This window comes from Lynx rufus, unplaced genomic scaffold (genome assembly GCF_022079265.1).
Source record: "Lynx rufus isolate CCGP_SWC_20201006 ecotype Redwood Valley unplaced genomic scaffold, mLynRuf1.p SCAF_24, whole genome shotgun sequence".
Lineage (NCBI taxonomy): Eukaryota > Metazoa > Chordata > Mammalia > Carnivora > Felidae > Lynx > Lynx rufus.
Window position 1 is genome coordinate 15629087 of NW_025814839.1, and position 138867 is coordinate 15767953.

General features: G+C 43.7%; 8 gene segments (V, D, J or C); all 8 read right to left on the reverse strand.

Moving 5' to 3' along the window:
• Nucleotides 1-14801: 14801 nt before the first annotated feature.
• LOC124518357 (immunoglobulin lambda variable 5-37-like) lies at nt 14802-15624 on the reverse strand. The segment is given in 2 exon segments: nt 14802-15391; nt 15513-15624. Coding segments are annotated over 2 exon segments (420 nt in total).
• Nucleotides 15625-20957: 5333 nt separating this feature from the next.
• LOC124518506 (probable non-functional immunoglobulin lambda variable 1-50) lies at nt 20958-21429 on the reverse strand. The segment is given in 2 exon segments: nt 20958-21292; nt 21384-21429. Coding segments are annotated over 2 exon segments (381 nt in total).
• Nucleotides 21430-24591: 3162 nt separating this feature from the next.
• Nucleotides 24592-40119, reverse strand: LOC124518507 (probable non-functional immunoglobulin lambda variable 5-48). The segment is given in 3 exon segments: nt 24592-24676; nt 39673-39931; nt 40054-40119. Coding segments are annotated over 3 exon segments (390 nt in total).
• Nucleotides 33074-33602, reverse strand: LOC124518481 (immunoglobulin lambda variable 5-37-like). The segment is given in 2 exon segments: nt 33074-33417; nt 33540-33602. Coding segments are annotated over 2 exon segments (390 nt in total).
• A 1995-nt stretch (nt 40120-42114) lies between the features above and the next one.
• Nucleotides 42115-46649, reverse strand: LOC124518508 (immunoglobulin lambda variable 5-37-like). The segment is given in 3 exon segments: nt 42115-42197; nt 46096-46443; nt 46565-46649. Coding segments are annotated over 3 exon segments (477 nt in total).
• Nucleotides 46650-52390: 5741 nt separating this feature from the next.
• On the reverse strand, nt 52391-52997 carry LOC124518509 (immunoglobulin lambda variable 1-40-like). The segment is given in 2 exon segments: nt 52391-52818; nt 52928-52997. Coding segments are annotated over 2 exon segments (474 nt in total).
• A 12842-nt stretch (nt 52998-65839) lies between these two features.
• On the reverse strand, nt 65840-66583 carry LOC124518397 (immunoglobulin lambda variable 1-40-like). The segment is given in 2 exon segments: nt 65840-66385; nt 66499-66583. Coding segments are annotated over 2 exon segments (393 nt in total).
• Nucleotides 66584-104555: 37972 nt separating this feature from the next.
• Nucleotides 104556-105157, reverse strand: LOC124518510 (immunoglobulin lambda variable 5-52-like). The segment is given in 2 exon segments: nt 104556-104971; nt 105089-105157. Coding segments are annotated over 2 exon segments (462 nt in total).
• Nucleotides 105158-138867: the final 33710 nt, after the last annotated feature.

The window sequence follows — 138867 nt, forward strand, 5'->3', positions numbered from 1 at the left end:
GCACATTGAATTCGAAAGCATATAAAAAGAATTATACACCATGATCAAGTAGGATTCATTCCTGGGCTGCAGGGCTGGTTCAACATTTGCAAAGCAATCAGTGTAATACATGACATTAATAAAAGAAAAGATAAGAACCATATGATCCTGTCAATCGATGCAGAAAAAGCATTTGACAAAATTCAGCATCCTTTCCTAACCAAAACCCTCGAGATGTTGGGATAGAAGGAACATACTTAAACATCATAAAAGCCATTTATGAAAAGCCCACAGCTAATATCATCCTCAATGGGGAAAAAATGACAGATCTTCCCCTGAGATCAGGAATACGACAGGGATGTCCACTCTCACTGCTGTTGTTTACCATAGTGTTGGAAGTGCTAGCATCAGCAATCAGACAACAAAAGGAAATCAGAGGCATCAAAACTGGGAAAGATGAAGTTAAGCTTTCACCTTTTGCAGATGACATGATATTATACATGCAAAACCCGATAGACTCCACCAAAAGTCTGCTAGAACTGATACATGAATTCAGGAAACTCGCAGGATACAAAATCAATGTACAGAAATCAGTTGCATTGTCAGACACTAATAATGAAGCAACAGAAAGACAAAGAAAGAAACTGATCCCCTTCACAATTGCACCAAGAAGCACAAAACACCTAGGAATAAACCTAACCAAAGATGTAAAAGATCTGTATGCTGAAAACTATAGAAATCTTATGAAGGAAATTGAAGAAGATATAAAGAAATGGAAAAATATTCCGTGCTCAGGGAGTGGAAGAATAAATATTGTTAAAATGTCAATACTACCCAAAGCTATCTACACATTGAATGCAATCCCAATCAAAATTGCACCAGCATTCTTCACGAAGCTAGAACAAGCAATCCTATAACTTATATGGAACCACAAAAGGCCCGAATAGCCAAAGTAATTGTGAAGAAGAAGACCAAAGCAGGAGGCATCACAATCCCAGACTTTAGCCTCTACTACAAAGCTGTAATCATCAAGACAGCATGGTATTGGCACAAAAACAGACACATAGATCAATGGAATAGAATAGAAACCCCAGAATTAGACCCACAAAAGTGTGCCCAACTAATCTTTGACAAAGCAGGAAACAATATCCAATGGAACAAAGACAGTCTCTTTAACAAATGCTGGGAGAACTAGACAGCAACATGCAGAAGGAAGAAACTAGACCACTTTCTTACACCATTCACAAAAACAAACTCAAAATGGATAAAGGACCTGAATGTGAGACAGGAAACCATCAAAACCCTAGAGGAGAAAGCAGGAAAAAGCCTCTCTGACCTCAGCCGCAGCAATTTCTTACTTGACACATCCCCAAAGGCAATGGAATTAAAAGCAAAAATGAACTATTGGGACCTTATCAAGATAAAAAGCTTCTGCACAGCAAAGGAAACAACCAACAAAACTAAAAGGCAACCAATGGAATGGGAAAAGATATTTGCAAATGATGTATCGAACAAAGGGCTAGTTTCCAAAATCTAAAAAAGGCTCAACAAACTCCACACCTGAAAAACAAATAATCCAGTGAAGAAATGGGCAGAAAACATGAATAGACACTTCTCTAAAGAAGACATCCAGATGGTCAACAGGCACATGGAAAGATGCTCAATGTCGCTCCTCATCAGGGAAATGCAAATCAAAACCACACTGAGATACCACCTCACACCAGTCAGAGTGGCTAAAATGAACCGATCAGGAGACTATAGATGCTGGAGCGGATGTGGAGAAACGGGAACCCCCTTGCACTGTTGGTGGGAATGCAAACTGGTGCAGCCTTTCGGGAAACAGTGTGGAGATTCCTCAAAAAATTAAAAATAGAACTACCCTATGACCCTGCAATAGCACTGCTAGGAATTTACCCAAGGGATACAGGAGTGCTGATGCTTAGGGGCACTTGTACCCCAATGTTTATAGCAGCACTTTCAATAATAGCCAAATCATGGAAAGAGCCTAAATGTTCATCAACTGATGAATGGATAAAGAAATTGTGGTTTATATACACAATGGAATATTACGTGGCAAAGAGAAAGAATGAAAAATGGCCTTTTGTAGCCATCTAGATGGAACTGGAGAGTGTTATGCTAAGTGAAATTAGTCATGGAGACAAAGACAGATACCATATGTTTTTATTCTTAGGTGGACCCTGAGAAACTTAACAGAAGACCATGGGGAAGGGGAAGAAAAAAAAAGGGGTTGGAGAGGGAGGGAGGCAAACCATAAGGGACTCTAAACACTGAGAACAAAGTGAGGGTTGATGGGGGTGGGAGGGAGAGGAAGGTGGGTGATGGGTATTGAGGAGGGAACATGTTGGGATGGGCACTGGGTGTTGTAAGGAAACCAATTTGACAATAAACTTAATATTTAAAATAAATAAATAAAATAATATTTGACATGTAAAAAAAAAAGTCATTTGAGGCTGAAATCTTTAAGGGCAGATGACTTTTCTAGGTGCTCCTGGCTGGTTCAGTTGGTTAAGTGTCCCACTTTAGCTCAGGTCTCACTCACGATTCATGACTTTCAGTGCCACATCAGGTTCTGTGCTGACAGCTCAGAGCCTGGAACCGGCTTCAGATTCTTTGTCTCCCTCTCTCTGCCCCTCCCTTGTTCATGCTCTCCCTCTCTCTCTGTCTCTCTCTCTCAATAAATAAATAAACATTAAAATATTCTTTAAAAAATGAATGACTTCTCTTACATCCTAGAGTGATTCCTAGGAAGTAAACTCTTCCTTAATGACCCTGTGTTTTTCCTGCAATGCACCCCACATTACTGTGGCGACAGACAGGAGATGACGGTATAGGTTCATGAACTGATTAGTGGAAAGGGGAGGAGGGATAAGGGGAAGAGTGGAATTTGGGAAAAGAAATGACACTAGGCCTGGAGATGTAACATGACATTAATGAATAGAGAAAGAACATTCAGGTGGGACACTGACAAAGAGAGTTCCAAGTGTGGGATAACCAGGAGAGTTCATTTGTGACTCTTAATAGTAAGCTTTTTGTCGTTCAGAGGCAGAGTCACACTGGCATTGGAATCAGGCAGACAGTGATCTGACTCCCTGTGACCAGGACCCTGTGAGGTGGAAACACTCAGCAATGACACAGAGGTGACTGAGGGAGCCTGAGAGCAGGAGCAGCCCCATATGGACTGTGTGGACAAAAGAGTGCTTCCTATACTGTCCCCTGAGTCTGTTCCTCACCCGACAGAGTGAGAGCAAAAGAAAAGGTCTCAGGTGCGTGGTGGTCTAGAAATGGTCACCATTAAGGTTTCTGGAAAACTTTGTACCTTCTAACAACCTCGGGGAATAGGAGGCCATCATAGTAGGAATATGTGTTCTGCTTTCTACTTCTCATGGGACTGTTTGCATCGCAGGTCAGAACCTTGTGCCACTGAGGGTGTGTTGGGCTGGAGTTGATCTGGTGCAGGGACATGAGAATGGTCTGGGGGCTGAGCTGTAGTTTTATGAGACGTAAAGACCCTGGCCTGTGTCCCCTGTGCAGATTGTCCATAGTCCATGCTCCAACCTGAATAACACAGAGGATGGAGGGAAAATGATACAGGTGGCTGGGACTTCTTTCACGAAGCTTCCATCATTTTCTTCTACCTGGACCCCAAATCACCCAACTACATGGTTAGTCAGTGAGTCCAGGTCCCACCAGACAGTCACTGTGTTACCCAAAGCAATAGGTGTCCCTTCCCTGTTTGCCATGATGCTGTCAGGGCAGAGGGTGGCGTGGTTTGATCCAGTCATCCTGAAAGCTGGGGTTTCTTACCAGTGGGTCAGTAAGGGCCGGTCTCTGTCATCCAGACGTTATGTTGTGTGGACATTACCTGGGACTGCAGACCCATTTTCCCCATGTGGGAAGTCAGTGTGAGACACAGTACATTTGGCTTATGTGTCCTCTTTCTTGCCCAAGACGGTGTCAGCTCTGTGAGCATGGGGACCCTCCCTGTCATTTCTGTACTGTGATCTGAGCCCCGAGCCCACATAGGTCATGTAGTGAGGGTTCTCTCAATGCCACACATGTAGAGCATGTGGACGGTTGACTATCCTCAGTCAGACACAGCTATGCTCTGTGTCGCTGGTTCTCTCCTGGTGCTTTGATATGGACTGAACTGGGTCCCGGTAGATTCCTATATGGAAACCCACATTGTGACTTCATAGACTTTATAGAAGAGGTAGACACAGCATGGGTGAGCACACGTGGAAATACCATGTGAGGACCCAGGACGAATGTAACCATTTGCAAGCCAAGGAGAGAGACCTCAGGGGACATCAAACCTGCCCCCACCTTGAACTAGGACATTTAGCCTCCAAAACTGTGAGAAAATAAATATCTTTTGATTTGCTCACCCAGTGGGTGGTATTATGTTATGGCAGCCCCAGCAGGCAGGCACAATCCTCAAGGACTCTGTCCCCAGGGCAACCGGCCCCAGCATCCAGGAATTTCTGCTCAGTATGCATAAAACAGAAAATGTGCTCCTACAGGGACAGGGTTTGGTGTCTGAATTGAGAGGACAAGGACACATACTCAAGAGAAAGTTCACTGGTTTGGGTTTCAGACCTCCGTTTTAGGGAAGCAGCTGTGTTGGCAGAAGGTGGGGGCTGCACAAGGAAAGTGCATCAGTGTGGGGACAGCAGGTTTTTGTCTCACTTCCCCACGGGCCTGGAGCACTGTGTCAACACTTTCTACAGAGTCAGCAGACGTGCAGTAATAATCAGCCTCGTCCTCGGCCTGGAGCCCAGTGATGGTCAAGGAGCCTGTGTTGCCAGACGTGGAGCCAGAAAATCGACCAGAAACCCGTGAGGGTTGATTGCTATAAGCGGAGATGAGGAGTTTAGGGGCTTTTCCTGGAAGCTGTTGGTACCAGTTCACACCAACAATACCGATGTTGTTGGCACTTCCAGCGCAGGAGATGGTGACCTTCTGGCCCAGGCCCCCAGACACTGAGGGCGGCTGAGTCAGCTCAGACTGGGCCCAGGACCCTGGAAGGGGAGAGACAAAGAGAGCATGATCCTGGGATCTAGGGACCAGAGGAGAATCCAAGGCCCACGTGTCCTCCCTGGACCACTTCCTCTGTTCCCTCATCTAGTCACCTGTGCAGTGGATGAGGAGGGTGAGGAGAAGAGGGAACCAGGCCATGGTGGAGGTCATCACCGACCCTGCCTTCTGTGGATCCACAGCTGAGCAGATCTCCTCTAATCCCTTCCTTCCCCTTTTCATCCTCAGAGAGAGGGAGGGCCCATCCATGCAAATCAGACCAGCAGCTCTCTGACACTTCACTGACTCTGGGCCAAGTCCCTCTGCCTGAGGATGTCAGGTGGGTTGGACGGGGAGGTGGTCTCTGGGGCCATGCCAGGAGAGGGGAGGTCACAGTTTGGAGTCCTGAGCAGAGGGCACAGGCATTGTCCAGGTTCAGGTCCCAGGTCTAATCATGGCCGACCCTCAGAAGCAGGTGACGACCACCCCCTGGTGTCCAGGCCCAGACACAGCATATGTGACATGGTGAGCAGATCTCATCAGAGTTCCTGCCTTCCCACTGCTCTGTCCACCATCCCCTTCCTTCGGGACAGGCCAGGTGTCCCATGTGTGGCCTCCCATCCCCCGAGGACACACTGTGCTCTCCTCTGGCTCCGCATAGTGAGTCTGTCCACAGCGCCCTTGGCTATTTTTGACGGGGCAGGACTGACGTGGTGACTCTTGTACAACCACACAGATGAGGATCAGGGCCACAGCACCGATGGGTCCACATTGACACATGGCCAGTTCTGTGCAGGAGGCCTATTTCTTCCCCTTCCCTGCGTCCTCTCTGGTCTGAGAGTTTTCCTTTCCCAGAAGCTCCCTCAGCACTGAGGACACAGGGACACCTTTTCTCCAGGTTGTGGGTAGAAGCCCACATTCGTCGTGTGCATTCCTACGGGGTTCCACACTGAAAATCTTTGTCAGCTGTCACTCTTGCCACCTCACATCACATACTGGGGACGATGGAGGTTGGCTTCACCCTTGGGGAGACCCCTGCAAGGAAGCACCTGTTGAGACAACACACATGTCCTTGCTCAAGTGGGGACTCTGCCACACCAGAAGGGACGCAGCTGCTGAGTCTCCCTCAGGAAGTACAGGGCCCAGTCCCCAGTCCCAGGTTCCTTTTAGTGAATGGTCCCCACTGAGGCCCTGTGTAGGGATGACAGGGCAGTCCCACAGCGCTCCCTCCAGGCTGAAGGGCACACACCCCACTGTGTCCCACAGCCCTGAGAGCCCAGCGGGTTTCCTCACTTCTGTTTATTCACACATCATTGAGCTGAATCTTGGATAATGATCCTCTAGTGTTGCCCGTGATCAATGTAGCATTTTTCAGTCTGCAAACAAGCCCTAGTCCATAGGATTTGGAGGCATTTACCTCAGTTAAATGGTAAATTGCCAGTTCTTTGCAGAAGATACCCCAGACCTCATGTCCCTCCTCTGGCCTACAATTGAGAATATGTCTATCTCGTGAATGTTTGAAAACTCCTGTGCATTAAAGCAATGGATTCCAGCTACTGTCCATTAAATTGAGTATTATGTTAATCTTCTATATTTTTAGGTAATTTCCTTGGCTTACTACCTTAAGAAGAAAAGGCAATACAATGAATTTATATTTGATGAAGTCGTGTTTAACAAGTGTCATTTTTTGTTTTTCTTTTTTTGTTTTTCATGGCTTATCCTGACAGTGTCTTGTCTACACTTTTTTATAGAAACCCTAGATCCTGAATATTTTCTCCTTTTATGTTTACAGCTTTATGTTTACAGTTATTTCTATAATCCTTTTAGTGATTTTTTAATAGATATAAAATGAGTTTTATGTAGGATTCATTTCTCTCTCAGGATATCCAATTGTTCTGTGGCCATTTGTCCAAAACGCCATCCTTTCTCCTCGGAAAGGCTTCTTCACTTTGTAAAAAAAAAATTGTTTATCCTTATTTCTGTGGGTCCATTTCTGGGTTGTATGTTCTGTTATCTTGGCCAATGGGTCTATCCTCTATCCATACCACTCTGACTTGCTAGGACAGGAACTGAATTACACTTTTATACAATTTGGGAAGAACTGGCATATTTACGATAATGAGTCTTCTAATCCATGAACAGAACATATCTTTCCATTGTTTTAGGTCCACTTTGATTACATTTACCAGCATCGTCCAGATTTTAGCACCTGTGGCCTATACCTGTATTAATAAACATGCCCCTAAACATTTCATGGAGTGGTTTTAAGGGTTTTTTAAAAATTATTTTCACCGGTTTATTGCTAGTATATACACATCTATATGATATTTTTATGATGATCTTTATTCTAAAATGTTTCCAAAATTATTTATGACTCTTTGAATTTATATATTTGCATAATTAATTGTAGCTTCCTTTGTAGTTTTCGTGGAGATCATTCTCTCACCTGGAACTGGGGCACCTGTCTCTTGCTCTTCTTCATCTCTATGCCTCTCATTGTTTGTCTTGCATTATGGTTCTGACGGGCACATCCAGTCCTATGGAACAGCAGTGTTGAGATAGGACATGGTGGCCTTGCTCCCTACCCGTGGTGGGAAAGCTTTCAGTGCTCCATCTCTGTGTGTTCAACGAAGGTAAAGTGTTTTATAGTTCTCTTTACCAAACTGAAGATGTACTCCTTATAGTTGGTTCTCTGAAAACTTTTATCACTCTCATTCATATATTCATTCTTTCTTTTCCATGAGCACAAATAGGTTTTAAGCTGTGCAGGAAGTGGAAGAGAATTAAACCTACCTGAGAGAGTGAGGGAGATGCTTTCATCTGTCTTTCTTTTTTAATTTTTTAAAAGTTTATACATATTTGAGAGAGAAAAAGACAGAACCCAAGTGGGGGAAGGGCAGAGAGAGAGGGAGACAGAATGGGAAGCAGGCTGGAGGCTCCGAGGTGTCAGCAGAGAGCCCGACATGGCACTTGAACTCGGTAGCCATGAGATCATGACCTGAACCCAAGTCAAATATTTAAGTGACGGAGCCACCCAGGGGCCCCTCATCTGTCATTTAATACTTTGACTTTTATCACGACTGGTTTATTTCTACTTCTACTTTGGTGACAAGGAGATAAGGAAGGAAGCCTGCTGAGAGAGATACCACTCCCTCTTGTCCAATATGAGGGTGGGTGAGAGGATACTTATGACATGGAAAAAATGGCATTTTCTCTCGCCCTTCTCCTGCTGGTTTCTTCACTTCCTTAGACTCCCTGTCCCTCCTCACTTTCTTAAAATCCTGGGTCATCATTAGCATGATCACAATCCATCCCACATACCCCTCAAGGTTTAATCCCACCCGCCTTACTAACCACCCACCCCATCAAATCCAAATACTGCTCCCTCTGCAGCTGAGCCCCCAGCTGCCTGGCTGCAGGTGCACATGGCCATGATGACTGACCCTGCTGCTCTTTGGGGCATCCCAAGTCAGACACCCTGTGATCCTTCATTTCTCACATTCCTGTCTGTCGTCCATTGTTAGGGCTGTGCGTATCTACAGTGCACAGTCAGACTTCCTCAGTCTCCTTGAAGTGAGAAAATATCTTCCATCCAGAATCCACACTGGAAAGTAGCAGCTAGAAGATAAGTTTGATGGCATCACCCACTAATTGTTAGCAGGCTCCTGTTTTGTTTCCTTATTGACGACAAAAGGTGATGTTCACTGTGGGGGATGAGCTTAGGAGTTCCCTGGGCTTACACCAACGGGTTTAATACGACATAAAGAAATACAAAGCCATAGGATGCTCACAACTGAATTTGGGCAAAACAGATTGGCACCCCAAGACTAGGGGGGTGTAAATGCACCGCAGAATAGAAAGGGGTGCAGAACCCCCACAGTAGAGAGGAAGGGGAAAAGGCCTAAAATAAGAACAGGCACAAAGGCTCCCCATACAAAAGTATATGAGGTAAGCAAGATTAGGCGTTCAAGGCAGAAGCACTCTCGAACTTAGTACTATAGCAGAAAAACTGCTTTCACTGGAGGAAAGGACCAAGTTAGGTAAAGAGGTAAATTGAGCTACAGACCTCTACACTGCAGGCAAAGCAGCCCAGAGCAGAGATGGTTAACAAAAGAAAAGGTGCCTTGTTAACCCTGAGGTTGTTCCCCCTGTCTGCTTTAGCCCCTAGGCTGGCTCCTTGCTGACAGCAGACAGGTGGACTTGGAAATTGAAATCACAAACCAGGAGATCATGACTTGAGCTGAGGTCAGACATTTAACTAAGCCGTCCAGGGCCGCTTGCTAGCACAATGTTTTTAAACTAAATACCCTGAGCCGTCTGAAAGCAGAACTGAAGGGGTCCCCAGGTGGGAAAACAATCTCTGTATATAAAGAGGAGACAGCTTTCCTGCCCCAAGAGCACTCATTTGAGGCCCCCAGCTATTTTCTGTGGTCTGTGCCCTGCAGGTTCTACTTGCCCAGCACCCATACTGAGCGCTTTCCTGGGAGGAAAAGAAAACAGAAATGCAACAAGGTCAGGAGTTCAGGGTTTGAGGGGACCAAAGGGGATGCCAACCTACCAGTCTCCACCAGGCCAGGAAATAGCCTGAGTGCTTCAGAGACAATGACCAGAGGAAAAGTCCCAGTGCAGGAACAAAAGTAAACTTTGACCTAAAGCACATGCTTGAGTTGTTTTTGCAGGATTGAAACCTTGCCCCAGAGGGTAATGAGGTTAAAACAGTCACCAGCAGGACCCCTACTGACACCCCTTCTTTTCACAGGAAGTTCATCTATTTCAGAGGCAAACAGCAGAAAGAGCCTGGGAGCCTAGACCAGTTTTATCTCCTGCAACAGCTTCACCAGTGCAGATGGACCAGGGAGTGTCCTCCAGGGACCTCTGCCTCTTTATAACGTTAAGTCTCTGCCCTAGGAGGAGGACAAGCTTCATTGACCTACCACATGATGGGGACACAAGCTCCTGTTCTCCACATTCCTGCACAACCTCAGGCCCACTCTTGCATAAGATGACAAAACTCCCTTTTCTGGGTATCCATCCTAGCCCTGAATGAAAGGAACCCACTCGCCTCCACTCAGGGAGACACAGCTTTGGTAATTCATGTCCCTGATCCCCTTATCTGTGGCAAATAAAGTTTCCTTTGTGTGACAGCATCTGCTGAAGCCTCTGCCTGTACCTCACCAAGGAGAGAACTCAAAGTAGCTCCAACACTTCTAAGTCATATATTTCATCCCTTAACTTGGAAACTTGCCTTCTTCTCTCTATTCTCTACCTGTGGTTTTAGTGACATTTAAGTGTATTAATAAGAAATTTCAGAAAATATTAAGTAACAGTTTTCTTAAAATTATCTTTGTCTGCTCATTTTCACCCTTTATATCAAGTAAGTTAGAAAAGAATGAAATAATTTTAAAGGTATGTGTTGTTAAGGGAGGTGTCCTTTTATTGTTATCACTTTAGACTTAACAATATTTTTCATGAAAAATTCTGAGTAGCTGAGGTAATATCCACATGAGACTTATTATGTATCAACTTCTCCAACCTGGAAGTGAAAAATCAATGATAAATGAACACAAAACCAGCCCAGAATCCCTAGTGGCGTCGCTCCCAGGCTCACACCACAAATCATGAGCGTCAGTGGAAAGAGAAGTCAGTTCCCGAAAAGGCTGGGGTGACAGAAGGGGAAAGCTAGCCGTGGGTCTGAACCACCATCACTCGAAAAAGCCCCTGAGAGTGAAGACACAGGACAGCAAGTGGAGAGACCCAAGCCCTGACCACAGGACGGGCATCCAGGGCGAGCAATAGTGAAACGGGAGGTCTCAGATGCAGTGCTGTGGGCAGATGGGTGAGAAACCCAAATCAGGAAGGACGCTCTGGAAACATCTCACTAAGGAAAAAGAGTGGGGAGGAGACATGTAGAGTCTGCCGGGCATGAGGGAATGGGAAAAGGAGAAAGGCCACAGAGCCCACACCCCACCACAAGGAAAGGAAAAATGTATGAGACAAAAACTTGAAATATGGACCGTAACACATAATATTATTTTTCATAATAATAAACAACACCGGCTAAATTATTGAACAAAATTTCGGCATGCAGAAATCTACAAAATAAAAAATGACAATGGGGGACAATATTCATCGGAAAATAAACTTTTAAAAAAGAATCTGTGATTACACACCATCATGGAAAATAATTATGTTATTTCGACAGCCTCTATTAAAATTGCAGCCATCTAGATAGATCCGTGTGTCCTCCGCACAAGATGAGCACGTCTCTAGATGAAACGATGAAACGTTCCCTGTATTTAAATATGGTGCCCGTGATGTTCCTACAACAATGCACACGCTGATGACACTGAATGGTGCGCTTCCGGGGACACGTGGTCTGTGACTCGGCCCCTGTGAAATGTGCACAACAGGAAAATCACTGCAGACAGAAAGGAATTTTTGGCTCCAAAGGGCTGATGCAGGGGGACCATGGACTCACTGCTCGGGGGTCAGGGGTTTTTCTGCAGGTGATGGAAATGTTGTCAAGTTGATCCTGATGATGTATGCCAAACTCAGGAAACATACTACAGACCACTGAATCGTTCCATTTAAATGACTGCACTTGATGCCTGTAAATTATCTTAAGAGATTTGTCTTATTTTTAGAAGAAAACAACATGAGACGAAGCTACTGTCACTGAGTCTTCATAGTTGTTCTGTGCTCAGAGAGTCAGACCCTCAGACCCTCCGGGGTGTCCACGGTCTCCCTGTTTATTTGTCACTGGCAGTGACCATGGGAAACTGGGGCACATTGCTGTATCATTTGCCCACGGGCTTAGAACACTGTGTCAGTAATGACCAGCCTCGTCCTCAGGCCGCAGGCCCGAGATGATCAGAGAGGCCCTGTTCTCGAGAACCCAGCTGGGATCCCGGAGGGCCTAGTGCTTCTGAGCATCTCAGCTTTGGGGACACAGTGGGGAATCTGTGGGTACCAGCCCACCTAATACGACCCAACATTGTTGCTGATTCCAGTGCAGCTGAGGGTGACCTTCTAGCCCACACACCCTGATAAAGAGGCTTCCTGTGTCAACACAGACAGTACCCAGCACCCAGCAACACAGCAGTGGAGACACAGGTCAGTGTCAGGTTATTACTCACAGTGTGTTCTCAAAATGGGGGAAACAAGCAACTTAGGGGTCCCCCAGAAACAATTCTTCCGCTTTCCACAGCCAGTAACCTGAGCAGAGAGCAAGGAAGGTGAGGAGGGGAGGGGTCCAGACCAGGGTGGAGACACCCCAGGCTGTGCTTCTGAGCCCTCAAGGGAGAGACCTGCACAAAGCCTCTCTTATCCTCTGCCTTCCTGGAAGAGAGAGGAAGCCTTCATGCAAATCTCTCCCTCCCCTGGGACTGAATGTGGTGACAGCTGAGTGTGGGGTGGGTGGGACTAGGGAAACTCCTCTAGGCACAATTTTGCAGGGGGCACAAGGCAGGGCTCCAGGCCTGGGTGATCCGCTGGGACCCCTGCCCCCACACACACCCCTCGGGGACAGGCCCACAGCGCCCCCTGCTGTCTCAGTGTCCAGCCGCACCCATGACTGGAAGGGACAACCTGGAGCTGTGAGAGAGAGACCAGGGCGCTAAGGACTTCAGTCAGCCTGGCATACTGTCCACCCCCACACAGGGGCCAGATCTTCTCCTCCCTCAGGGCTTCTTCCTGTGCTGCAGGTGCCACCACACCTCAGTCCTTGCTGCAGACACAGGGCCTCCTCAGCATGAATCACCCTGGGCTCCTCCCACTACTTAGAGACTTGTGTTGTTGGGGCCAAGACTCAATGACCGCTCGGGGAGGATGTTTCCGCCCAGTGAGCACAAGAGCCGAGACCATGCACGCCCCTCCACAGCCTTTTCGGGAGCCCTGAGGGGACAGCCCAGTTTTCTCATCTCACTTCCCATTCTGGCGGGCCAGTCCCCATTACCTCTGCAAAGACCTCGATGAGGTAGATCAGTGACGGTGCATGGCTATAGATCACGTGAGTATATTCTGTCATCTATCAAACTTTGCAGTTTCTACATTACCTATAATTGGTATGGTATCGGCCCCCAAAAGAGACACATATATCAATGCTCCAGATTCAAAAGGCCAGAAATAGGGTGGCTCAGTCGGTTGGGTGTCAGACTCTTGGTTTCAGTTCGGGTCATGATCTCCACTTCTGTGATTGAGCCCTGAGCTGGGTTCTGAGCCTGCTTGGGATTCTCTGTCCCTCTCTCTCTGCTCCTTCCTCTCTCTCTCTCTCTCTTAAAATAAATAAATAAAGCTAAAAGTACCCAAATAATGTAAATAAAAAGACCAGAAATAAGTGCAAGTTCCTCTTGACAAGCACAGAGAATATAGACTGAAAATGAGGCCTTTCCTCAGTCTCTGGAGGAGAGCACACATGGATTTTGCAGGGAATTCAGACAAGAATAAGGATGAATCATATAGCAGATGCCTCATAGGAGTAACTCAGTTCTCACGGATGTTCCCGGACACATTTTAGGAAAGAAAGCTGGAGTTTCTGGACCCCCTGCAGTGGGCACACGGATCCCCGTGCCATGGGCTGCAGAGTGCACCCACGTGGTCATTCTGGGGTAAAAAGCACAGCCTAACGAATGCTCCCACCTGGTTCCGGCCACATCCGCAAAGAGCCCCCATGGGAGCTGCCCTCTGCCCTCTGCTGCTTCCTGCATTGGCATGAGCTCCTGGGGCCCTGGCTTCTCTGTACACCCAGCTGACCCATTCCCTTCCTGGGTGCACAGTTACTGTTTGGGATGATAAAAAGTTTTGAGAAATGGAGAGTCGTGATGGTCACCCAACATGGCGAATATATTTCATATCTCTGAATTGCACAAGAAAGTGATGAAAAGAGTAAATTTCCTGTTGTGTGTATTTTCATAATTAAAAATTACTAGCTGAAAAGCCAACTTATGTTAAGGAAGTTGCACTCACACCAACCTCTTTCCCATCTTTATATGTGTTACCCTATTCTAACTCATCCTCATCACTAAAAATTGACAGAGATTTTATTATCTTTTTCCTGTAGGTTCCACATATAAATGAGATAAAAAAGCATTTGCCTTTCTGTGTAGGCCTTATTTCTCTTAGGGTCATGTCCCGCAGGTTCGTCCATGTTGTCACAAATGACAAGACGTTCTCCTGGAAAGGCTCATGGGATCGACTTGCTTTATGCAACATAGTGCCCCGCAGCCCCTCTACTGCATGGATCACGGACAACCCCGATGCGGCAGGAGAGGAGAGGAAGACACAGTCCATTCTTCTGGGCTCCAGAAACCAGCCACATGCTGCCTATGGGCCCTGATGGTGTCAGCTGTAGGGAAGTCACGTCGGTGAAATCTCCCAAGCAGACTAAAAATTTTGCTGCACTGGTGGCACTCCCACCTGTCCCTCACAAGCCCCACTGAGAAGTTTGCTGACTGGCACACACAGTTTCTCCCAGGGGCAGTCACCCTCTCCCGACATCACAAATGAAGGGCAGGTACCCAGCCAGTGGGCCAGGCCAGCTCTGGGCCTGTGATTCTTAGTGTCTCCTTGCTGGGACACAGAGCTCCTCAGTCAGCCCTGAGCACAGGAGCCTGGGGGGAAGGGAGGGCCTCTGCTCTCACCCCTGGAGGAACACAGGCCATGCTGTGGAGGACTGTCTGCCGTGGGCATGGTCTGTGGACTCTGATCAGAAAACTAAAGCAAGTTGATGGACCCTTGTGAAGAGAAAAAAAGCCAAATCCACAGGCTCTAATTTTTATGTGTGAACCACTAGGCGAAATTTCTGCATCATTATAACTTTTTTGTTGTCTTTGGCTTGCTTTATTGTTGTTGTCATTTTTCTTTCTTTCTTTTTCTTTTTTTCGTAGAGTTCACACAGGTTTGATAGGAAACTGGGAAGAAGGACATTCAGATCCAGTAGCTACACCCAAGTATAGTAATTGTGCATTCAATTTACATTAGACTTCAGAGACTCAGACTACAGTGGTCTAAGCAGGCTGGGTATTTGTCCCACTTCCCCATGTGTCTGTGTCACCGTGACCAGCACTACTGTGCCAGATTGCACAGTAATAGTCAGCCTCGTCCTCAGGCTGCAGCCCAGAGATGAGCAGAAGCCCTGCATTGGCCGAGGCATCTTTGGACCCGGAGAAGCGGCTGGGGACCCCAGGGCCCTGGTGCTTATTTGAATCTGAGTAGTAGTACAGGAGATACCGGGGAGGGCTCCCTGGCTTCTGTTGGTACCAGTATATGCTTTTACTACCAACGCTCACGTCCCTGCTGAGGGTGCAGGTGAGTCTGGCTGTTGCTCCCAGAGATGCAGAGAGGGAGGCTGGCTGAGTCACGACAGGCTGCGACAGGGAACCTGCAAACACAGACACAGCAGAGGGAAGAGAAGGAACAGCGCACATGGGATTAGGGAGCTGAGCCACAGGGGTTTCACTCTGGCTGCAGGCCCACCCTGGGACACTGAGTCCTGTCCCTACCTGTGCAGTGGCAGAGGAGCACGATGAGGACGGGGATCCAGGCCATCGTGACGCACGCCCTTCCTAGACCTCAGAGCCGGGGCTGGGCTGCCCTGGGCCTCTCTTATCCCCAGTCCACAGAGCTCAAAAGGAGGGGCTGCTCATGCAAATGGGACCCACCCCTGCTACTCCGTCCTGTGCACTTAGAGGCCTGCAGCCCCTTGACAGGAAGACTGTGGATGCACTAGTTTCCCCCTGGGTGGGCCTGGAAGAAGCAGCTGCTGGGACCACTGGGAACCATACAGGCCCAGGTTCAGGGACTCCGCTAGGAACAGAGAAGACACCTGCCCTGTCCCCACTGGAAACAAGGGTTCCAGCCCTGGGGCTTTCTACTCTGGAGGGCTACTCAGCAGGGAACCCCCTTCCTGTAGAAAGCCACAGACCTTGTCACTGTGCCCCCTGCTGGTGTCTGGGTGAACCTCTCCTTTCCCAAAGCAGGCTTCCCTGGTGCCTGTGTTTCCACCACCTGAGAGTGACCCTCCAGGGAAAGAGAAAGGTCCTGCTCTACATCAGGCATCCTCCATGGATGGGGTCTGATGACAGGGACACATGCAGTCCTGACTCAGTACAACCTGTGAACCACTATGGAGCTGAGGACAAGATACACGGGAGAGGGAAGAGAAACCATCTGTCCCAATGGTACAGCTCAGACGATGCATGCTGTGTCTGGGTGCCGGATGTGGACAGGAGTTCACCTAGGGGACACACACTCACACAGGAGGACACATAATGTGGGCATGCCGGGTCCCTCCAGAGCAGGGGAGACAAGACACAGCAAACCCTGATGAGGGTGCTGCAGGTGGGGGGACAGAGCAGGGCTGGGCATCCAGCAAGGACCACTGCAAGGACATCTTGAGACCTCACCTCCGTGTTCGGGGAGACTTGCAATCCTGTCTGTGCAAATCATCAAGAGCACCTGCTAGACACAAGGAGAGGGAACCTGCCAGCTGAGGGATTGGGGGAGCACCAGCGCCTTCTGGTGGACACGGGATGCACAGTGACCCAGGGCCTGGAGCTGGGGCCTGGGTCCCTGCCCCTCATCCCCCCTGCTCACTGTTGCAGACTCTTCATGGTGGATTCTGACACTAACACATATGCATGGAAGTTTCACCCATGTGTTTTGTGGCCTGATAACTCATGTCTTTCTCCTGCGTCCTATTCCATGTGTGGACATACAGATATTGTTTATCCATTCTAAAGGGTGCTTGATCACTTTGGAGTCTTGGCAATCATAAATAAGACAGCAACAAACATTTAGGTGCATATTCTAGTTGCACACAAGAACCTCATATAGAGTAATCCGTAGGACTGTTCTTTTTGCATTATATCCTTAAGGCTTTGTTTGCCGTGGAAGACACTGCCAAGGAATCTTCCCAAGTGATGGGGCTTTTCGCACTCCCACCAGCAGTGAATGAGAGTTCCTGCTGCCCCACATCATCAGTAGTATTGGTACTGGTACTGTATTGAACTTTAGCCATGGTCATGGGAGGCCTCTGGTACGTCCTTGTTCAATTTGTAATACCACAAGGACATATGAAGTTGGAAATCACTTTGCATGTGTAATAGTCATTTTGTCTATGTTCCTTGTTAAGGGATCTGTTCAGATCTGCTCATTGGGAGGGCACGCCCAGCACCAGGGAATTCAGGAGCTCAGCAGAGCTCTATCACAGGAAAAAGGGAGAAAGTGAGTGTGGAGTCTGACACAGGACTCGATCCCAAAACCCTGGATCATGACCTGAGCTGATATCAAAGAGTTGGACGCTCAACCAACTGAGCCACCCAGGTGACCCTCAACAGTTTGTTTTTAAGTAACATCTGTACCTAAAGTGGGGCTTGAACTCATGAACCCAAGGTCAAGAGTTGCATGCTCTAACCACTGAGACAGCCAGGCTCTCCTTCACTGAGTCATTTGTAACTCTGAACAAGCTAGTTTGCCTTCGAAAATATGAACACAGGGTGAATAAGGATCACTCTGAAGATATAACTGAAGAAAGGGATATGGCACTCTCAGATCATCTTATTCCCGGACAACAAATAATCTTTTGGAAGATCTGACAACAAAAGTCACTCCTGGAAACTCTTGACAGGGGATGCCACCAGGTCTAGAGAGTGGAGGGAGAATTTCTCTCACTTCCCTATGGATCTAAAGCACTGTGTAAGCATTGGTACTATCTTGGCATATATGACACTAAGAGTCACTTCCTTGCACACGAGATTCCAGAGACGTCAGAACAGATGCATTGGTCAAAACATCTTTGGATCCAGAAAATGACAGGGCACTGGGATCTCTGGTGTGGTATTTGACCCTGCCTTGAATCACAGGAGATACCACCGAGGGTTCCATGGCTTCTACTGGCACCATTATGCATATTTCTTAAAACAACAATGATGTCATCTCTCAGGGTGAAAATGAGTCTATTTGATTCTTCAGAGATGCGGAGAAGGAGGGTGTCTGAGTCAGCACAAGCTGGCAGAAAGAACTTGCAAACACAGACACTCATGGGTGATGGGGCAGGGATGGAGGTGAAGCTGCTTGGAGGTCTGATCCAAAGGTGTGGACATAGGCTCAGAGGCTGCTTTGGGTCACCGAGGACCGTCCTTACCTGTGTGGTAAGAAGAGAACACAAGGAGAAGAGGTTACACCATGGTGGTCACAGTCCTACTGAGAACCCATGGCTAGACCTAGGCTGTCCCAGGCATTTCTTATCTCCTTCAGTGGCCTCTGGGAGATGCGGTTGTACTTAGGGTTGCATTTTCTTTCTTGATAGTATCTTTGGGTGTACAAAAATAGGAACTTTTGAGAAGCCCAATTGATGATCATCCCTCCCCCTTTTTTGGGTGTTTCTTATGATATCCTATGTGAAGAATCTCTTGTCAGGCTCAAAAATCATGGGGATTTCCTTCTTGTTTTCTTCTAAGATCTTTATAGTTTCAGCTCTAAAATTTAGATCTTTGATCCATTTTACATCCATTTTTGTTTATAGTATGTGGTGAGGGTCTAACTTCATACTTTTGTGTGTGGATATCTAGTTGGCCCAGCACCATTGGTTGGAGAGACCTTTTTTTTTCAGAGTACATTCTCTGAGCATCCTTTTGAAAATCAATTGACCATAGATGAATGATTCATTTCTGGCCTCTGAGATATGTTTTACTTATCCCTATGTCTATCCTTAGGCAGGTACCACATTCATGGTGACTATAGCTTCATAAGTGAGATTTAGTGAGTTTTGAAATCTAAAAAAAATTTTTTTTAATGTTTATATATTTGTGAGAGAGAGAGAGATGGACACAGAGTGCGAGCAAGGGAGGAGCGGAGAGACAGGGACACACAGAATCCAAAGCAGGCTCCAGGCTCCAAGCTTTCAGCACAGAGCCCAATGTGGGGCTCGAACTCATGTGAGAACATGACCTGAGCAGAAGTTGGATGCCCAACCAACTGAGCCACGCAGGTGCCCCAGTGAGTTTTGAAATCTAGAATTGTCAGTCCTGAAAATGTGTTCTTCTTCAGGATTTTTTGGATGTTCTGAGTCCCTGCAATTCCACAGAAATTTTAAGATCATCTTTTCTTAGAGTGCAAAATAGGCATGTGGGCATTTGATAGGGATTGCATTTAATCTACTAATTGCTACGGAGAGTATAGCTTCCTAACAATTGTAGTTCTTTATGTTTTGTAAGGTAAATAAGATAAAATAATAAAACATTTAAGTATGAACCATCTGCTTATCTACTTTTGTCTTAGTACAGAAAAACTATAAAGATAAATGTGGGTCCATTAGTAAACTTGGGTTGTTATTTATTTAAATATTTTATTATGTTTCTAGAAATTGTGAAAGGTACTCATAAATTTGCTAATCTAAAGAATACTGGCATAGCAAACAGTTCACAGTTGCTTCCTATTTCATTTTCCTAGAAAACTAAGGTGTCTAGAGTTAGGAATTCTAATAAATATAACTTAGGCTACTAAAAACAATAAGGAAAACAACTACGTGCTCCAGGAAAGTAAGACATGTGTTTTTTGAGGGGAAAAAGTATGAAGAAAGGGAATACATTTTGTGTTGAAGGAAAAGAAAAATAATTTTGTCCTAACATGAGCCCGGTTTTTCAAAGAATCCTTAGATTGAGATCTAAATGTATAAGAGAAAGCTGTGGTAGGATTTTGGAAAAGAATCCTGGAAAGGAATTTTAAGTGTGGTCAGTACTGGTTAAATTTTAAAGATATTCAGTAAATAAATGAGGTTTCATATCAAAATACATGGATGAAAAATTAAAATTGTGTTTTCTCTGGGTTAAAAGGCCAAAATTTTCTTGAACTATTGGTCTGCTCTTATTAAAAATGGAAACAATGGGGCGCCTGGGTGGCGCAGTCGGTTAAGCGTCCGACTTCAGCCAGGTCACGATCTCGCGGTCCGGGAGTTCGAGCCCCGCGTCAGGCTCTGGGCTGATGGCTCAGAGCCTGGAGCCTGTTTCCGATTCTGTGTCTCCCTCTCTCTCTGCGCCTCCCCCGTTCATGCTCTGTCTCTCTCTGTCCCAAAAATAAATAAACGTTGAAAAAAAAAATGGAAACAAAAGGTTTATTCACTTTTAACCTTACTTCCTAGAATACAAGCACTCTGTTTTACCAAAATACTTCCTATGTTTATCAGAAATATCATTCATTGAAAACAAATTATTTATATATTTCAGAAGTCTTACATGTTGCTTATAACTAGGTAACGTTCTCTGCTTACCTTTAATGTGTTTGTGTTGTGTGTCACAGGAATAAACACGTTTTATGTCAATTGCATCGTAATGAACTCTATTCACGTCTTTGGCCATGACCACTTTTACGGCTTCTCATGTACAGTGACCATGTTACTCCCATGCTCCTGCAATGTGTTTCATCATCAAGGATATTCATGGAGAGGACTTTTGACAACCTTCCTTTACAACATGTTTAGCTTCTGTGTCCTCTCTCTTCTCCCAGACACTGTCGACTCCCTGAACATGGGGACCCTTCCTGTCACGTCCACATGGGACCCACATCCCTAGAGTCATTTGTGGCACACACTAGGTGTTCAGGAAGTGCTATGGATGCACATTATCTTGGCAGTAGGGTATCAACACTCAGGCACACCTGGACTCTTTGTTCCTGGCTCTGTCCTGACCTGTCACGGACTCTGTCCTCAGGGCAGCTGGCCCCTGACACCCAGGAATTTCTCCCCGGTAGGAGAATCTCCTACAATGTGTTCCAGCCGGGGACAGGCTTGGGGGCCTGAGGTTAATAGAATATGGATCATTTGCTAACCAAAGTTCCTTGACATTGTTCTCACACTACAGTTTACAGCAAACGAAGGAAGCAGCTGACTTGGCCAAAGAGGGGAGGCTGCAAGAGGACCCCCGTTGCTGGGGAAACAGCAGATTTTTGTCTCACTTCCCCAAAGGACTGGGCACTGCATAAGCAATGAGTTTCTTGTCCCACGCTGAGCCGTGATCATCAACCTCGTCGTCCTCCTGGAGCCCAGTGGTGGTCAAAGAGCCTGTGTTGCCAGACTTGGAGCCAGAGAACCGGTCTGGGACCCCAAAAGGCCAAGTGTTCTCGTGGAGAATGGCTTTAGGGGTCATTCCTGGGGGCTGTTGGTACCAAAACACACAATAACCGGCCCCAGTGTTGGCTGAGCATCCAGTGCAGGAAACGGTGAGTATCTGGCCCAGGGACCCAGACACTGAAGATGGCTGAGTCAGCACAGACTGGGCCAAGGACCCTGGAAGAAGAAGAGACAGAGAGGATGAGGCTGGGGTCTAGAGACAAGAGGAGGAAGCAGGGCCCCTTCCCCTGTCTCTGCATCCAGTCACCTGTGCAGTGAGCAAGTACGATGAGGAAGAGAGAAATCCAGGCCATGGTGGAGGCCCGTTCCTCATGACTGCTCCTGCCCTCTGTGACCCCACAGCTGAGCAGACCTTCCCTAACCCCTCCTTCCCCTCTTCATCCTCTGAGAGAGGGAGGGCCCATCCATGCCTGAGACCCCCAGCTCTCTGACCCTTCACAGGCCCCGGTTGGTCCCTCATCCTGAGGAGGTCAGGGGTGGGCAAGGCAGGGGCTGTGTGGGGCCAGGGGGTGGGGAGGTCCCAGATGGGAGCCCTGAGCAGAAGGCAAAGGCAGTGCCAGGTGGCAGATCCCAAGAGTCAATAACCCTGACCCCTCAGAACCAGGCCCTGAGTGACCCCTAGTGTCCAGTCACAGACACGCCATTGTGTGACATGGTGACCAGCGCCCATCAGAGAGACAGCTCCAGCCTCCCCACTGCTCCCTTGCTCATTCATGGGTCAAGACTGAGCTGGCATCTCTGGGACACACTCCTTTGAGATCATGATCAAGCTCAGAACAGTGACAGGTCTCCATGGACAGGTGTTCCCTTCCGTTCAAGAGGCTGGCCGTTCCTCTTATGGGATTCCTCCCTGGTTTCCGGAACTTCCTTTCCACATGTGTTCACACAGCCCTGAGGAGTTGGGGACCACTCCTTTGCAGGTTGTGTAGAAGCTCTCGTTTGTTCCTAGAAGGGTTAAGCCCTAAAAGCCTCAGTCATCTGTCACCATTTCCACCAGCTTAGAAACAGTCCTCCGCACACTGTGGGCACGGATTCCCTCCTATTATCTGTTCTGCAAGCACATAGACCCAACTCTGCAAGAGCTCTGCCAAGTGAGGCTGTGTGTGGAATTGACCTCAGAGCACAAAGGGCAAACCTGCAGGGAGTTCTAGGAGGGAAGGAGTGACAGCTGCAGGTGTTCTGACAGGGACCTGTTGCAGACTTCATGTGTAAATCACCTATTAGACAACGGTTACCTTACAATGAATGTGTGTCATTTTTTCCAAAAACTCAGCTCCGAAAGAATGATTTAAACTCAGTGACAGTTTCAATGGGAAGGTACAGGTTCAATTGCGAGTGTTTTTCCCCGGACCCATGTTTCTTGCAGACAGAATATGGTTGCCAAATGCGTGAAAACATAATGGAAAATACGTGACATTTAGTTCTTGGTTGAATAGGGGCCAATACCTTGCTTAAATCACTTGATTCATTATTGTTATTACTATTCTTATTATTATTTTAGTAAAGATTTTGCATATTAGGTCTGGTCTAACAGGTAAAGTAGGAAAGCACAACATGGTGCCCTGGGAAACACCATGAGGAGCCTGTTCCAGTGAACTTCACACTGATCACGCTGGTGGAATGAACAAACACAGAGTTTGCTGCATGGAACGATGAGGGGTCAGACTCCTCTCAGGGTGGGTAAAGCAATGGTCACTGTGTCTTGTGTTCACCGTGTTCAGGATAGAAAAATTGCTCAGTCAGCCGCCGCTGATTAGAGGAATGATTTTCCCCTAGCTAAGGCCAATTTGACCCAGAAAATTCTTTTAAAGATCCCATATTGACTCCAGCTGAGGTGGAGATAAGGGGCACTGTGTTTCTGAGGTCACAGGCCCTGTAGCCCTGACTTGAGACAGACGTTTCAGCAGAGGCCTATCCTGGCTGGAGGTGTCACTGGAGTGTCTGGGGGTGACAGTCCAGCCCTGAGAGGATGCAGAGGGTGCCTCGTGTCCCCGTGGGCCTTGAGCTCCAAGGGAGCAGCACTGAGGCTGCTGTCCCAGAATCAATGCGCTGATCAGCTTCAGGCGCTACCTGGAACCCAGACAGGGTTGGGGGCTCAGCCACCCATGGGGACAGAGACTCACCCAGGGATCCCTGGGCGTCAGCCTCATCCCAGGAGAGCAGGTGTTCAAAGCAAGTCCTGCCCTGCTGATGGGACTCCAGTGACACTCGCTGTCACTGGGTTTCCTGCTCATGGGGATTCTGTTTCCTCGATTGTGACGCTGATGAAGGCTGGGTGAGCACAGGTTGACAATGACTCCTGGGGAGACAGAGGAACTTGGAAAGTGTCAAGTCCAGGACACTATACACTAGCTCATGCTGGACAAAGCAGGAAAGAATATCCAATGGGAAGAAGACAGTGTCTTCAACAAATGGTGTGGAGTAAACTGGGCAGCAACATGCAGAAGAACGACTGCACCGCTTTCTTACACCATATGCAAAAATAAGCTCAACATGGATGAAAGACTCACGTGTGAGACAGGGAACCATCAAAATCCAAGAGAAGCATGCAGACAGCAAACTTTGACCTCGGCCATAGCAAATTCTTACTGGAACTGCAGGACACAAGGGCAGGCCTCCCCTCGATGAGCCACTCAGCATGAAGTTCTTTTATTTATTATTTTTAAAAAACGTTCGTGTGTTTATTTACTTTTGAGACAGAGAGCAACAGAGCATCAGTGGGGGAAGGGCAGAGAGAGAGGGAAACACAGAACCTGAAGCAGTTTCCAGGCTCCTAGCTGTCAGCACAAAGCCCCATGCAGGGCTCGATCCCACGAACCAGGAGACCATGACCCGAACAGAAATAGACACTTAATGACTGAGCCACCCAGGCTCCCTGGGATGAAGATTATTTTGAGTTAAAAAGCAGTCAAGGTCCACACACACAGGAGAAGCTCTTCATGTCTCTTCAACTGAATAAAAAATTCAGTGTGAGCACCTGCTCTGGGAAGCCAGCTGGCACCACAGACAACTGCACTAGGATATGGACATGGTGGCGGAAACCATGGGGGGGGGGGGAGGGGCAGCCAGCAAGGCCTGTTTGGTCACAGTCCTCTGTGTCCCATCATTTCCCAGGGGCCCTGCACACATTGTTTTCCCAACATCTACTCTAGTCTTCTTCTTTTCTCTGTGATGTGCATTTCTTTGCATTGAATACTAGACCCCTACCTCATCCATGTAATTCAGAAAAACATAGATCTCATTTTGTCTACGTGTCTTTTAACTTTCTAGGTCTCTGTTGATTCCCATATGTTCACTATTAAATTTCTTGTGTGTCATTTCAATCTCTTCAAGGACAGGTCTCACCATAGAGGACTCACCCTACAGGAGCCTCCACAGAAGCTTCTCAATAAAAGAGGCTTGGACACAAGGTCTGTGGACCCCGGGGTTTTGGTCTCACTTCCTCGTTATCTGTGTCACTGTGAGTAAGGGTAGCTGCTCCCACTGCTATGATATGTAGCACAGTAATAGTCAGCCTCGTCCTCAGACTGCGGCCCAGAGATGAGCAGAAGCCCTGCATTGGCCGAGGCATCTTTGGACCCGGAGAAGCGGCTGGGGACCCCAGGGCCCTGGTGCTTATTTGAATCTGAGTAGTAGTACAGGAGATACCGGGGAGGGCTCCCTGGCTTCTGCTGGTACCAGTATATGTAGTAGCTTCCAACACTGAACCCACTGCTCAGGGTGCAGGTGAGTCTGGCTGTTGTTCCCGGAGATGCAGACAGGGAGGACGGCTGGGTCAGCACAGGCTGGGACAGGGAACCTGCAAACACAGACACTCGTCAGTGATGGAACCAGAAATGGGGGGAAAATGTCCCAGGATGCTGAGCATGGCAAGCACCCTTTGAGATCCCCCTGTGTCCCTGAGGCAAGCCCCTACCTGTCCATTGAGACACAAGCATGAGGACTAGAAGAGTCCAAGCCATGGTGACATAGACCCTAGTACCCACACTGGGCTGGGCTGCCCCGGGCCTCCTTTTCTCCTCCACCCTTGCCTCAGGAGGAGCTGTCCATGCAAATGAAGCCCATCTAGTGACTGCCCAGCCCCTCCCTGGGCCCTGGTGCTTCAGCCCAGCTGAAGGACACACCCTGGGGACGATGGAGGTTGGCTTCACCACTGGGGAGACCCCTGGGAGGAAGCACCTGCATGCACAACGCACAGGTCCCTGCTCGGGGGACCTTGCCACAGTAGAAGGGACACACATGCCGACTTCCCATCAGGGAGCCACGAGCCCAGAGCCCAGTCCCCAGGCCCAGGCTCTGAGCAGTTGTGAAGACACCACAGGGTACTCCCACAGCGCCCCCTCTTGGCTGACAGGCACCTACTTCACTGTGTCCAACAGCCCTGAGAGCCCAGCTGGTTTCCTCAGCTCCTTTTGTTCACACATCCTTGAGCTGAATCATGGCCAACTTGATCCCATAGTACCGCCTGTGATGACTGCAGTGTTTTGCACTCTCAGAAGGAGTCCTGGTCTCTGTGAGATGCAAACATTACCTCCCGTTAGTGGTAAGTTGTTGACATCTGGCAGAACATGCTGCAGACATCATATCCCTGCACTGGTGTGCGATGTAGCATCTGTAAAGCTTGGGAATGTTTTTCAGCTCCTATGCATTGTAAGATGGATGCCGAGTGTCCAATAAATTGGGTTTTGTTTTAATCTGCGATTTTTTAGCTCATTTATTGGCTAAGTGATTTATCAAGGAAAGGGAAAATAATGAATTTATCTTTGATGAAGTCCAATGGATCAGTTTTTTTATGGCTTGTGCTAATGGGGTCTTATCTAAACATGTTTATACAAACCCTAGAGCCTGCAGATTTTTTCCATTTTTATGTTTACAACTGTATACTTTATAATTATGTCAATAATCCTTTTAGTGAATTTTTTTATGGAGTGAGAGTTTTTGGTGAGCTTCATTTCTCTCGATGGACATCCAGTGGTTCTGTGGACATTTGTTCAAAGGCCATCCTTCCTCCTCTGAAAGGCTTCTGCAACCTTCTCAATAAGTTTTTCTTATCCATAAGTATCCATAAGTATTTCTTATCCATGCTTTTGTGAGTTTGGTTCTGAGTTTTCTGTTCTGTTCCATTGGCCACTGTGTACCTTCCATCCACACCACTCTGTCTTGTGATAAGAATTGAATTACACTTCTCTACAAGTTGGGAAGAATTGTCATCTTTACTATATTGACTCTTCTAATCCTTAAACACAACATATCCCTCCATGGTTTTGGATCCATTTTGATCACATTTCCCAGCATTGTCGAGATTTCAGCATCCATGTCCTGTACATGTTTTGTTAAATATTCACCCAAATACTTCATCATGGAGTGGTTTGAAGTGTTATTTTTACATTGTTTTTCACAAGTTTATTGCTCATATAGACGCAACTAAATGATCATTCTACATTGATCTTGTGTTCTGCCACCTTCCCGAAATTGCTTATTACCCTTTCAATTCATATATTAACATACATACTCATAGCTCCCTTTGTATTTTTCCCAAATATCATCCTCTGGCCTGAAAATAGGGACATTTGGCTCTTGCTCTCCTTAGTCTGTATGCCTCTCATTGTTTGACTTGCCTTATGGTTTGGTCGAGCACATCCAGCCCTATGGCTAACAGCAGTGTTGAGACTGGACATGATGACCTTGGTTGCCACCCTGGGGGAAAAGACTTCAGAGCTTCACCTCAGTGTGTTAGCTGTGGTGTTTCATCATTTTCTTTATCAAGCTGAGGATGTGCTCCTCTATTTTCATTCTCTGAGAAATGTTGTCTTTTTCATTCATTCATTCTCATTCTTTGTCATGAATAGGTTTTGCATTGTGTGAAACGCTTTTTCTGTATTGATTGATAAGACCAGGGTTTTTTTTAAATAATTTTTAAAATTCAGTGTATTCATTTATTTATTTAGAGAGAGAATGATAGCTTGAGCTGGGGAGGGGGAGAGAGAAGAGGAGAGAAAGGATCTCAAGCAGGTTCCATGTTGTCAGCATGGGGCCCCATGGAGCACTTGACCTCAGGAACCCTGAGATCATGACCTGAGCTGAAATCAAGAGTCCTATGCTTAACTGAGCCAATCTGGTGCCCCAGGATTTTTTCTTATTTGGCCTGTTAATATTGGAGATTACATTGACTGATTGTTTAATATAAAACTGGCCTTGCATACCCACAATACACCCCATTTCATCGTTGTGTGTATTTCTTGTGATACATGTAGATAACTGAATACTGTTTTTTTTTTTATATTTTCTTTGAAATAGTTTTCTTGTTATTTGCGTGACATATTCCATTTTTTGTCTGTTTTGTACTAGGGTGCTATTGACACCAGCTACTGAATGACAATTTTAGAAAGAATGATTTCTGGGGCACCAGGGTGGCACAGCGTACTATTCATGATTTCTGCACACGTTGTGGTCTCACGGTTCATGGCATCGAGCCCATCAGAGGGTTCTGTGCTGACAGTGCAGAGTCTGCTTGGGTTTCTCTCTCTCTTTCCCTCTTTCTTTCTCTCTCTCTCTCTCTCTCTCAAAAACAAACTTAAAAAAAAGAAAGAATTCTTACCTTCACCCAATTCAGCATATTGATCCACAAGCAAGGAATATCTATTCATTCATTCCAGTTTTCTCTAATTTCTCTTACGATGCTTTGTAGTTTTCCATATACAAGGCTTTCAATTTTTCCAAAATACATCTTTAAGAATTGCATAATTATATCACTATCAATGGAACTGCTTTTATTTTTATGTATTGATGGTTTATTGCCTCTATATAGACTACCATTTATCTCCTCATTCTGTTTTTGTAACCTGAGGGCCAGAATTGAAGCAATCAGACCCAAACCATCTGCGACTGAGCCCTAGAGCTGATTGGGAATCAACACCTTTTGTTCTCGGACATCTCCACTGAATATTTTTTTTATCTCTCAGCAACAAAGTTTGCTTTTGAAAACATGAACACGGTGAGAATGGGTTGTCAGTGTAAAAATATAACTGAAGGAAAGGATATGACAGTGTCACATCATCTGTCTCTGGGACAACGGAGGGTCTGTTGAAGATCTGAGCACAGAAGTCACCCCCTGAGCCACCTGAAGGGTAACGTCACCAGACCCAGAGAGTGAAGGGAGATTTTGTCTCACTTCCCAATGGGACTGACGCACTACATAAGCACTAGCACTATCGTGGCATATGAGACAGTAATAGTCAGCTTGTCCTCATGCTGCAGTCCAGAGATATCAGAAAACCTGAACTGGTCAAAGCATCTTTGGACCCGGAAAATGATAGGAGACCCAAGATCCCTGGAGTGCGTCTGACTCTGACTTGGATCTCAGCAGAAACCAGGGATGGCTCTTTGCCTTCTGCCAGTGCCTATATATGGTGTCACTTCTCAAGGTGCAGATGTGGGTCAGCACAGGCTGGGAGAGGTTTGCTTCTTCCAAACACAGACACTCCTGTGTAATGGGGCAAGGATGGAGGTGAAGCTGCTTGGGGGTCTGATCCAAAGGGGTTGACAGAGGGACAGGGGACTCCCCAGTTGTCTGAGAACTGGAAGGGAATGTGAGGGGTCTACATGCAGCTGTATGTTCTGTCCATTTTCCTCCCAAGGGATGGACCCTGGAGATAGGAAACTACAGCAAGATCACTTCTAGTTTCCTCTGAAATCCTAACGTGGAGATGGAGGTCAGACCTGAAGAGCCAGAGGGAGAGACTGAAGGTCTGAGGGACACGGGCAGAGACGGGAAAAGAGGAGGGAGGGTTTGGGGGTGTTGGCAGGGAAAGTCTGCAGGATCTGGTCCAGATTCACATGTAGCTGGTTCAGACAGAGGGCACTTTGACTATGACTAAGGTTATTGTCCATATATCACCTGTGGGTACATCAGTAGTGACACAAAGCCCTTTAAGGACCACATGGTGACACTGATGTGTGGATGAATGTTTGCTGGCAGCACGTTCAGTTGCAGACACAGTATTTATTCCTGTGCATCTTCTCCAGACCCTGTGGGGACGTGCGGTTGGCCTCTGTTATGTCAATTGTCAGTGTCTTCCCGGGATGCCCAATTTTTTCTCACATTACATTCAAACATGAGCATTTCTATTTTCCCTGTTCAAGGAAAGATCTTTCTGCAGAAGAATCCCATGTGCATGTGTCTCCAGGTAAGTTTCATACTGAAAAGATGCTCGGAATCATGATCTTTGTGCACAGGTATTTTCTCTCGCTTGCTCGCTATCTTAGACGCTGTGAGCAATGAAAGCCGCTCCCACTGCCATGAGCTGTAGCACAGTAATAGTCAGCCTCGTCCCCAGGCTGCGACCCAGAGAGGAGCAGAAGCCCTGCCTTGGCCAAGGCATCTTTGGATCCAGCGAAGAGGCTGGGCACCCTGGAGTCTTCTCCATTCTGAGTCTCCCCCTTAAAATTTCTTGCAGGATTTGTTTAGTGGTCACAAATTCCTTTAGCTTCTGTTTCCCTGTGAACTCTTTATCTCTCCTTACATTCTGAATGACAGCCTTCCTGGAGGAAAGATTCCTGGCTACATATTTTTCCCATTCAGCCCATTGAGTATATCCTGACACTCCTTTCTGGCCTTCCAAATTTCTGTGGACAGATCTGCTGCGACCTTGATCTGTCTTCCCTTAGAGGTTAAGGACCTTTTCCACCATGCTGCTTTCATGACTCTCACTTTTTCTGTGTATTTTGTGAATTTAGCTATGATATGCCTTGGTAATGGCCATTATTTATTGAATCTAATTTGTGCTCTCTGTCCTTTTGGATTTTGATGTCTGTACCTTCCCTAGATTAGGGAACTTTTCAGCTATAATTTGCTCACATATATGTTCTCCCCCTTTTTCTCTCTCTTCATCTTCTGGGACGCCCATGATATGAACGTATTCCTCTTAGTAAGTCCCTGAGTTCTCTAAATCCTGTATTGTGACCTTTTGCCTTTGTGTTTCTCTTTTTTTCGGCATCATTATTTTCCATAATTTTATCTTCCATAACACTGATTGTGCTCTGTTTCATCCATCCTCACTGTCATGGCATCCATTCAAGACTGCATCTCAGTTATAGCATTTACAACTTGGGCTTGACTAGATTTTAGTTCTTTTATCTCTGCATAAAGGGCTTCTCAGGTGTCTTCTATGTTTTTTTCAACCTCAGCTAGTATTCTTAGAATCATGGTTCTGAATTCTGATTTAGTCATCTTGCTTATATCTGTGTTGATTACATCCCTGCACATCATTTCTCCTTTGTACGTTCTTTTGGGGTGAATTTCTCCATCTTGTCACGTTGGGGAAAAATAATAATAAATTAAAATTAAAAATTAAAATTAAACAAATTTTTAAAAATAAGCAAAGTGGGGCGCCTGGGTGGCTTGGTCGGTTGGGCGTCCGACTTCGGCTCAGGTCATGATCTCACGACCCGTGAGTTCGAGCCCCGCATCAGGCTCTGTGCTGACCGCTCAGAGCCTGCAGCCTGTTTCAGATTTGTGTCTCCCTCTCTCTCTGCCCTTCCCCTGTTCATGCTCTGTCTCTCTCTGTCTCAAAAATAAATAAACGTTAAAAAAATTAAAAAATAAATAAATAAAAATAAGCAAAGAAAGGAAACTAGATGCTAGATGTGTCTTGGTCTGCTTGAGGAGAGATCTTTGATGGAAAAGAGAAAAAAGAGAAAAGAAAAACAGTTTACAAATTTGCAATATTTTTTAAAAATTAAAATTATACAAAATGAAGAAAATAAAATAGAGTAAAAAGTTTTGCTCTTTTTTTATCCAAGAAAGAAAAGAAATAAAAACAACAACAAAAACTGGAGCAAACAAAAGAACAAACGAACAAGCAAACAAAATGAAATTGAAAGAAGCTAGATCCAGTTTCTCCCAGAACTGAAACTTTGTAGCACAATATGGTCCCCAGATTCAGCCCATGGAAGGGGTTTGCCTTGTTCTGGGGGATGTGCCCAGAGGTTGCAGATGGATAGGGCTCTGTGTAATGGCTCCATTCTCCATTTGGTGGTGCTGCTTCGCTCACTGGGGTGGGTAAGTGTGGGTCTGCTACAGGCTAAAATGGCTGCATCCTGCTCTCTAGTCTCCTGAGCAGAAAAATTTCACACCCTCTTGGATGCGCACCCTGTCACCTCTCCTTTGTCTCAGGCTTCTGTCCATTCCCCACTTTTACACTGTCTGTGTTTATTTATTTATTTTGAGAGAGATAATTATATAATAATTATAATTAATTATTAATTATTATTATTATTATTATTATAAACGGATGTGGATTTGTCTTTCATCTTGTATGACCTTAATATCTTGGCTTTATGACTAGTGAGCATATTCTGCCTGGTGTTCACAATCCGGAAAATGTACCCGTTTGGGTGCAACTTTTTGACCAACCAAACAGACTGGAGAACATTCTCCCTCTGTCCGTCTATGCCTCTGTCTCTCTCTTGGTCCAGATGGGCCTGCTGTTGGGGGAGTTAGTCATGAGAGTTTCCAGACCCTAGGAAACATGTGTCACCTCAACCTTCAAGTTTGTTTGTGCTGGAAAGTCTATTCCAGGAGCACCAGCCCAGTGTCCCAGTTTAGTGGGCCTGTGGCACCGTTGTGTCATAATTACCCGTGAGACTGGGGACGCCATTTTCACTACAGCCTCCTTACCACCTGTGCAACAAAGGTTTTTGCTTTCTTAGACTAATTTAGGAGTAAACTTTGGATTGTTGGGCAACCCATTCAGGTGTAGGCCAGCAGCATGGGTGGTGAAAGAATTCACCCAAGCAGAGCAAAGGAGATAGAAGTTTAGGGAATACACTGTAAGGGAGCAGCAGGCAGGACAGCAAAGCAGAGATGGTCTCCCAGGAGGCAGTGGTGGGGGGCTGTGGTCAAGAGTGGAAGGTAAGGAGGTGTGAAATTTGTGGAGTTTTTTTTCCTTTTTTGGTACCTTGTCTGGGTAGGAGTCAGCTAGGGCTTATAGATATTTTGAGGTGACTTGTCTAACGGGCCTGTTTGCATCCAGCACACTCGTCACTGTGGGACCTTCTACCATACTCAGGTGACCATTGCTCAAGCCTGTCGCCTAAAACTGGCCTCTGTGTTCCCACTTGCTAGATCAACAATGACAAATCCTTGCCATTTGGGCAGAGATCTCATCTTCAATAGCGGCTCATGTTGAACAGTGGGGGTGTGCTGTCCATACATAAACTTGTCTGTCCGTCTGGGTTTCTGTGCAGTTATAGACCAGAGCATGGTATTATACTAACATGCTGACAGGTGATTTGAGTGAAATGCCTTGGTGGCTGGTCCATGGGATTTGGGAGGAGGGGATCCTCTGGTGCCCTGGGCTGGAATCCTTGTTGAACCATCATTCATATATGGAATTGTTGCATTCTGGAGGACACAAAGTTAAAAAGTGGATTAAATTGGAGGGTGGAAGGGGCAACAATTAGGCATATGCGTATTGAAGCCACAGGTCCTAAGAGAGAAAGAAGGCAGCGTAGCCATGAACAGGTTTCTTTCCAGGAAAACCATCCTTATATTGCCCAGTCCCAGGGGGAGGAAGGACTTTTTTTTATGTTCCCTGATTGACCCTTTAGCAGGACACAGATACCCTCTGGACGTCAGCTAGGAGATCTAAACTCAGTCATTTCTGCAAACCGAATGTGACTAACACCTCCAACTGGGTTTGTAGAATCATAAAGGGTCTACCTATTGTAGACCCTGGGGCATGTGTACTGGGCTCTATTCCCTCACCAGTGTGCACTCCTGGGATGCCTGTGCTGTCTCAGGCAATAACACTGTGTCACTCCTTCCTCCTCAAAGATAGGTGTTCCCACAGTGGAGTGTCCCATACACAATCCTCCACTGAAGTTTCTCAATAAAAGAGATGCGGGGGTTTTTGTCTCACTTCCTCGTTATCTGAATCACTGTGAGTAACGATAGCTGCTCCCACTGCCATGATATATACCACAGTAATAGTCAGCCTCGTCCTCAGGCTGCAGCCCAGAGATGAGCAGAAGCCCTGCATTGGCCGAGGCATCTTTGGATCCGGAGAAGCGGCTGGGGACCCCAGGTCCCAACTGTGTACTGGAGTCTGAGTAGTAGTACAGAAGATACCGGGGAGGGCTCCCTGGATTCTGTTGGTACCAGTATATGTTATAGCCTCCAACATTGATGTCCCTGCTCAGGGTGCAGGTGAGTCTGGCTGTGGCTCCCAGAGATACAGAGAGGGAGGCTGGCTGAGTCACAACAGGCTGCGACAGGGAACCTGCAAACACAGACACAGCAGACGGAAGACAAGAGACAGGGTACATGAGATTAGGGAGTTGAGCCAGAGGGATTTGACTCGGGCTGTGAGGCCCACCCTGGTGCCATGGATCCTATCCCTACCTGTGCAGTGACAGAGGAGCACGAGGAGGACGGGGATCCAGGCCATGGTGACACACCCCCTTCTTAGGCCCAGAGCTAGGGCTTGTCAGCCCCCGGTCTCTCTTATCCCCTGTGCACAGGCCTCAGAGAGGAGGGGCTGCTCATGCAAATGGGACCCACCCCTGCCTCTTCTCCATGTGCACACACAGGGTCTGTGGCCCTTGGACACGGAGACTTCCTGATGCACTGCGTTCCCCCTGGGTGGGCCTGGAGGCAGCAGCTGTGGGGACCACACACAGGCCAAGGTCCAGGGGATTCCACCAGTCCCTGACGGGACACACCTGCCCTGTCCCCACAGGAAACACGGGGGCCCAGACCTGGGGCCTCCTGTCAGTGCAGGGCTGCCAGCTGGATCCCCCGTCCTGCAGAAACACTTAGACATGATCTCACAGCAGCCCCTGCTGCTCTCCGGGCAAACGTCTCATTCTTTCCACTTCTCGTTCTTTCCCACTGCTCCCAATGCTCTCCTTTACCTGCGTCCCTGATGTTTGTGCTTCCACCACGTGAGACAGACCCTTCAGAGAAGGATGGAGGTGCAGTCCTGGTGTTCTCTCCCTGAACCGGGTTTTTCCTTGGGCGGGGCTATTGTGGGAAGAACAGGAGCAATCTTGACCCAGGACAGTCTAGGAATCCCGGTGGAGCTGATGACAAGCTGAAGGGAACAGAGAGCAGGGGGTCTGCCCCCACAGTGGGCTCCTAGGGGGCAGGCTGACTCTGGGTGATGAGTGAGCAGGAACTTGCTGAGCGGTCACAAACCTTCACAGAGAAGGACACAGATTATGGAAATTTGTGCCTCTCTGGAGCATGGCAGAAAGGACTTCACAAACTCTGATGAGGCTGCTGAGGGTATGGGGACAGAGCAGGGCCCGGGAGTCCAGTAGGACCACTGCGGGGCCATCCTGCAACCTCCAATCCCTGTGCTGGGAGTCTTTTCATTCCAGCTGGGCTTCCCCTGGTCAGTGCTGCTCATTAGAGATTTAGTTCTGCAGGAAGTTCTAAGACAGATTTTGGGGTGAGGAGAAGTAGAAAGCAACCCCGGGGGATGCTTGGAGGAAGATGACAGCAGAGAAAACAGGAAGGGTGAAATGAGTTGTGTCCCCAAGTGGGACAGAGGGAGGTAACTGAATGGACCGCAGGCTGTGGGAGAGGGAGTGATGGTCCAGAGAGTTAGGTGGCTAGAGGGTGATGCCCACAGAGACAGGAATGCCCTGACTGACACAGAGGAAGTCAGGTGGGAGAGCAGATGGAGGGCAGGTGATGGGTCTGTTGTCCCCGTGTCAAACTGAGACCACGGTGTGACATGTTGAGAGGCGTGGAAACATCACAGACAACCAGGGCTTTAGGGACACCTTCTGTCCCCCATAGGAAGGATGTGGGTGTTACAGTATTTGCCTCACTGACGGCTTGGCCTGCATAACTTATTCAGTTGGTCCCCATCAGAGGATTAGTGAATGACAACATGGCTCTTAATGTCATTTGAATAAGCATCTCACAGGGAAGAGGTTGCTGAGGTTGCTGACTCTGACCATTTGTTGATATATTTAGGTGCTGAACCCCCTCCCCTTCATTATATGTGCAGATGTAGAAAGGAAGCCCAGTCTTGGGGTCACACTGGTGAGATGGACACACACTGGGAGAGATGGGATGGGTACATCGGGATGAACCACTGCACAGCAGAATCAGGCTAGGGAGCCTCCCTTCCCATGGTGGTGTTGACCATCCTCCCCCTCGCTTGCTTCCCTGCTACTCAGGGCTGAGACATTCTGAGCCCTGGTTGCACTTCTCCATAGATTGAGATCACTGTGGAATGCCACTACCCGGAGACAGCATACAGTGCTAATCTGCCTCATCCTCAAGCTGGCCCCTGTGATGTGAGGACGGCTTTGTTCCTGGAGATGGACCTGGAGAAGTGATCAAGGACCCGAGACAGGTGACTGTTTATGGTAGGTAAGGGGGTGGGCACCCCTGCCTGGAGTCTGTTGGTACCAGCCAGGGAAGTTACTGATAGATACTGACCCAGAGCTAGTCACAGGTGAGTGTCACCATGCCTCCTGCAGACACTGACTGTGATGCCTCTTGGATAACCACAGTATGAGAATTGGTTCCTAAAACCAAAAGGAGGCACATGTGTTATTACGAGAGGCAAGGGTCACCCTGAAACCTTGATTTTATGTGCCCTCCAAGAAAGCAGTCTCTTCCCCTGACCTGAGCCATAAGCAAGGAACCTGAGAAGAAGCACCATCCAGGCCATGGTGGGGATCCTCACAGGTCTTGCCTCCTCAGGTTCTTGGGTTGGTTGGGGTCTCCTCTAGGCCTTTTCATGCCTCCAGACCGATGAGGAGGAGAGGTGCTTCATGCAAATTAATTTCCTCTCTTTTACTGCCCCTTGGTCACCCTGATGTCCCCTGGGGGAGACCTTGAAAGAGGCATATATTGGGACTACACAGAATCAATGACAGCAGGGAGCCTGGGACACTGAATGACAGGGTGACATCTTGCCCCGAGTCATCTCCTCCATGTTCCTGGTGGCCTCAGTCCCAAGTTTCTTGCCTGGAAAGGCAGACTGAGGGCATGCATCTGCTTCTCACATCCTGGCCATGCTTCTAGTTCATTCCACATGTACCCCATCCCTGGGAATATTTTCTGCCCTCCCCAATGAAATGGCCTCTTGTCTCTTTGGAGAAACTTAGTGGGCAGTCCTCCAGGAGTGAGTCCACTGGGAATTTCAAAGCCCGCGCTGGGTATGAACAAACAGGGTCTCTTCTGACTCAGTCCTAGTCCCTGTCTCCTGATAGCCACGGGGCAGAAGACCAGAGGTAGGGGAGTCTACACCAGAGGCACCCCAGGCTGTGGAAGTCACCCTCATTTGCTCTTGGAAGCCATCTATTATCTGAAGTAGCAACAATGTAACTGCTGGTTTTGAGGGGAAGGTAATCATATCACCATGAAATTATGAGATTTCTCCAAACATCAGGGAAAAAAAGAATCTGAACAAAAATGGCACTGTCTGAAAACATTGTGTGACCATCCCGAGGCATTGTAAAATACCCTTGCCTTGTGTAGTCGCTATGCAGCAGAAAGAACTAGAAGGGTGGCCAGGGAAATGGAAAAACAAACAATTTCTGGAGTAATAGGTGAAAGAAAAGCCACAAAATTGGACTTCATCCCACTGTGGAATAAGAATGTGATCCAATGCTCATTTCTGAATGGTTAGTAGATTGTTTCGTGATACGTATACGGCCATTGCTTTCTTTGTCATCAGCTGTGTTCAGAGACTTAACTCACATCAGACGTAAAGATTTATAGTAAATTCGGGCACCTGGGTGTCTCAGTCCGTTAACCGTCTGACTTTCAATTTCAGCTCAGGTTGTGATCCCACAGTTCCTGAGTTCAAGCCCTGCATCGGACTTTCTGCTATCAATGCCAAGCCTGCTTCTGTTCCTCTGTTTCGCTCTCTCTCTGCACCCCCTCAAAAATAAATAAATGTCGGGGCGCCTGGGTGGCTCAGTCGGTTAAGCGTCCGACTTCAGCTCAGGTCACGCTCTCACGTCCGTGAGTTGGAGCCCCGCGTCGGGCTCTGGGATGATGGCTCAGAGCCTGGAGCCTGCTTCCGATTCTGTGTCTCCCTCTTTCTCTGCCCCTCCCCCATTCATGCTCTGTCTCTCTGTCTCAAAAATAAATAAACGTTAAAAAAATTTTTTTAAATAAATAAATAAATGTCAAAAAAGATTCATATTAAATCCAATTCTGTTAGCCAAAATTATTCTTGAGACAGTGGTTAATGTGTAATTATATGCATCAGATTTCAAGATGAAGAAGAAGACATAAAACTTAAAAGTTATCAGTTCACATCCGTCACTACAAAATGCTGAAGCACATGAGAAGTCACAGAATACTCTGAATCTTATCTGTGACTATTGCAGATAATGGAAGCTGTGTGTATGATGTATTTCATCCAGAATTCCGATATCCAGTGTTTTCCACAACAAAAGTAACCTTAAAATGTCCATACTACCCAAAACAATGTATAGATCCAAGGCTTCCTATGAAAATTCCTATGATATTTTTCACAGAAATAGAAAAAAAAGTCCTGACTTTTGTATAGAGGCAGAAAAAGACCTAAAAGTGCCCAAGCTATCTTGAGAAAGGAGAATAAATCTGGAGGCACCATACTTCCTGCTTAAATTTATAACAAAGTTCTAGGAATACAAACAGTATGAAACTGGCCTAGAAAGCCACACATAGATAGATGCCACAGAATACAAAGACCAGAAGGTAATCCAAGTTCCCCTTGACCACCAGGGAGCAAGTACACTGCAAACAGGGCCTTTGCAAGGTTCCTAGAGGAGAAGTGACACGGAGTTTGGAGGGGATTCAGATAGGCATGTGCATGAATCATACAGCAGGTGACCCAATCGAGATCCTAAGGTTCTCACTGGTGTTCCTGACACACTCTGGGAGAGAAAGCTGGTATTCTTGGACACCTTGCAATGGGACACATTGGTACGCATGCCATGGTGGTCAGCATGCATCCACATGGTCAATCTGGGGTAAGAAGCCCAGCCTAAAGACTCTCTCAGCCGCGTCAGGCCACATCTGCCAAGAGCCCCATGGGAGCTGCCCTCTGCCCTCTGCTGCTTCCTGCATTGGCATGGGTTCCTGGGGCCTGGCTCCAATGCCATTCCAGATTACCCATTCCCCTGTTGGGTGCTCGGGATGATGAAAAAGCTCTGGAAATGGACAGTTGTGGTGGTTACAAAACATTGTGAGTATACTCAGTACCTCTGAATTGCACAATACAGAGTGATTAAAATAATAAATCTTCTTGTGTTTATTCTCATCACTATAAATTATCAGTTCAAAACCAAATTATATGTAAGAAGCTGTACTTATACAAATATCCTTCTTGTCCTGCTATGTGGTACCCTATTCTAACTCATCGTCATCAGTAAAACTTGACAATAATTTTTAAAATTATTTTTCTGGTAAATTCCACATATAAATGAGATCATATAGCATTTGTCTTTCTCTGTAGGGCTTATTCCTCCTAGGGTAATATCTGGCAGGTTCGTCCATGTTGTCACAGATGGAAGAACTTCCTTCTGGAAAGACATAGGACTGGACTTCTTTGTGCACAGATAGGGGACATCCTGCCCTGTCGCCCCACAGCCTCCCTGCTGCTTGGATCACTGATGAGCCCTGATGTCACAGGAGAAGAGAGGAGGACAGAGTCAGGGCCCGGGAGTTCAGGAAACCAGCCACAGGGGTACCCAAAGTCCCTGATGGTGTCCGCTTTGGTAAATTCACATCTGTGGGATCTACTTCCCACCTTCCCAAGAGCAGACCCAGCATTTTGTAGCAATGAAGGAGTGCTGCATGTTACCTTCACAAGCACTACTGAGGGTTTTGCTGACACCTAAAGTTTCTCCCCTGGCTAATCACCGTCCCCTGACATCACAATTTCAGGGGCAAGTAGCTAGCCTGGTTGCCCAGCCAGCTCTGTGCCTGCTAGTTCTTCTGTTCTGAGTCCTCCCTCGGCACCAATCTTATTTAGTACATCCTACCTGGAACACACAGCTATTCAGCCAGCTCTGAGCACAGGAACCTGGAGGGAAGGGAGCCTCTGCCCCAACCCCTGGAGGAACAGACTCCACATTCTGGAGGACTGTCCACCTGTTGCGATGGTCCAGACTCTGATCAGAAAACTAAGACAGTGGATGTGCCTTTGTAAAGAGAAAAAGGGCCAGCTCAACACTCTCTAACTTTTACACTTTAACCACCAGACAAAATGTCGGCATTGTCGTGGGTTTCTTTGATGCCTGTTTGTTTGTTGGCTTGTTTGTTTTCCTGACAACACAAAGAAAAGTTGAATAGGACACTGGGAGGAGGAAGCACATTGTGACCTAGAAGCTACTTCCAAAGACAGTCGGTGTGCATTCAAGTTACTTTCAACTGGAAGAGAGTCAGACTGCAGGGATCTGAGCAGGCTGAGATATTTGTCCCACTTCCCCATGTGTCTGTGTCACCGTGACCAGCACTACTGTGCCCAATTGCACAGTAATAGTCAGCCTCGTCCTCAGGCTGCAGCCCAGAGATGAGCAGAAGCCCTGCATTGGCCGAGGCATCTTTGGACCCAGAGAAGCGGCTGGGGACCCCAGGGCCCTGGTGCTTATCTGAGTCTGAGTAGTAGTACAGGAGATACCGGGGAGGGCTCCCTGGATTCTGTTGGTACCAGTATATGCTATAGCCTCCAACATTGATGTCCCTGCTCAGGGTGCAGGTGAGTCTGGCTGTGGCTCCCAGAGATACAGAGAGGGAGGCTGGCTGAGTCACAACAGGCTGCGACAGGGAACCTGCAAACACAGACACAGCAGACGGAAGACAAGAGACAGGGTACATGAGATTAGGGAGTTGAGCCAGAGGGATTTGACTCGGGCTGTGAGGCCCACCCTGGTGCCATGGATCCTATCCCTACCTGCGCAGTGACAGAGGAGCACGAGGAGGACGGGGATCCAGGCCATGGTGACACACCCCCTTCTTAGGCCCAGAGCTAGGGCTTGTCTGCCCCGGGTCTCTCTTATCCCCTGTGCACAGGCCTCAGAGAGGAGGGGCTGCTCATGCAAATGGGACCCACCCCTGCCTCTTCTCCATGTGCACACACAGGGTCTGTGGCCCTTGGACACGGAGACTTCCTGATGCACTGCGTTCCCCCTGGGTGGGCCTGGAGGCAGCAGCTGTGGGGACCACACACAGGCCAAGGTCCAGGGGATTCCACCAGTCCCTGACGGGACACACCTGCCCTGTCCCCACAGGAAACACGGGGGCCCAGACCTGGGGCCTCCTGTCAGTGCAGGGCTGCCAGCTGGATCCCCCATCCTGCAGAAACCCTTAGACATGATCTCACAGCAACCCCTGCTGCTCTCCAGGCAAACGTCTCATTCTTTCCACTTCTCGTTCTTTCCCACTGCTCCCAATGCTCTCCTTTACCTGCATCCCTGATGTTTGTGCTTCCACCACGTGAGACAGACCCTTCAGAGAAGGATGGAGGTGCAGTCCTGGTGTTCTCTCCCTGAACCGGGTTTTTCCTTGGGCGGGGCTATTGTGGGAAGAACAGGAGCAATCTTGACCCAGGACAGTCTAGGAATCCCGGTGGAGCTGATGACAAGCTGCAGGGAACAGAGAGCAGGGGATCTGCTCCCACAGGGGGCTTCTAGGGTGCAGGCTGACTCTGGGTGATGAGTGAGCAGGAACTTGCTGAGCGGTCACAAACCTTCACAGAGAAGGACACAGATTATGGAAATTTGTGCCTCTCTGGAGCATGGCAGAGAGGACTCCACAAACTCTGATGAGGCTGCTGAGGGTATGGGGACTGAGCAGGGCCCAGGAGTCCAGTAGGACCACTGCGGGGCCATACTGCAACCTCCCATCCCTGTGCTGGGAGTCTTTTCATTCCAGCTGGGCTTCCCCTGGTCAGTGCTGCTCATTAGAGATTTAGTTCTGCAGGAAGTTCTAAGACAGATTTTGGGGCGAGGAGAAGTAGAAAGCAACCCCGGGGGATGCTTGGAGGAAGATGACAACAGAGAAAACAGGAAGGGTGAAATGAGTTGTGTCCCCAAGTGGGACAGAGGGAGGTAACTGAATGGACCGCAGGCTGTGGGAGAGGGAGTGATGGTCCAGAGAGTTAGGTGGCTAGAGGGTGATGCCCACAGAGACAGGAATGCCCTGACTGACACAGAGGAAGTCAGGTGGGAGAGCAGATGGAGGGCAGGTGATGGGTCTGTTGTCCCCGTGTCAAACTGAGACCACGGTGTGACATGTTGAGAGGCGTGGAAACATCACAGACAACCAGGGCTTTAGGGACACCTTCTGTCCCCCATAGGAAGGATGTGGGTGTTACAGTATTTGCCTCACTGACGGCTTGGCCTGCATAACTTATTCAGTTGGTCCCCATCAGCAGATTATTGAATGACAACATGGCTCTTAATGTCATTTGAATAAGCATCTCACAGGGAAGAGGTTGCTGAGGTTGCTGGCTCTGACCATTTGTTGATATATTTAGGTGCTGAACCCCCTCCCCTTCATTATATGTGCAGATGTAGAAAGGAAGCCCAGTCTTGGGGTCACACTGGTGAGATGGACACACACTGGGAGAGATGGGATGGGTACATCGGGATGAACCACTGCACAGCAGAATCAGGCTAGGGAGCCTCCCTTCCCATGGTGGTGTTGACCATCCTCCCCCTCGCTTGCTTCCCTGCTGCTCAGGGCTGAGACATTCTGAGCCCTGGTTGCACTTCTCCATAGATTGAGATCACTGTGGAATGCCACTACCCGGAGACAGCATACAGTGCTAATCTGCCTCATCCTCAAGCTGGCCCCTGTGATGTGAGGACGGCTTTGTTCCTGGAGATGGACCTGGAGAAGTGATCAAGGACCCGAGACAGGTGACTGTTTATGGTAGGTAAGGGGGTGGGCACCCCTGCCTGGAGTCTGTTGGTACCAGCCAGGGAAGTTACTGATAGATACTGACCCAGAGCTAGTCACAGGTGAGTGTCACCATGCCTCCTGCAGACACTGACTGTGATGCCTCTTGGATAACCACAGTATGAGAATTGGTTCCTAAAACCAAAAGGAGGCACATGTGTTATTACGAGAGGCAAGGGTCACCCTGAAACCTTGATTTTATGTGCCCTCCAAGAAAGCAGTCTCTTCCCCTGACCTGAGCCATAAGCAAGGAACCTGAGAAGAAGCACCATCCAGGCCATGGTGGAGATCCTCACAGGTCTTGCCTCCTCAGGTTCTTGGGTTGGTTGGGGTCTCCTCTAGGCCTTTTCATGCCTCCAGACCGATGAGGAGGAGAGGTGCTTCATGCAAATTAATTTCCTCTCTTTTACTGCCCCTTGGTCACCCTGATGTCCCCTGGGGGAGACCTTGAAAGAGGCATATATTGGGACTACACACAATCAATGACTGCAGGGAGCCTGGGACACTGAGTGACAGGGGGACATCTTGCCCCGAGTCATCTCCTCCATGTCCCTGGTGGCCTCAGTCCCAAGTTTCTTGCCTGGAAAGGCAGACTGAGGGCATGCATCTGCTTCTCACATCCTGGCCATGCTTCTAGTTCATTCCACATGTACCCCATCCCTGGGAATATTTTCTGCCATCCCCAGTGAAATGGCCTCTTGGCTCTTTGGAGAAACTTAGTGGGCAGTCCTCCAGGAGTGAGTCCACTGGGAATTTCAAAGCCCGCGCTGGGTATGAACAAACAGGGTCTCTTCTGACTCAGTCCTAGTCCCTGTCTCCTGATAGCCACGGGGCAGAAGACCAGAGGTGGGGGAGTCTACACCAGAGGCACCCCAGGCTGTGGAAGTCACCCTCATTTGCTCTTGGAAGCCATCTATTATCTGAAGTAGCAACAATGTAACTGCTGGTTTTGAGGGGAAGGTAATCATATCACCATGAAATTATGAGATTTCTCCAAACATCAGGGAAAAAAAGAATCTGAACAAAAATGGCACTGTCTGAAAACATTGTGTGACCATCCCGAGGCATTGTAAAATACCCTTGCCTTGTGTAGTCGCTATGCAGCAGAAAGAACTAGAAGGGTGGCCAGGGAAATGGAAAAACATACAATTTCTGGAGTCATAGGTGAAAGAAAAGCCACAAAATTGGACTTCATCCCACTGTGGAATAAGAATGTGATCCAATGCTCATTTCTGAATGGTTAGTAGATTGTTTCGTGATACGTATACGGCCATTGCTTTCTTTGTCATCAGCTGTGTTCAGAGACTTAACTCACATCAGACGTAAAGATTTATAGTAAATTCGGGCACCTGGGTGTCTCAGTCCGTTAACCGTCTGACTTTCAATTTCAGCTCAGGTTGTGATCCCACAGTTCCTGAGTTCAAGCCCTGCATCGGACTTTCTGCTATCAATGCCAAGCCTGCTTCTGTTCCTCTGTTTCGCTCTCTCTCTGCACCCCCTCAAAAATAAATAAATGTCGGGGCGCCTGGGTGGCTCAGTCGGTTAAGCGTCCGACTTCAGCTCAGGTCACGCTCTCACGTCCGTGAGTTGGAGCCCCGCGTCGGGCTCTGGGATGATGGCTCAGAGCCTGGAGCCTGCTTCCGATTCTGTGTCTCCCTCTTTCTCTGCCCCTCCCCCATTCATGCTCTGTCTCTCTGTCTCAAAAATAAATAAACGTTAAAAAAATTTTTTTAAATAAATAAATAAATGTCAAAAAAGATTCATATTAAATCCAATTCTGTTAGCCAAAATTATTCTTGAGACAGTGGTTAATGTGTAATTATATGCATCAGATTTCAAGATGAAGAAGAAGACATAAAACTTAAAAGTTATCAGTTCACATCCGTCACTACAAAATGCTGAAGCACATGAGAAGTCACAGAATACTCTGAATCTTATCTGTGACTATTGCAGATAATGGAAGCTGTGTGTATGATGTATTTCATCCAGAATTCCGATATCCAGTGTTTTCCACAACAAAAGTAACCTTAAAATGTCCATACTACCCAAAACAATGTATAGATCCAAGGCTTCCTATGAAAATTCCTATGATATTTTTCACAGAAATAGAAAAAAAAGTCCTGACTTTTGTATAGAGGCAGAAAAAGACCTAAAAGTGCCCAAGCTATCTTGAGAAAGGAGAATAAATCTGGAGGCACCATACTTCCTGCTTAAATTTATAACAAAGTTCTAGGAATACAAACAGTATGAAACTGGCCTAGAAAGCCACACATAGATAGATGCCACAGAATACAAAGACCAGAAGGTAATCCAAGTTCCCCTTGACCACCAGGGAGCAAGTACACTGCAAACAGGGCCTTTGCAAGGTTCCTAGAGGAGAAGTGACACGGAGTTTGGAGGGGATTCAGATAGGCATATGCATGAATCATACAGCAGGTGACCCAATCGAGATCCTAAGGTTCTCACTGGTGTTCCTGACACACTCTGGGAGAGAAAGCTGGTATTCTTGGACACCTGGCAATGGGACACATTGGTACGCATGCCATGGTGGTCAGCATGCATCCACATGGTCAATCTGGGGTAAGAAGCCCAGCCTAAAGACTCTCTCAGCCGCGTCAGGCCACATCTGCCAAGAGCCCCATGGGAGCTGCCCTCTGCCCTCTGCTGCTTCCTGCATTGGCATGGGTTCCTGGGGCCTGGCTCCTCTGCCTTTCCAGATTACCCATTCCCCTGTTGGGTGCTCGGGATGATGAAAAAGCTCTGGAAATGGACAGTTGTGGTGGTTACAAAACATTGTGAGTATACTCAGTACCTCTGAATTGCACAATACAGAGTGATTAAAATGATAAATCTTCTCGTGTTTATTCTCATCACTATAAATTATCAGTTCAAAACCAAATTATATGTAAGAAGCTGTACTTATACAAATATCCTTCTTGTCCTGCTATGTGGTACCCTATTCTAACTCATCGTCATCAGTAAAACTTGACAATAATTTTTAAAATTATTTTTCTGGTAAATTCCACATATAAATGAGATCATATAGCATTTGTCTTTCTCTGTAGGGCTTATTCCTCCTAGGGTAATATCTGGCAGGTTCGTCCATGCTGTCACAGATGGAAGAACTTCCTTCTGGAAAGACATAGGACTGGACTTCTTTGTGCACAGATAGGGGACATCCTGCCCTGTCGCCCCACAGCCGGCCTGCTGCTTGGATCACTGATGAGCCCTGATGTCACAGGAGAAGAGAGGAGGACAGAGTCAGGGCCCGGGAGTTCAGGAAACCAGCCACAGGGGTACCCAAAGTCCCTGATGGTGTCCGCTTTGGTAAATTCACATCTGTGGGATCTACTTCCCACCTTCCCAAGAGCAGACCCAGCATTTTGTAGCAATGAAGGAGTGCTGCATGTTACCTTCACAAGCACTACTGAGGGTTTTGCTGACACCTAAAGTTTCTCCCCTGGCTAATCACCGTCCCCTGACATCACAATTTCAGGGGCAAGTAGCTAGCCTGGTTGCCCAGCCAGCTCTGTGCCTGCTAGTTCTTCTGTTCTGAGTCCTCCCTCGGCACCAATCTTATTTAGTACATCCTACCTGGAACACACAGCTATTCAGCCAGCTCTGAGCACAGGAACCTGGAGGGAAGGGAGCCTCTGCCCCAACCCCTGGAGGAACAGACTCCACATTCTGGAGGACTGTCCACCTGTTGCGATGGTCCAGACTCTGATCAGAAAACTAAGACAGTGGATGTGCCTTTGTAAAGAGAAAAAGGGCCAGCTCAACACTCTCTAACTTTTACACTTTAACCACCAGACAAAATGTCGGCATTGTCGTGGGTTTCTTTGATGCCTGTTTGTTTGTTGGCTTGTTTGTTTTCCTGACAACACAAAGAAGTTGAATAGGACACTGGGAGGAGGAAGCGTATTGTGACCTAGAAGCTACTTCCAAAGACAGTCCGTGTGCATTCAAGTTACTTTCAACTGGAAGAGAGTCAGACTGCAGGGATCTGAGCAGGCTGAGATATTTGTCCCACTTCCCCATGTGTCTGTGTCACTGTGACCAGCACTACTGTGCCCAATTGCACAGTAATAGTCAGCCTCGTCCTCAGGCTGCAGCCCAGAGATGAGCAGAAGCCCTGCATTGGCCGAGGCATCTTTGGACCCGGAGAAGCAGGTGGGGACCCCAGGTCCCAATTGTGTACTGGAGTCTGAGTAGTAGTACAGGAGATACCGGGGAGGGCCCCCTGGATTCTGTTGGTACCAGTATATGTAGTAGCCTCCAACATTGATGTCCCTGCTCAGGGTGCAGGTGAGTCTGGCTGTTGCTCCCAGAGATGCAGAAAGGGAGGCTGGCTGAGTCACAACAGGCTGGGACAGGGAACCTGCAAACACAGACACAGCAGAGGGAAGACAAGGGACAGGGTACATGAGATTAGGAAGCTGAGCCACAGGGATTTGACTCTGGCTGCGGGCCCACCCTGGTCCCCTGCATCCTGTCCCTACCTGTGCAGTGACAGAGGAGCACGAGGAGGACGGGGATCCAGGCCATGGTGACACACCCCCTTCTTAGGCCACAGAGCTGGGGCTGGACTGCCCCTGGCCTGTCTTATCCCCCGTCCACAGGGTCACAGAGGAGGGGCTGCTCATGCAAATGAGACCCACACCCGCCTCTTCTCCATGTACACACACAGGGTCTGTGGCCCTTGGACACGGAGACTTCCTGATGCACTGCGTTCCCCCTGGGTGGGCCTGGAAGCAGCAGCTGTGGGGACCACACACAGCCCCAGGGCCAGGGACTCCTCCAGGTCCTGACCGGACACACCTGCCCTGGCCCCACTGGACGCAAGGGGCCCAGTCCTTGCTTTCTGTCAGTGGAGTACTGCCCAGCTGGATGCCCCTGTCCTGCAGAAAGCCCCAGACACAGTGTCACAGTGCCCCCGCTGGTCTCTGGGTGAACCTCTCCTTTCCCACCTCTGGCTTCCCTGATGCCTGTGTTTCCATAACCTGAGAATGACCCTCCTTGGAAAGAGAAAGGTCCTGCTGTGATGTCACTGAGCAGGTTCCCCTGTGAAGGGGGGGGGGGGTGGCGGCGCTTCTAACGGGAGGGACACATGCAGTCCTGACCCAATGGAGCTTGTGAATCTTGATATTGGCTCAGGTCATGATCTCGCAGTCCTGGGATCCAGACCCATATTGGACTCTGCACTGAGCAGGGAGTTGCTTGGGACTCTCTCTCCCTCCCTCTCTCTTTCTCTCTCTCTCTGCAACCCCCTCTCAGAAAGAAATAAATAGGGGCTCCTGGCTGGCTCAGTGGGTTAAGTGTCCGACTTTGGCTCAGATTATAACCTCACAGTTCCTGAGTTGGAGTCCTACCGAGGGCTCTGTGCTGACCACTCAAAGCCTAGAGCCTGCTTCGGATTCTGTGTCTCCCGCTCTCTTCCTCTTCCTTACTCTGTCTCTCAAAAATGAATAAACGCTTAAAAAATTTGTAATAAAAAATGAAAATAAACGAACAAACTTTAAAAATCTAAATGTATGGGGCGCCTGGGTGGCTCAGTTGGTTGTGCGTCCGACTTCGGCTCAGGTCACGATCTCGCGGTATGTGAGTTGGAGTCCCACGTCGGGCTCTGTGCTGACTGCTCAGAGCCTGGAGCCTTTTTCAGATTCTGTGTCTCCCTCTCTCTCTGACCCTCCCCCGTTCATGCTCTGTCTCTCTCTGTCTCAAAAATAAATAAACGTTAAAAAAAAAATCTAAATGTAGAAGAGAAGGTTGTACTAGGATTTTGGAAAAGGAATCCGGAATGGAATTTGATACGTGGTTAGTACTGGTTAAAATTCAGAACATTCAAGTGAATAAGTGAATTTTAATGTCAAAATACATGGATATAAAATTAAAATTGTTTTCACTTGTTTAAAAGGACTAAACGGTCTTGAACTCTTGGTCTGCTATTACCAAAAAAATGATAAACAAACAATTTTATTCACTTTTGACATTATCTGCCTAGAAAACAAGCACTGTGTTTTGCCAAAATATTTCCTATGCTTATCAGGACTTTGGTTCATTGAACAAAAGTTGTGTTTGTTTGTTTTTGTCTATTTTACAATTTGTATTAAATGATGCATTTGAAATAATGTCATTTAACAGAAAAATTGCCAGAATATAAAGAGCTCTCACATTCCCTTGACCAGATTGCCCAATTAACGTGTTTCCACATTTGCTCTCCCCCCCACCATCACATTACACACACTTGCACTCGTACATTCATTATCCTTTAGCAATATCATAATTTAAACTCAGGAACTGCTTTATAATTTGATCCAATCTTTAACCATCATTTTTGTTTGTTTCCATAGAAGTGCCTCCTAATACCTGATTTCTTGAAGCACAGGCCTTACTTTGAGAACTCACTCACATCACCCCCTCCTGAAATGAGTTTAACTAAACTGGCCTGTTGTCGGGGAAGGTTCAAGAAACTGAGCAATCTACCAGCCTAACTTTTAACATGTGCAATCTCAGGGAAGTTTCAGATGAGGGAGGAAACTGGCCAGGAATAGGCTGCCCCAACATGGGTTTTGCCCCAAGATGGGTCATTTTGGCATGAGCATTATTTCAAGTTAAAAGCAAATAAAACTCAGCATATTTAGGAAAAGTTCTATACCTTCCCCCAAACTGCCCACTTGTATCAGGAAGAGAGCTATCAACTGGTGTCCCTCTTTACCTAAGACATGTGTCTCAACAGTAGGGGGGGTTGCCTAAGTGGCTCATTTAGTTCAGTGGGCTACTCTTGATTCCAGATAAAGTCATGATCTTCCGTTCATGAGTTTGAGCCCCACACTGGGCTCGGCACTGACAGTGTGGAGCCTGCTTGAGATTCTCTCTCTCCCCCTCTTTCTCTGACTTCTCCTTCTCTCTCTCTCTCTTAAAATAAATAAAAAAGCTTTTAAAAGTTAATATAAATAAATAGATAATAGATGATAGACAGATAGATGATACATAGATGAGATAGATATATGATAGATAGATAAATAGATAGATGAGATAGATGGATAGATAGATATATGATAGATGATAGATAGACAAGATAGATAGATAAGATAGATAGAGATGAGATAGATGATAGATAGATACATAGATAGATAGATGAGAAACATGATAGATAGAGAGATAGGGAGATAGATATTTAGAGATAGATAGATAGATAGACAGATGATAGATAGATTATACATGATAGATAGATAGATAGATAGATAGAGATAGAGGAGCAACCTTTATTTTCCAGACATCTCCTCTGGCTTTCCTGCGAAAAATGGTCTTTCTCCTCTTTGAACCTGAGACCCCTACCTCCTTTATTCATGGGTCATGTTGCCTGTCTTTTGAATCTTCCATGTCTTTGTGGATTCCCTTTATGTAGGCTATTAAATTTCATTTTCTCCAGCGAATTTGCCAAATATAAATTTGATTCATATTCCAGCTGGAAGGACCCTGAAGAACTCAGGAAATACTCTCCCCACCCCCCCAACAACAGGCCCACATGAAGTTTCATGAAGGGTCAGACAAGAGTAAGCAAATATGTGAATTCCTAGGACTCCTGATGTACAGTTCCCTATGTCAGGGGCTGATCCTATTTCCTGGAAACATGAGGTAGAAGTCCTCCTGCATCAGATATAGGTTCCCACACTGTTCCAGCTGATGGGGCCCCCTCTCCACACAGTTCCCAAGCCCCCTACCAGGTTCCCCTCCTTCAAATCCCTATCTTCAGTCCCTGCCTCCTCCAAGTCATGAGGACCCTGACTTTCGTCCTCACTCAAACCCTTGTCCAGAACTCCTAGTCTGACTGGGACAGATTCCACAGTCCCTGCTGGGTCACAGCTTCATGCTCCCCTCCTGTCCCTTCATCATCTATGCAGAACTAGGATGTCATTACCAAACATCAGATTCTGGGGTTCCCTCTTCACCCCTCCAATGCTCCAGCTCCACTGCACTGACCTCACCCCTCCTCATGCTGCTGGGACATAGCTTTCCTTGAAGACATGTTTAACTTCTGTGTCCTCTCTCTTCCCCCAGACACTGTCAGCTCCCTGAGCATGGGGACCCTTCCTGTCATGTCCAGATGTGTCCCACATCCTAGACTCATGTGTAACATATATTAGGTGTTCAGTAAGTGGTGTGGATGCACAATATCTGGACAGTACTCTACCCTCAGTCAGACACAGGTGGACTCTGTGTCTCCGGTCTTTCCTGACCTGTCACATACTCTGTCCTCAGGGCAGCCTGTGCCTGGCACCCTGGAATTTCTCTTTAATATGAGAAAATCCTACAATGTTTTCCTGCCAAGAATAAGTTTGGGGGGGCTGAATTTAAGAGAATGTGGGTGATTTTGTAGCCAAAGATTCCTGAGAATGGTCTCAAATTACAGTTTATCTTATTTATTTATTTTTGTGATTTTGGCTTTATTTAATTTTTTAAATTTTTTTCATTTAAATTTTAGGTAGTTAAGATACAATGCAATATTGGTTTCAGGAGTGGAATTCATTGATTCATCACTTACATACAACACCCAGTGCTCATCACAAGTGCCCTCCTTAATACCCATCACCCATCTAGCCCATCTCCTATCTACTTCCCACTGTCAGCTCCTACTTTGTTCTCTATCACTGAGAGGTTTGTTTCCCTCTCTTCTCTTCAACCCCTTCCCCATATGTCCATCTGTTTTGTTTCTTAAATTCCACATACGAGTGAAATCATGCAGCATTCTTCTTTCCCTGATTAACTTACTTCACTCAGCATGAAACATTCTAGCTCCATCCATGTCACTGCAAATGACAAGATTTCATTTTTTTTTTGATGGATGAGTAATATTCCTTTGCAGATACAGACCACGTCTTTATCCATTGATCAGTTGATGGACATTTGAGCTCTCTCCGTAGTTTGGCTATTGTTAATAAAGCTACTATAAACATTGGGGTGCATGTACCCCCTTGAATCTATACTTTTGTATCTTTTGGGTAAAGAACTAATAGTACAATTGCTGGATCATAGGGTATTTCTATTTTTAGTTTCTTGAGGAACATCTGTACTCTTCTCTAGAGTGACTACACCAGTTTGCATTCCCACCAACAATGCAAGAGGGTTCCCCTTTCTCTGCATCCTCGACAACACCTGTTGTTCCTTGTGTTGTTAATTGTAGCCATTCTGACAGGTGTGAGGTGGATTCTCATCGTGGTTTTCATTTTTATTTCCCTGAGGATGAGTGATGTTGCGTATCTGTTAGCCATTTGGATGACTTCTTTGTAAAAGTGTCTATTCATGTCTTCTGCCCATTTCTTAAATGGGTGATTTGTTTTAGGGGTGTTGAGGTTGAAAAGTTCTTTATGGATTTTGGATATTAACCTATTATCAGATATGTTTTTGCATATACCCTTCTCCCATTCTGTTGGCTGCCTTTTCATTTTGTTCATTGTTTCCTTTGCTGTGCAGAAGCGTTTTATCTTGATGAAGTCCCAGTAATTCATGTTTGCATGTGCTTTCTTGCCTTCAGCAATGTGTCTCATAAGAAGTTTCCCCAGCCAAGGTCAAAGAGTTTACACCTGTGTTCTCCTCTAGGATTTTGATGATTTCCTGTCTTCCTGTCTAGTCTTCTGTACATTTTTGGATTTATTGTTGTGTATGGTGCAAGAAAGAGGTCCAGTTTCATTCTTCTGCATGCTGCCATTCAGTTTTGCTGGACCCCTGACCTGAGGAGGAGGGGTCTGATGGGGACACAGTGAACAGCCTCTACCTGGTCCCCTCCTCACGCTCCCCTCTGGCTCCTTGATCATCTATGCAGCACTGAGATATCATCACAACACGTCAGATTCGGGGGTTTCCTCTCAACCCCTCCAATGTTCCAGGTCCACCTCACTGCCTCACCCTTGTTCACTCTCCAGAAACATCTTATTTGTGTTGCTATTCATGCTTGTTTCTCCTCTTTCTCTCCCAGGACATTTTCAGCAACATGAGGACATAGATTGTCCCTAGCGCACTCACGCTGTATCTAAGCCCAAGGGTCATGCCTGGCATATACCTGGTGTTCACCAGAGGGTGTGGAGGGACTGATCTCTGTACAGTCATCTATCCTGATCAGGAACACATGGGGAATCTGCCTGCTTCTGACCCAACGGGGACTCAATTCCCAGGACAGCCTGACCCCAGGTGCACAGTAATCCTGCCCAATGGAAGAAAATCAGACAATGTTTTGCAGAGTAGGGCTGGGTTTAATGGCACAATTTGGGAAAACAAGGACACTTTTTCTAGAAAAAATTCCCTAGCCTTGCTCTAAGACTCCACTTTTAGAAGAAACGAACAAAGAAGCAGCTGTGTCGGCCAAAGGGTGTGAGCTGCACAGGAAGTCCCGTTGCTGAGGGGACAGCAGGTTTGGGTCTCACTTCCCCACAGACCTGGAGCAGTGTGTGAGCTTTGAGACTGTGGTCCCACACTGAGCAGTAATAATCAGCCTCATCCTCAGCCTGGAGGCTAGAGATGCTCAGGGAGGCCACGTTCCCTGACCTAGAGCCTGTGAATCTGGACGGGACCCCCGCAGGCCGAGCACTGCTACCATAGATGAGAACTTTGGGGACACTGCCTGGGAGCTGCTGGTACCAGGACACACCTCCAGCCCCAACATTGCTGCTGCTTCCCGTGCAGGAGATGGTAACACTTTTATTCACAGGCTTGGACACTTCAGATGGCTGAGTCACCACCAACTGGGTCCAGGACCCTGCAAGTCAGAAGAGAGACATGGGGTGAGAGAGAAGGGTCAGTGGACAGAGCCCATACGTGGTTCCACAGTCCTCTCATCTCCAGCCCCGATCCCAGCCTCCAGCCACCTGTGCAGTGAGCCAGCAGTGTGAGCAGGAGAGGAGCCCAGGCCATGGTGGAGACCCCTGCTCAGCAGTGTGTCCTCAATGTCCCTCAGCCGGGCTCCCAGAGTCTCTCTTATTGCCTCCAGCAGCCCAAGGGGAGGGAGAGACATTTCATGCAAACCAGCCCCCTCCCCCGGGCTGGCCAGCCCCAGCCTGAACCCTGAACCTGACCCTTGTCTGGAAATCTCACCCCAGGAGGGGATAGAGCGAAAGCTGTGGGGCCTGACCTGGGGCTCCCCAAGGGCCTCAGAGCACCCACATGCTAAGCCACAGTAAGAACCAGAGCCAGGTGGCTCCCAGCTGGGATCACAGCACACAAGGCTCAGAGACAGGTCACAGCGCCCCCTGCTGCCCAAGACCCAGACATCCCCATATATTTGGTCTTGCCCACTGAATACTTAAAAACATCAATAGACTTTATGACTTATTGTCGCAGAAGAATTTAGTGGAAATTACAGATTTCCCAAATACACCCCCTCTACCACCTTGTCTTTCCCATCATGCAACTCTAGCATGAGTGTGGTCACTTGTTATAAACCATGAACCAACACTGAGAAGTCATTGTCACCCAAAGTCTATACTTTACAACAGCAAAGCTCACTCTTGACGTTGTTCATTCAATAGGTTCAAGAGCTATACACTGATATATGTCCATTTTAGAACCACAAAGAACACTTCCACTCCCACAAAAAAACCTCTGTGCTCCAGCTGTCCATCCCTCCCTATGCTCAAACCCTTGCAACCACTATTCTTTTATTGTCTAAATAGATTTGTCTTTTTCGAGAATGTTACATGCTTGGAGTCACACAGCGTGCAGCCATTACACGTTGGCTGCTTTCATTTAGCAACGTGCAACAAAATGTCCTCTGTGTCTTTTTATGCCTTGGTGCCTCATATCTTTGTAGCTCTCATCAATATTGTATCGTTGGGATTTACTTACCTATCACCTCCTGAAAGGCATTTTGGTTGGCTGCTGCCAGGTGTGGGCAGTTATGCATAAAGCCACTGTCAACATACTTGTGCAGGGGTTTTTTGTACACATTGTTTTTAACTCCTCTAGGTAAATGCAAAGACGCATGATCCCTGGATTTTAAAGCAAGACAATGTTCCAGGGTTTTGTTTGTTTGTTTTTTGGTTTTGGGGGGGTTTAAAAAAAATTTTTTTTTAATTTACATCCAAGTTAGTTAGCAACAATCGTGATTTTGGGAGTAGAATCCAGTGATTCACCCCTACATATAACAGGCTGTGCTCATCCCAACAAATGTCTTCTTAATGCCTGTTGCCCATTTAGCCCATCCCCCCTCCCACAATCCCTCCAGCAACCCTCTGTTTGTTCTCTATATTTAAGAGCCTCTTATGTTTTGTCCCCTCCCTGTTTTTATGTTATGTTTTCTTTCCTTCCCTTGTGTTCAACTGTTTTGTATCTTAAATTCCACATATGAGTGAAGTCATATTATATTGGTCTTTCTCTGACTAATTTTGCTTAGCATACTACCCTCCAGTTCCATCCACGTTTATTGCAAATGGCAAGAATTCCAAGAATGTTCAGTTTTAAAAGAAATTGCCAAAACTTTTCCAAAGTAGCCGTACCATCCTGAATTCCCCTCACTAATGAAATAGAGTTCCATTGCTCCATATCCTGGCCAGACGTTGGTGTCAAGTGTGGTTTTGATTTTGGCCATTCTAATGGCTATGTAACAGTATGTCATTGCTGTGTTATTGTGCAGTTTCTTACTGACATGATGTTGACCAGCTTTTCTCAAGCTTATTTATATCACATGAATATCACCTTTGTTGAGATAATTTGCAGGGTTTTTTTTTTATTTATTTTTAAAAAAAAAATTTTTTTTTCAACGTTTATTTATTTTTGGGACAGAGAGAGACAGAGCATGAACGGGGGAGGGGCAGAGAGAGAGAGGGAGACACAGAACCGGAAACAGGCTCCAGGCTCTGAGCCATCAGCCCAGAGCCCGACGCGGGGCTCGAACTCACGGGCCGCGAGATCGTGACCTGGCTGAAGTCGGACGCTTAACCGACTGCGCCACCCAGGCGCCCCGATAATTTGCAGGTTTTAAATTGACATTGTTTTTTACTATTGAGAAGTCTTATCTTTTAAATTAAAAAAAAATAGTTCTCTCCTTAAATCACCTTCCGTTTGCAGTAGAAAGGAATATGTATAAAGAAGTCTATGTCCCAAATTTCCTCGTTATTTCAATCCTTTGTTAGATGCAAATATATGTCATATGTATTTTGTGACTTTCCTGAAATAAGAAGAGATGTATCCAAACGGAGTCTTTACTCCCCATCACGGATGGTGAACATCCTTCTCCTTGTACCTAAGGGCTCTCAAAACACCCTGAACAGAGCTTCAGGGTAGATGGAGGAGCCATTCTCCAGCCTACATTCTTGTAAGTATCAGACTCTCCTCATCCCCATCACTTTCTGAGCAGCAGTCACTGAAATGGAGATGTCCACAGAGATGATGGGGGGCCCTCACAGGGTCACCAGCTGCTCAAGAGGACAAATGAATAAAGGTGAAGAGGGAGAACTTTTGTTGTAATACAGCGGCAAGTTCATCCCCTTCCATGGTGAGTCTGGAACTGGGAAGGCCTTTTAGATTGTGAGAGGGGGTCAGAGGGAAAAATCATGGAACCTCGAATCAGTCTGCCATTGCATGCAGGCTTCCTTTGCAAAAGTTAGTGACCTTGACTAATCCCATTCAACAGGTTTCCTTCTAGTTCTGTCGATTTTTTTCTTCACTCTGCAGAAGCTTTTTATTTTGATGTAGTCCCAATAGTGTATTTCTTCTTTTATTTCCCTTGCCTGAGGAGATATCCCCAGAATAATGTTGCTACAGCCAATGTCAGAGAGATAACTGCCTGTTCTCTCTAGAATTCTTATGTTTTCAGGTCTCACATTTAGGTCTTTAATCCACTTTGAGTTCATTTTTGTGTATGGTGGAAGAAAGTGGTCTGGTTTCGTTCTTTTACATGTAGCTGTCCAGTTTTCCCAGCACCATTTGTTGACAAGACTGTCTTTTTCCCATTCTGTATTCTTGCCTCCTTTGTCAAACATTGATTGGTCATATACTCTTGGGCTTATTTCTGCTTTCTATTCTGTTTCCTTTTTTTTTTTTTTGTCTGTTTTTGTGCCATTTCGATGGTTTCGATTACTACAGTTTTCTAATATAAATGGAAATCTGGAATGGTTTTGGTTTTCTTTTTCAAGACTGTTTCACTATTTGGGAACTTTTGTGGTTCCATATAAATTTTAGGACTGTTTGTTCCAGTTCTGTGAAAAATGCTGTTGTCATTTTGATAGGAATTGCCTTAAATCTGTAGATTGATTTGGGTAGTATAAACATTTTAACAATATTTGTTCTTCCAATCCATGACAGGGATGTTTGTTCATTTCTTGTGTCATCTTCAATTTCTTTCATCAATCCTTCGTAGTTTTCATAGTAAAAGTCTTTCACCCCTTCGGTTAAGTTTATTCTTGGGTATCTTATTATTCTTGGCTCAATTGCCAATGAGATTGATTTCTTAATTTCTCTCTCTGTGGCTTCATTATCAGTGTATAGAAATGCAACAGAGTTCTGTACATTGATTTTATATCCTGTGACTTTACTGAATTTATTTATTGGTTCTGGTAGTTTTTTGTTGGAATCTTTAGAATTATATATATATATATATATATATATATATATAGTAACATGTCCTTTGCAGTATGATATAATTCCTTACCAATTTGGATACTTTTAATTTCTTTTTGCTTTCTGATTGCTGTGGCTAAGACTTCCAGTACTAGGTTGAATAAAAGTGGCGAGAGTAGACATCCTTGTCTTGTTCCTGACCTTAGGGGAAAACTCTCAACTTTTCTCCACTATGATTACTGTGGGTTTTTTATATATGGCCTTTATTATGTTGTGTCATGTTCCCTCTAAACCTACATTGTTGAGGATTTTTATCATGGATGGATTTTGTACTTTACCAAATCGTTTTTTCTGCATCTATTGAAATCATCGAATGTATTTTATCTTTTCTCTTATTGATGTGAAGTATCATATTGATGGATTTTCAAATTTAAATCGCCCTTGCATCCCATAAATAAATCCCATTGGATCATGTTAAATGATTTTCTTAATGTATTGTTGGATGAATTTGCTAGTATTTTGTGGAGGTATTGGCATATGTCCATCAGAGATATTGGCCTGTAGTTCTCTTTTCCTGTGGTATCTTTATCTGGTTTTGATATCAAGGTAATGCTGGCCTGATAGAATTAATTTGGAAGTTTTCCTTCCTCTTCTATTTTGGAATAGTTTGAGAAGAATAAGTATTAACTCTTCTTTAAACATGTGATAGAATTTGCCTATGAAGCCTTTTGGTTCTGGATGTTACTGGGAGTTTGTTAACTACTGATTCCATTTCATTGTTTTAATATATTACTTCTTTTTTAATATTTGTTTATTTTTGAGACAGAGACAGAGACAGACTGCAAGTGGGGGAGGAACAGAGAGAGAAGGAGACAATTGATCTATAGATCAAATTGGGAAGCACTCACATCTTGAAAATAGTGACTCTTCCTATCCACAGACATGGAACATTTCTCAATGTATGTAGTTCTTCTTTGATTTGGCTCATCAGAATTTTCTGGTTTTTCTTACATAGATCTTGTATGTATTTTGCTCAATTTATACCTAAGCATTTCCATTTTTGGAGTGCTAATGTAAGTGAAATTGTGTTTTTATTTCAAATTCCACTCATTCAATGATAGTTTATAGGAAAGCACTTGAATGTTACATTATCATTGTCCCACAACTTTGCTGTAATCTCTTATTAGTTCTAAGATTTTCTTTCTTCTTTCTTTCTTTCTTTCTTTCTTTCTTTCTTGGTGGTAATTCTATTCAATTTTCTTCATAGATATGTATGTCATCTAAGAATAGTACTGTTTTAGTTTTCCCATCTCAATCTGTATATCTTTAAATGAATGTTTTCTAATGGATGTTGGTGCTTTGTAATACTTAAGAAAAAAAAGGAAAGTGGGGTGCTTGGATGGCTCAGTAAGTTAAGCATCCAACTCTTGGTTTTGGCTCAGGTCATGATCTCTCAGTTTGTGAGATCAAGCCCAGTGTTGGGCTCTCTGCGGACATCGTGAATCCTGCTTGTGATTCTCTCTCTCCTTCTCTCTCTGCCCCTCCCACGTGTACGCTCTCTCTCTCTCTCAAAATAAATAAACTTTAAAAAAAAAGAGGAAAAGGAAGAATTTGGTAATAATTGAAATATCTGAATGGCACAATATCAGTTTCTGTAAGTCATTATAAAGTATAGAAATAAATGACATATTTCTTACAAATAAGCCAAATCATGACAATTTGAACACTAATGCATTCAGTGTATATTTCATAGTGAGGAAACTGAGAAGTCTCAGTCATCAGCCTGGATCCCTGACTTCTGAAGGGAGCCCTGAGCCAACCCTAAAGAAGGGAGCCCCTGGCCCAGGGAAGAACTATCTCTGGGTTGTGCATTTCATCTCTGAAGCACCAGACTGATGCAAACTGCTCACTGGGGGTAAGGTATCATTTCAGTGGGTCCATGACTTCATATTCCTCTCCCGCAGTGTGTCAGTGCCATATTTCTGGAAGCTCACAAGCTCTCTCTCTGATAAGGGCCTCTAACATAGGACTCAGTGTGTCTTCCTATCTGCTCTCCCACACCCTCTGTTCTCATCAAGAGGTTTCAGTTGCCCAGTCTCAGCCCAGATCCTCTCTGGGGTCAGGGTGAATGCTTCCCTATATAACGTGGATTCTACATGTACCTATCAGCTGTGTTCATTGGATGCTGTTCCTGTTGATTTGGGTTTTATTGTTTTCATAGAATCAGAAAATGAGTTTACACTACATTCCCATGCCCAGCTGTCTCTAGCATCTGTAATTTATAACATATGTATTATGTAAAATGTATATGTGATACATACCATATCAAAATATATATGATATCATACATATAAAAAGTATATATGAAATATATAACATTTATAATGTATATATGATATACAGATATTATTTAATTTATATAATATATATAAATTGCAACATGTAACATGTGTACATATATTATGTAACAGAATATTAATAAATACAATGCAGTATTTCATGTTATATATGCTATGTATTAAATTACAATATATCAATAAACCCTACAATAGTATAGCAGATGGCACATATGTAATATATATTTATATATAAAATCATTATATATAATGATTTTATGGTAAATATATATCACATTCATTTATAATAAATACAACTTCTATTCTGTCTTTATTTAATGAAATCCAGATGGTGTGGGTGGCAGCATCAGCACAATCCCACTCAGGAGACCGGAAGGAAAGCTGCAGGGCTACAAGACGATTAAAAGTCTCACGATAGTTCATTTCACTCTTTGATATGGTTAATATAGTTGTAGTCTAGTTTTGCTATTTTACTCAGTATGAAGACTGACATAAAAAGAACATTACTATAAATGGAGCTCTCACCTTTCTGAGAGGTTCTTCCTCCTCTCCTGCACTGAAAACTCTCATGACCTATTACACTACATGCATTGGGCACTAACCAAGATTTTTTGGTAAAAGCTCCATGGAATATGTTGTGGTTGGGTGTCTAAGATTTAGTTCCAAAGAACTGGCATTTATCCCAACATTATGGGATTAAACTGGGGGCAGTGAGCACATGGCCGGATGGCACTGAATGTGTACGTGGACTTGAGAGCTATTGATTGTACCTTCACAATATTAAGTCATCCAGTCAATCCATGGAGTGGCATCTGTTCTCTTCTTTAAATCTTCCTTAATTTTTTTCAGCAATGTTTTGTTGTAGTTTTCAATTTACAAACTTTTTGCCTACTTGGTTAAGTTCACTCCCGAATGCTTTGTTCTCTTTTTACGTGGCGGGTAGGGCTCAGTCCATTGAGAGTCTGGCTCTTGGTTTGGCTCAGGTTGTGCTCTCACGGTTTGTGAGTTTGAGCCCCACATCAGGCTCTTCGCTGGAAGTCCGGAGCCTGCTTGAGATTTTCTCTCTCTCCCTCTCTTCCTGCCCCTCCCCAACTCTCAAAGTAAGTAAATAAAAACTGAAAAAAATAAATTTTGTTCTTTTCGATGCTGTCTTAATGGAATTGTTTTCTCAATATCCTTCTGGCTTCTTCACTGTTGGCATAGAGAAAACCACCTGATGATTGCAGGGAATCAGTACGTGAACTCCTGTAGGAGATACTAGATAGATTCAGGCTAGGGTTGATGATAGATAGAGCCTATTTCCGTATTTTGGAGGAGTAGGAACAAGTAATGAAGCAGGAAGGAGTATGAGAGGGAAGCTCTGCCTCCATGACCATGAAATGAGCGATCTCACAGGGTAGACTCTGAGCACAGGATGGGCTTAAGAACTAAGGAACCCGTGCTGCCTCCACTTTTTATGGGAGAAACAGAAACGTATAAAGCTTTTTTTTTTAGTTGGAGAAATAATTCATTTATATGTTCCAGAACGTATGTAATTATTCATGAAACACATATTTTAAAAGCACCAAGTATTCTCTGATGGGTGCAGGTAAGGGAGTAGTATGAAGGGTCAGGGAGGAGCCGTCTCTGTGTTCCTGACTCAATGGTTCTGCCAGGACTGAGAAGAAGGCTCTCCAGCTCCCTGCTTCCTCAGGGTTGGCCCCGGGGAGAGGACACCAGACCCTCTGCTCACACAGCCCCTCTCTGCTAGTTGACCAGTTCTCACTCCCTCTTCCACCCTCCAGCATTTCCCTGAACTCTTCACTGAACCCCAATTCCTCCTTCTTAAAGAAGGTCAATGACACCAAAAGAGAATCCCTGAAGCTTTGACATCTACCTCGGTCTGTTGGATTATTGGAAGTTGGACACAAAAGAAATGTACCCCCCTCCACTGATTTATGCCATCTTTCAAATTTACACCTGAATTGTGCAGATATTAACCTGTAAGTTTCTGACTATAAATTACTCCTCAATATATATATTTTTATTTTGTTGCTTCCTATGCTCCATTACTGAAACATTTTCAATTACATCTGTACAATTTACAGTAACTTGGGTATTTATCTTCCTTAGTAAGAGCAAGAGATTAAAAAACTGTACAATTTTCAAATGCAGGAAGGTGCTTGAAATGTTCGTTACCATCTAAAATAACACATGGTAAAGGCATCAGTAGGATGTGACATGTGCACAGACAAAAGTTCAGGGATGTTGACCAGAGGATAATTCATATTGAGGGGTATTGGAACCACCTAAGTGAAACCTTAGGGGAGAAAGTTGCCAAGGGCCATCAGTCCTCTCCCATACGTGTGTCTGGCCCACCTCTGAGTTTCCCATGTGACGAAGGAACTGAATGAGGAAGCTTGGGAAGACACATGAACCTTAAACAGAACATTGGCTCCCTTAGGATAATGCATTTTTTTTCTATGGTGTAGTTGTTTATTTCCATACATCTATTCCATATATGTGTCCCTTCTCTGTTTCTGGTCTTGGACAAAGGCAGTTAGGAGAAGCAGACGGTGAAAACAGAAATAAGGAACAGAATATCAGGAGGCACATAGAGAAATGTGGTCCAGGGAAGGGCTCTACCTGTGGCAGGTGAATAAAAGGGGAAGATTCTTTTGCAGAATCCCCAGTGAGGGTGGGATTTTTTCCCTGTCCTCTGAGAATGACAAGTGTAATAACGTGGGGAGGAATAAATTACCCTGATGGGGAGGAGCTCAAATCTCTGAAGGTGCCCTGGAGAGGAGAGAAGGTGAAACAAGGAAGAGCAGGGGGAGAGAGGAGAATCTGAGGCAGAGAAAAGGGCCCCCATCTTCCCAGTTCATTGTGGGTTCCCCACTCAAAACCCCTGCCTCTCCACAGACGAGCTCTCTAAGGAACCTGAAGAATGTGGTGGAATGAATGGCTGAGGGTGTGAGGATGCTGGATGGACACAGAAAACCCGTGGGAAGAGGGATCCAGTCATAGCTCAGGCCATTCTCAGCTCGGAGAAGCCCCAGTGAGCTCAGGCACTGTCATCTGTCACCCACATTGTGTGCTCCATTTTGGGGAAATGCACCTCTTACCTCCTCTCAGAATACCCCTCAGACCTTCTTCCCATCAGAAGAGGCCTGCCCCCCATGGGATCCCTGGTATTTGGTCATCTGGCCAGGGGCCTTAATAGTGCTGACATTTCTACTGCTGTGACTTCTGCCTTCAGAGTAAGAGCAGGTGGCAGTTCTGTAATCCCGCGTGGAGTGAGGTGTCATCTCCTGAAGGTGAAGGCAGGGACTCCTCTCCGAGCTGTACTTGGGCAGCAGGCAGTAATCTGACATAGATTGTGTGGTGCAAATTAACATAGGACCGCGGAGGAAACATGACAGCACAGCTTTGTGAGGGCGAATGGGGATACTGAGTCTTGCTCCCTCCTCCCCCTCAATCTTGAGAATAGAGTTATTCATGAAAATACAGTGCTGTCACTCCCCATGTACAGCCCCCACATCACTCTGGGCTGGGTGATGCTTCTAGTCACAGGGTGAGAGAAGACATGATCTCAACTCCGTGTGGACTGAGGGAGGACATTTATCATCCAGTTTCTCCATGGCGTTAGAGGGGTCACAGTGTAGGAGAGTCACACATAGGTGGGGGGGGGTCATGCTTGCCTGTACTGGAGCAGTCTCGGGTTTTCCCACGTGGGAGGGGGGTGGGCATCAGTGTCCACTCTGCTGTCGAGCCACAGCGCCCTCTGGTGGCCAGAGCATCACAACATGTATGGAGACAACAGCTGGCCCTCTAAGCGGTGACCCGCTTCTGATAGCTTTTCCTACATCTCCAGTAGGAAGACTGGGTGTTGGAACCAGTGATTCCCCAGGTCTTCTCTCTGTGGGGTCCCATAGCCTAGAGGAATTCCCAGTTGTCCTGCCTCATCTCTCACCTTACTCCTGCCACGTCTCCAGACGTATCAGTGGTCCCTACTCTTACTAGGTCGTGGTTTTCACTCTCCATTGGGGGATTCTGCATGCTTGTCTCACAAATTCATGAATTATATTTTTGTTAAATATTCAAAAAATTATTATATTTTGGGTTTTTAGGACATTTACTACAGGATTCCTGATTAACACTTCTTAACTATAATTGGCCACGCAGAATCATTTTGGTGAATAAATCTGTGCCAGCTAAAAGTCCAAATTATCTCATGTTGCTACCCTGTTGTGATTTTATGTCCTGAACATGATAACTGTTGCCACGTAGAGATGAAAAGTCTCTACTATCCTATTGGCGATACGGCAGAAATTCTCTAAGTGACATCTGCATGTGGGGCACCAATAGCTGGTGTTATCACATGATGCTGGCTTTTGTCACAAGCAAGTAAGACCTAGTGACAGCCCAGGCAGCACAAGCAGAGGGATTTGCCTCCCCTTCGCACTGACCTGGAGCTCAATGTGTGAGGTAACGCTGTCAACCCATATCTGAGAGTATTGGCCATTTTCAGGTCCAACATGAAGGCCACAATTTAGCAAATATCCCGAGTTCATCAAGGCATCTTTGGTCCTTCAGAAACACTTAGGATCCAAGAACCCTCTGGTTACTTGAGACTGAGTAGAATCTCAGAAGTTGTTGGGAAAGTGCCCTTTCAGTGACAACAAAAGAACATTGTCATGAACTTTGGAAAATCTCTGCAAGTTGCACTCAAATTCACTATAAATCTAAAACTTCTCTTAAAATTAAAGTCTATTCAATAAAAAAAGAGAGTAAGAGCTCTGTGAAAATCATATAGCAAAGAAAAAAAAGAGGAACAATTTAAATTTCTAGCAGGCATGAGGAAATGCAAAAGACAAATAAGAAACCAACTTCCCATCATAATAAATGAAACAGTACAACAAAGAGATCATTGGAACACCTGGGTGTCTTAGTCACTTAAGTATCTGACTCTTGATCTCAGTTCAGGTCTTGATCTCAAGATTGTGAGTTCAAGCCCCACACTGGGCTCTGTGCTGAGTGTGATGCTTACTTAAAAAAGGCGGGGGGGGGGGGTCATAGAAGAACTGTATCTAATTGGCACATCAAAATCTTGTTTGTAAATGACAGAGTAGTTCAAGCAATTATAAACTTTTGAATGAAAATGGATAATGTATATACATACAAAATAAGAAATGACAAAATGAAAAAAGAATCTTACTGTTAACACCTATTAATAATAGATAAAAAGGAAAATTTCCTAGCAATATAAAAAAAATTCTACCAGGAAGCAATGGATAATCAGACCAATTTCTGAGGGAAAAAAGTGAAACATTATTGTGGAGCTATTCTACAAAATGACATAAGCTCCAGTTAGTTTCACAGAAAAAACAAACAGGCCTTCTGAGATCAGGTGATTCCATTTCTTGGCTTCATAGTATATATTTTTTCAAAACATTGAAAAGCTAGGAAAATGAAATTTGGTAGAAAGCATGTATAATAGTAAAAACTACACTTGATAAATAAAATACAAAGAAAATTACAGACTAATATTATGAAATATTGATGTAAATATTCTAAATTAAATACCAACAAAGAGATTCCAGTATTACGTTAATATATGGATATACCAGGGTCATATGTGATTTATTCCAGATATACAGTTGGGTTCAATATTGACAGATCTTTTAATAGAGACATTATATTAATAGATGAGTAGATACAATTTTATTTCCTCAGTAGAATTTGGAGGAGACTTTACCAATCTAAAATGAATCTCTTATTTAAAAAAACACATAAATAGAAATAGTCAAATACATTTGCAGTATGGTGACACATTCTTTCCCACACACATGTAGTTACTGTCACAGCCAGCACCTTAGCTAATGGGGTGCAGGGCAAGAATATTCCACAAGATCAGAAACAGGCAAATGTGACCTTTAACTCCATTATTACTCAGCCTCCTTCTGCAAGTATTAGACCATGCAATTAGACAAGAAAAATCACTTGCTAAATGGATCTTAGCATTGATGGGAGTGGACATGTAGTCCTTCCAAAAGAATCAAAGATACAATTCAGTGATAGATACTCCAGGGCTGGTGCAGCAGTGGCAGAAGAAATCTCCCCAAGGAGCACAAACAACATTGAGAACTAAAGAGAGGATGCTGCAGCTCTGGAATCTTCTAGAGGTAGGTAAATGACCAAGGACTGAGATGCAGGATTCCTCAGCATTAGGGTGGGAATTGAGCACAGTTGGACCTGCCACCCAGAATCCATGAACTTCAGTGCAAAGAGATTCTGTTTCCCAACCTTATCGGAGAGATGGCATTTCTGTGTCCTTTGAGATCTTTTGTCTAGGAAGGGGCTGCTGTGAGTGACGTTGGGAACAGAAGGGAAGGAGAAGCCTTCACTCCCAGGTGATGCTCCCGGAGAGACCTGGGCCCATGGTGGCAGCAACAGGAGCAGCAGAAGCAGAAGCCTTAAGATGAGGCCGAGCAGCTGGTGGGGCCTCTGCCTCCCAGCAGATGACAAAGGGGTTTGACCTTAGTTCCCATGAGCCTGGGGCTCTGTGTGAGCCCTGAGATGCTGTCACAAGATGGTCAGTAAGGAGTAGCCTCGTCCTCAGTTCTCAGCCCAGTGATGGTCACGGAGCCAGAGTTGCTAAACATGGAGCCAGAGGACAGATCAGGGTCTTCAGAGGGTCTAATCATCACAATAGATGAAGATTTGGGGTCCCCTTCATGGGAGCTGTTAGTACCAGGACACATACAGTACACTGTGGGTGTGTCCTGACCCAGATATGGCTGGATTCTGTGTCCCTGGTTCTTCTCTGACTCACCATGGACTCTGTCCCCTGGGCAGCCTTCCACTGACACCCAGGTATTTCAGCTGGATTTGAGAAGAATCACACGATCTACTGCTGCCAGAGACAGGCTTAGGGGGCAGAATTTTTAAAAAGTGATAAGATTTTGTGGATAAAGTACCCTGAGATGGCTCTCAGACCACAGTTCAGGCCAAACAAATAAAGGGAACAGTTGAGTCGGCTGAAGATTTGGGGCTGCTCACAGTAAGTCCATCGCTGTCGGGACAACAGGATTTTGTCTCACTTCCCCACAAGCCTGCAGCATTGTGTAATGACTCTGTCATCAAAGTATTGGCAGTAATAATCAGCCTCATCTTCAGGCTGGAGCCCAGTGATGGTCAGAGAGTGGGAGTTGCCAGACTTGGAGCCAGAAAATCGACTGGGGACCCCAGAAGGACGATTGTTGTTACCATAGATGAGAAGTTTGGGGGCCGCTCTTGGAAGTTGCTGGTACCAGTGTATAAATTCACCAGCCCAAAAACTGGAGTCGCTGACAGTGCATGAAATAGTGACGGTCTGCCCCAGAGCCCCAGACACCAAGGGAGGCTGAGTCAGCACAGACTTGGCCCAGGATCCTGAAAGGGGGAGAGACACAGAGAACATGATGCCAGGGTCTAGAGGCAAGAGGAGGATGTGGGGCCCCACCTGTCCTCCCAGAACCCCTTCCCCTGTGCCCATATCCAGTCACCTGTGCAGTGAGTGAGGAGGGTGAAGAGGAGAGGGGACCAGGCCATGGTGGACACCATCACTGATCCTGCCTTCTGTGGCTCCCAGCTGAGCAGAACTCCCCTAATCTGTCCCTTCTTTGTCCTCTGAGATAGGGAGGGCCCATCCATGCAAATGATACCCCAGCTCTCTGGACCCTCACTGGTCCTGGGTCCCTCTGTCTGAAGGTGTCACGGAGGTGGGCAGGGGAGGGGCTGTGTGGGGCCAGAGGGTGGAGAGGTTACAGCTGTGAGTCTTGAGAAAGACACAGGCAGTGCCAGGTGGTAAGTCCTAGCTCTGATCACCTTTGGCACCTCAGAAACATGCCCTGGTTTTCCCCTGTGTCCAGGCTCAGACACACCATTGTGTGATGTGGTAACCAGAGCCAGACACAGTTCCTGCCTTCCCTCTGTCCACTGTCTCATACCTTAGGGCCAGTCCATGTGTCTCTTACACAAACTCTTCTTAGATCAGGATCAACTGCAGAGAAGTGATGGGTCCCCATGGACACATGACCCTTTCTGCACAAGATGCTAGGTCTTTCCTCTTATGTGATTACTTCCAGGTTTCCAGAGCCCTCCTTCCTCTGAGATTCCCACAGCACTGTGGAGATCAGGAGTTCTTCTTTTCAGGTTGTTAGTAGAAGCCTTCATGTGCATTCCTAGAGGGGTTACACCCTGACAATCTTTGTTGTCTCTCAGTATTTCCATCAGGTTGAAACAGTTCTCCACACACTGTGGGCAGTGAATCCCTCCTAGGATCTGTTCTCCCAACACACAGACACAGTCTGCAGGAGCCCTGCCAGGTGAGGCTGTGTGTGGCACTGACCTCAGTGCCAAAGGATCCACTGTCTGAAAATCCCAGGTGAGATGGAGTGAAAGTAGCAGAAACTCTGACAGAATGTATGTGTTAGTCACCACTTAGTCAACCGTGCACATCAAATATGTGTATATTATTTTTATAGAATTTAACTCAAAATTGATTTAATCTCAATGTTCATATCATTGTGAATATGCAGGTACAGTCACTAATACACTTTTCCCACACCTGTGTATACGGCAGAAAGAACATGGATGGAAATTGTGACGAATAACATGGGTGGGACCACAATGGAAAGAATGTCTTCTTTTCTTGTTCCAGTAGGAATTCATGTACTTTTACTAAAATGGCTTGATTTCTTCTTATTTATTTATTTATTTATTCTTTTTACTTATAAGTTTTGGATCCAGGGTCTGTTCCTCCAGGAAGGAAAGCCCACCACTTTGCCCAGTGAAACCCCCTGAGGGGCCTGTTCCTGAGGACTTCATAGCCATCTCAGCGATGGAATTACCAAACCCAGAGCTTCCAGGATGGAGGGATTTTGGGTCAGACTCTTCTCTGAGGTAGGCAGAGCCCTAGTCCCTGTGCCTTGTGACCAGCATGTTCAGGATAGAGCAATTGTCCATTCAGCCATCCATGAGTAGAGGAATGAATTCCTGTTACCCAAGGTCATCTGCACCAGACATTTCTGTCAAAGGTCCCACATGTGAGTGGAGGAGAGGTGAAGGTAAGGGGAACTGTGTCCCTGAGGTCACAGGCACTGTGACCCTGGGTTGGAACTGAAGACTTTTCCCAGATGTCCAGCCTGACAGGAGGTGTCACTGGGGAGACTGAGTGAGTGACAACCAGCCCTGACAGCACAGGGAGGTTGCATCTCGTGTCCCAGTGGGCCTTGACCTCCATGGGAACAGCACTGGGTCTGCTGTCCCAGAATCAGTGTATTGATCAGCTTCAGGCACTGACTGGAGTCCAGAAACTCCACCTGGGATTCCTGAGCATCAGCCTTGTCCCAGGAGAGCAGATGTTCAGAACACGTCCTGGTCTCCCTGTGACGGGACCCCAGTTACACTCGATGTCACCAGTTGTTTCCTGCTGATGCATATTCTGCCTTTTGGAATTTGTGACACTGAGGACAGCTGAGTGAGCAGAGGCCGACCCTTACTTGTGGAGGAACAGACAAGCCTAGAACCTGCAGAGTCCAGAACGGTATTCACTCAGAGAGAGGAGAGTGTGTGCGTGTGTGTGTGTGTGTGTCCCAAATGAGGCTAGGAGGCCCCCTGTCCCTCATATGGCATGTAAACACCCTGAGGAATGGTTCTCTGGAAAATCTACCCATGAAGCTGATTCTCTTTAATAACACCCAGGGTCCTGGATCCTGAACCTAAAGGTAAGCATGTTAAGATTTTTACGGCGAAAAGAAGTATGTAGGCCAGGAAAATTCATTTGAGAACAGACCTGTTAATTCACTGAATCAGAAGTCCAGGTCTTGTTGAGTTGGGGGGGTTTTATCTCTGCAGACACAAGAGCGACAGCTCCGGGATCTTCAGGTGTCAGGAAGCATAGGGCAGGGTTCAGCACCTCCTTCCTGCCATCACAGCACAGCCAGCACCACAGTTCCCTGTGTCCCCAGGTGAGAACAGGGAATGAGAAGAACACAGTGCTGACATGTCTTGTGAAAACAAAACCACTACAACCTGGAACTTTATGTGCTGTAGAAAAAATGTTTCTGCACTGCATCTACTATACAGAGAATTCTTAGAAATCAGTATCTGGAGCATAAGAAAAACAATGACATATCTTAAAATATGCAGGTGATCCTTTGTCTGTGTATTCCTCCAAGGCCCCCCATGGGAGGGGCATCCGTTAATTCTGAAGTGGGTAAAAATCAATAAGTTCCATGTGCAAATACCTGAAAGTAAGTTGAACATATCCTTTTTATAAAAATGTAATAACTTTACTTTCACATTAAGAAGAATGACAAGGCATGTTGGGAACAAAAAAATGGAGCCTGAGAGTGAGAGCAGGAAGGAGAATGTGAGGGGTTTCATGCAGCTCTATTTTCTGCTCATTCTCCTCCCTAGAGATGGACATTGGAGACTGCAAACTGCAGCAAGATCACTTCCAGTTTTCTCTAAATCCTCATGTGGATAGTGGATAAGGAGGTCAGACCTGAAGAGCCACAGGGAGAGATTGAAGCCTGAGGGACTCGGGGCAGAGGGGAGAAAAGGAGGGAGTGTGTGGGGGGTGTGGTCAGAGAGAGTGTATGATCTGATCCAAGATTACGTGTAGCTTGTTCAGAGAGAGGGGACTGTGTCTATGACCAGGGTCATTGTCAATCAGCTGTGGGTACATCAGTACTGACACAAGGTTACACTTTATGGAATAAGATGATGGAACTGATGTGTGGATGAATGTTTGATGGGTGGCATGTTTAGTTTCAGACGCAGTATTTACTCCTGTTCATCTTCTCCAGACCCCAGGGGCATGTGCAGTTGAACTCTGATAGGTCATCTGTCCCTGTCTTCCTGGGATGCCCTGTGCTGTCTTACGTTACATTCAAACATGCATGTCTCTCTTTCCCCAGTGTAATAACAGATCTTTCTGCAGAACAGTGCCCCCCAAATGTGTCTCCACATAAATTTCTCACTGAAAAGAGACTCAGAGATAAGGTCTGTGGGACCAAGACCTTTTGTCTCACTTCCTCATCTGTCTATGTCACTGTGAGAAGCATAATTATGTCCAGTCAGACAGTAATAGTCAGTCTTGCCCTCAGGTTGCAGCCCAGAGATGCCCTGCATTGGCCAAGGCATCTCTGGATACAGAGAAGCAGCTGGGGACCCCAGAGCCCTGGTGCTTATTTGAGTCTGAGTAGTAGTACAGGAGATACTGAGGAGGGCTCCCGGGCTTCTGTTGGTACCAATTTATGTAGTAGCTGCAGACATTGAATCCACTGCTCAGGGTGCAGGTAAGTCTGACAGTTGCCCCCAGAGATGCAGAGTGGGAAGGAGGGTGGGTCAGCACAGGCTGGGACAGGGAAACTGCAAACACAGACACTCATGGATGATGGATCAGGGACCAGGATAAAGTTTCCCAGGCTCTGATCCAGAGGGACTAATTTATTCGAGAAGTCTTCCCTGGGTCCCAGAGAACTGTCCCTACCTGTGCAGTGAGACAGGAGCAGAAGGAAGATAGGAATCTAAGCCATAGTGATGCAGCCCCAGGTCCCCACAGTGGTCTAGGCTGCCCCAGGCCTCTTTTTCTCCTCCACCCTCCATCACAGGAGGGGCTGTCCATGCAAATGAGTTCTATCCAGTGACTGTCCAGCCCCTCCCTGACCCCTGGTCCTGGAGCTCAGCTTACACCACACATTCAGGAAGATGGAGGTTGGCTTCAGCCCTAAGGAGAGCCCTGGGGGGAACACCTGCTGAGACAACATAAAGGTCCCTGCTCTGGGGACTGTGCCAGGCCAGAGGGGACACAGCTGCTGAGTCCCCATCAGGAAGCCCTGGGAAGCTCCTTTGACTGAGTGGTCCTCATTGAGCAGCTGAGTAGGGACCACAGGGAAGTCCCACAACACACCTTTCTGGTATTAAGTGGAAAAATGAAAATATCCTAAGAGAACTCCTATTGAAAAGAGATATAATACATAATTTCCTAAGAAGATTAAAAAATGGCTCTACTAGAAATAAATGGAGTAAACAGATCAATTTTAAAATGAAAGTGGAAAATGTTATTATCAACCACTTCCCCTGAAGGTAAAAGATATAGACATTTTCACAGGAAACATCTAACAAAACTTCAGAACAGATGGTTCCACTTTATTTACTTCATATTTTTCCATAATATCTAGAAGGATGGATTATTTCTTAGTTGTTTAAAAAAGGCTCTAACACTGGAATACTACTTGGCAATGAGAAAGAATGAAATCTGGCCTTTTGTAGCAACATGGATGGAACTGGAGAGTGTTATGTTAAGTGAAATAAGTCAGGCAGAGAAAGACAGATACCATATGTTTTCACTCATACGTGGATCCCGCTGAAAAGAACAGCTTTAAATCCAAATGACAGCCCTGCCTTAGTTTAAAGCTAAAGTTCTCTTTTCTGCTTATTATGGATCTTTGATAAGAAATACAATTGCTGAGAAGTCTGTTTTGCTTGCTGTTTGCTACGAGCATTGTGAGGCCTTTCCTGAATGTAACCCGCTGTGTAGTAGAATGGGTTGTAAACCTTCCTAAATGTAGTCTGATATGTAATGGAATGAGTGATTGTACATAAACTAACCGGCATTTCTCGCTTCTGTAAACCTGCTTGCTTAGCACATTCCTCACCTACCCTACCCCCTTCCCCCTTCCCCCTTTTTTTTCCTCCCGCCACAAGTAACGGACAAAGCCTTCCCGCCAAAGGACAGACAAAGGACGCCCAATCAGAGAACAACAAATGTCCTTACTTTAAAATCAACTAATCAGGCCCCTCATAATTTGAAACCTCCCCTGTGCTATTTGTCTCTGTCTATAAAAACGCTGTACCAACCCTGATCGTGGCCTCTTGCGTCACCGGCGATGAGTGCGCAGAGGACCAGGTTCGAACCTGCAATAAACGACCCTTGCCGCTTGGCTTTGACTTACGACTCTGGTGGACTTTTGTGGGAGGTTTCGGAACTTCGGGCATTACACATCCTCAGCCTGGAGCCCAGTGATGGTCAGAGTGCCTAAGCTGCCAGACTTGGAGCCAGAGAATCGATCAGGGACCCTGGAAGGTCTCTCGTTATCACAATAGATGATGAGTTTGGGTGCCATTCCTGAGATCTGTTGGTACTAGTACATATAATATCCACCCCCAATGTTGGAGCTGCTTCCAGTGCAGGAGATGGTGACCCTCTGGCCCAGGGCCGCAGACACTGAGGATGGCTGAGTCAGCACAGACTGAGCCCAGGACCCTGCAAGGGGGAGAGACACAGAGAGGGTGATGCTGGAGTCTAGAGATAAGAGGAGGAAACAAGCTCCATGTATCCTCCCAGAGCCCCCTCCCCTGCCTCCACATCTAGTCACCTGTGCAGTGAGCCAGGAGGGTGAGGAGGAGAGGAGACCAGGCCATGGTGGAGGTCAGCATTAATCCTGCTTTGTGTGGCCACACAACTGACCAGAGCCTCTCTTAATCTCTTCTTTCCCCTCTTCATCCTCTGCGAAAAGGAGGGCCCATCCATGCAAATGAGACCTCAGCTCTCACTGGGCTTGGGTCAGATTCCTCTGTCTGAGGATGTCAGGGGTGTGGGGAGGTCCCAGCTGTGAGCCCTGAGCAGAGGACATAGGCAGTGCCAGGTGACATGTACTGCTCTGATCACCGTTGACCCTCAGAAAAGGTCCCTGAGAGCCTCCTGGAGTCCAGGCCCAAACACACCTTTGGGTGACATTGTGACCAGAACCCACCGCAGACTGCTCCTGACTCCCCCCTGCACTGTCCACTGTCCTTTGCCTTAGGGCCAGGCCAGTTGTCCTCTTATGTCACCTCTCCTCACCTCAGGACAGACTGTATGCTCTACTCAGACTCCACGGCTTCCATGGCTGCTCATGGGTCAAGATTCAGGGGGTGTCTCTACATAAACTCCTCCTAGAACAGGATCAAGTCTGGAGCGGTGACAGGTCCCCATGGACACATGGCCCCTTCAGTGCAAGATGCTGGGGGTTTTTTTCTCTAATGTGATCCTTCCCTTGATAGAAATTCAGCAATGTGTCTCCAAACCCTAAAAATAGTACTTCATTTCTTTTTTTATGTTTATTTATTTTTCAGAGAGAGAAAGAGACAGAGCATGAGCGGGGGAGGGGCAGAGAAAGAGGGGGACACAGATTCCAAAGCAGGCTTCAGGCTCTGAGCTGTCAGCACAGAGCCAGACGCAGAGCTCAAACTCATGAACCATGAGATCATGACCTGAGCCAAAGTCAGACGCTCAACCGACTGAGCCACCCAGGCACCCTCAAAAATAGAACTTCAAAAGTTCTTTCAAAATGGCTTATAAATACATTGTTCTTTGATCTGCTTCTTGGTCAAGTTTCATTTTACTGGTCTCTTCATCAATGCATGAGTTGTTAAACTATTTCACATTTGTTCAGTCTCTATAAAAGAGTCACGTATTTGCCTTAAATCATCCAGGCTACCTCTGATCCCAGCTCCAGGGACACAGAAGAGGGATGTGTCTGTGATAATGTCTCCTGTGGGCACGACTCCATAAGGTAGGAATTCTCAAAAATGACCCTGGTATGACTTGGGGACAGTAGACTGGGGGATTGGAAAAGAAGGGGCCAGACATGGAGTTGTGTCTGGAGGGTACTGCACTGGGCCTCTGGTCTGGTCCTCACCAGAGGGAGAGACAGGTGAAGACGAGGAACATGGGTGGTGGTGGGCTATATTCAGGAGAGAGTTTTTTTGAGCCTCTTTCATCTTTCTTACTCTGTCAAGGAAGTGGAGCCATCATATGAATATTTTTATTGCTTTTTGTATATCCTGAGACTGCTGAATTTCAGATCAATACCTGGTGGATAGGATTGGGTATCAACTTTCCATAAGTCATGGCTTCACTTAAGTTGGTGGCTTGAAAACTTAAGCTACAGATAGGGAGAAAGCATTTGCAATGTCTATGAGGACAGACTGATATTTAGAAAATATCAAGATTTAGGTCAGTAAAGAGAGAAGCAACACAATTAAAAATGACCAAATGATATGGATTATTAATTTCCCAAAGAAGATATGTAAATAGCCAATAAGCACATTAATTATACATAATACCATGAGGCAAAAAAATATTAAAAATTAAGTCACAATAATATCCTCATTTCAGAAACACAAGAATGGCTTAGAGCGAGCAGATCACCCCAGTGGGGGGGCAGCAGATAGGTGGGTGCCCGGGGCCAGGACTGGGGGGAGACTGACTGAGAAGTGCAGGAGGGAAGTTAATGGGTGCTGGTGATGATTTATATCTCTGCTGTAGGATCCATTAAAGAGCTCATACATTTGTGCTCCTCAACAAACTTGTGCTTGAAATACATTTATGTTATTTTATTAAAAAATTCACCTCAATAAATTTGATATAAAAACCCAATGCAATTTTGACAGTGAAAGTACGATCAGTAGTATACTTTTCAGAAGTCATGACTATTGCAAAGAGAATGTTGGTGAAATTGTGGTTAAAAAGATGAAAAAGGGGGGCACCTGGGTGGCTCAGTTAGTTAAGTGTCCAATTTCAGCTCAGGTCATGATCTCATGGTTTGTGGGTTCAAGCTCCACATTGGGCTCTGTGTTAACAGCACAGAACCTGGAGCCTGCTTCAGATTCTGTGTCTCCCCTCACTCTGTCCCTCCCCCTTTTGTGCTCTCTCTCTCTCTCTCTCAAAAATAAATAAACATTAAAACTTTTTTAAATATAAAGATGAAAAAATAAGAAACTAATGCCTTCTGCTTTAGGTTAAATACAGTAATTACATTTATTTTCCTAAAATCACTTGATCTTTCTTTCTTTCTTTCTTTCTTTCTTTCTTTCTTTCTTTCCCTCTCTTTCTCTCCCCCTTTTTCTTTCTTTCATCTTGAGTTTTCTATGGGATCTGGATCTGCAGATTTGAAAGCCCTCACTTGTTGCCCAGTGATATCCCATGACAGGCCTGTTCCTATAAACTTCAGAGCCATCTCACTGATGGAATTACCAAACACAGACAGCGTGTCCTTCCAGGACAGAGTGACTTGGAGTCAGACTTGTCTCGGGGTTGGGCACAGCTATAGTTGCTTTGTGTTCAGAATGTTCAGGATTGAGCAAGTGCTCATTCAGCCACCCATGACTGATGAATAAATTGCTGTTACCCAAATTCACCTGGAAACCAAAAGTTTCTGTCGAAGGTCCCACATTTGAGTGGAGGAGAGGTGGATATAAGGTCCATGAGGTCACAGATTTTATAGCCCTGGTTTGGGTCAGAAGATTTTTCAGCAGAGGTTCAGCCTGACTGGACATGTCACTGCCATGACTGAGAGAGTGACAGCCCAGCTCTGAAAGCACAGGCAGGTTGTGTCTTGCATGTCCATGGGACTTGAGTTCTGTGGGAGCAGCACTGAGGCTGTTGTCTGAGAATCAATGTCATGATCAGCCTCAGGTACTTAACGGAGCCCCGAGATGTTTGGGAGCTGAGATGCCCACAGAGATAGAGACTCACCTTAAGATTCCTGAGCATTATCATAGTTCCAGGAAAGCAGATATTCAAGGCTCATCCTGGCTGCCTGGATGTCCTACGCTTAATGTCCCTGATGTTTCCTACTGATGGAGACTGTGCCTCCTGTAGATGGAGACACGAAGGACAGCTGGGTGAGCACAGGTTGACCTTGACTTCCAGAGAGACAGAGAATTCTGGAAACTGCAGAGTCCAAGACACTATACACTCAGAGAGAGAAGACAGCTGTGTGTGTGTGTGTGCGCGTGTGTGTGTGTGTTAGACCAAAAAAGAGGCCAAATGGCCTCCTGTCCCTCCTATGTCTTCTGTGGGATGGTTCTCCATGAAGCTGATTTGGATTTAAAAAGCAAGTATCCCAAAGAACTTTTTCCTGGAGGGTAATTTGTTTTAGGCAGCAAGGACTCACATGGGAACAAATTTGTTAACCTTACTGAATTTACTGAACCAGAAGACAAGGTCTTGTCGAGGGACATAAATCTGTCCATTTTATCTCATCTAACTGCCATCTAATAATTGGCATAAGAACTCAAAGCAAAGACTGCCTAATAGTTGAGAATATGTGATTTGACCCAGTGGATCTCAACCTAAGACTGTTTTGCTCCTCAGAGATATTTGGAAATCACCTGTGAAGTGAGGACAGTGATGAGCAGTAGAGCCTAGGCCATAGTAGAGATTGCCCAGACTCTGCTTGCTGAGCCCCACAGCTAGGCCTGACCCAACCAGCCCTTCCTATGTGTCTCCCTGATGCTCTGGATGGGGTTCTCCATGCAAATCCTCCCCTTTCCTGAGGCCATGCAAGCCTTTCCTTTACCTTACACCTGGGGTCCTGCTGAGCAAAGAGAGTGTAGGAATGAGGGGACTTCACCCCAGGGATGACACAGGAGCACCTGCAAGAGGCAGGGAGACAGGAGCTCCCAGCTGAGGAAGTGGGGAGCACCAGTGCCCTCTGGTGAATTCAGGAAGCATGTGAACCCTGGGCTGGAGCTGGAACCCAGGGCTCTTGTTTCCCCATCCACCAGTGCCCACAGTTCTAGCCTCTTCAGGTTTGCTTCTTTCTCTTAGAAATATACATGAAAGTTTTCTCTGTCTCCTTTTCTGGCTTGATAACTTCTGTCTTTTCATCACTGAATCATATTCTAGGTATGGACCTACCAGAGTTTATATACTCATTCACCTATGGGAGGACATATTGGTTGCTTTCAAGTCTTGACAATCGTATATAAAATAACAATAAACACATATATGTATATCCTTTGTAGACATTAGTAACTTGTTTAGGAAAATAGTTAGGAGTGTGCTTTCTGTATTATCATTAAGACTTTGTTTAGCTTTGTAAGAAACTTCCAAGGCATGTTCCAAAGTGGCTGGGACAATGCATTTCCTCACATCAATGAATGAGAGTTCCTGTTGCCCTACATCTTGGACAGCATCTAATGTTGTCATTGTATTGAATTTTAGCCATCCTAAATGGTAGTGGTACCTCACGGTTTTTTAATACTCCAGTGACTTATTATGTTGGATATCTTGTCACATGTGTAATACTCATTTGTGTACCTTTCTTGGTAAGGGGTCTGTTCTGATCTGCTCACTGGGGAGGCATTGTCCAACATCCGGGAACTCAAGAACTCAGCAAAGTTCCAATCTCAAGAGAAAGGGAGAAACTGAGTATCTTTAAGCTTTCTGAGCTCAGGAATTCTCAATAAAGCCCCAAATGGTACAAGAGGACATGTAGGGGGTTGGGCAGAGGGCCACCCAGTTCTCCCAGCTCACACATCCTGCACTACTACCAGTCCTGTCATTCCAACCCAGCAAATGTGGAGGCCATTTTACTTCTGTAAACACAGTAACTATTTTTGCATTAGGAGGGCAACCTCCAAAAGGAGATATTTTCACTGACTTTATAAACTTACATGAGTCCAGATATTGAGGCCCTCTTGTTTTGGTAGGATATATAAAGTTAAAAGCCATAATCTGAGCTGTTATTGGTCCCAGGAAGGGACAAGGGAGTGATGGATAAGACCGGGACAGAGGGGAGGGTATAAGTTATCACATGTCCCTGTTGAACAGGGGTTTTGTGTGACATTTGGTTGTATGCAGCTCTATAGCAATAATGACCAGCCTCTCCTCAGGCTGGAGCCCAGAGGTGGTTAAAGAGCTTTTGTCAACACACATGGATCTGGACAATCAGGCTTGAGCAACTGGATGGTCCCTTACCACTGTCCTAGATCACAATGTAAGGGCTCTGACTGAAAGCCTTGACACCATTGCAGTTGTAACCCCCAGTGTTTCTGCTGTTCCTGTAGTAGGAGATGACCTGGAATCTGGGGTCATCAACAGCTTCTCCAGGGGAGTGACACATGCACATATGAGGGAGTTCTTGCTCTAGACATTCCACAGCTCCCCACTCCCTGGATTGTGGCAAAGTTCCAATGCAGTCTAAGAGGAGAGCAAGACATAGTCAGTACCTGTGGTCTCAGGACATCCCTCATGGGAGTCCCCATGGGCCCTGGTGCCAGCTGTAGCAGAGTCTCATCCATGGACCTACTACATCCACTTCCCTGGGGCAGGCTTAGCATTTTCCCAGCAACTGTGGAGCCTCCCCTAAACTCTCATGGCCCATAAAGAGATTCCTGGCCTCAGGCCCCAAATTTACCCTTTGACTAACCCCCCTGTTCCTGACTTCACAACTGAAGCCTCAGCTTCCCAGTGAAGGATCCAGGCCAGCTCTGAGCCTGCAATTCCCCCACAAGCCCATATTCTCAAATAGCATCTCACATCCTCATGTCTTCTCCCTGGATCCAGGAAGCCTTGGCTTCTCCTGAGCACAGAAGGCTGTGAGGAAAGGGGAGGTCTCTGCTCTGAACCCTGGAAGGGCAAGTCTATGCTGTGGAGGAATGTCCAACTGCTGGGATGGTCCTGGGCCTCTGAGGGGGATGAAGTCAAAGAAAGGCTGATTTTCCTCATTTCAGGAGAAAAAAGGCAGCTGTGCAGACTCTGGTTCTATGACATGTGGATATCCAGGCAACATGGGTGTTATCATGACATTGAATTATTTTGTTTCCTTTTTGTTTTGTTTTTCCTGAGGCCACAGAAACAATGAATGGATAATGGAGAGTAGACTCATTGTAAACCAGGTGGTATTTGCAGGTACAGTGTGTGTATAAACTACTTATTTTTAAAAGTTTTAAATTGTCATTGACCAGGACTCTGAGTTGGTCAAGGATTTTATCCTACTTTCTCATCTGCCAGTGTCACTGTGAGAAGCATCATTATTTACAATGAGACGGTAATAGTCAGCGTCGTCCTCAGGCTGCAGCCCAGAGATGAGCAGAAACCTGCATTGGTTGAGGCATCTTTGGATCCAGAGAAGTGGTCGGGGATACCAGATCCCAATTGTGTACTTGAGTCTGAGTAGTAGTACAGGAGAAGTAGTACTGGGGAAGGCTCCTTGGCATCTTCTGGTACCAGAATATGCTCTTGTTGCCAATACTCATGTCACTGCTCAGGGAACAGGTGAGTCTTGCTGTTGTTCCAAGCGATGCAGAGAGAGAGGGTGGCTGGGTCAGCACAGGCTGGGACAGGGAACTTGCAAACAGAGACACTCATGGTTGATAGGGCAGGGAACAGGGTGAGACTTCTCAGGTGCTGAACCAGAGGGACTGAATCAGGCTGGGTGGGGGAGGTTGCCCTACGTCCCCAAGGCTGGTCCATACTTGTGCAGTGAGAGAAGATCACGAGAAGGACAGCAGTCCAGGCCATGGTGACACAGCCCTTGGTCCCCACAGTGAGCTGGGCTGCCCCAGGCCTCCTTTTCTTATTCACCCTCTGTCACAAGATGTGCTGTCCATGCAAATGAGGTCTATCCAGTGACTGCCAAGCCCCTCCCTGAGCCCAGGTGCTGGAGCTCAGCTCATACCACACACTGAAGAGGATGGAGGTTGGCTTCATGCCTGGGGAGACCCTTGGGAGGATGCACCTGCTGAGACAACACACAGGTCCCTGCTCAGGGGACTCTGCCAGGCCAGGGAGGACACAGCTTCTGAGTCCCTATCCAGGAGCACAGGGCCCTGCGCCCAGGTCCAGGATCCTTTGAGTAAATGGTCTACACTGAGCAGTAGTGTAGGGACCCTAGTCCCACACCACCCTCTACTGGTCACAGGGCACACAGCTTGCACATAGCTCACCTTGGTCCAAAGCCATGAGAGCCTTGGGTTTTGCAGTTCACCAGGTCCCTGTCTATTCCAACATCAGTGATTTTATTCAGAGATAGTGTGATACCAAAGCACCGTCCATGATTGCTGTAGTGTTTTTCACTCTCACAAAGAGTCTTGGTCTATGGGAGATGCAAACATTTATCACAATTACAACTTAAGTTGTGTGCATCCCAGCAAAGATACTGCAAACATCATATCCCTCTATCAATACATGAATTGTAAATGCATATATTTTGAGTGTTTTATAACTCATGTACATTAAAGCAATGGATTCCAACTACTCTCCCATAAATTAGTTGTATACTAATCTGCTATTTTTTTAGCTAATTTAATTCTTAATAATTTATAAAATAAAGAAAGAATTATGAATTTATCTCTGATGAAGTTCAGTTTAATATTTTTTTTTCTTTTCTGGATTGTGCTGTTGGTGTCTTATATAAACATGTTCAGATACAAACCTAGATCCTGAAGATTTTCTCCTATGTTTCCTTCTAAAAGTTGTATCCACTTAGTGAATGGTTTTATAAAGCAGGATGGTTAAGTGAGATTCATTTCCCCCTACAGCTATAAAATTTTTTGTGGCCATTTGTCCAAAAGGCCATCCTTCCTTCTCTGAAAGACTGTTGTACTTTTGTTAAAAATAATGATCCATACTTTTGTTTCTGGGTTCTCTGTTCTGTTACATTGGCCAATGTGTCTATTCTCTATCCATACTGCTCTGTCTTCCTGTGATAGGAAATGAATTAAACTTTTATACAATTTAGGGAGAATTGACATGTTTATTATATGGAGTCTTTTAATCCATGAACAGCACGTGTTTTTCCCATTGTTTTGATCCATTTTGATTACACGTACCAGCATTGTCCAGTATTCGGCATCCATGGCCTACAAGTGTTTTTTTAACATGCACTTAAATATTTCATTGTTGAGTGGTTTTAAGTGATATTTTAATTCAGTTTTCATATTTTTATTGCTAGTGTATACACATCTAAATGTTCTATGTTGATCTTGTATTATAAGATTTTCCTGAAATTACATATTACTCTTGGAATTTATATATTTGTAGGTATATTTGCAGTGTCCTTTGTATTTTTCATGTAGACCATTCTTTCACCTGAAAACGGGGACAACTGTCTCTTTTTCTTCTTATTCAGTATGCCTTTCATTATTTTTCTTGCCTTATGGCTCTTTCTGGAACATTCAGTCTTATGTTAAATTATAGTGGTGGGATTGGACATGCTTGCCTTGGTCTCTACCCTAGGGAGAAAGTTTTCAGTGTTTCACCTCCGTGTGCATAAGCTGTGTCTGTTTTATAATTTCATTTATCAAGTGCACAATGTTCTCTATTTTTTCATTCCCTGAGAATATTTGTCACAATAGGTTTTGAATTGTGTCAAATGCTTGTCAAATGCTATATTGATTGATGAGTTTATGAGATTTTTCTCCTTTAGCTTGTTATTACAAGAGATTATGTTGATTGATTTGAATATTGAATCTGTTCTGCATCTCTGCAATAAACCCCATTTGGTCATGGTGTGTACTTCTTGTCATATATTACTAAATTTGAAACTATGCCCCATAAGGTTAATAACATTGAAACTAGCAGAAAATTTAAACCTTGTTTTTCAGGGAACTGCTTCCCCCTAATCAGCTATTTTTTTTTTCTTTTTAGACTCCACTAATAAATCCACTAGTTGTCTCTGCAGATGAACAAATAAATGGCTCTGCATTCCTCACCCCAGATAAGGAGCCCAGGACCTCATCCAGTTTATACCAGATTTTGGAGTCTGTGCACAGCCCTTGTCAGACAGTTATCTTTGCCTCATTATAATGTTGAATCTCCACCCTACAAGGAGAAAAAGCTGCATTAACATAACATTGGATGTGCATACAGGCACGTGTTCTAGGTACACTATGCTACCTATGCCCAGATAGAGATGACATGTGATAACAAAGCTCCCCTTTCTGAATATTACATGCAATGACAAATTTCCCCTTTCTGAATATTCATCCTAAACCCTAAATAAAAAGAACCAACTCACCCTGCTATGGCAGTCACAGCTTTGGAAGTTATTCCCCATGATCTCCTTATTTGCTGCACACACAGCTTCCTTTGTGTGACAACTCCACCCGGGGCAGTGTCTACCTGTAACTCACCAAGCAGCGAACTCATGTTAGTTCAATTACAAATTCTGTTTTCCAACACTTTCATAAGAATTGTGAGTGTCTGCTTGGGAGGGATATTCAGTTTCTTTGATTTGTGCCAGGAAGCTGTTGGCAATAGTCATTGATTGAAAAATTTAGGAAGAATCATTGTCTTAGCCAAATCCAACATTTTGAACCACAAGTAAGGAATAGTCATTCATTCAAGTTGCCTTTCATTTCCCTTGCGATGTTTTGTTTTCCAGTAATAAGACTTTTAATTTTTCTCAGTTTTATCCTTAAGAATTACATAATTATGGAATTTAAAGTAGCATTGCTTTTATTTTTTAGATGTTGATTATGTATTGCTTTTATATAAAATACCATTTATTTCTGCATGTTGGCTTTGAAACCTGAAGCCTAGATTGAACTACTTAGACCAGAAGCATCTAGAGCCACCGCTAGAGTCAGAGCTCAAATCAACACCTTTTGCCTCTGACAAATCCACTGAATACTTTTTATCTCTGAGCAAGCTAGTTTGCCTTTGAAAACATGAAAACACTGAGAATAGATTATCAATCCAAAAAAGTAACTGAAGGAAAGGATGTGACATTGTCAAATCTACTGGTTCCAGGAAAATTAGGAATCAGTTGAAGACCCAACAACAGAAGTCACATCCAGAGCCACCGGAGTGATGATGTCACCAGGCCTGGAGAGTAGAAGAAGATTTTGTCTAACTTCCTCATAAGTCTGGAGCATGGTATGCATTGGTGCTATTGTGCCATATATAACAGTAGTAGTCACCTCATCTTTGCACTGGTTTCCAGAGATGTGCAGAGCCCCTCAGCTCATCAATGCACTTTTGGATGCAGAAAAGCAAACTGGTGCCCAGACCTCTGGTGTTAATCTGAGTCTGAATTGAATCTTATGAGATATCAGGGACAGCTTCCTGGCTTCTGCTGATAACTGATTACATACTTTTTTTTTCCAACAATGATGTCACTTCTCAGGGTGCCAGAAAGATTCTCCCAGGGATGCAGAGAAAGAAGGCAGCTGAGATAGCACAAGCTAATTCATGCTGGGAGAGACAACTTGAAAACACAGACATGTACAGGAGGCAGGGCAAAGACCAGAGTAAAAGCTCATGGGGATATGAGTCAAGGTATTGACACAGCCTGAGAACTGAGACCTTGTCCCCAAGGCCTATCCCTACTTGACCAAAGAAAGAGAATCATGAAGAGAAGAGGAATCCAGACCATGGTGACACAACTCCTGACCACACTCTGGAGCTGGGGTGTCCCTGTCTTTTCATATCCTCCCTACTGCTCCCAAGGAAATAAGGAGCTGTTTATGCAAATTTGCACCTCTCTTTCTGGCTTTCTCAGACCCTACCCATCTGACCACTGATTCATGAGCCTGAGAAGGGACCTGAGGACAGAAGAAGCTGAGGTCAGGGCCTACTCCAAGTGAGACCCAGGAGGGAATGCAGGGAGCAGCTGTGGGAACAACCACAGGACCCTGCCCAGGAGCTTTTGCCAGGCCTGAAGACACCTGGCTGCTGGGTCTCACCTGGGAGCGCAGGGAGCAACTCAGCCTGTGCCCAGCCCTGAGGCCAAAGGGCTCCCCCTAGCTGTGAGTATCTCCCTTCCAGGCCCAGGGCAGATGCACAGTGCCCCCTGATGTTTACATACTGACCTGCGGGGTTCTCAGTCTCCTGAGGTTAATGTCCAGAACTGTGTCACCATCACAAACAGTGACAGATGTATCTTCTGGAAGCCCTGTGGTCACCTCCAGTAGATAATATGTTCTAAGTGCAGAGGTGGGTATAGGTTTAAGACAGACCAACCCCTCTTTCTCTTCCCAAGCTAATGTTACAGGAAGTTCTGAAGACTTAGAAGAGGCTTTTGGTGGAGACATCTGCAGAACTTCACATCCAGAAAAGCTCTGGGATAGGTCATGATGGGGCATGAGTGTGTAGCATCCAAGGTCAGGCTGAAGTGCCTAGACAGTGGTCATAATGAGAGGTGGGGATGGAGGAAAACCTGGACTTCTTGTGAGATGAGGTAGGATGTTCACCCTCTCTGGACTTTCCTCCTCTCCTCAAGTGTGTTCTTTCTCCTCCTTACAATGGCTGCTTTGCAAACTCCTCTGTCCCTTGTTTCCCCCAGTCCTCTGCCCATCAGAAGAGACCCCTCCCCACCTGTCCTCTCTGAAGTTTGGTCACCTTGGCAGGGACTTTAATTGTGCTGACTTTGCCACTGTTGCTTCTAAACAGGTCTCCAGAGAGGTGCGGGTGACAGTTCTGGAATCCCACATGGGGCAGGGTTGGGTGGGCGGCACCTCCTGCAGGTGAAGTCAGGGACTCCTCTCTGAGTTGCACTTGGGTAGCAGGTAGTGATCTCACATGGATTATACATTGTAAATGGACATGGAGTCATGTGGAAAACCTAACAGCACAGCCAATCAAGGGCCACCATGAGGACTAGGGACACTGAGTCTCACTCATTTTTCCCCTTCATTCTAGTGAATGGAGTCAATTCATGCAAACACGGTGCTGCCATTCTCCATGTCCAGTCCCCACATCACTCTGGATGGCTCTAGTCACAAGGAGAAGGAAGAATGAAATGGGTTCCTCATGGGCTGAGGGACACCATGAGCCAGTTTCTCCATGGGATTGGAGAGTCAGAGCTGCAGAACAGTCACACATGGGTGGGGGTCATTTCTCCCAGTCCCACTCAAGCAGGCTCAGGCTCTTCCCATGGGTAAATGGTGTGGGCATCTGTCTCCATTCTCTTGTTGGGTTCACAGTACACCCTGGTGTCCACAGAATCACAATCAGTATTCAAATTACACAGTTGGATCTCTAATCAGGTAACCTGTTTCTGATATTTTCCTCCCTAGATGTAAGATGGTTCTGAGACCAGCGATGCCCCAGGTCCTCTCTCTGTGGGGTCACCATGGTCTGGAGCAATCCCCAGTTGGCCTGATTCATACCCACCATACTCCTGCTTTTACCTTCAGACACATCACTGTCCCCACTGTCAATAGGTTATGATTTTCACTTTCCATTGGGGATTCCAGGTACTCAGCTCACAAATTCATAAAGTTTCTCTTTGGCAAATAGTTACTAAATTATCCTATCTTAAGCCTGTCAGATATGTCATGCAGGATCTCTGATAAATACTTCTTAATTTGCTTTTACTTTTTATTATTTTTTTTTAATTTACATCCAGGTTAGTTAGCATATAGTGCAATAATGATTTCAGGAGTAGAATCTGAGGTTTATCCCCTACACATAACACCCTATGCTCATTCCAATAAATTTCCTCCTTGATGCCCTTGCCGCTTTAACTCATTCCCACCCACAACCCCTCCAGCAACCCTCAGTTTGTTCTCTATATTTAAGTCTCTTATGTTTTGTCCCCTCCCTGTTTTTATATTATTTTTGCTTCATTTCCCCTATGTTAATCTGTTTTGTGTCTTAAATTCCACATATGAGGAAGTCATATGATATTTGTTCTCTGACTAATTTTGCTTAGCATAATGCACACTAAGTTCCATCTACGTTGTTGCAAATGGCAAGATTTCATTCTTTTTTATTGCTGAGTAATACTCCATTGTTTATATATACCACATCTTCTTTATCCATTCATCTGTCGATGGACACAGGGGCTTTTTCCATACTTTGGCTATTGTCAATAGTGCTGCTATAAATATTGGGGTGCATGTGCCCCTTCAAAACAGCACATCTGTATCCATTTGGTAAGTACCTAGTTGTACAATTGCTGGATCACAGAGTAGTTCTATTTTTAATTTTTTTCAGGAAACTTCATACTGTTTTCCAGAGTGGCTGCACAGTTTGCATTTTCACCAGCAGTGCAAAAAAGATCCTCTTTCTCTGCATCCTTGGCAACATCTGTTGTTGCCTGAATTGTTAATGTTAGCCATTCTGACAGGTGTGAGGTGGTAGCGCATTGTGGTTTTGATTTGTATTTTCCTCATGATGAGTGATATTGAGCATTTTTTCATGTGTCTGTTAGCCATCTGGAGGTCTTCCTTGGAAAAGTGTCTATTCATGTATTTTGCCCGTTTCTTCACTGAATATTTGTTATTTGGGTGTTGAGTTTGAAAAATTATTTATAAATTTTGGAATCTAATCTTTTATCTGATATGTCATCTGCAAATATATTCTCCCATTCCATCAGTTGCTTTTTAGTTTTGCTGATTGTTTCCTTCCCTGTGCAGAAGTTTTTTATCTTGATGAGGTTCCAAGAGTTCATTTTTTGCTATTGTTTCCCTTGCCTCTGGAGATATGTTGAGTAAGAAGTTGATACAGCCAAGGTCAAAGAGGTTTTTGTCTGCTTTCTCCTCTAGGATTTTGATGGCTTCCTGTCTTATGTTTAAGTCTTTCATCCATTTTGAGTTTATTTTTGTGCATGGTGTAAGAAAGTCATCCAAGTTCATTCTTCTGCATGTTATTGTTCAGTTTTCCCAGCACCATTTGCTGAAGAGACTATCTTTATTCCCTTGGATAGTCTTTCCTGCTTTGTCAAAGATTAGTTGGCCATACGTTTATGGGTCAATTTCTAGGTTCTCTATTCTGTTCCATTGATCTATGTGTCTGTTTTTGTTCTAGTAGTATACTGTCTTGATAATACAACTATCTAATACAGCTTGAAGTCCAGAATTGTGATGCCTCCAGCTTTGGTTTCAGGATTGCTTTCAGCTTTTGCTTCAGGATTGCTTTGGCTATTCAGGATCTTTTCTGGTTTCATACAAATTTTAGGATTGTTTGTTCTAGCTCTGTGAAGAATGCTGATGTTATTTTGATAGGGATCACATTGAATATGTAGATTGCTTTGAGTAGTATCAACATTTTTAACAATATCTGTTCTTCTAATCCAGAAGCAGGGAATATATTTCCTTTTTTTGTGTGTCTTCCATTTCCTTCATAAGCTTTCTATATAGTTTTCAATATATAGATTTTTCATCTCTTTGGTTAGGTTCATTCCTAGCTATTTTATGGGTTTTGGTGCAATTGTAAATGTGACCAATTTCTTGATTTCTCCTTCTGCTGCTTTTATTGGTATATAGAAAGGCAACCAATTTCTCTGCATTGACTTTATATCCTGCAACTTTGCTGAATTCATGAATCAGTTCTAGAAGTTTTTTGGTGGATCTTTTGGGTTTTCCATATAGAGTATCATGTCATCTGTGAAATGTGAAAGTTTGACTTCCTCCTCACCAGTTTGGATGCCTTTATTTCTTTGTGTTGTCTAATTGCTGAGGCTAGGACTTCCAATACTATGTTGAATAACAGTGTCAAGAATGGACATTCCTGTCAGTTTCCTGACATTAGGGGGAAAGCTCTCAGTTTTTCCCTATTTAGGATGATATTAGTGGTGGGTCTTTTGTATATGGCTTTTATGATCTTGAGGTATGATCCTTCTATCCCTACTTTATTGAGGATTTTTATCAATAAAGAATGCTGTATTTTGTCAAATGCTTTCTCTGCATATATTGAGAGGATCATGTGGTTCTTATCCTTTCTTTTATTGATGTGATGAATCACATTGATTGTTTTGTGGATATTGAACCAGCCCTGCATCCCAGGTATAAGTCCCCCTTAGTCGTGGTGAATAATTTTTTTTAATATATTGTTGGATCCGGTTGGCTAATATCTTGTTGAGGATTTTTGCATCCATGTTCATCAGGGAAATTAGTCTTTAGTGCTACTTTTTAGTGGTCTTTGTCTGGTTTTGGACTCAGGGTAATGCTGGCCTCATAGAATGAGTTTGGAAGTTTTTCTTACATTTCTGTTTTTTGAAACAGCTTCAAAAGAATAGGGTTAACTCTTCTTTAAATATTTGGTAGAATTCCTCTGGAAAGCCATTTGGCCCTGGCCTCTTGTTTTGGGGGAGATTTTTGATTACTGATTCCATTTCTTTACTGGTTATGGGTCTGTTCAAATTTTCTATTTCTTCCTGTTTCAGTTTTGGTAGTTTATATGTTTCTAGGAATTTTTCCATTTCTTCCAGATTGCCCAGTTTATTGGCTTATAATTGCTCATAATATTCTCTTATGATTGTATTTCTGCAGTGTTGGTTGTGATCTCGCCTCTTTCATTTTTGATTTCATATTTATTTGGGTCCTTTCCTTTTTCTTTTTCATCAAACTGGCTAGGGGTTTATCAATCTTGTTAATTCCTTCAAATATCCAGCTTCTGGTTTCATCGATCTGTTCTACTGTTTTTGTTTTTGTGTTTTGTTTTTTTTTTTTTTTTATAGCATTGACATCTGCTCTAATCCTTATTATTTCCCATCTTCTCCTTGTTTGGGGTTATATTTGCTGTTCTTTTTCCAACTCTTTAAGGTATAAGGTTAGGTTGTGTATCTAAGACCTTTCTTCCTTCTTTAGGAAGGCTGGGATTGCTATATACTTTCCTCTTATGACTGCCTTTGCTGTGTCCCAGAGGTTTTGGGCTGTGGTTTTATCATTTTAAGTGGCTTCCATGTACTTTTTAATTTCCTCTTTAACTTCTTGGTTAGCCCATTCATTCTTTAGTAGGATGTTCTTTAGTCTCCCAAATTTTTCTTGTGGTTGATTTCGAGTTTTACAGCATTGTGGTCTGAAAATATACATGGTATGATCTCAATTTTTTTTTACTTGTTGAGGTCTGATTTGTGTCCCAGTATATGATCTATTCTGGGGAATGTTCTATGTGCACTCAAGAAGAATGCATATTCTGCTGCTTCAGGGTGAAATCTTCTGAATATATCTGTTAAGTTCATCCCATCCAGCGTGTCAAATAAAGCCATTGTTTCCTTGTTGATTTTCTGCTTAGATGATCTGTCCATCGTTGTAAGTGGGGTGTTGAAGTCCTCTACTATTATGGTATTATCAATGAATTTCTTTATGTTTGTGATTAACTGATGTATATATTTGTGTGCATCCACGTTGGGGGCATAAATGTTTATAATTGTTAGATCTTCTTGGTGGATAGAATCCTTAATTATGATACAATGCCCTTCTTCATCTCTTGTTACAGTCTTTATTTTAAAGTCTAGATTGTCTGTTATAAGTATGGCTGCTCTGGCTTTCTTTTGGAGACCATTAGCATGATAGATGGTTCTCCATCCCCTTACTTTCAATTTGAAGGTGTCTTCAGGTCTAAAGTGAGTCTCTTGTAAATAGCATATAGATGGATCTTGTTTTTTTTTTTTTTATTCTGTTACTCTATGTCTTTTGTCCGTTGACATTTAGAGTGAGTACAGAAAGATATGAATTTATTACCATTGTATTCCCTATAGAGTTGGAGTTTCTGGTGGTGTCTTCTATTCCTTTCTAGTCTCTGTTGTTTGGCTTTATTGTTTTGTTTCATGTTTTTTCCCTCAGAGATTCCCCTTAAAATATCTTGAAGGACTGGTTTAGTGGTCATGAACTCCTTTAGTTTTTGTTTGTCTGGGAAACTCTTTATCTCTCCTTCTATTTTGAGTGACAGCCATGCTGTATAAAGAATTCTTGGCTGCATATTTTTCCAATTCAACACTCTGACTATATCCTGCCACTTTTTTCTGGCTTACCAAATTTCTGTGGATAGGTCTGCTGCGAACCTGATCTGTCTTCCCTTATAGGTTAAGGACTTTTTTTTTCCCTTGCTGCTTTCATAATTCTTTCCATGTCTGTGTATTTTGTGAATTTGACTATGATATGCCTTGTTGATAGTCGGTTTTTGTTGAATCTATGGGAGTATTCTGTGCTTTTTGGATTTTGATGTCTGTGTCTTTCCCTGGGTTAGGAAATTTTTCTGCTATGATTTGCTCACATAAACCTTCTACCCCTTTTTCTCTCTCTTCATCTTCTTGAACTCCTATGATTCAGATGTTATTCTTTTGTAATGAGTCACTGATTTCTCTAATTCTTAAATCATACTCTTTTGCCTTAGTTTCTCTCTTTTTTTCCTCTTCAGTATTCTCTATTAGTTTGTCTTCCATATAGCTATTTGTTCCTCTGGTTCATCCATCCTTGTCCCCATGGCATCTATTCAAGATTGCATCTCAGTTATAACGTTTTTAATTTCATCCTGACTAGATTTTACTTGTTTTACCTCTGCCGAAAGGGATTCTATGCTTTTTTCAAACCCAGCTAGTGTTCTTATTATCATGAGTATAAATTCTGATTCAGACATATTGCTTGTATCTGTGTTGATTAAGTCCCTGGCTGTCATTTCTTCCTGTTCTATTTTGGGGGTGAATTCTTTCATTTTCTCATTTTGGAGGAAGAAAAAGAATTAATAAAATTAAAATTAAAAAGTTAAAAACATCACAAACAATCAAATAAAAAAGCTAATTTTAGGTGTGATTTGGTTTCATTGTTGAAAGAAGCTTGATAGAATAGAGAAAAAAGGAAAGAAAGAAAAGAAAAGAAGCAAGAAAACGTTTAAAAATTAAAACAAATATACACAATAAAATAGAATAAAATGAAATAAAGAAAATAAAATAGAATAAAAAATATTTACAAAAATATATAATATAGTAAAAATTTAAAAAGAGACAAACTTTCATAAAAACAGAAAGTAAAAATAATTTTTTTTCTCTTTCTGTATCCAAGAATAAGAAAAGAAAAAGAAGAAAGAAAAAAAAAAACGAACAGATGGACCAGCAAACAGAATGAAATCTGAATGAAATTACATCCAGATTCCCCTAGAAGTCAAACTATGAAGCACTTTATAGTACATACACTAAGCAGGCAGAGAGACTTGTGGTGGTCCTCTAGGCTTGGTTGGTGTATTTGGGTGGGGCTTGGTGTAATGGTGTAGTGGTGTAATCTCCACTAGGTGGCGCTGCTTAGCTTACTGGGGTGGATAGGTGTTGCCCACATGTGCATGCACAGGTATGTGCATGCACAGGTATGTGCATGCATGGGGGAGATGAAAATGGCTTTACCCAGATTCCCAGTCTCTGGCATAGGAACACTGCACTCTCACCTACCAGCAATCAAGCATTCCCCCTTTGTCTCCAGCTTCCATCCACTCCCCATTTCTACACTGTCCATGACCAAGCTGGCAGCCTGCCAGGAGGCACCCCTCCTGACTTTTATCTCAGATGGGACTGTGTTTCCAAACCCCTCACTTCTGAGAGCCCTACAGCTTGGACCCATTCTGACCCTCTGGGGGAGGGTCTCACCGAGCAATGGCCAGGTGCTGGTTTGCTCCCAGGAACATTCGTGTGATCATGCTGCTGCAGAGGCTCGAGATTGTGGCTGGGTGCTGGCTTGCCCCAGAAAAAGTTCGTGCAATCATGCAGCATCAGAGGTTCAGGGATTATGGTAAATCACAACACACAACCAGAGCCAGGTTTCACTATACCCTGGCATCTTTGTCCCAATGCCAACAAGCGTGGCTGTCTCCAGGGTCCACTGGGATCTTTGCCTGTGGGGAGGCCATGGGCCTCTACCAAATGTCCTCTTGGTAGGGAACTTCTTCTCCCTGTGTGGCCCACAGACCCCTCAGACCTCACTGCCTGCTCCTGGAGATTTGCCCTTCCCACCAGAGCACTGCCAGGTATTGAGCTGCAGAATTTCCAACTCTGATTATAGAGTCCTAATGGTATTTGAAACCCTCTCTTTTCTCCTTTCTCTCTTTCTTGTTCAGTGATTTGTGGGTGTTTCCACTCTTTCTCTTTCTCTCCAGCTACTTTCAGGAAGGGTGTTTTTCCTGTACTTGCCACCCTTTCTCTGTCCTCTCTCCATGAAAATAGCTCCTTACCCTCCGTGACTTCTCTCTCCTAAAGTTCACCTCTCCATGCCACGTACCTACCAAGTTCTATGGCTCGAGTTATGCAGATTGTTGTGTAAATCCTCAGATCAATTTTCTAGGTGTGTAAAATGGTTTGGTGCTGATCTAGCTGCATTTCAGGGATGAGAGAAGCAGAGAACTTCCATACTGCTCTGCCATCTTGGCCCCTCCTGTTTAGTCTACTTCTTGATTTTTAATTGACCACAACAGAATAATTTTGGTGAATACATCTCCTGTGCTACATAAGAATCTACATTATCCCCTATGGTCACGCTAGCATGATTCTATGACCTGGAAAATGATTTGATGCCGTGTAGAGATGAAAAACTCAGAATGTCCAATTAACAATATGGCAGACATTCTCTAAGTGATAGCTCCATGTCAAGCTATTGACTGGCTGTATGAAGCTGGCTGTTGTCACTGGCACTGAGCACCTAGTGAGAATCTAGGCAGCACAAGCAGAGGGGTTTGCCCCCCTTCCCCAGTGACCTGGAGCTCAGTGTGAGCAGTGTTCTTGTCACCCCATACCTGACAATATTGATCAGTTTTGTCACCAGGATGAAGACCACAATTTAACAAATGTCCTGAGTTCTTCAAAGCATCATTAGATGCAGAGAAACAGCTTGGATCCTAGGACCCTGCTGCTTACTTGAGACTGAGTAGAATCTCAGAAGATATTAGGAAGTGTTCCCAGGAGTTGGTGCTAACACAAGATCATTTTTGCAGCCAACATTTGGGAAATCTATGCACTTTTTCATTCAAATTTGCCATAAACTTAAAATTTATCTTAAAAATAAAGCCTATTTTTTAAAAATGAGAGAATAAGAGCTTTGCAAAATCCATATGGTAAAGAGAAGAGCAATCAAGAGGGAGAATTCAGAATTCTGCCAAATTTAAGAAACTAAAAAAAACAAAAAATAAACATTTCCCATCAAAATGAACAAAATTATAAAAGAGGGAGATCATCAAGGAATACTGGGTCTAACCGGCACACGTCAAAATCATGTTTACCAATGATAGAATAGAACAACCACTTACTAACTTTTGAATGAAAATGGCCCATGCACAAATATACGAAATAAGAAATGATATCTGAAAAAAATGAAAAAGTTATTACTGGTAACCTCCAGTAAAAATAGATTTAAGGGGTGCCTGGGTGGCTCAGTCAGTTAAGCATCTGACTTTGGCTCAGGTCATGATCTCATAGTTCGTGGGTTCAAGCCCTTGCATCGGGCTCCCTGCTGACCACTCAGAGCCTGGAACCTGCTTCAGATTCTGTGTCTTCCTCTCTCTCTCTGCCCCTCCCCTGTTCACACTCTGTCTCTCTCTCTCTCTAAAAAATAAATAAACTTAGAAAAATTTTAATAGATTTAAGCAATCCCTATCAAAATAACACCAGCATTCTTCACAGAGCTAGAACAAACAATCTTAAAATTTGTATGGAACCACACAGAAACCTGAATAGCCAAAGCAATCCTGAAAAAGAAAACCAAAACTGGAGGCATCACAATCCCAGACTTCAAGTTGTATTACAAAACAGTAATCATCAAGACAGTATGGTAGTAGCACAAAAAACAGACACTCAGATCAATGGAACATAATAGGGAACCTAGAAATGGACCCACAAACGCATAGCCAACTAATCTTTGACAAAGCAGGAAGGAATATCCTTCCTGAAGACAGTCTCTTCAGCAAATGGTGCTGGGAAAACTGGACAGCGACATGCAAAGAAATGAACCTGAACCACTTTCTTACACCATACACAAAAATAAACTCAAAATGGATGAAAGACCTAAATGTAAGACAGGAAACCATCAAAATCCTAGAGGAGAAAGCAGGAAAAACCTCTGTGACCTCAGCCACAGCAACTTCTTACTTAACATGTCTCTAGATGTATGGGAAACAAAAGCAAAAATGAACTATTGGAACCTCATCAAGATAAAATCTTCTGCACAGCAAAGGAAACAATCAACAAAACTAAAAGGCAAGCGATGGAATGGGAGAATATATTTGCAAATGACATATCAGATAAAGGGTTAGTATCCAAAATCTATAAATAACTTATCAAATAACACCCAAAAACAAATAACACCCAACACCCAAAAGAACAATCCAGTGAAGAAATAGGCAAAAGACATGAATAGACACTTCTCCAAAGAAAACATCCAGATAGCTAACAGACATACGAAAAAATGTTCACCATCACTCATCATCAGGGAAATACAAATAAAACCAAAATGAGATACCACCTTACACCTGTCAGAATGGCTAACATTAACAATTCAGGCAACAACAGATGTTGGTGAGGATGCGGAGAAAGAGGAACCCTTTTGCACTGCTAATCGGAATGCAAACTGGTGCAACCACTCCGGAAAATAGTATGAAAGTTCCTCAAAAAATTAAAAATAGAACTACCCTATGACCCAGCAATTGCACTACTAGATATTTACCCAAGGAATACAGGTGTGCTGTTTCAAAGGGGTACATACGCCCCAATGTTTATAGCAGCACTATCGACAATAGCCTAAGTATGGAAAAGGCCCAAATGTCCATCAATAGATGAATGGATAAAGAATACATGATATATATATATATATATATATATATATATATATATATATACACATACATATATATATATATATATATATAAAACATAGTATTACTTGGCAATCAAAAAGAATGAAATCTTGCCATTTGCAACAATGTAGATGGAACTTAGAGTGCATTATGCTAAGCAAAATTAGTCAGAGAACGACAAATATCATATGACTTCACTCATATGAGGAATTTAAGATACAAACCAGATGAACATAAGGGAAGGGAAGCAAAAATAATATACAAATGGGGGGGACAAAATATAAGAGACTCTTAAATACAGAGAACAAACTGAGGGTTGCTGGAGGGATTGTGGTGGGGGAATGGGTCAAATGGGTAAAGGGTAAAGCCTGAAGCCTATTTCAGATTCTGTGTCTCCCTCTCTCTCTGCCCTTCCCCTGCTCACACTCTGTGTCTCTCTGTCTCTCAATAATAAATAAATGTTAAAGAAAAAAATTAAAAAAAGAAAATTGCAGACTAATATTATGAAATATTGATGTAAATATCTCAAAATATATCAACAAAGATATTCCAATATCATATTAATAAATTGATATATCATGAACATATGTGGTTTATTCCAGGTATACGTGTTTGGTTCCATATTGTAAACTCTATTTTTTTCATACTGAAAACTCCTTAAAATAAAACATAATTTTAACACAAATAAATAAAGCATATGATCTGAATAGATCCTGAAAGAGCCATTGACAGAATTTAAAACAAATTCTTGTAACAAACACATAAAATAGAAACAGACAAAGACATTTATAACGTATTAATATAATCTCTCCCACAAACATGACTCAGTTCCTCAGCCAGCACCTTAACTACTAGAGGGATTGTGGGAGGACATTTCCACAAGATCAGGAACAGGAAAAAGTAACCTATAATTCCATTATTACTCAACCTTATTCTTCAAGTATTAGAAACACAGTTAAGCAAGAAAAAAAATCCATAATTAGATTTCAGAATTAATGGTAATGGACAAGGAGTCATTCCAAAACACCTAAATTTATGCTTGAGTCAAAGATATTCTGGGACTGGTGCAGCAGTGGCAGAAGAAATCTCTCCAATGAGCAGAAACAACAGGCATTCCTGTTGAGGACTAGTGAGAGGATACTATAGCTCTGGGTTTCTAGAAATAGGTAAATGACCAAGGATAGAGACACTGGATTCCTCAGAGGTCAGGTGTGAGATGAACACAGTGGACCTGCCACCCCCAGTCCATGAACTTCAGTGAAAAGAGACCCTGTGTCCCAACCTGATAGGAGAGGTCGCCTTTCTCTTGCTTTGAGACCGTTTGTCTAGGAAGGGGCTGCTGTGAGTAACTTGGAGACAGAAGGAAAGGAGTAGACCTCACTCCCAGGTTGTGACCCTCATTAGACCTAGACCCTTGGTGGCAGCAGCAGGAGCATCAGAAGTAGAAGCCACAGGTTGAGCCTGAACAGCTGCTGGGGCCACCCACCAAGCAAATGAGAAAAGGGTTCTGATCTCAGTTCCCATAGGCTGGAGGCTCTGTGTGAGCCGAGAATATTGTCATGGGGGACTATGAGGAGCCACATTATCCTCACTCCTCAGTCCAGTGTTATTCAGGGAGACAGAGTTACCAGACATGGAGCCAGAAAAGTGATTGGGGACCCTCAAGGGTTGATTGCTATTACCTTACAAAGTACATTTGGGGGCCATGCCTGGGAGCTCTTGGTACTCATTCACACCATTACCACCAATGTTGGAGCTGCTCCAAGTGCAGAAGATGGTGACACTCTGGCCTAGGTACCCAGATACTGAAAGTGGCTGAGTCAGCACAGAATGGGCCCAGGACCCTGCAAGGGGGAGAGACACAGAGAGGGTGATGTTGGGGAAATGAGAAAAGAGGAAGAAGAGCCACACATGTCCTCCCAGGGCCCCTTCTCTTGTCCCCCCATCTAGTCAAAGTGCAGTGATTGAGGAGGGTGAGATGGAGAGGGGACCAGGCCATGATGGAGACCATCACTGATCCTGCCTTCTGTGGCCCCACAGCTGAACAGAACCTCCCCTAATGCCTCCCTTCTCTTCAATCTCTGACAGAGAGAGGGCCCTTCCATTCAAATAAGACCCCAGCTCTCTGACCCCTCACTGGCCTGGGTCAGGTCTCTCTGCCCGAAGATGTCAAGGGAGTGGGCAGGGAAGGAGCTGTGTGGGTCCAGGGGGTGGAGAAGTCTCAGCTGTGAACCCTGAGCAGAGGACACAGGCAGTGCTAGGTGGCAACTCCCAGCTATGATCATCCCTTAAACTTAATAAACAGGACTGAGTGCCATCCAATGTCCATTCCCGGCACACTGTTGTGTGATATGGTGACCAGAGCCCATAAGAGACAGCTTCTACCTCCTCACTGCTCTTTCCACTGTCCCCTGCACTAAGGCCATATCTTATGTGACCTCCCATCATCTCAGGGCAGATTTATGCTCTACTCAGACTCCTCAGGATCAGTGTGTCCATGGTTCCCTTGGGTGTTCTTGGGTCAAGACTGAGGTGATGTCTCTACACAAATTCCTCTTAGATTAGGATCAAGTCCAGAGCAATGATGGGTCCTCATGGCCACATGGCCTCTTCTGTGAAGGATGCTACATTGTTTTCTCTCATGTGAGCCCCTTCTGACCATGGCTACCCTTCCCTGGACATATGCCCCCACACCACTGAGAGGAGAAGGAGCCTCTCTCTAGGGATGAAAAGTTAAGGGAAGGCCCCAGGCCAGTGAATTGATGCCAAGTGAATCTTACTCGTCAATATCTCACATACTTGAGCACTACCATCATCCACTTAGTTTTTTTACAAATCGTTTTTAACACAGTGACTCACTCCTAGGAATCACTTCTGCAAGCACAGGACACAGGAGTGTGACAAATAACGTTCTCTGCAGCATTTTACTTAAAACTCTGAATTCCTTGAGCAGTATCTGTTCCCAGGAGACTGAGATGTGGTGAATATTAGAATCCACATTCCAAATAGAGGGTGTAAAAAAGAATTGCCCATAGTGAGTGTTATGGGGGGGGTCAATTTATATGCTTGTGTGTGAAAATATGCCCGTTTTACATATGACTTTGCCAGGAAGATAGATGTTAGCCAAAAAAGAAAAGAAAAGAAAACAAACCCATAAAACCATTAGTCCCATTTACCAAAATATCATCAACAGATGTTTTAATAACTCTAAAAATTCTAGAATAGTATGCACAAGAGTCTTAACTGATTTTAGTTCCAGGATTTGCTTGGAATGGAAAAGAACAAACTGTCAGCGTGTTCAGTTGTGTGTGAGTGTGGTACAGAGAAGTTGTGTTACTTTGAGATTCTAAATGCACCAACATATTTAAACTGATAAGTGAAAATCTAAGATTATAATTTCAACAAAATTATTCCATGAATTTAACTAAAAGAAAACCTATGCTCTATATAATTTTGCCTTTACAAGGGTTTTATCTTCTGAAATATCCTTTTCTTTGAAAGCTTTGTTTTTTTAAAGACAATTTTTTATTAAAAAATAATAGGCATTCTGTTCAGTGTTGTTCATTAATAGTAGAAATACTAATAATAGCCAAATTATGGAATGAGCCCAAATTTCCATCAACTGATGAATGGATAAAGATGTGGTATGTATGTATGTATATATATATACATACATATATATATACATACAATGTATATATATACATATATATACATTGTATATATATATGTATATTTACATTGTATATATATTGTATACATATGTATTGTATACATATACAATTGTATATATTGTATATATATGTATATATACATTGTATATATATTGTATACATATATATACACTATATATACATACACACATATATATATATATACATACATACAATGGAATATTACTCAGCAATCAAAAAGAATGAAATTTTGCCATTTGCAACAACATGGATGGAACTAGAGTATATTATGGTAAGAGAAATAAGTCAGTCAGATAAATACAAATACTATATGATTTCACTCATATGTGGAATTTAAGAAACAAAACAGATGAACATAGTGGAAGGTAAGGAAAAATAAAATAAGATAAAAACAGAGAGGGAGACAAACCACTAGAGACTCTTAAATACAGAGAACAAACAGGGTTGCTGGAGGGGAGATGGATGGGGGAGGGGCTAATGATGGGCATTAGGGAGGGCACTTGTTGGGATGAGCAATGGGTGCTATATGTAAGTGATGAATCACTAAATTCTACTCCTGAAACCAATACTGTACTCTATGTTAACTAACTTGAATTTAAATTAAAAAAAAAAAAAGTGATATTAGGGTCTGGAGACAAGAGGCAGAATAGGTCCAAGTATTCTCCCAGGGACCATTCCCCTGTTTTTGCATCCAGTCACCTGTGCAGTGAGCAAGGAAGGTGAGGAGAGGGGACTAGGCCATGGTGGAGCTTATCACCAATCCTGCTTTCTGTGGCCCCACAGCTGAGCATAACCTCCCCTAAATTCTCCCTTCTCCTCTTCAATCTCTGACAGAGAGAGGGCCCTTCCATGCAAGTGAGACCCCTCACTGGCCCTGGGTCAGTCCCCTCTGCTGAGGATGTCAAGGTGGTGGACAGGGGAGGGACTGTGTGGGACAAGGAGGTGTGGAGGTTATAGCTGTGTGCCCTAGGCAGAAGGCGCAGGCAGTGCCTGGTGGCACATCTTAGTGCTAATCAGTCCTGACTCTTCAAAAGTGGGTCCTTAGAGTTCTTGGTGTCCAGGTCCAGACACACTTATTGTCTGACATGGTGGCCAGAGCCCATCAGATACATCTCCTGCTTCCCTACCACTCTGTGTACTGTCTCCTGACATAGGGCCAGGCCAGATGTCCCCTTATGTGGTCTCCCATCACCTCAGGAAAGACTGTATGCTCTTCCCAGACTCTTCAGGATGAATTTGTTCACAACTCCCTTGCTGTTCATGGATCAGAACTGAGGAGGTGTCTCTACTCAGATTCCTAAGTCCAGAGCAGTTGATCTATCCCCATGTAGACATGTTCTCTTCTGTTGAGGACACAGATGTTTTCCTCTTATGTGATTCTTCTCCTATTAAAAATTTAGCAGTGCATCTCCAACACACAAAAATATTTCTTCAAAGCTCATTTTCCTGGTGAACTGTAAGTACTTTGGTTTTTGATATGCTCTAATCAAGCTTCACCATTTTACTAGTCTCCTTACAAATATATGAGTTGAATAAAATATTTCACACTTGTTCATTATTTATTTGTATGAGAGTCAGATGTTTGGCTTTCTGAGTTGGGCTAACTCTGATCCCACTCCCAGGACACAGAAGAAGGTGAGTGTGAGAGCACCTCCTGTGACCAGGACCCTGTGAGATGGAGACTATCAGCAATGCACCTGAGGTGACCTGGGGTAGCACTTACTGGGGATGGGAGAAGAAGGGGACTCATCCTGAGATGTGTGCAGAGCATCTTGTGCTGGGTCTCTGGGTCTGCTTCTCAGCTAAGGGACAGATGGAGGAGAGGAGCACAGGTGGTCAGGGAGCATCTTGTGTTTTATAAGACATTGGAAAGTTCTGGGAGTAAGAAATAAAACTTTGTGAGACAGCAGCCCCCTGACCTTTGTCCCTTGCCCTGCTCTCAGTATCCACAGTACAAAACCCAATGTGAACTAGCTATGACGGTGGAGGGCAGAGTTGGTAGAGAGCTGCATGATGTCCATGGTGAGGACACTTGAGGAAACCTTCTGACCTTTTCCTCTCCTATCTGTATCCACATCTCCTAGCCAGGTGGTCAGCATGTGATTGACACCAGCTCCAAACCCAGGGATGAGTCTTGTGTTTCCCAGAGAAATAAAATAATTCCTTTTCTTTTAAAAAATGCTTATTTACTTACTTTGAAAGAGAGAAAGAGAGAGAGAACATGAGTGGAGGAGGGGCAGAGAGAAAGGGAGAGAGAGAGAATTCCAAGTAGGCTCCAAGAGCAGTGCCTGACAGGGGGCTCAAACTCACGAACTGTGGGATCATGACCTGAGCCAAAATCAAGAGTCGGATGTTAACTGACTGAGCCATCCAGATGCCCCAGATGATTCGCTTTCTGAGAACCATGCTGATTTGAGGGAAGATGGTGTGGGTGGTCTGGTCCAGTCCTCCTGAAGGCTGGGATTCCTGATCAGTGGGTCCAGGAGGACAACCCTTTCTCATTCTGGAGGGCTTGTTCTGTGGATGTGATACTTGGGAATGAAGAGTATTTTATCCCTATGTGGAAATCAGCTTGGGGCCATGAGGGTAATGGAGAAGAGACATCTTGGATAACTATCAGAGAAGAAAGAGTGAAGCCCTGAAAGATTCCCCACTTGTCATCTGGAGAGGAAATATCCCCATGTCACCACTGAGCAAGGCAGGGAGGCTGTTGATGCTTTCATCATGAAAATGAGCTTGGGGTCTCATCTCTCCACCCTTTCCCATGAAGCTTCTTTCCAAGGGCTCACTCATATCCCATCCAGTTCCTAAGAGCAGCCTTGAAGCCACACCCCATTCTTCAGTACCTCCTTCCTCCCCAAACTTGCTGAGTCTGCCCATTCTCCTCCAACAGCCACAGCCTTTCTCAGTTGCCTCCCTCTTTCCTCCTGCTCATTCTTGTTCACTGAAGCATCTGGACTTTTCTTCATAAGCTTGAATCAGATCCTTCTTGTCAAACCCTCTAGTGGTTCCTATACCCACGCTACCATGCTGACCTCTCTTCACAGTAACATTTTGTGTGTATTGATACTTTTACTGGATTGTTGTCTCTTCCCCAGACAGCATCATCACCATTAAGACAGTGATGATGTCTTCCTATCTTATCCCTTCTCTATCCTGAGCCCCTAGACCCAAGTGTGACACTGAATACATGTTAAGTAAATAGTAAGGAATGAAGGACCTCTTGGTCAGCCAACTGTCCTGAGTCAGCTCAGCTGAACTCTGTGTCACTGGTTCTACCCTGACCCTATCATGGACCTGGTCCCCAGGGCAGGCTGATGCTAGCATCAAGGGATTTCTGCCCAATGTGACACAGTATCACAATATGTTGTCACAAAGGACTGGATTTGGGGACATAATTTGAGAGGATGAGGACAGATTGTAGATGATGCACAGCTAGATGCAGTAAGTGTCCAGAGAGTGAAGGGCCCACAAGGGGAGGAGGGAGGCTGCATCCTGTGCCTCACAGATCTGGAACACTGTGTCCAGATCATCCCATGTCTGGTCCCAGTCGTCAGGCTTGTCTTAGGACAGGATCTAAGAGACCCCATGGAAACATTCCTTGACAGACCTGAAGTCAGAGGTTTCATCTCAGATGCCAACTAGACAAGAACCCCAGGTTCACATTTCCAGGGCTTCTGCCTGCATGTTTTGTTTGCAGACCATACTGTTCATCTCTGTGTTGCTGCTTTTTCTGCTATACATGGTGGTGTTCTTGAGATCTGATCCCAACATCATGAATAGATGTGTCTGTACAGCTTGGAAACAGGAATCTAAATGATAAAAATATATACATATAGAGAGAGGAGACATTTAGCATCCTGCTCACTTTGTCCAAAGCCTAACTCACTTGAGAATTCAGAACACAAATCTTGAGACTGCAATGAGGTTGGTAAGTGGGAAGGGAAGTGCATAAAGGAGAGTCATCAAGGATGGGAGCCCCAAGTCTTAATATAAGCTAAGAAGAAATCCCTGGCTGTTCCTAGGGGTAAGGGACTTGAAGAAGCCCAGATACAAACATATTTTTCATTTCCTCACTTGATCAGATGAGGAACACTAACAAGAAAAGGAGAAAGATCTAAAATTGTCACTGTAGACAGATGAAATTGGCTGTGGGTGCTCAAGGAGCTTGAATCTCATTTTCCCCAGGCCTGGAGCACTGGAGAGGCACTGGGACCTCTTCATTTTGCTGCTCAGTGATGTTCACCTTCATCCTTAAGTTGCAATCAAGACCTTCAGCTATACAGTGACATGGAGACGACCAAGAGGACCAACATCCCACGAATATGTGGTTGTTTCAATGGGTCCAGAGTTTTGATGAAATATCTCAAGTGCTGATGTGTCAAAATTATACCCTTCAAGCCACTGCTGTTGCTTCTTCCAGTACAGTAGACATTGGCTTTCACTCCTGGGGTTCCAGTCCCTTAGAGAGCCCAAATCAGCAGGGAAAGGTGTTGTGAACACAGGACAAGTCTACACAGTGGAGGGAGTGGGGAAGAGCTGAAGAGGGATACCTGCATAAGCATGAATGTCAGCATACCTGAACTGTGACATTTCAGGGACAATGAGGAGGGGGGAAATCCAGAATGTGGTGTAGACAATCTACAATTCTGTTCCTAAGGCCGCCAAACTAAGACACATCTTTCTCAATCTCATGTTGTACTCCATATCTACATCATAAGCTCTATTTCATGGACTCTTTGTGGGTTCTGTTCTGTGGAATAATCTATGGTAAGTGTTGGAGGATGGGGGGAATCTGTGTCCTGAGTCCAACAAAGGCCCTGAGAAGTCTGGGTTTCAAGGAAGCCTGTGTCAGGGAATGTAAGATTTCCCCAGTACGCATGACTTTCCACTACATACACACCCACAAGATCAAGCAAACAACACCCTATATGTTGCAGGGATACAACCATATCCCTTCCAAGACAGGCCAAGACAGGTATTGGAGGTGATCTATTCTATGACCACTTTCCTCAGACTGTCTTCCCAGGAATTATGGATGCAAGTTCCATTTGTAACCCTTGGAAGTACTGTCAGAGTTTCCGAATCACATGGTGCCCTCTTTAATAAAGCACCTGTATGGCCACAATTCTCCTCCAACAGGTTACAAGTTGCAGGGTCCTTCTCTGGGTTGAGGTGATGAACAGAAACTCATCACCCCATATGGACATTGGTGGTAACCACACAGGCTTAGTGCCCAGGAGCCCCCACCCCTAGCCCTGTTGCACCCACACTCTGTTCATCAGCCCTCAGGACACCAGGTCCCCTACCTGGTGTATGTTGCTGACAGAAGCTGCATGCCTGTGCCCCATCCTGATTTGTTTCCTCTAACTTCAAACCGACTTCCTATACTTCATCCTCCATAGATACAGCATACCCTGTGAATGCAGAGCAGGATTCTCCCAGGGCTAAAATCTGTGTACACTTTTTTTATTGTTTCTTTTTTTTTTTTCTGGAATTCCACAGCATTACAAGGACATTTTACCCAAAGTTATTGCAACAATTGTATTGGCCAAGTCTGAGAGAATTGACATCTTCACCACATTAAATATTTTGACCCATAAGACAGATATACCTACAGATTTATTTAAATATTTAATCTCTGTCGGGGCGCCTGGGTGGCGCAGTCGGTTAAGCGTCCGACTTCAGCCAGGTCACGATCTCGCGGTCCGTGAGTTCGAGCCCCACGTCAGGCTCTGGGGCTGATGGCTCAGAGCCTGGAGCCTGTTTCCGATTCTGTGTCTCCCTCTCTCTCTGCCCCTCCCCCGTTCATGCTCTGTCTCTCTCTGTCCCAAAAATAAATAAACGTTGAAAAAAAATTTTTTTAAATAAATATTTAATCTCTGTCATGAATGGTTTATAGTTTTTAGTGCATAAAACTTCCAAATTCTGTCAGATTTATCCTTGTATTTCATATTTAATATTTTGGTGCTATTGTAAATGGTATTATTTCTAACTTTTAATTTAAAAAAAAATTTTAATGTCTATTTATTTTTGAGAGAGAGACAGTGAGAGCCAGGGAGGAGCAGAAAGAGAGGGAGACACAGAATCTGAAAGAGGCTCCAGGCTCTGAGCCGTCAGCACACAGCCCAATGCGGGGCTGGAACTCATGAACCAGGAGATCATGACATGAGCCAAAGTCGGATGCTTAACCGACTGAGCCACCCAGGCACCTCTCTAACTTTTAATTTTGATGGTTGATTGCTTTTGATGGAGAATACAATTCCAAGCAGCATGTGAAGACTGCATTCCAACCCTAAATTGAAACTCTCAGACCAGAAGTATCTCTGAGTCACTCTACACTCTTAGGAGGACATAACCTGTCTCAACATTTTTGGACTCATTCAATTATTTCATTAAGAGCTATTAATCTCTAAGCATGGGATTACCTCCAATGCAACATTAACAGAGTGAGCCTATACTAGCAATAGATTAATCCAAATTTTGATCTGAACAACAGTATGAAATATTGTCAGGTCAAGTGGTCTAAGGCAAATCAGGTACTGACAAAAGAAATGACAATGGAAACCAACCCCTGAGCTGGACTTGGTCAGAGCCCCTGCTGTGGGTGGTGCACCAGGTCAGGAAGTTGCAGGTGAGGTTTTTGTCTCACTGCGTCATGAGTCTGGAACACAGTGTAAGACTTAGAGTTGCCATGCCATGTGCTACAGTAATAGTCAGCCTCATCCTCAGGCTGCAGCCCAGAGATGAGCAGAAGCCCTGCATTGGCCGAGGCATCACTGGATCCAGAGAAGCGGCTGGGGACCCCGGAGCCCTGGTGTTTATCTGAGTCTGAGTGGTAGTACAGGAGATACCGGGGAGGGTTCCCTGGATTCTGCTGGTACCAGTTTATCCAGAAATCACCAACTCTGAAGCCACTGCTCAGGGTACAGGTAAGTCTCACAGAAGTTCCCAGAGATGCAGAGAGGGAGGGTGGCTGGGTCAGCACCGGCTGAGACAGGGAACCTGCAAACACAGACACTCATGAGACTAGGCAGGGGACAAGGTTAAGCTGCTTGGAAGTCTGTGACAGTGAGGGTGACACCCACTCAAGAGCTACCATGGATCTGGGGATGTCCCTACCTGTGCAGTGAGCCAGGAGCACAAGGAAAAAAGGGGTCCAAGCCATGTCGGAGACTCCACCTGTGGCCCCAGATCAAGCCTGGGATGTGCCAAGCCCCTTTTATTTTCTCCAGGGCCTGAAAGGGGAGGGACCATTCACAAAAATTTGTTTCCTGCCTTCTAGATGAAGTCTCAGCTTTGTTCCTGAGAGGGCTGATTTCCACAAAGGCTCAGAGTTTGTCCCCTGGGAGGGACCAGGGAGGAAGCAGCTGCTGGGGCCTTCCACAGACCTGTGAACAGGAGACCCCTCCCAGCCAGAGGGGACATAGCTGCCGACACATAGGCAATAGTGCCCCAGCCCTGGGGGGGTTGGCCAGTACACAGCTGGAGATCCCCACTGTGTAGACCCTGGAGATTCCCATAGCACCCCCTGCTGCCCACTAGTCAAACTTCAGTCTGTCACTGGAAAGGATGTCAGTGACACTGACCTGACAGCCTGGCCACTGTCAGTCCACAAGCATACATGTGTCACATGCCCTAGTGCCCAAGATAACTAATATTAACAGACTTCCCACTGAGGACTTTTGGCTTTGTCAGAGAAGAACATGGGGTTGATTCACCACCACACACCATGCATGAGACTACAGTGGATTGAGAAAGCAGAAGGCTGGGGAAACACACCTGAGCTGCTCTCTCAGCAGGGCCACATGAGGGAGGAGGCTAGTTCTCTTCATGTGGAGTGGAGGCCAGGTGTCCTACATCAGGACAGATAAGGCACACCACCTTTGCAGAAGAAAGATGGACTTTGGGGGGAGAGTAGGACATTAGTCATGATATGTTGAGGGGATGAAACACTACATGATTTGATAGTAACTTTGACAAAATAGAATATAAGTGACAAAATAGTCGAGGAAATTTGAAGCCTAAATATAAAAGTACTTCTATGTCAGGGTGAGGTGCTTGTATTTTTATTTCATTTGGGCATGTTAGAGTTTGAAAATAGGAGAAATGATTGATGAAATATATATTTTATTTATAAAAATGTTCCAGCTTTGTCAGAGTATAATTGCCAATCACAAATTGTATGCACTTTTAAGCTACAACATGAAGATTGGATATACATAAAAATTGTGAAGTAATCACCACAATCAAGCTAATTAATATATCCATCTCCTCATATACATACCATTTCTTCCTTCCTTTCCTCCTTTTTCCTCTTTCTTTCTTTCTTTCTTTCTTTCTTTCTTTCTTTCTTTCTTTCTTTCTTCTTTTCTTATTCTTTTTTGTAGTGAGAACACTTAAGGTCTACCCTGTCAACAAATTTCAAGTATACAATACAGTATTATTAACTAAGAAAGGTATACCTTAGAACATATACCTCATCCTGTTGTCAGTTTCAACAATGTGCCTGAAGACAACACAGCAAGTAAGGCCATGTCAAGAAGGCTTGAGGGATGATGATACAGGGAATCTGGAGGAGGAAGATGAGTGCACAATGCCCAGGATGAAGAACACAGGAAGTTGACTGTGGTCCTAGACTGAGGATGAGGGAAAGGATGATGGTGAACTTGAGGGCTCCTGTTAGGTTGATCAGGTGAATTTTATTGTCATTCACTGTCATACAGGTAATGAGAAAGAGAAAGAGGAGGTTGAAGGGAAATAAAGGGGCTTTGTGTTATATTTGTAAACCTGGGGGGGCATGTAGGAAATACCCAGGAATGGGAACATGGGATGTTGCCAAATCAATCATTCACATTCCAGCGATAGGAGCATCCTTGCATGATCTGCATCAGTTCTGGTGAGAGTGCTAAGAAAAGAATAAGATAAGAAAGGTGATAAGATGATTTTTTTAAGTGTAAGTATGAACACCAGGAGCTACTCCTACTCACAGAACCAAGATAAAGAATAAAAATCCATTTGAAATAAATAAGGAAATCCCTCATTTCTTTCATCATGTGTTTTAATTATTTAAGCAATTACTTTTCAGATTGGGCCTCCTTTTAAAGTTGATTTGGTTATTGTGCTGCTGTCTTTTTTTAATGTGTGCAATTGTGGAGAGAATGGAGGAAGATGGCGGCGTAGGAGGACGCTGGGCTCACCGCGCGTCCTGCTGATCACTTAGATTCCACCTACACCTGCCTAAATAACCCAGAAAACCGCCAGAGGATTAGCAGAACAGAGTCACCGGACCCAAGTGCAGACGAGAGGCCCACGGAAGAGGGTAGGAAGGGCGGCGAGGCGGTGCGCGCTCCACGGACTGGCGGGAGGGAGCCGGGGCGGAGGGGCGGCTCGCCGGCCAAGCAGAGCCCCCGAGTCCGGCTTGCAAAAGCGGAGGGGCCTGACGGACTGTGTTCCGACAGCAAGCGCGACTTAGCGTCTGGGAGGTCATAAGTTAACAGCTCTGCTCAGAAAGCGGGAAGGCTGGAGGACAAAGGGAGGGTGAGCTGCGGAGCCCCCGGACGACAGAGCTCAGTTTGGCGGGGAACAAAGGCGCTCTCCAGCGCCATCTCCCCCGCCCATCCCCCAGCCAAAATCCCAAAGGGAACCGGCTCCGGCCAGGGAAATTGCTCGCTCCGCGCGAACACCCAACTCTGTGCTTCTGCGGAGCCAAACCTCCGGCAGCGATCTGACTCCCTCCGGCTGCACAGGGCCCCTCCTGAAGTGGATCACCTAAGGAGAAGCGAGCTAAGCCTGCCCCCCCTGCCGCCGTGCACCTTGCCTTCCCACCCCAGCTAATACGCCAGATCCCCAGCATCACAAGCCTGGCAGTGTGCAAGTAGCCCAGACGGGCCACGCCACCCCACAGTGAATCCCGCCCCTAGGAGAGGGGAAGAGAAGGCACACACCAGTCTGACTGTGGCCCCAGCGGTGGGCTGGGGGCAGACATCAGGTCGGACTGCGGCCCCGCCCACCAACTCCAGTTATACACCACAGCACAGGGGAAGTGCCCTGCAGGCCCTCACCACACCAGGGACTATCCAAAATGACCAAGCGGAAGAATTCCCCCCAGAAGAATCTCCAGGAAATAACAACAGCTAATGAGCTGATCAAAAAGGATTTAAATAATATAACAGAAAGTGAATTTAGAATAATAGTCATAAAATTAATCGCTGGGCTGGAAAACAGCATACAGGACAGCAGAGAATCTCTTGCTACAGACATCAGGGGACTAATGAACAGGCACGAGGAGCTGAAAAACGCTTTAAAGGAAATGGAAAACAAAATGCAAACCACCACAGCTCGGATGGAAGAGGCAGAGGAGAGAATAGGTGAACTAGAAGATAAAGTTATGGAAAAAGAGGAAGCTGAGAAAAAGAGAGATAAAAAAATCCAGGAGTATGAGGGGAAAATTAGAGAACTAAGTGATACACTAAAAAGAAATAATTTACGCATAATTGGTATCCCAGAGGAGGAAGAGAGAGGGAAAGGTGCTGAAGGGGTACTTGAAGAAATCATAGCTGAGAACTTCCCTGAACTGGGGAAGGAAAAAGGCATTGAAATCCAAGAGGCACAGAGAACTCCCTTCAGACGTAACTTGAATCGATCTTCTGCACGACATATCATAGTGAAACTGGCAAAATACAAGGATAAAGAGAAAATTCTGAAAGCAGCAAGGGGTAAACGTGCCCTCACATATAAAGGGAGACCTATAAGACTCGTGACTGATCTCTCTTTTGAAACTTGGCAGGCCAGAAAGAATTGGCACGAGATTTTCAGGGTGCTAGACAGCAAAAATATGCAGCCGAGAATCCTTTATCCAGCAAGTCTGTCATTTAGAATAGAAGGAGAGATAAAGGTCTTCCCAAACAAACAAAAACTGAAGGAATTTGTCACCACTAAACCAGCCCTACAAGAGATCCTAAGGGGGACCCTGTGAGACAAAGTACCAGAGACATCACTACAAGCATAAAACATACAGACATCACAATGACTCTAAACCCGTATCTTTCTATAATAACACTGAATGTAAATGGATTAAATGCGCCAACCAAAAGACATAGGGTATCAGAATGGATAAAAAAACAAGACCCATCTATTTGCTGTCTACAAGAGACTCATTTTAGACCTGAGGACACCTTTAGATTCAGAGTGAGGGGATGGAGAACTATTTATCATGCTACTGGAAGCCAGAAGAAAGCTGGAGTAGCCATACTTATATCAGACAAACTAGACTTTAAATTAAAGGCTGTAACAAGAGATGAAGAAGGACATTATATAATAGTTACAGGGTCTATCCATCAGGAAGAGCTAACAATTATAAATGTCTATGCGCCGAATACCGGAGCCCCCAAATATATAAAACAATTACTCATAAACAGAAGCAACCTTATTGATAAGAATGTGGTAATTGCTGGGGACTTTAACACCCCACTTACAGAAATGGATAGATCATCTAGACACACGGTCAATAAAGAAACAAGGGCCCTGAATGAGACACTGGATCAGATGGACTTGACAGATCTATTTAGAACTCTGCATCCCAAAGCAACAGAATATACTTTCTTCTCGAGTGCACATGGAACATTCTCCAAGATAGATCATATACTGGGTCACAAAACAGCCCTTCATAAGTTTACAAGAATTGAAATTATACCATGCATACTTTCAGACCACAATGCTATGAAGCTTGAAATCAACCACAGGAAAAAGTCTGGAAAACCTCCAAAAGCATGGAGGTTAAAGAACACCCTACTAACGAATGAGTGGGTCAACCAGGCAATTAGAGAAGAAATCAAAAAATATATGGAAACAAACGAAAATGAAAATACAACAATCCAAACGCTTTGGGACGCAGCGAAGGCAGTCCTGAGAGGAAAATACATCGCAATCCAGGCCTATCTCAAGAAACAAGAAAAATCCCAAATACAAAATCTAACAGCACACCTAAAGGAAATAGAAGCAGAACAGCAAAGGCAGCCTAAACCCAGCAGAAGAAGAGAAATAATAAAGATCAGAGCAGAAATAAACAATATAGAATCTAAAAAAACTGTAGAGCAGATCAACGAAACCAAGAGTTGGTTTTTTGAAAAAATAAACAAAATTGACAAACCTCTAGCCAGGCTTCTCAAAAAGAAAAGGGAGATGACCCAAATAGATAAAATCATGAATGAAAATGGAATGATTACAACCAATCCCTCAGAGATACAAACAATTATCAGGGAATACTATGAAAAATTATATGCCAACAAATTGGACAACCTGGAAGAAATGGACAAATTCCTGAACACCCACACTCTTCCAAAACTCAATCAGGAGGAAATAGAAAGCTTGAACAGACCCATAACCAGCGAAGAAATTGAATCGGTTATCAAAAATCTCCCAACAAATAAGAGTCCAGGACCAGATGGCTTCCCAGGGGAGTTCTACCAGACGTTTAAAGCAGAGATAATACCTATCCTTCTCAAGCTATTCCAAGAAATGTGTGCAATTGTTTTTTTGTTTATTCATTCAGTTATGAAGAGTATTGTATTAACAACTGCAACTGTGATTGTGGATTATTTTTCTCATTGCTTCTGCTAATTTATGCTTCATGTTATTTGATAAGGTATGTTATCAGATTCTAGCTTTTTATGTTTTTTTCTTGAATAGATTATTTCATCAGTAGAGAATGTGCTGCTGTGTTTCTAGTAAATTTCTTCCCTTAAATTCTTTTGGCCTGATACTTATATAACCACATCTTTCTGTTGTTCATTGTTGCATGCTATATTTTTTTACCACTCTTTTAAAAAATTTTTAATGTATATTCGTTTTTGAGAGACAGAGAGAGACAGAGCATGAGTGGGGGAAGGGCAGAGAGAGGGAGACACAGAATCTGAAGGAGGCTCCAGGCTCTGAGCTGTCAGCACAGAACACAAAGCAGGGCTCGAACTCATGACGTGAGATCATGACCTGAGCCAAAGTCAGAAGCGCAACCAAGTGAGCCACCCAGGTGCCCCTTACCACTCTAAAATACAATGTATCTTTATCTTTATTTTAACCATGTCCCTTTTGCTCTAGTATGTCAGTTCATATCTTTAATTGAAATGTTTAGTCCATTTATATTTAATATAATTTAATATCATTATGTAATATAATTTATATATATTTATATATAATATATTTATATAAATATATATAATTATATATTTAATAAATTTATTTATATTAAATTATATATTTAATATAATTTTGGTATCTTTCTCTTAATTACATCTGGATTTTGTTCCTTTATTACTCCTTTCTTGCCTTCTTTTTCATTAATTGCATATTTCCATTATGAAATTTTACATTTAGTAGCAATGGATGCTGAGTACACGGAGTTGAAGACCCTGAGAATTGGGGTCTTCAGCCTAAAAGCTGTTGGGAGCTAGCCAACATTTTACACCCAATTTTGTTACACTGTCCAGAGCAGAAAGAAGTGACTCCTACAACCAGACTATGCAGCCTGCTGAATCAGCACAGGCTGAATGCAGGACCATGGAAACTGGAGTGACTAGGGAGGACACAGCAACTGAGACCTTCCACAGACCTGTAAGTAAGACTGCCCAGCATAGAAAGGACACAGCTGCTGAGTCCCCATCAGCAAACTAATGAGGTACCAATGCCCAGGCCCTGGAGAATATGAGGGATTATACAGCAAGGGGCACACACTGTGTACACCTTAGGTGTCCCCTGCTGATCACTGGCCAAACTTCAGATTTTTCATTGGAAATAATGTTTATGGTGTTGGTCTGACAGCCTGCTTGCTGTCATTCCAGAAATATCTGTGGACCACCCTCTGTAGGTAAATCTCATTTTATTAATAAACATCATTTTCAACTGAAAGCTTTTTAGATTTTGAGGTGAAAGAGACATGGATAATATGACCACTATACAATGTGACTGAGGTTGCCACCAGGTGACAAGGCAGAGGGTTCTGGGAACAATGTCCTGAGTGGCTCATTCAATAGGGAAACAGGATGGAAGTGAACTGTAATTTGGATCTGAATAGAGAATGGTGGTCCTGCTGATGGATGAACAAAGCAAACAATATTTCTTTAAAAAAAGTTGCAGAGTTCTCTGAAAGTGTAGCACAGTGTTCAAATATTCAGAGACATCACATAGTGTTGGGGTATTGGGGAATGACAAAACTTATATTTCTGGTTCTCACATTTCTTGGAAGCCTTTGTGGTCAGGCCACACCATGTTTCTTTTTTGCTGTTTCTCCTGAGACAGAAGCTGTTGTCCCTTACATCCCAACACCATGGATGAAGGAGTCAGCCAACCTGGGCAAAAGATCCTAAAAGGTCAGCATAATGGCTACTTCTCATCATACTTATATAAATGTTTCCATCCATTTTAGTAATATTCATGAAAAGACTATGACAAGCCAGCAGTGTGCCAGACATGAGGGATACAAAAGGTGAAAATACAGAAGGCCACTGTGGCTGAGGAAGGAGGCAGAGAGAACAGAGAGGTGGAGATATCACCAGGGGCAACACCAGCCTTTGTCAACTGATGACACAGATGTACTTCATCAGTTTACTTCATCAGTCCCCCAGATGTTCACAAAGTGAAAACTCACCACTGTCTTCATGGTAGTATTTCCAACACTCTAGGTTCTCTTTTCCTTCCTCTCCCTTTCTATCTCAGCTTGAGGAGAGTCTTCAATGCCACATCCACTGACAAACTCTAAAATGTTACATTTTCCTCCTGTTATGGACTTTTCCCACCGAAATCCAAAACTTGATTCTTTCCTGATTAGGTAGATCAAAGAATGAGTTTCTCTTCTATAACATAGTCTGGGAGGTTCAGTTCACTACTGAATTAGGACATGCTACATTGTTTTCCTCTTATTTCCCTTGGGTGACCCTCTTGCCAAAGCTGAATCTCTGTTTTTCAGTTAAGGGGCTGAAATGTACACAAGTGCTTCTTATTATTCAAAAGAATATGTGAGGTGACTCCCCATGAGTCTTTACTTCAGATAAAGACTGAGGAAAGAGAGAGTAAACAATATGATAATAATGAGGATCAGGTACCATGTTTTGAGTACTTCAACATTGAAACATCAAGATTTGGAAGAGGCCCATGTCTTTTCATTAATTTATATTCAACGATTTACTCATGGAAGTTTGACAAGACATAACAGATTTGCATAGTTCCTATGGGACATTTATAATGAAGCCATGGATTATAAGGCAAAACTTAGGCCATTAGGCAATCCATTGAAGTCATGCACAAGATGGGAGTCCAGTATGGTCTCATCACATTTTACTAATGGCACACATTGAACCCTAAATCCAATGCCTACACCCTCTTCACATGACCACTTCTATCTAGGTATGTTTTGTATTATATATTCACAAAGAATTTCTCCAAAACTTAGAAATCTAAAACAAAAACATGTATGATTCCACAGTTTCTATGAGTCAAACTGACAAAAGCTTGGAAGTGTATTTCTGGCTCAGGTTTCCTCATGAGGTTGCAATCAAGATTTTGACCAAGGAAACAGAAAGGCTTCACTGGGGCTGGTGGATCAACTCCCAGTTTGGCTGAGTCACAAATGAGGATGCTTCAGTTCCTTGACACATGAACTTCTCCATAAGGCTCCTTGAGAGTCTTCACAATATGGCAACTGCCTTCACCCAGAGTGAGTAATCTGGGGGAGCACAGTGGAAGTATTTTGGTCTAGCATTGAAAGTTACACACAGTCATTTCCTCAGTATCTTAATAGTTACAGTCATCTCTATTCATTATATAGAAGGGCATGAATTCCAAGATGCAGTGATCACTAAGAGCATCTTGGACACTGGACACCACAACTGATCAGTCCACAAGAGACACAAATTTGGTATGAAAGAGGCCTCATATTGGTGGGGAGTTGTGTTTGGGGCAGCATCTGTGGCTGGATTTGGGAGACTAGAGTGACAGGGTGGGTTACCACACTGAGGATCAAGCACTTTATCCCTTATGGATGTGGATATATCTCAATATTTTTTAGTAACAATCAAGTGGAATTTTCAGGTTTCTCTTCCAGACAGCTTTCACAGAATACAGCATGAACTTGAAATGGATGTCACATAAGGAGGGACAATGTAGGTCTGATGGAATATAACGGTGGTGTAGAACAAAGGGAAAAACCTGATATGTAGGATTTTAATCTCCTTCTTGGGTGGCTAACAGGATGTGCCTTATGGCTCAAAGAGAGAACCAAATTGAGATACCAGGTTCCCAATTTCAGTGACTGAGAAAATGGACATGACAATAAGGCAGATAAGGTAAGAAAGAATAGAGAGCCCAGAAATCTACCTACACAAATGTAGTCAATTGATCTTTGACAAAAGACCAAAGGCAATACAATGAAGAAAAAGAAAAAATAGTCTTTTGACTAAATAGTACCAGAACTAAACATTACATGAAAAAAAATCTATACAAGACTCTAAAACCTTCATAAAAATTAACTCAAAATGGATCATAGACCTAAATGTAAAAAAGCAAAACTATAAAACCCCAGAAGACAACATCGGAGAAAACCTAACTGATGTTAGAATTGACTTTTTAGATACAATACCAAAGGCATAATTAATGCAAGAAATTATTAATGAAATGGATTCATTAAAATTAAAAACTCCTGCTATGAAAGACACTGTCAAGGGAATAAGAAGACATGCCACAGACTAAGGAGGAAATATTTTCAAGACACGTCTGATAAAGAACCGTTATCCAAAACATACAAAGAACTCTTAAAATTCAACAGTAAGAAAACAGTCTGATTTTGACATGATACTCTAGATGGAAAAGCCAAAATATTCCACCAAAAAACTGCTAGAACTGATTCATGAATTCAGCAAAGTTGCAGGATATAAAATCAATGCGCAGAAATCGATTGCATTCCTATACACCAACAATGAAGCAACAGAAAGAGAAATCAAAGAATCAATCCCATTTACTATTGCACCAAAACCCATGAAATACCTAGGGATAAATCTAATCAAAGAGGTGGAAAATCTGTATACTAAAAATTTAGAAAGCTTATCAAAAAAATTGAGGAAGACACACAAAAAATGGAAAAATATTCCATGCTCCTGGATAGGAAGAACAAATATTGTTAAATGTCAATACTACCCAAAGGAATCTACATATTCAATGTAATCCCTATCAAAGTAATACCAGCATTCTTCACAGAGCTAGAACAAACAATCCTAAAATTTCTATGGAACCAGGAAATACCCCAAATAGCCAGAGCAATCTTGAAAAAGTAAACCAAAGCAGAAGGCATCACAATCCCGGACTTCAAGCTATAGTACAAAGCTGTAATCATCACGACAGTATGGTACTGGCACAAAAAAACAGACATTCAGATCAATGGAACATAATAGAGAACCCAGAAATGGACCCACAAATGTATAGCCAACTAATCTTTGACAAAGCAGGAAAGAATATCCAATGAAATAAAGACAGTCTCTTCAGCAAGTGGTGCTGGGAAAACTGGACAACGACATGCAGAAAAATGAACCTGGACCACTTTCTTGCACCATACACAAAAATAAACTCAAAATGGATGAAAGACCTCAATGTAAGACAGGAAACCATCAAAATCCCCGAGGAGAAAGCAGGCAAAAACCTCTCTGATCTTGGCTGCAGCAACTTCTTACTCAACACGTCTCCAGAGGCAATGGAAACAAAAGCAAAAATGAACTATTGGGACCTTATCAAAATAAAAAGCTTCTGCACAGCGAAGGAAACAATTAGCAAAACTAAAAGGCAACTGATGGAATGGGAGAATATATTTTCAGATGACATATCAGATAAAAGATTAGATTCCAAAATCTATAAATAACTTATCAAACTCAACACCCAAAAAACAAATAATCCAGTGAAGAAATAGGCAAAAGACATGAATAGACACTTCTCCAAAGAAGACATCCAGATGGCCAACCAACATATGAAAAAATGCTCACCATCACTCATCATGAGGGACATACAAATCAAAACCACAATGAGATGCCACAATGAGACACCTGCCAGAATGGCTAACATTAACAACTCAGGCAACAACAGATGTTGGTGAGGATGCGGAGAAAGAGGATCTCTTTTGCATTGTTGGTGGGAATGCAAACTGGTGCAGCCACTCTGGAAAACAGTGTGGAAGTTCCTCAAAAAATTAAAAATAGGGGCGCCTGGGTGGCTCAGTCGGTTGAGCATCCAACTTCGGCTCAGGTCATGATCTCATGGTTTGTGAGTTCAAGCCCCACGTCAGGCTCTGTGCTGACAGCTCAGAGCCTGGAGCCTGCTTCGGATTCTGTGTCTCTGTCTCTCTCTGCCCCTCCCCCACTTGTGCTCTGTCTCTCTCTATCAAAAATAAATAAAATGTAAAAAAAAATTTTTTATTAAAAAAAAGTTAAAAATAGAACTACCCTACAACCCAGGAATTGCACTACTAGGTATTTATCCAAGGGATACAGGTATGCTGTTTCAAAGGGGCACATGCACCCCAATGTTTACAGTGCACTATCAACAATAGCCAAAGTATGGAAAGAGTCCAAATGTCCATCGATGGATGAATGGATAAAGAAGATGTGGTATACACACTCACACACACACACACACACACACACACACACAATGGAGTGTTACTCAGCAATCAAAAAGAATGAAATCTTACATTTGCAACTACGTGGATGGAACTAGAGGGTATTATGCTAAGCGAAATTAGTCTGTCAGAGAAAGACAAATATCATATGACTTCACTCATATGAGGACTTTAAGACACAGATCAGATGAACACAAGGGAAGGAAAGAAAAACTAATATAAAAACAAGGAGGGGGACAAAACCTAAGAGACAAATATGGCGAACAGAGGGTTACTGGAGGGGTTGTGAGAGGGGGGATGGGCTAAATGGGTAAGGGGCATTAAGGAATCTACTCCTGAAATCATTGTTGCACTATATGTAACTAATCTGGATGTAAATTAAAAAACTAAAATAAAATAAATTAAAAAAAAAAGAAAACAATCTGATATTTAAATGGGAAAAAATCTGAACACTTTGCCAAAGAAGATGTCCAGATAGCAAATGAGCATATGAAAAGATGTTCAACAAGACATATCACTAGGGGATTGCAAGTTAGTACAAGATACTACTGCACACCTATTAGAATGGCAAAAATCCAAAACACTGCCAACACCAGATACTGGCAAAGATGTGGAACAACAGGAACTCTCTTTCACTACTGGTGGCAATGCAAAATAGTACAGCCACTTTGAAAAATGATTGGCAGTTTCTTACAAAACTGAACATTTTCTTACTATACAATCCAACAATCATATGTCCACACAAAAACCTGTACAAGGATGTTTACAGAAGCTTTATTTATAATCACCAAAATTTGGAAACTACCAAGATATCCTTTAGTAGGTCAATAGATTAAGAAAACTGGTATATCTAGACAATGGAATATTAAATGCATATTACTAAGTGAAAGAAGCCAATCTGAAAAGGCTATGTACTGTATGATTCCAAATATATGACATTCTGGAAAAGGCAAAATTATGAAGACAGCAAATAAATCAGTGGTTGTCAAAGATTAGGGAACGGGGAGAATGCATATGGAAAACAAAGGATTTTTAGGACAGCGAAACTATTCTTTATGATACTACAATAGTAGATACATTTTATTATACATTTGTCAAAGCCCATAGAATGGTACAAAACCAAGAGTGAACCCTAACAGTAACTATAATCTTTGAATAATAGTGATGTATCAATGTGGGTTCACGGATTTTGACAAATGTGCCACGTGGGGGATGTTGATACTGAGGATGGGGCAGATTGCATGTATCAGGGTAGTGTATATAATGGGAACTCTCTGTACTTTCTGCATAGCTTTGCTATGAACCTAAAAAACACCCTAAAAATAATTTATGTTGAAATAAAAAAAACACACACACAAAGAGCTGTATGTTTGGCAATGTGCATGTTTGGGGATGTAAGATAGTGATTTGGAGATGAATATGGTATTTGCTTTTATAAGAATATGTCATGTTTATTAAGAGCTGAGTCTTGAACATGTCAATATAATTCCCCAAAGTTCCTTTGCCTTGAAGAAAGGGTTTTAGAAAGCATATGAATAGCAGTCACATCCACAATGAGAATGCCATTCTGACAAATGACAAAAAAAGTAAATGTTTATTGGAAACGACTTGTTCACTCAAAATCCAACAACAATTATGATACGATTTTTTAAATAAATCTTATTCCTCTAAGTTTGGAAATCAAAATCACACAGACTGGAAGTTCAAGTACTATCATTCCCACAACTAGTGAAGTAAGCACAGAGGAAATCTATGACATTTTAGAATCATAATTTGTTTGCAATAGTACCTTCATGCTTTTTATATATTCAAAAACAAAGGGAGGAACGAATTTAATGTGAACAGTGACTTGCTGTTTCAAGACCATTCCTTCCTTCACTGAAGAAATTCCACAGCACTTTCTCATGGTGATTAATTTCAATGTATAATTGAGTTTACAACAGAAGTGAGCTGTATTTCTCTCCTTTACATGTTATATTTTCATTTTAAATTTTATTCAATAACATGCATCATCAAGTTTTGATAACAAAGTGGAGGGTATAATTAGAGATTAAGAGGCCAGCAAAGTTTGGTATCTTACAAACTTTAGCAGACATGGGAAACTTGTATCTAGAGTGGGCATTGGAATCAAGGAATACCCTCCTCATATACCCTGGACTCTCCTTGACCCCGTAAACTAATGGATATCAAAATCTGTCATTTCCAACCCCCACTGCTGTAGTCTTGTTATTTTTGCCTCCCGCACCCATCTTCACAACTGAATTTTAGTCCTTAGTGTTACATTTCCCAGAATGCCGTGGGAAAGGCCATACCTGGAGCTGTCCCAGCTGGCACCCTGACGGGTGGGGGAGGGGGGTTATGGGGGTGGGGGCGCAGGGTGTCTTCCTTGGGGCTGACCTGGGGTCTCTGAGACATGAAGGAGGCCCTGGGGGAAAGACCACAGGTCTGCTCACTTTATGACTGGATGCAATTCTTCACTGCAGGCAGCTCTTTGAGTGCCATGGACCTTCAGGTCCACATGTAGTTTAGCAGCAGAAATTCACCTCGGATTCTATAGAGTAATTGTGTCTGAGAACTATTTTTCTGAGTCTGTATATTTATTTGGTAAAAAAAAATGGAGAGAATTTCTGAATGGAGTTATAAGAGTTTGTTTTTTATACTAGCACAGGTGTATTTCAACATCAACAAAGTGAAAGTCATAGGTCAGCACTAGTGGTGCTTGGGGTTTATGTCCCACTTCTCCATCACCCTGTGTCACTGTGACCAGCACCACTGTGGATAGTCAGACAGTAATAGTCAGCCTCATCCTCAGTCTGGAGCCCAGAGATGAGCAGAAGCCTTGAAACTGGCTGCGGCATCTTTGGACCCAGAGAAACGGCTGGGGACTCTGGAGCCCTTGTGCTTATTTGAGTCTGAGTGGAAACTGAGGAGATAACAGAGAGGTGGCTTCTTGTATGGGATCTCCAGAAACGATTTCATGATGTCCCCAGTGACTTATGTAAAACTTCAATCTCTCCCACAGGTTCTGAGTCCCTGGCATTCACCTTTTAACTGTAATTCCACACATACAAATTGAGACACTGTGAGCCAAAAACTAGGGGTAGCTCATTTTTACAAATACTAACTGATCATTCATGTTTTTGATGGGATTGTGAATGCAAAGGGGAATCATACAAGAAATCAATAACAAAGTGAATATAAAGTTATTTTCCCACTTCCATTTTTCACAGGTGACAACTTAGTGAAACATATGCCAATGAATGAAATGGAAAACTGCGTCTGCAACTTTCATAACCACTCTACTCAATTGTCCACTGACAAACACAAATACCAATGTTGAATATTACATTATTTTTGTTACTTCAGCACCCCTACTTTTGATTCTAATCCCTACAGCAGTCATGATAAGCTAAATTATGCTGCTGTAAGAAATGATACCAATATCTCAGTGTCATATAAGAACAAAAGTTTATTTCTCACTTACATATCATTTCCAACCTTGACTGTCTGTGACTCTGGTCCACTTCATCTTCATCCCAGGATATAGCTGAGAGAACATTGCTTATCTCATATCAGAAAGACAAGAGAACTTGGCAAAGAACATTCTAGTTCTTATGTCTCTGCTCTGAAATTACACTTGTCCCTTCTGCTCATTTCATTGTCCAAAACCACTTAAATGACCACACCTGAGTTTAGTAGGGTGGGAGGTATAGCATAATACTCCCACAAAGAGGAGTATTGGGAGTTGTGACAGTATTAGAGTTTTTAGAGTTTTAGGCTTCCCATTTTATAGGTGAGGAAACACACTTAAGTGTTAAGTAAATGGTCCAAGTCAGCACTGTCCAATAGAATTTCCTCTGTGTTAAAAATTTTCCACATATTCACTCTCAAATATGGTAGCCATGGGGCACATTGTTGAAGGGCAGCAAACATAAGTTAGAAATAGAATTTTTAACTTTAATTACTTTTAATTAACTTAAATATAAATATCCACATTCTGTTGCTGCTAGAAACTATACTGGACTGTAGAGGTCCAAGGACCAATATTTGAACAAAGAAAAATAGAAGTAGGGTCTAATTTTAACCCAGACAGTCTGGTTTTAAAAAGGACATTATTAAACATTCATCTATGGTGCTGTTCTTACCTATTTTCTGATACCCATCTTAAAATGTAAATTGTGAGAGTACCCAACCTTGTCATGTCTTTCTTCATCTTTCTATTCCATGCTTGAAAAACACTCCCTGAGAGAATAAATAAAAATAAATTTATTATATTTTCATCTGCTTTTCATAAAGATTAAAATTACAAATTGCACACTTCGTCTGTCCAAAAATTGTGCTCCACACTTGGGTTGGGAGGAGATTCCATGTGATTAGGTAACAGATTCTCTAACCTCAGGTGCTTAGAATGCTATTCATCCATCAGAACAGTTATATGAATTGTGTGTTATTGATCAATATAAGATGGGAAAGCAGAAACACAGCAGATGATACATCTAGCCTTACATCCAGATGAACAGCATAAACAGGATTCAAAGCTGATGCTTCCTCCTAATAGCTAACACGCTCTTTTATTTTATTTTTTCCCACAAAGAAATATATATTTTTTCTTTATAATTTGGCTCAGAGCAGTAACATACAAATATTTACACTAAAATAAATTAATGTGTGATTATTTACCTGTATGTAATAATTATGTTGGAATATATTAGCCTTTCCATGAATTTAGTAAAAATTAAGATTTGGTTTTAGATCTAGTACCTTCCTTCCAAATATTTGGTATGAAACCTGGTAGCAATGCAACCATCTGGTGTACACAGCAGTAACAGATTTTGCCAAGGAACAACTGGTATCCCTTCACAGAACACCATCTCGCCCCAGATGCTGATGCCAAGCAGACTAGCTTCCTTCCTAGGAATCACTGTGGAATTTTTCAACAATAACAAGGACCTGGAGATTATTTAAGGGCTGATAAAGTTCTTGGAATCAGCTAACCTGATTCACATTAACCCACCAGGAAGGAAGTAGTTCAAATGCAATATTAATTCTTTCACACTTTATTTTATATGCTAACACTGAAACAATAGAAACCTTTTGGTTTTCCTAAAATAAGAATCTGAAAAACATGCATATGCTTTTCTAGATCATCTGAAAGTACCCATAAAAACCTGTCACTAGACCAAATATTGTATTGGCAAAATGTCCACAGCAGAAAGGAATATTTGATTAAGTTTATCATTGAGGGACAGCATCAAAGACAAATTGAGTCATCTGCTAATGAGGCAGTATTATTAAAGTTGTTGGTAGTCTGAAGTAAATTAGGATATATTTACCTTCTGCAATGTTTTTATTTGAAAGGTTGTGTGGCTTAACAGAAAAGCACAGATGGACCTGGGGACCAAATCCTATTTCTGAGACTCACTAGCCACACAGCTTTAGGTGCCATCACTTAAATGCACCAAGACTTAATTTGCAGTTCTATAAAAAGAAAATTAAAACATCCACCTCCCAGGTTGTCAGAATTTAGAATAATGTATATGGAGCACCTAGTTCAGAACCTGGCACACAGTAGGCAGTTAATAAATAGTGGGTATTAGTATTTCTTTCAGGTTGAAATTGATAGCAAGAACCCTGACCTTGGTATCTTGACACCAATGAAAGCATGGAATCTTATTTTGTCAGAATTCAGATTCACAGATACAGGCTCTACAAACACTGCCTTAGGAAATTGTCCAGGCTTATTATACTCAACATTAGTATGAAAAGTTATTGAAGGGAGAGGTGTCTGTCAGTAGCAAAGGTCCTTTGGGGATGGTTAATCTCCTTTCAGAGGCTGTAAATCCTAGTGGCTTCTCAGCTGTCCTTAAGAAGTTAAGGACAAGGTCACCAAAGCCATTGTAATTCAGATCCCTTAAAGTTGCTCAAGACTCTCCAAGAGTAATAACAAATAACATCTTTAAGCAAATAACATTTGGGGGTGACAGGTATATCCAATGTCTTGATTGTGATTTTGAACTACACAACTCACAGGACCTGCTAGGTGTCCCAGGAAGGGACATGGACTGAGACTCAGAGCTTCTTTGTGGAATCAGGTTGTCTTTTAGATGAGCATTTCTTAAAAAGCAAATGCAGTATTTTGCAGGTGACTTCAGCAGTTAAATTTTTGTTTTTGGTCTCCTTTTCCAAAGTCACCTTTCCCAACCCATTTTTGTAGATGCTGCTCTTTCTGGGGTCATTTTAGCTCAAACCCTGTAAGTACCAGTCACAATTTTCTGTGCTGAAGCAGCTCTGATAGTAGACAAGGAAGCTTTAGGACTCTGTTCACCGGATGTACCACTTAGACCTGCAGGCCTTGTTTGAGATGGGACCTTGATACTGGAGTTTAGATTATTAATCCTTCCTCCTTTGACTCTAAACTCAGATTGCAGAAAGGGGTCCAGTCAGGAAACAGAAGGAAATTTCACCGTGAAAAGCTAAGTAAACTTTTTTAAAAACAGCTTTACTGAGGTATTTTTAGAAGTGTACAATTTGATAAGATTTGACATATATATAACATGTTCTTTTAAACCTGTGGAGCTTAGACCACCTGGGTGGTTCAGTTGGTTAAGCATCCAGCTCTTGATTTCGGCTCAGGTCATGATCTCATGGTTGGTGAGATTGAGCCTTAGGTCAGGCTCTGCCCAGGGAGAGAAGAACCTGCTTAGGATTCTTCTCTATCTCTCTCTCTGCCCTTCTCCCAATCATGTGTGGGTGCTCTCTTTCTCCCTCTCCCCACCCCCCAAAATAAATAAGCAAAACTGATGGGGCTACCTCTAGGATTGTGGTCTAGTGAGGCTGAAGCCCAAACTCATGACTGTTGCCAAGTCCACAGGTGGATCCATGATTGGCAGGCCTGTTGCCAGGGGCACAGTCACATGTGATCCCATAAGGTCACTGGACTGGTCCCTAGCTGAGCAGGACTACCTCTGGACCACAGTAGAGCAAGACTAGAGTGGGGTCATGAGACTACTTCAGAAAGTCCAGCTTGATGAGCCTGTTACCAGGAGTGCCTATGTGTGTGGCTTCTGCCAAGTCCCTTGGGTCAGTCCATGGGTGGACAAAACTGCCTCAGACCACAAGAGTAGGGCTGATCCAGGTGCTGGGACTGCTTCAGAGACTGCAGTCAGGTCCAACCTCAGTAGACCTGTTCCTAGGAGCACCTATAGTCAAGGTTTTTCCTTGGTGGAAGGGGCTGGTGACAAGACTACAGACAAGTGGAGCTGGAGCTAAGTCCCCACAGGGATGGGGCTGCTTCTGGTTTTTAGCTGGACCATAATCAGCAGTCCTGCCACTGTTATGTGGATCTTCCATCTCAAATTGGCCTTCCTTGGTCAGGGTCCACCAGGTTTTGCAACCTCCCACCTGGATCCCACAGCTCCCCAAAGGCAGTTTGGTCTCTGAATGGCTGCCAAACATTTGTTCCTGTGGGGTGACATGGGATAGAGACCAACCATTCTCCCATGTTGCTGATGTCACTCTCTTTTTTTTTCCAAAATGTAGAATAGAAAATTCTGGAATACTGAGATAATGTCCACCAAGAAAATTTAAAGTAACTACCACATCTTTTCAAAAATCCATACCCAGTTTAAAAGAAGAAAGAAAGAAAGAAAGAAAGAAAGAAAGAAAGAAAGAAAGACAAATGAAACCACACAAAACCTACACTCCCAGTAAAACAATAAGACAAAAAATGTCCAAACTTCAAATAACATGTGAGTGAAAATAAATAAACAAGCACACAAATTACCAAATCCCAGCAGGCTCTCTCTCTTGCTTCCATCAACAGCCAAAGTTTAAGCAGAAAACAAGGTCAGTCAAGACAGCTTTGTGAATGACAGAAAAGGAAAGCTAGCAGTGGGTCTGATATGAATCTAAAACCACTGGTAGATATAGAAAACCCTACAAGTATGAAGATACCAAGAAAGACTGCAGGGAGGCCAAAGCCCTGGTTCTGGTAAAGGGACATTTAAAAAAGGACTTCTAAGAATGATAATGTTTTGGGGAAAAAGATAATTAAAAAGAAAGCTGAGGAGTTCCGTGGGAACCATCCTGTGAAGGAAAAAACAAGCAAGGGGGAGAACTTTAAAGTTCTGCCTTGTATAAGAAAATTAAAAAGATAAGCAAGAGACAATCCATTTCTTTATCACCATGAAAGCAACAGATAATGTGGCAGAGAATTTTAAAAAGTCAACCTAATTAGCACATCAAAATCTTTTTCTAATGACAAAAGAGGAAAACCACTTATCAACTTATTCAATGAAAATGGATAATGCCAAATTGACAAATATGTAGAAATTATTGAAAAATGAAAAACAAATTGCTAAAAGAAAACCTCTACTTAAAAAAAACTGAAAGAAATACATACTTTCCTTGGAAAATACAAAGTTGGTCCCATTAAAGATAGAACATTTAAACAGAGCAATTTCCTTAGGAAAAAAATAGAGAATGTTATCATGACAATGCTCCACAGAAAGGCATTAGGCCCAGATGGTTTAACAGGAAACTTCTAACAAATCTTCAAAGAACGGAAGATGATTCCAATTTGTTTGCTTCATAATTTTTTCCAAAGTTTGAGAAAGAAAATTTCCCTGTTCTCATAGAAAGCAGTTATAACTCTGACAGTAAAACCTGACAAAGAAATACACAAAAATGACTATTACAGACCAAATCATTGAATATTGATTTAACAAAATTTCTAAATAGAATATTAACAAACAATTCAATACTAGATTAATAAATTAATATACTATTACCAAGTGGGATTTATTTCAGAAACAAAATTTGGACCAATATTAAGAAATCTTTTGGGGAGCCTGGGTGGCTCAGTCGGTTAAGCATCGGACTTCGGCTCAGGTCATGACCTTGCAGTCTGTGAGTTGGAGCCCCGTGTAAGGCTCTGTGTTGACAGCTCAGAGTTTGGAGCATGCTTCAGATTCGGTGTCTCCCTCTCTCTCTCGGCCCATCCCCCGCTCATGCTCTGCTCTCTCTCTCTCTCTCAAAAATAAAAAAACATTAAATAAATAAACAGAAAAATTAAAACATAAACTAAAATAAAAACAAAAAAGAAAACTCTTAATATAATATGCCATGTTAATAAGTCAAAAGATAAGATCATATTGTCTCAATAGATTCTGAGTCTTTCACCAAATTTAATAACTATTCCTAACTTAAAAAAAAGGGTAAGAAAATAAAAACAGACAGATACATTTATAATATGAAATACATTCTCTCACAAACACATATAATTTAGTCCCAAAGTTAGCATCTTACTTAATAGAGGCATCTCCACAAAAATCAGGAAAGAAGAGGGTTGCTCATTACCTCCATTATTATTCAACATTGTTCTATAACTATTAGACAATGCAATTTTTAAAAGTGCAATCAATGGTTAGGTATAAGCCTTGACAGAACCACATGAGTAGACATTGCTAAAGACCTAAAATCCTTAGATCTTCCCGTGCTGGTGGCAGAAATGACAGCAGAAACATCCCCAGTGAGCTAGTGTTAGTCACAGGTTGTGATAGGGGAGTAAATGGGTAGGCAAAGGAGGCTGAGAGGATGCCTTGGCCCCTTCTGTAGGGCCAAGAACACAGTACAATCTCTGAAGAGGCTATAATTCCAGGTCTGCCCCTCAGGCTACAGTCAGGGAACAACAATCATCACATTTATAGTGCTTCAAGTTGACAGCTATTGATGCAAGATTGCATTAAAATTACCCACATTTTTAAGGCTTCCACTGAAGAAGTTGGAGACCTTCCGTCCAAGTGACTAATACACTGAGACAGAGGGTTGTGAGTCTAGTATCACAGCACACCTGATTCTTGGAGGCCAGAGGAAAAAAAGCAGATCCTGTGTGACCTTAAAGAACCCTCCACCTAAACCTCTGGCAAATTCTCCATTTACAAAAGACTGAGGAGAAAAAGCTCCAGGGCATGCTGGAGATGCCTCAGAGCTCTGTCTTCTGAAACTCCACTGTGGGGATAATGCCAAAAAACTGTCATAGCCCCTAGCCAGACTCTCACAAGAGCAGACTTACTCTGTCCCCATATATTCTGGGTCTTTATTGTCTATCAGCCCTTTCTAGACAGATTTGAGTGAAGACTTTGCAAAAGAAAAGGATACGACCCAAATCTGAATCAGAAGGAAAGTCAGACCCAGAAGCTCATGGGATGATGGGGGATTGGCATCACAGGTGGAGGAAAGTCACACATCAGTGAGGACACAGTTTGCCCAAATTCCCTAGAGCCGGCTGAGCGGTTTACCAGCTATCTGGCATATTTTAGGACGTCACACAGCACCCCCAGCTGGCCACAGTGCCCACATTCTCCAGTCACTGTGGTAACACTGTGGTAAGCACAAGGGACAGTGTCTTTGCACTGTATTTTTTCCTGGTGTCACTACCCAAGACAACAGAATGAGAAGAGACCTTAGTATGTCCACCATTGGAATAGTGATACTCTAACACCTAGATTTTTACCTTGATGGAAAACTATCATTTTTTTTCAAACTGTCAGTCTCTGAAACTGTATCCCTATAGCTCCAATTCTGCCTGCTCTTTCCAGACACACTGCATATGGTATGTGAAAAGACAGTTTAATTAAGGGTGCAACAGAAACACAAATATGGGGACATTTCTCTGTGTGCATATTGATAGGTACAGAAAGTTGAGTCAAAAAATCTCAAAAAGAGGGGAGGCTGGTTGTTGGTGACCCTGTAGAAAGGCCACTTGAGGTTGCAGAGTTGAACAATCTGAGCATGTGAATCCAGCACCTCCAAGTGGAATGGAAAAGAAAAATCTGGAAAAAAAATATTCCATTAGTTTAAATCTTGTATTCCTTTTTATCAATTTTAAATACATGTGAATGTACATACCTTTAAATTGCCATAAATATATTCACAATGATATTTCCTATATATATTTGCCAAATGTGTAGGTCCAGTCATTTTAACTCATTATTTTTTAAAGTACTTTGTGGTGGTAAGATCTTGCTTTTTAAGTTTATTTATTTATTTTTGAGAGAAAAAGCACCAGCTGGGGGGAAGGAGAAAGAAAGAGGGAGACACAGGATCCAAAGCAGGCTCCAGGCTCCAGGCTCCAAGCTGTTAGCACAGAGCCTGATGCAGGGCTCAAACTCACAAACCAGGAGATCATGACCTGAGCTGAAGTCAGACACTCAGCTGACTAAGCCACCCAGGTGTCCCTCATATTATTTTTAATACTTTTGAATAGTACACTCTGCTGTCACTTGGAACTCAGCCTTATCTTTTCATGGGTCCAAGCTCAAATGGTGCTCTGTGAGTTCCCAATGCACTGGGTGAGGTCAAGAGAGCTCAGGTTTTGTGTTTCACTTCCCCACTGGCCTGAATCACTATGTAAGTGCTGAAGCTGCTGTCCCCATGCTGAGCAGTAATAATCAGCCTCATCATTAGGCTGGAGCCCAGACATGGTCAGGGAAGCCATGCTGCCTGAACTGGAGCAAGAGAATCAGCTTGATATATGATACAATTATGATATGATATGATATGATATGATATGATATGATATGATAATATTATAATGATGCATTTGGGGAATCAAAGAAAGAAAATTCTGAACCACAGAACCAAGCTGCTTATTTTAGAACTGAAGACTTAGGAAAAACCTAGTAAGGCTACCAAACTTCTGCTGGAATTATTCATGCTTCTGCTGAATAATTCATAGATATCTCCTATGACTCTATCAATGCCCTTCCTCAGGGTAATGACAGCTGTGAAGTCACCAACAGTAAGAAGTCTCCACCTTTAACATTGGGGTTCATCCAGCTGGCAAGCGCTAAGAGCAGACTATCCATGATTAGTCCCACAGCACCCCCAGCTAGTCCAAGCCAAACCCCCTCTCCTCCAAGACCTGATAGTCCTGGAGCTTTCCTTGTTTTAACTGGTTTCCTAGAGTTTGCAATGCACATTTTTTACATGACTCCAGTGTGCCAGGCACTATCCTAAGGCCTTAATATTAGAACAACTAACAGAGTCCCTTACTGTGTGACTCTTTATATTTGGGTCTCCCAGAGGAGTTGGAACGTGTTCCAGTTCCAAAGGGCTAGCAGAAAGGACATTGTAAGAAATGGAAATAGAAGGCCTACAACCCCTGCAGCATTCAAGATCTGGGACATCCAGGAGGTGTCAGGAATCTGCCTGTGGGTGCCAACTGGAGATAGTGGTGAGGTGGAGAAGGGCTAAGCAGATAAAGAAACAAGATAGACTTGTGGTGAGGGAAGCCAGAAAAGTGCTTTATATGCCATCTTTGGGACTTCAATTACTTGAAAGGGCACTGAAAAGTTTAAACACTGCAGTGACATTTTCAGGTTTCCATATATGAAACTTTTAAAAACATAGCATAAAATAGAGAAACACAGCAAGAAGAGAGTATGGCTGTGTGATAGTGTCCCTGGCATGGAAATCAAGAAGAGATGAGTTTGGAATGTGGTTAGGAGTAGAATCTACCCAGCTGGTGACTACATGGATCTGGTGGGTGAGAAAAAGCTAATTAAGTTTGAAGTTAACTAAGGTGGTGGGTTTGAGTGACTGTGTCAATGACTCTAAACCAGAGGTGATTTTGTCCCCCAGAGCACTTTTGACAATAATCATAGAACTTTTTGGCTGTCATGCTTGGGGGTAGGAGGAGGGGTTGCTAATGGCATCCAGTGGATAGTAGCTGGGAATGCTGTTAACATCCCACAATGCACAGGGCAGCCTCCCACAACAAAAAATTATCCAGCCCAAAATATCAATAGTGGTGAGGTTGTGAGATCATGACTGATATGGGAAACATTTGGGAAACAGTAAAATTGAGAAAGTCAGTGATGAGTCTGGTTTTGTACTTGTTGATTTATGGAACCTGGTAGCATTCAGTGGAAATATGGGGTAAAACTCAGGGAAAGATCAGGGCTGCAGGGACTCTATTTTCTCCTCCTATGGGAAAGGTGTGAAAATAGCCCACTTTCCAGGGTTCTTAGCATTCATTAATTCAGTAAGTAATTGTTTAAGGAATGTCTAGTATATACCAGTGATAGGACAGGTGACAGACAGAAGGCCACTGTAGCTGTAGCAGGGAGATGAGGACACAGGAGGTGGATGGAACCATCCCCAAATGCTAACCCAGACTCACACACATGCAAAAATAGTTTTCAAACCAACTCTTCCATATAGATCTCCCAAGGAAAGCAGAAGAATTTGCTTTTCTTTTGGATGGCCCAAAGATTACTTTATTAATTTTTCAGTCTGGTCAACAGGAACTATAGACCCAAAGGTCTCTGAGGTCTCTTCATATCAGATTCTCTCCTCCTCCTTCTTCCCTCTGGCCTTGGGCCTGAGATGAGAGTATATAAGTATGTGAATGCACAGTGGTGGGAACGAGGGAGGCTGAAGCCACATGGTCTGGAGTAGCAAAGGCTTCAAAAGGCAGGGAAGCTACACCTTCAGACTCCACTCTTCCCCCAGGATAAAGTGGGGGCCCAAATGATCAAAACTCCAGGCCTTTAGGTGGAAGGCGATGTGTACCCAACAGAAACTTCTTACTCAGACAGAAAAAATGATCTAAAGGAAACCATTGCTTTCTTTCAACAAAGTTAATTTAATGGGTTAACTTGATGGGTAAATGGAAGTTATGAATATGCATCAATTTATGAGAGCTTACCACATCTTTTATTTCTTGTGGATTTTCTCACCTCACATGAAGGTTTCAGACCCTGGGCTCTTAGCGTCTCTAAAAAGTGACATATTCTTGCCTCATTCTGAAGCCAAGCTTAATTTTTTTTCTAGTGAAACAGAATTGGGCAGGAGCTTCTTCTGTGTTAAAATAAGGGTTAGATAATTTAGCTCTACTCTTATTCTCCTGAATCAGGATCTATTAGATTTTCCACTCGGCTCTTATTGAGGCTTACATTTCATCAGTCTTACACCTTATCCTGCATTTAAATGGTCAGAAATGGACCTAGGGAGGAGTTAAGATGGGGAATAGTAAGAGGAACCTGGGTTTTTCTTGTCCCTCAAACACAGCTAGATCAACATCAAAACATTTTGAACACCTAGGAAATTGATCTGAAGATTAACAGAAAAATCTGCATAATTTGAGAGAGAATGTGGCAGGTATGGGGTGCAGAGAGGTGAAATGGGAGAGAGGAGCCCTGGTGCCACGGAGTTGGGGGAGCCCTTTTCACAGAAAGGAGAAAGAGGGAGGGGGAGATTGAGCAGGTCATCCTGTCCATGCAAGAAAAAGACTCCCCCTGAAAGTAGTTAGAAAGAGTGAAAACAAGTGCAGGGATGCACAAGAAAACTTTTCCCCCAAACCACTGGCAGAGAGAAAGGAAAAGGTTTCAATACTTCCAGTTTTTTGGCAAACTGAAGTTTTGGAGTGCAGAGTCTGAAGTTTTGGAGGTCAGCACCTGGCAGTGCTACAGTGACAGAATGGGGAGCATGGTCTGAAGATCCCCCTAGGTCACCCAGGGAGAAGTGGTTCCTCTGCTTAGAGTGCATTTGGTAGGGATGATATGGTCTCCCCACAGGCAAAAGAATAGTGAGCACCATAGAGCTGCCCCATTTATCCATATAGGAACAAAAATGCAGCTCAGGACAGCAAACCCTGGCACCAGCTGTCTGTTTTGATTTGCCAAAGTGTGGGGTTTTGAAACACAGCCACACCTGAGATAAAACTCTGGAGGGAGGCACCACCTGGCAGGTGGACAGCTCAGACACTGACAAAGGGAAGGTGGGGAGCTGATGGAAGCCAGGGACACAGGAAGGGTGATGGATCACAGGTCTGTATGAACTTCCCACTCTAGAGACTAGAGAGTGGGACAAAGCCATTTTCACCCCTAACCCAACAGCACTGATCCACCCCAGTGAGTTAAGCAGTGCTACCAAATGGAAGAGGAGATGTTACACCAAGCCACACCTCGCTGAGCCCTCTAGGTACCTCTCCATTAAGGCAAGTCCCCCTGAGAATCAGAGCAGCAGACTCCTTCCCCAGAACCAGCACAAACCCCTTCCATGCACTAAGCTTACTGATCATCGAGTGCTGCAAAGTTTCAGCTCTAGGGGAAACTGGATCTAGGTTTATTGGGGACTGTTTGTTTGTTTGTTTGTATGGGGTTTTTTGTTTATTTTGTTTTGTTTTGTTTTATTTTTTCTTCTGTTTTTTTTTTCTGTTGTGTTTTGTGGTTTTTCTTCTTCAATACAGAAAAAGCAAATTTTTTTATTTAATTTAATGTTACTTTTATTTATTTTATTTCTTTTGCTCTTTTCTCTTTTTCCTATCAAGCTTCTCTTAACAAACAGACCAAAACACATCTAATATCTAGTTTCCTTTATGTGTTTTTTTAAATTTTTATTTCATTTTATTACTTTTTTCTCTCTTCTTCCAAAATAACAAAATGAAGAAATTCACCTCAAAAGAAAGAAAAGGAAGAAATGATGGCCAGGGTTTTAATCAAGACAGTTAAAGGTAAGATGTCTGAACTAGAATTTAAAACAATTATAAGAATTCTAGCTGGGCTTGGAAAAAGCATAGAGCACAGTACAGAATCCTTTACTGCAGAGATGAAAACTAAAATCTAGTCAGGCCGAAATTCTATAACCAAGATGCAAATGGGAATGGATGCCATGACAGTGAGGATGGGCAAAGGAGAGGAGTGAATTAGTGATATAAGAGATAAAATTATGGAAAATAATGAAGTTGAAAAGAAGAAGGAAAAAAAGGTAATGGATCCCAAAGATAGACTTAGGGAACTCAGTGACTTATTAAAATGAAAAAAACATTCATATCATAGGTGTCCCAGAAGATGAAGAGAGAGAAAAGGGGGCAGAAGGTTTGTGTGAGAAAATTATAGCTGAAAACATCCCTAATCTATGGAAGGGCACAGACATCAAAATCCAAGAAGCATAGAGAACTCCCATTAAATTCAACAAAAGGCAGCCATCACCAAGACATATCATAGTCAAATTCACAAAATACAAAGATTAGGAAAGGATCCTGAAAGTAGCAAGGGAAAAGAGTCTTTAACCTACAAGGGAAGACATCAGTTTCACAGCAGATTTGTCCACAGAAACTTGGCAGGCCAGAAGGGAGTGGCAGGATATACTCAATATGCTGAATGGGAAAAATATGCAGCTCAGCATTCTTTATCCAGCAGGCTGTCATTCAGAATAGAGGAGAGATAAAGAGTTTCCCAGACAAACAAAAAACTAAAAGAGTTTATGATCATTAAACCAGCCCTGTAAGAAATGTTAAAGGGGAACCCTTTGACTGGGAGGGGAAAAAAAGACCAAAAGGAACAGAGAACATCACCAGAAACACCAAATTTATAGGTAATGCTATGGCACTAATCACCCTGAATGTAAATGGACTAAATGCTTGAATCAAAAGGCATAGGGTATCAGAATGGATTGAAAAAACAAGACCATATATATGCTGCCTGCAAGAGACTCATTTTAGACATAAGCACATTGGCAGGTTGAAAGGGAGGAGATGGAGAACCACCTATCATGCTAATGGACAGCAAAAGAAAGCCAGAGGAACCATACTTGTATCAGACAAACTAGATTGCAAACCCAAGACTATAACAAGACAAAGAAGGGCATTATATCATAATTAAGGGGTCTATGGATCAAGAAGATAAAAACTATTTTTTGAAAGAATAAACAAAATTTATAAACCTCAATTGTAAATATTTATGCCCCATCTTGGGCCACCCAAATATATAAATCAATTAATAACAAACATAAATAAACCCATGACAGTAATACAATAATAGTAGGGGACTTTTTTTAACGTTTATTTATTTTGAAAGAGCATGCACGGAGGAGGGGCAGAGAGACAAGGAGACCCAGAATCCAAAGCAGGCTCCAGGCTCTTAGCTGTCAGCACAGGGCCCAACAGGGGGCTCAAACCCATGAACCATGAGATCATGACCTTAGCCGAAGTTGGATGCTTAATCGACTGAGCCGCCCAAGTACCCCAATATTAGGGGACTTTAACACCCCACTAACAGCAATGGACAGATCATCTAAGCAGAAAATCAACAAGGAAACAATGGCTTTGAATGACACACTGGACCAGATGGACTTAACAGATATATTCAGAACATTAATCTTAAAGCAGCAGAATACACATTATTCTCAAGTGCATATGGAACATTCTCCAGAATAGATCACATGCTGGCTCACAAATCAGCCCTCAACAGATACAAAAATATTGGAATCATACCATGCATAATTTCAGAATACAACACTATGAAACTTGAAGTCAACCACAAGAAAAAAATTGGAAAGCCCTCAAATACATGGAAGTTAAAGAACATCATACTAAAGAATAAATGGGTTAAACAAAAAATTAAAGAATAAATAAAAAATACACAGAAGCCTATGAAAATAAAAATATTACAGTCCAAACCCTTTGGAATACAGCAAAGGCAGTCCAAAGAGAAAAGTATATTGCAATTTAGGCCCATCTCAAGAAGCAAGAAAGGTCCGCAAAACACAACTTAACCTTAAACCTAAAGGAGTTAGAAAAGGAACAGCAAATAAACCCAAAAGCCAGCAGAAGAAGAGAAATAATAAAGATTAGAGCAGAAATAAACAATAGATGGAGAAACAACAAAAACAAACAAACAAAAACCAGTAGAACAGATCAACGAAACTAGGAGCTGGTTTTTTGAAAGAATAAACAAAATTTGTAAACTCCAAGCCAGACTTATCAAAAAGAGAAAATAACCCAAATAGATAAAATCATGAATGAATGAAAGAGGAGAGATCACAACCAACACCACAGTATAAAAACATTTGTAAGAGAATACTATGAAAATAACATGCAAACAAACTGGGCAACCTGGAAGAACTGGACAAATTCCTAGAAACTCACACACTACCAAAACTGAAACAGGCAGAAATAGAAAATTTGAACAGATCCATAATCAGCAAAGAAATTGGAACACTGAGCAAGAATCTCCCAACAGTTAAGAGTCCTGGGCCAGATGGCTTCCCAGGGGATTTCTACCAGACATTTAAAGAGTTAATACCTTTTCTTCTCAACGGTTCCAAAAAAAAATACAAATAGAAGGAAACTGTCAAACTCATTCTACACAGCCAGCATCACCTTGATTCCAAAACCAGACAAAGACTCCACAAAAAAGGAGAATTACAAGGCAACATCCCTAATGAACATGGTTGCAAAAATTCTCAACAAAATACTAGAAAATGGAATTCAACAGTACTTTAAAAGTTATTCACCATGATCAAGTGGGATTTACTCCTGGGCTTCAGGGGTGGTTCAATATTTGCAAATAAATCAATGTGATACACCACATTAATAAAAGAAAGGATAAGAACCATATGATCCTCTCAATAGATGCAGAAAAAGCATTTGACAAAATACAGCAACCACTCTTGATAAAAACCCTCAAGAAAGTAGGGATAGAAAGACCCCCCTAAGTTCAGGAGCATGACAGGGATATCCACTCTTACCACTGTTGTTCAACATAGTACTGGAAGTCCTAGCCTCAGCAATCAGACAACAAAAAGAAATAAAAGGCATCCAAATTGGTAAGGAAGAAGTCAAATTTTCACTCTTCCCAGACAAATAATACTCTATGTGGAAAACTCAAATGACTCCACCAAAAAACTGCCGGAGCTGATACATAAATTCCACAAAGTCTCAGGATATAAAATCAACATATAGAAATCAGTTGCATTTCTATACATCAATAATGAAGCAGCAGAAAGAGATATCAAGGAATTAATCCCATTTATAATTGTACCAAAAACCGTAAGATACTTAGGAGTAAACTTAACAAAAGCGGTAAAAGATCTGTATACTGAAAACTATAGAAAGCTTATAAAGAAATTGAAGAAGACACAAAATATGGAAAAAACAATCCATGCTCATGGATCTGAAGGAGAAATATTATTAAAATGTCTAGGGGCACCTGGGTGGCTCAGTCGGTTGAGCGTCCAACTTCGGCTCAGGTCATGATCTCACAGCTCGTGAGTTCAAGCCCCGGGTCAGGCTCTGTGCTGACAGCTTGGAGCCTGGAACCTGCTTCGGATTATGTGTGTGTGTGTGTGTCTCTCTCTGCCCTTAACCCACTCACATTCTGTCTCTGTCTCTCTCAAAAATAAATAAGCATTAAAAAAAATTTTAATAAAATAAAAAAAATAAAATAAAATGTCATATTACCCAAAGGAATCTATGTATTCAATACAATACATATGAAAATAATACCAGCATTCTTCACAGAACTAGAACAACTCTAAAATTTGATGAAACCAGAAAAGACTCCAAATAACCAAAGTAATGTTAAAAAAGAAAACCAAAGCTGGAGGCGTCACAGTTCCAGACTTCAAGCTGTATTACAAAGCTGTAGTCATGAAGACAGTATGATACTGGCACAAAAATGACACATAGATCAATGGAACAGAACATAAAACCCAGAAATGGATCCACAAATGTATGGCCAACTAATATTCAGCAAAGCAGGAAAGAATATCCAATGGAAAAAAAATACAGTCTCTTCAGCAAATGATGCTGGGAAAACTGGACAGTGACATGCAGAAGAATGATACTGGACCACATTCTTATACCATACAAAAAATAAATACAAAATGGATTAAAGACTTAAATGTAAGACAAAAAATCATCAAAATCCTACAGGAGAAAACAGGCAGCAACCTTTTAGACCTCAGCCACAGCAATTTCTTACTAGACATGTCATTGGAGGCAAGAGAAACAAAAGCAAAAATGAACTATTGGGATCTCATCAAGATAAAAACCTCTTCAGGGTGAAGAAAACAATCAACAAAACTAAAAGGCAGCCAATGGAATGGGAGAAGATATTTGCAAATGACATATCAGATAAAGGGTTGGTATCCACAATCTATAGAGAACTGAGAAAACTCAACACCCAAAAACAAAAAATCCAGTGAAGAAATGGGCAGAAGACATGAATAGACACTTTTCCAAAGAAGACACCCAGAGGGCTAGAAGACACATGAAAAGATGTTCAACATCACTCATTATCAGAGAATACTAATCAAAAGCACAATGAGATACCACCTCACACCTGTTAGAATGGCTAAAATTAACAACTCAGGAAACAACAGATGTTGGCAAGGATGTGGAGAAAGAGGAAAATTTTTGCAGTTAGTGGGAATGCAAACTGTTGTAGCCACTCTGAAGAACAGTATGAAGGTTCCTCAAAAAATTTTAAATAGAACTACCCTATGACTCAGCAATTGCACTACTAAGTATTTCTCCAAAGAATACAAAAATGTTGATTCGAAGGGCACATGCACCCCAATGTTTATAGCAGCACTATCAACAATAGCCAAACTATGGAAAGAGCCCAAATGTCCATTGACTGATGAATAGGTAAAGAAGATGTGGTATATATATACAATGGAATATTGCTCAGTGATCAAAAAGAATGAAATCTTACCATTTGCAACAACATGGATGAAACTAGAGTGTATTAGGCTGAGTGAAATATATCAGTCAGAGAAAAACAAATATAGTATGATTTCATTCATATGTGGAATTTAAGAAACAAAACAAATGAATATAGGGGAAGTGAAGGAAAATTAAGATAAAAACAGAGAGAGGCAGACCATAAGAGATTCTTAAATACAGGGAACAAACTGATGGTTCATGGAGAGGAGGTGGGTGGGAGGAGGGGCTAAATGGGTGATGTCATTAAGTAGGGCACTTGGGATGAGCACTTGGTGTTATATGTAAGTGATGAATCACTATGTTCTACTCCTGAAACCAATACTACACTGTATATTTACTAGAATTTAATTTTTTTAATTTATTTTTGACAGAGACAGAGTATGAGCATGAGCGGGGGGAGGGACAGAGAGAGAGAGAGGGAGACACAGAGTCAGAAGCAGGCTCCAGGCTCCAAGCTCCAAGCTGTCAGCACAGAGCCTGATGCGGGGCTCGAACTCACAAACTGTGAGATCATGACCTGGGCCGAAGTCAGATGCTTAACTGACTGAGCCACCCAGATGCCCCTAAAAGAAAGAGGAAACAAACCATGAAAGATTCTTAAAAATAGAGAACTGGGGAACCTGGGTAGCTCAGTCTGTTAAGGCTCTAACTCTTGATTTCAGCTCAGGTCATGATCTCATGGTTTGGTTCGTGGATTTGAGCCCCACATGGGGCTCCACGCTGGTGGTGCAGAGCCTGCTTGGGATTCTGTCTCTCCCTCTCTCCCTGCTTCTCTCAAAATAAATAAATAAACTTTAAAAGGGAGGCCTTGGAGGTCTCACACTTTGTGATTTCAAAACTTACTACAAACCCACCTACAGTAATCAAAACAATGTGGTATTGGCTTAAGAACAAACATACAGAACAATAGAAAAGAAAAAGATCCCAGGGGAAAAAAGAAAAAAAAAACCTTGTTTGTGGCACTAAATTATTTTTTATAAGGGTAAAAAGATCACTCAACAGGGAAAAAAAAGTCTTCAATAAATAATGCTCAAAAACTGGATATGCACATGAAATTGGACCCTTGCCTTACATCATGTTCAAAAATTAGATCATATTCTAGATCTAAGAACTAGAACTATAATACATAGGGTAAAATCTTTATGTCATTGGATTTGGTGATGATTTCTTGAATATGACACTAATAGCACAAGCAAAAAAAGAAAAAAATAAGAAAAACTGAACTTCACTATAATTAAAAATTTTGTGCAAAAGACACTATCATAGGAAATAAAATACAATCCATGGAATGGGAAAAAACTGCTTTCAAACTCTCTGATGAGAGATTAACATCCAGAATATCTAAAGAACTCCTACATTTTCAACAACAAAAACAAAAACAAACAATCCAATTCTAAAATGAGCAGAAGACTTGAATAAACATTTCTTCAAAAATATACACAAATAGCCAATAAACACATGAAAAGATGTTCAACATCATTATTGTTGCACTAAAAGTAGAAATCAAAACCACAATGAGATACCACTACACACCTACAAGGATGGCTATAATTTTAAAAACTGAAAATAACACGTTGGTGAGTTTATGGAGAAATTGGAAATCTTGTGCATTGCTGCTGGGAAAGTAAAATGATGTGTAAAAAAAAGCATGGTGGTTCCTTAAAATGTTAAATATAGAATTATCATAAAACCCGGTGATTCTAGGGGCGCCTGGGTGGCTCAGTCGGTTGGGCA